Here is a 103,853-nt window from a genome sequence, read left to right on the forward strand (position 1 = left end):
ACCACAGGGACACGCGCAGAGCTGTTAAAGCTGGCTGAACCGAGCGCGCATGCGCAGATGGTTTTCAGCACTGACACAGGCACAAGGGATGCAGAGAGACACAGGGTTATTATTATATAGGATATAGCTCTGACCTATTCCATCACCGATACCTTCCCATCAGTCTCTGCACCAGAGGAGCTCACACTCTAATGCCCTCACCACAGTCACACACTGGTATTATTATTATACATTTATAGCTCTGACATATTCCAAAGCGCTGTACAGAGATCACTGATCCATTCACATAAGTCTCTGCACCAAAAGAGCTTACACTCTAATGTCCTTACCACGGTCGCACACTATTATTATTATACATTTACACTGTATATATCTGACATATTCCACAGCGCTGCACAAACAACAACAAACAAACACAGAACATTTATATCGCGCTTTTCTCCTGGCGGACTCAAAGCGCCAGAGCTGCAGCCACTAGGACGCGCTCTATAGGCAGTAGCAGTGTTAGAAAGACTTGCCTAAGGTCTCCTACTGAATAGGTGCTGGCTTACTGAACAGCCAGAGCCGAGATTCGAACCCAGGTCTCCTGTGTCAGAGGCAGAGCCCTTAACCATTACACCATCCAGCCACCGCTGGTCACTGATCCATTCCCATCAGTCTCTGCACCACAGGAGCTTACACTTTGTCACAAATAATGTAATGTTAATAAATAATGTAATGTTATTAGAAAAAGTACCATATCTTTCTATTTCAACTTGTACTTGCAAAACTGAAGCAAGATTAAATTTTACTTGTTATTATTATAATTTTTTCCTTTTTTTTGCAACTATGGCAGCGGTACTTTACTAGCCCAATAACTCCCACTTGGCTGCAGGAGCATTACCTGCATAGAGCAGGAACAACTATTACTACTTCCAACATCTGCACTAATCCAGTGATTGGCAGAAACACTCTGGCACTCTTACCTGTCAGAGACAATGTGGTATACCTGAGTTTTATATGCACTACTCAGCAGCAGAAATATTGTCCAATATCCATCTCAGTGCTGCAGCTGCTAGCTCACTATTGCCCGATGCTGTACAAAGTACAAAGCTATGCAGCCACAATTACACTCAATGCATTACAATTACATCATCTGAGCGTTGAGTCAGTTTATCCCATCAGTGTTACAGCTATCATTGCAGAGACCTGGCAAATTCATAAACACAACAAAATCTGGAAAAAGCAACTGTTTATTGCAGCTCTGTACAGGTAAAAAACATACTTATAAATAATCTGAAAGGCCTCGACCGAAAGTCTAAGAAGAAAAATAATATACTTAAGAAGAAATCTAAGAAGTCTCATTTCTACAGCGATAATCGCCTCCGAGTGGGTGGAGACTCAGCTGATGAAAGTGGATCTGAAGAGACAACTATTAGGGAAGTATTCAACTTTTCTTAACACTTTACATGTTTAAAAGCAACCTGAAGCATAAAAACAAATTTCAAGAGTGTTAAAATGTTTTTTTTACTGCTGTGTCCCCAAAAATGAGACTATCCTCTAGTCTCAGGAGCTCTATGACTTTAAAACACAAGCTTGAAACTAAATTTCATCTGAAAAAGAAAAAAATAAATAAATAACAGGCATGGCCCCAGGTAGGATCCTGCTGGGACCCAGTCCTTCTCCTCTTTACAAGGCTCTTCTGGTGACAGCAGTTAAGATCCTCCACCTCTTCCTAAATGGAGGCCACACACCGCTTTTATAGATACCAGAAGTGTGACAGTAGGAATTAGGACCAGCAGGAGCTTTCCTAGAGGGAGGAGTGTGACAGTAGGAATTAGGACCAGCAGTAGCTTTCCTAGAGGGAGGAGTATGACAGTAGGAATTAGGACCAGCAGGAGCTTTCCTAGAGGGAGGAGTGTGACAGTAGGAATTAGGATCAGCAGGAGCTTTCCTAGAGGGAGGAGTATGACAGTAGGAATTAGGACCAGCAGGAGCTTTCCTAGAGGGAAGAGTATGACAGTAGGAATTAGGACCAGCAGGAGCTTTCCTAGAGGGAGGAGTGTGACAGTAGGAATTAGGACCAGCAGGAGCTTTCCTAGAGGGAGGAGTATGACAGTAGGAATTAGGAACAGCAGTAGCTTTCCTAGAGGGAGGAGTATGACAGTAGGAATTAGGACCAGCAGGAGCTTTCCTAGAGGGAGGAGTGTGACAGTAGGAATTAGGACCAGCAGGAGCTTTCCTAGAGGGAGGAGTATGACAGTAGGAATTAGGACCAGCAGGAGCTTTCCTAGAGGGAGGAGTATGACAGTAGGAATTAGGACCAGCAGGAGCTTTCCTAGAGGGAGGAGTATGACAGTAGGAATTAGGACCAGCAGGAGCTTTCCTAGAGGGAGGAGTGTGACAGTAGGAATTAGGACCAGCAGGAGCTTTCCTAGAGGGAGGAGTGTGACAGTAGGAATTAGGACCAGCAGGAGCTTTCCTAGAGGGAGGAGTGTGACAGTAGGAATTAGGACCAGCAGTAGCTTTCCTAGAGGGAGGAGTATGACAGTAGGAATTAGGACCAGCAGGAGCTTTCCTAGAGGGAGGAGTGTGACAGTAGGAATTAGGATCAGCAGGAGCTTTCCTAAAAGGAGTATGACAGTAGGAATTAGGACCAGTAGGAGCTTTCCTAGAGGGAGGAGTGTGACAGCAGGAATTAGGACCAGCTGGAGCTTTCCTAGAGGGAGGAGTGTGACAGTAGGAATTAGGACCAGCAGGTGCCTTCCTAGAGGGAGGAGTGTGACAGTAGGAATTAGGACCAGCAGGAGCTTTCCTAGAGGGAGGAGTGTGACAGCAGGAATCAGGACCAGCAGGAGCTTTCCTAGAGGGAGTAGTATGACAGTAGGAATTAGGACCAGCAGGTGCCTTCCTAGAGGGAGGAGTGTGACAGTTGGAATTAGGACCAGCAGGTGCTGTCCTAGGAGGAGAATTATTTCAGTAGGAATTAGTGGCTGGATAGTGTGATGCATAAGGGCTCTGCCTCTGACACAGGCGACCTGGGTTTAAATCTGCAGTAAGCCAGCACCTAGTCAGTAGGAGACCTTGGGTTGGGCAAGACTCCCTAACACTGATACTGCCTAATGAGAGCTCCCTATTGGCTGCAGCTCTCGCGCTTTGAGTTCGCCAGGAGAAAAGTGCAATATAAATGTTATTGTCTTAGGACCAGCAGGAGCTTTCCTGGGGAGAAGAGTATATTGGTAGGAATAAGGATCAGTAGGTGCTTACCTAGGCAGATGAGTATGAAGGAAAGGTATGAAATTGCACATTAGCAGGAGTTAATAATACACCTGCCATGAGAAAAACATGAAAGCTGCCTATAGTTGAAGTTATCTTTAAAGTTCTGCTTCCTGATCCTCTAGCTATAAATCTTGACATACTCATCTGGAATACTGTAGATCAAAAAAATCAAAATAGGATTAGCATGACAGACCAGACGTCCAGCAGCTTTTAGTACGTGATCCTCAATAACAGTTTTATCATCCAAACCTACATCAAGCTCCTTGATTGGCCGTTGTGCTGGTCCGTTACGGAAAGAGAAACCATAACCAAGAATTGGACTTCATCCCAGTCAGTAGCTGATACCCCCTTCGCCATGAGAAATCTCTACCTTTTCACAAACGGATCATCAGGGGTCTCTGTATGGCTGATATTGTGGTGAAACCCCTCCCACAGTGTGATGTCAGCGCCTCACAGCACTGAGGTCCTCACATCACACTGTGGGAGCCTTGTTGCATTGTGGGAAATAACAGCTGTTTCCAACTGCCATAAAAGCAAGCAGCATCTCCTTCCAGTGACATCACCTGCCAGCAGTAAAAATGTCACCTTGTGGTAAATGTCAGAATGTAAATCAGGGAGAGGAAAGATTTTACAATGAGCAAACAGTGACTAAATCATTTATACATAATTATTGTAAAAACGAAGCACTTTTTTTATTACATTATTTTCACTGGAGTTCCTTTTTAGAGTGGAAACAGAGAAATCCAGTTTTATGCCACTCTGCATCCGAGGCAATAGCTTCTTGTAGGCATAATCATGTGACCACAGTTTGAGCAAAAATGAATGAAAGGCAGGCTTTATAGCTCCAAAACAAGCATAGCTTTTGCAACACTCTAGATTGCTTGCTACAGGGAGTGGAAGGTATTTATTCTACACAAGTAAATGTGGTGAGGTGACTGTAAGTCCCCTTTATACCTCCTGCATTACTGAAAACCAGTATATGCAGATGAGGAGGTCCTTTTCCACAGGCTGCATGTTTGATCACACTACTAACGCCAATAGATCAGCATGACAGCTGGAGAATGTGCATTTTAAAGAGAAGCCAAGGTGAAACGCGGATCAAAAATCAAATACCTAAGGAGAGGGAAGCCTGCAGATCCTCCAGAGGCTTCTCCCGCCGTCGTCCACCGCTGCCCAGGACCCTCCTGCGCTAGGGATGGTCTATGAGATGCAAATCATTGCAAGTTGATGCAGAATTATGCATGCAAATTTGTGCAGCTTGAAAATGCACCAATCAAATCCTGCTGAGGTAAAATTTGATTGGTCCAATTTCACGCAGCATAAATTTGCATAATCCTGCATTAACTCAAAATTATTTGCATCTCATTGAATATCCCTATCCTGCACTTTGTGAATCTGGCAAGAGTGGACCGGAGAATGGCGTGAGAAGCCTCTACAGGATCCAGAGGCTTAGGTAAGTATTTGACTTTTGACCCAAGGTTTGCCTCAGGTACACTTTAAAAAGGGGGAAAAACAAAGATGGTGGCCTCTATATGCCTCTTACTATAAGTAGTAGTAATAATAAACACATGATAGTGTAAACCGGCTGCACATTGGAAAACATGATTGGGTACTGCAGACGGGGCAATGTCAGAGGAGCCTAGTCATTCTATAAAGAGAGGGAAGTCTGTAGGTCCTCCAGCAGGGGGCGTAGGCAGGCCTTATCTACAGAAATTACATCTGGGAACAGGAAGTGTATTCAATACTTTAATATTCAACAACCGAAGCCTCTGTACATAATTCTCTTTGAAGATAAAATACTATTAACACTTTATCAGCATTAACAATCTCTATTTACAGTAAGTACAAGTCGGCGGTGTCCGAAGAGGCGAATACTTCTCGTGATGCAGAGGGCGGGGCAGAGAACGGCAGTCAATGTGCTGAAATGTTACTGGTAGACCCTCCCCCGCGGATCCTGGAGAGAGAGCTTTATAGGATGATTCCCGTACAAGATCCCAGCCTCCTCTCCCTTTACTTAGAGGGAAAATGTTCAGAGCAAAGAAGCTCATCTCAAAGTCTACGGGTTCTGTTTATAAAAGGGAGCGTTGTCCGCAGGGTAATATGCGGCTGCTGTCCAATTTATGCGCAGGAAGGCGGAGGGCGTGTGCGGGTTATTCGTCCATCCCCGGGGATTCTCCCTGCTGTATCCGCGAGGCTATTCGAATGGCTTCTTCCAGGGACTGCTGCTCACCCAGCTGTGCAGAGAAAGAGGTACAGATATTCAGCTCAGTGACAGGATGCTAAACCAACCAACTTGTCAAAGGACATGCTAAAGTAAACCTGAGACATTTAAACCAAAAGGATTTATACTTAGCTGGGGCTTGATCCAGTCTCCCTGTAGTCAGTTGCCTCCCTCCGTGTCAGTCCAGCCCCCACTGTTAATCCACAGTATGCGTGGTCTCGGCTGCGCCTTCCCTCCCTATCGCACTCACTCCTCTGGCAGGGAGCGTTCCTGTGCAAGCACAGTTTCAGACTAACTGAGCTTGCACAAAATGCTCCCAGTAATGGAGGTGCGATGGGGGTTGCACATGGCCTGAACAGCGCATAAGCAGTAGCATCCGACTGCCTCAGTCAGGGACTTTACCGGGGCTGGAAGCAGCGCAACAGAGAGGATCGGGAGGAGCAGCCAGACTGCAGGGGGCTGGAAGCAGCGCAACGGAGAGGATCGGGAGGAGCAGCCAGACTACAGGGGCTGGAAGAAGCCCCGTGTAAGCATAAATCCTTTTCTTTCAAATTTGACAGGTCCACTTTAAAGGATAACTCAAGTGAGAGGGATATGGAGGCCGCCATATTTCCTTTTACGCAATACCAGTTGCCTGGCAGTCCTGGTGATCCTCCCCCTCTAATACTTTTACCTATCAGAGGCCATGGCTAAAATTATTAGAGGCAGAGGATCAGAAGGACAGCCAGGCAATTTGCATTGTTTCAAAGGAAATCTATATGGCACCCTCCATATCCCTCTCACTTCAGGTGTGCTTTAAAATTCACCAATACTGTATGAAAGCCCTGTTCCAGACATGTAAGTCTTTGGCTGGGAGCACACTTGTCTGTTTTTGTGTGTGTTTCCTGCACAGGAAAACTGAGAATGAATGGTAATCAATGGGCTGGTGCACACGTGAATGCATATTTCCCGTGTAAAAAAAACAACAGTAAAACAATGCGTGCATTTTCTCTATCAATTACATTCACTTCTGTGAAAATCCGCTTGTGTTTTCACCAGACATACATGGTGTGCAGAAAACACACACAGAAAACTGACAGACAAGTGTGCTCTCAGCCTCATTGTATCTTGACAGGGCCCATATGTGCTGCAACACATTTCACTTGAATAAAAATTGGCACATGCTTGTATTGATCTTGTTCTGATCTAGTATATAATTTGTCACATGATTACAAGTCTGTTCATTCATATTTCTGAGACAAGCTGTGCGTAGCTGACAACCCCTGCATCTCTTATAGGCCGGGAACAAGGCGCGGTTTTCAGACTGTTGCAATCCCTCAGCCACAACATTGGGCTCTAGATGACGCTGCTGAGTTCTGCAAAGTGCTGGAGGTCCCTTCATTATGGATGGTCAATGAGATGCAAATAATTTCGAGTTGATGCAGCATTATAAACATTTTACATGAAAATGTATGCAGCCTGATAATGAACAAATCAAAACCTCTTGAGGTAAAATTTGATTGGTCCATTTTCAAGCTGCAAAAATTTGCATAATCACGCATCAACTCAAAATCAGAGCTGTATTCTGCAGTGTGAAAGGTCCCTAAGGCCAGAAACCCGCTAGGAGCGTTTTTGTGAGCGCTTTGGTATTTGAAAACTCTTGCTAATGTAATGTTATGGGTATGATCCCACTTAAAGAGACTCTGTAACAAAAATGTTAGCAGCATTTCTCCTATCCTACAAGTTCCTAAGGCTGTTCCATTGTGCTCTGGCTTACTGCAGCACTTTCTACTTGCACCATCTCTGTAATAAACCAATGTATCTTTCCCCTGTCGGATTTGTCGGCTGTGTCTGGAAGGCTGCCAACTCTTCAGTAATGTGAACAAGTTAACTCCTTCCAAGCCCCTCCAGTGCTCCTGTGATGATTATTCCTCACAGACAATGTCCCTGCTCTGGCTGTCAGCTTGTCTGCTATCTGTGAGGCTGATAAACACAGACTGATAAACTGAACAAAGAATAGCTGGCTGAGGAGGAAGCTGCCTGTCAGGCTGACAAGAGTGCAGAGCAGACACAGCTTGTCATGCTTCATTGACACAGAGCTCTTTCAAAACTTGCACATAACCTCTGGAGACTGAATTCACTGTGTAACTCACTGAATTCTCTGTGTACTTACTGTGTATTAACTGAGTTCACTACTCTGCTGATGTACTTCCTGTTTTGGTGGCCATCTTTTCTGTTTACAAAACAGTTTATAAAACTGTTTTTTTACCCTTTATTGCAGCGAAGAGCAGCAAAAATATTACAGAGGTGGCTAGGAGATGACCCCAAACAGGCAGGGATGTTTGTTTATACTTCATTTTGTGAATACAGATTCTCTTTAAAGAGGATCTGTAACATGAAAAGATCCCCTGGGGGGTACTCACCTCGGGTGGGGGAAGCCTCCGGATCCTAATGAGGCTTCCCACGCCGTCCTCCATCCGTCAGGGGTCTCGCTGCAGCCCTCCGTGGAGTCCGTGCAGCGGTGACGTCAATATTTACCTTCCTGGCTCCTGCGCAGGCGCACTGACGGCTGTCGGCTCCGAAGTACACGGAAATACCCGATCGCCGTCGGATCTGCTCTACTGCGCAGGCGCAAGTTTCCTGCGCCTGCGCAGTAGAGCGGACCCGAATGAGATCGGGTATTTCCGTGTAGTTCGGAACGGAAAGCTGCCACAGCGCCCCCGCTGGAGCCAGCAAAGGTAAATATTTAACTGACAGTCGGCACAGTCGCCGGCTGTTCGGAGGGCTGCGGTGAGACCCCCGTGGGACAGAGGACGGCGTGGGAAGCCTCATTAGGATCCGGAGGCTTCCCCCACCCGAGGTGAGTACCCCCCAGGGGATCTTTTTAATGTTACAGAGTCTCTTTAAGCTAAGTGATTTTATAAAAATCCCCAATAGCATTGCATTAGCAAGAGCTTTTTCACTACCGATTAGAAATCGCTCCTAGTGGGTTTCTGGCCATAAACTGGCCCATGAGGCCATCAGAAAGATCCCTCTTCCATCATTATCTGATCAGAGAGGGATCTATATCTCATCCAATCCAAGCACAGATTTTCAGTATGAAATCTATTGAAAATGTGTGCGCACTGCCTTCTAGTCCCCCCAGGTCACCCCCATCTAGGTCTCTAACCCCCCATCCCGGGCCATGCAGGGAGCTTACACTCATTCGCCGGCCAGTGTCTTCTCTCCGCCGTCTAGCACTGCTTCCTGTCTGTTCTTTCCCGGGGTGCCTGTGTAATCACTAGACTGACTAGACTAGAGGAACTGGGGCATGTACCTTACGTGACCACTAGAGGCCTCTGGTGTTTGGCCTCTAGCATCTGTGACTTGACACAGGCGTTCTGGGAAAGAAGACACAGGAAGGAGAGCCTGGCAGTGGAAAGACGCCTGCCGGGAGACGGGTGAGTGCAAGCTTTGCTGTGTACACCGCAAAACCGAACACACCCCCCCCCCCCCACATGCCTCAAATCCAGCAAATTCTTCCATTGACCAATCGATTTAGGATGAAAATCGGTAGATCAGGTCTTGTTTGCGGCATTGATTTCTAGCAGATTTGATAAAATTATTAAACTGGACGGATACTGCTGAAAAAAAATTGGTCAGTGTATGACCACCTTAAAGGGAAGATCCATGGTAAAGAAAAGGCAGGTGCAGAATTCTCCAAGCCATGTGAGCACGATCATGAGCAGCACGGCTGCATGCTCGTGCAGGCGCAGAGGATGCCAACTTGGCATCTCCATTGGACGGGGCCCCCTGGGCCCAGCAGCTGGGAGCGAAGCTGCGGAAAGGGACATATCGGCTGCCAGGGGCAGGAGGAAGCCCCGGGTAAGTAGATATTTAATTTTTTTTTACCTCGGATCTCCCCTTTAACCTCCTTGGCAGTTATCCCGAACTCAGTTCGGGGTAAGCCGCCGCGGAGGATTTCTCTGGCCCTGGTGGGCCGATTTGCATATTTTTTCTTTAGTTACACGCAGCTAGCACTTTGCTAGCTGCATGTAACATCCGATCGCCGCTGCTCGCCGCCAATCCGCCACCCCCCCCCCCCCCCAGACCCTTCGCACAGCCTGGCCAATTAGTGCCAGGCAGCGCTAAGGGGTAGATCGGGACTCCCCTGTGTGCCATGATGTGGATGACGTCATCCTGATCGTCGCCATAGCGACGGGGGAAGCCAAACAGGAAATCCCGTTCTGAACGGGATTTCCCGTTTGCGCTGATCGCCAGAGGCGATCGGAGGGAGTGGGGGGGATGTAGCTAGCGATAGGCTAGCTACGATTTAAAAAAATAAATAAATAAAAGTGCTGCGCCGCCCCGTCCCCCCCCCCCCCCCCCCCCCCTGGCGATTTTTTGGGAACGCCAGGGGGGTTAAGAAAGCAGTGCTAGGAGCAGGACCTCGGAAAATGAAGAGACACCTCAGCTGTTAGGACAGGGAGTCAACTTGCTCAGGCTAGAATCATTAGGCAGATAAGAGCAATTACAGTGAAGGATGAGGTAATCCCTGATCACACAGTCACTACAGCCTTCATATTCCCTTCTGGAGTCACTGAAACTGGAAATACCACCCCAGCGGCAGTATGTACCTTCCCCGGCACTCACCTGCACCGCTATCTGTGTGCCGTTGGATGTGGCCAGCAGGGTGACTGGTCTACTCTCTGTGGCGACAAGATGGTGGCTGTGCTGCTGCTGGCCCAGTTCTGAGGAGGCCGCATGGAATGCCGAGAGGTCCTGAGCTACAATGGCCACCTGGAGAGGGAGAAATATACAAATACAGGACTATTTAGACCAGCAAAGATTATTAGATGTGTGATCTGACTGATAGCAATCGATTATGTATATATATATATATATATATATATATATATATATATATATATATATATATATATATATATATATATATATATATATATATATATATATAATGGTGCACACATATATTTGGCAAACGATTGGAAATGAATGTTTGGGACCACTAATGGACAAAAATCCATCCCTGAGGGTGACAGGAATTGTGTGTGTGTTCACACCTTAAAGGAATACTTAAGGCAAAAAAAAAAAAAAAATGAGATTTACTCACCCGGGGCATCCCTCAGCCCCCCGAAGCTGGATGGTGCCCTCGCAGCCCCGCTCCGATCGTCCTGTCCCCGCCGGCGGCTACTTCCGGTTCGGCGACAGCCGCCGACAGGCTGGGAACGCGGCTGTTTTTCCGCGTTCCCAGCCGCTGCTATCACTCTCTATGCTGCTATAGCGTATATATATACGCTATAGCAGCATAGAGGGTGATGGCAGCGGCTGGGAACGCGGAAAATCAGCCGCGTTCCCAGCCTGTCGGCGGCACTCGCCGAACCGGAAGTAGCCGCCGGCGGGGACAGGACGATCGGAGCGGGGCTGCGAGGGCACCATCCAGCTTCGGGGGGCTGAGGGATGCCCCGGGTGAGTAAATCTCATTTTTTTTTCCTTAAGTATCCCTTTAAGGAGTAATCAGCTGCAGAATTAAGGTACTCCACGACATGGCCGACACCCACAACAAACCGGTTACACAACTTGTATTTTTTCCACGCACTAAATAACTGAATGATCAACTCATTAACATACTGCACGCACAAGGGAAACACCGGACTGCACGACATGACCGCATTCAGAACAAGTACGTCGTTCAAATGATGCTGAACACAGGTGGCCAGCTACACGATATCAGCCCAAAAGTAATGTGAGGTGATCCGCTTAATGGATCGGACAAACTGCCTGCTCGTCTAGTCATTTACTACCCGAACACACACCTGATTGTCATCCAACAGGCCAAAATTAGGTGACAAAGCGGTTTAGTTGAGCGTGTGTATGGGCCTTCAAGTGTACCTGAGACGGGGGGGGGGATATAAAAAAATGTATACATACCAGGGGTTTCCTCCACCTTATCGCTCCCACGCCGCCATACTCCACTGCCTGCAGCCTCCGCAACTGGCCCCAGTAAGTCGTCCAGTCGTCCCAGGAGCAGTTGGGGCTGTGCACGCTCCCTTGTCTCGCCTGCGCAGTACCACTGCGCAGGCGCAGAATGCAACGGGGAGCGCACACATCCTGACTACGCCTGCGCAGCATGCCCCAGACTGGAGGACTTTCTGGAGCAATTTGCGGTGGCTGCAGGCAGTGGAGTATGGCGGCTCGGGAGCGATCAGGCCAGAGGTGGCTGGAGGAAGCCCCAGGTATGTATGCATTATTTTATATCCCCCCCCCATCTCAGGTTTAGGCTGCCATCAGCTGGTGAATGCATGGCCAAAGAAGGAGGTTGGGCTACAGTCAGCAATGTGTCCCTCTGCTAATGCTGCTCTCTGGGGCCCAATGCAGAGTATTTGTACAGCAAAACCCTCTCATACTCACCTCTCCAGGCAGTGTGCCCGTTCTCAGTGCTTCTGTTATATTTCGGTGTCACAGAGTAGCAGCGGCAATAATAGATCTCTCACTGCTCAGATGTCAACCAGAGAGGGGTCTATCTTTTGGGCAAGTCAGGAGAAAGTCTGCCAATGTATAGCAGGCTCAAGACCTCCCACAATGCCAGTCTCCACTGAACTCCCTAACCCCTGAAGGTACGTACACACCCTTGACTTGTGTCGCCCGTCAGGGGTCGGGACCAGACTTTGTTTACCATTGCTATGCGGGGACGGAGCGGTGCTTGTGCAACATCACACAGCAGGCAATGGAGTGCGGAATTCAATGCAGTTGCCTGTCCGTCGGGATGAGTTGATCCGCCGGCCAGAACGCTCATGGGTTGTGGGGAGCCCTACACACGCTAGATTATTGGCTGAGATGGTCGTTATCGGCCACCTCAGCCAACTTAAGTCAAAAATGTGTACGAGCCTTAAGAGAAGAAATGTTCACCCAACATCATCACCGCTGATACCTGCACAGTCAAGAACTAAACCGTGTTGCCAAAATCACCGCATGTCAGTGATAATGGCTTCCCATTAATGATTAATAACACTTACATGCTGTGTGCCATCCTGGGATATGAGCGCCAGCTGCTGTCCTGACTGTGCCACCGCTGCCGGTATACCATCCTCTCCATCCACACCTGTGACGTACGCGATCTGAGAGCCTTTCAGGACGTCATCTGCTAAGGAGACAGAGAACAAAGAGCTCCACATATCAATGCCGAAAACCAGCAACCAACCAGCTTCCAATAGCCATTTATACAGCGCAAGGAAACGCATGGCTAAAAGTAATGGAGGCATTTCTTTCCTTTGGTGTTTCAGATTTGTTTGGCACAGATGTTTTTCTTGTGCGTTTATTTTCACACATGTCTTTCCAGGCCAAGCAATTGCCATGCCTGGAAAAAATACACAATATCACATCCCAAGCTTAATTTATTATCCTGGAAAAAGCAGAGACAGATAAATGTTCATAGGTATCCCTTTACCTAACTTTCCTATTCATCCACTGACATTGAAGTATTCCTGACATGAACTTGGGCAATATAAACGGAACATATGATGATGTGAGACTTGATCATGGGAAACCTACAAAGAAAACAGCATGACAAAGCTATTTTTGCTCAAGAACTGTACTGAGAATTTCATGGAAATTACCTAGAATGCCAGAAGGAAATCCCTCCACTTTGAGCTTTATATTAGTTGGTCAATTAAATGGCACCTGAACTGAGAGGGATATGGTGGCTGCCAAATGTATTTCCTTTTAACCAATCCAAGTTACCTGGCAGTCCTGCTGATCCCTTGGGCTGCAGTGGTATCTGAATCAGACACCTGAAACAAGCATGCAAGCTAATCTAGTCAGGAACATCTGACCTTCTTGCGTGTTCAGGGTCTATAGCTACAAATATTAGAGGCAGAGGATCAGCACGACAGCCAGGCAATGTGCATTGTTTAAAAAGAAATAAATGTCAGCCTCTATATCCCTCTCACTTGAGGTGTACTTTAATGAGGTGGAAGGTTTCATTGATAAATAGGGTTGCTGAGGAGGTTAGCTCTCTTCACTCTCAATTCCACTTACACCTGACCCAAAACTGCTGAAAACTAAGATCTGCAGCTTTAAAGCGGATCAGAGATGAAAAACTAACTATAACAAGTAACTTGTCTATATATCTTATCTAAAGTTTAGATCAGGGGTCTCAAACTGGCGGCCCGTGGGCCATTTGCGGCCCTCGATACAATATTTTGTGGCCTGCACCGGCAAAAGCTTCCTTATAGTTCGCTTCAGTGCTCCCAAGTAATCCGCCGCATCCCCGCCGCTAAACAAGGGCTGCAGAGCCCCCAAATCACCCGGGGGGCAATCCGCCGGCATTTCCTGGAGGGGGAAGAGCTTTCATCTTCAGCTCTGCCCCTCCTGACGTCAATCGCCGCCTCTCCCCGCCCCTCTCTGTGAAGGAAGAGTGAGAGGGGCGGGCAGAGGCGGCGATGCGCCTCGACTCTGAAGCTGAAAGCTCTGCCCCTTCCAGGAAATGCCGGCTGATTGCCCCTTGGGGGCTTTGCAGCCCTCGTTTTGCGGCGGGGGCGGGGACACGGCGGATTACTTGTAATGGGAGCACTGAAGCGAACTATAAGGTAAAATAGGCAAAATAGTTCGCTTCAGTGTGAATTTGATTTTGAAATAAAAATCAATGCAATGGACGGGGACGGGGACGGGGGGGGGCTTGCGGGTACTGCTGATTGTGAAATCCCTTATGCGGCCCAGCCTCATCCTGACTTTGCCTCCTGCGGCCCCCAGGTAAATTGAGTTTGAGACCCCTGGTTTAGATGGTTTACACAGCAAATCTAGCTGCAAATAGCTTTAATAGAATATGATTGATTATTCCTGTGATACAATGACAGCAGCCATGTTGTTTGTAAACAATACACAGAGGCAGGCTTATCTGTATCTTGATCCATCAGCCTAATCCCCCCTTCTCCTCCGCCTCTGAAATCAATGGCTAGTAACACCTCCCCCTCCTCCTGCCCAGACTGAGCTCCCATGAGCCCTTGCTACTGCCAAGGCTCTCTGAAAACCTGTGGGCGTGGCTTTTTTAGTTTATATGGAATTAGAGTATTAAAACAAAAACTACAAAGTACCGTATTTCGCGCCGTATAAGACGCTCCGGAATAGGTTACACCTAGGTTACACCTAGGTTTAGAGGCCAAAAACCAAGAAAAAAAACAAAAAACTAAACCTGGTGCATCCATATTTCAGGAGCACCTTGTACATGACCTCCTGGCCTCCCCCAAATGGTGTCCTCATGTGTCCTGCTGTCTGCCCCCAGTGTGCTGCTGTCTGCCCCCAGCTGTCTGCCCCCATGGTCCTGCTGTCTGCCCCCAGCTGTCTGCCCCATGTGTCTGCTGTCTGCCCCCATGGTCTTGCTGTGTGCCCCCATGGTCCTGCTGTGTGCCCCATGGTCCTCCTATGTGCCCCCATGGTCCTCCTGTGTGCCCCCATGGTCCTCCTGTGTGCCCCCATGGTCCTCCTGTGTGCCCCCATGGTCCTGCTGTGTGCCCCCAGTGACTTGCTGTGTGCCCCATGGTCCTCCTGTGTGCCCCCATGGTCCTCCTGTGTGCCCCCATAGTCCTGCTGTGTGCCCCCATGGTCCTGCTGTGTGCCCCCATGGTCCTGCTGTGTGCCCCCATGGTCCTGCTGTGTGCCCCCATGGTCCTCCTGTGTGCCCCCATGGTCCTGCTGTTTGCCCCAAGTGACCTGCTGTGTGCCCCATGGTCCTCCTGTGTGCCCCCATGGTCCTCCTGTGTGCCCCCATGGTCCTGCTGTGTGCCCCCATGGTCCTGCTGTGTGCCCCCATGGTCCTGCTGTGTGCCCCCATGGTCCTGCTGTGTGCCCCATGGTCCTCCTGTGTGCCCCCATGGTCCTCCTGTGTGCCCCCATGGTCCTCCTGTGTGCCCCCATAGTCCTGCTGTGTGCCCCCATGGCCCTGCTCTCTGCCCCCCATGTGTCCGCTCTCTGCCCCCCATGTGTCCGCTCTCTGCCCCCCCCCCCCCCCCGGGTTGTCTGGTGTCCTCGGTCCCCCCTGCGTGTCCTCGGGTCGGGCCTCCCTGTGTGAGAAATAGCAGCGCTTACCTTCTCCATCTTGCCCGCGGCGATTGAAGAGATCCGGCTTCAGTGGGCGGCTTCCTCCAGTGCCGGCTTGTAATGACGCGTCATCGAAGATGGAGAAGGTAAGCGCTGCTGTTTCTCACCCAGGGGGGACCCGAGGACACGCAGGGGGGACCCGAGGTGCGGGTAGAGGGAAGCGGGGAGGAAGGAGACGGCCACAGCAGCACCACAGGCAGGGAATCCCCGACGGCGGGTCGTGGTTCATATCGGCGGGCGTTCGGAAGTCGGGGATTCCCTGCCTTTGCCGTATAAGACGCAGGGACATTTTTCTCCCCATTTTTTGGGGAGAAAAAGTGCGTCTTATACGGCGAAAAGTATGGTATTTAGCTTGAGGAATGCCCTATAAACAATAGGAGAGGAACACAATTATGCAATGTGTAAAAGTTCAACTCGGATCCACTTTAACTATAAGTAACCAAAAGTTATGTACTTTATTAATATCTGATCTGTACACATTACTCAGATTTACCCAATGGTCACTTTAAATCCCAACGCAAGGCAGGGATGAGAATATACTATCTTCTGACTTAGTAAGAAAAGTATCTAAATGTTAAATTTGTTTTGTGTGAGCAAGGCAGCTTCAAATCACCTGACCTCACGCGAAGCATCAGAGACAGTTGACATCAGGTTCTGTGGGTGGGGTTGCTGCAGGTTATCACAACCCTCAAACTTCTTTGTCACCTCTAGTCACACCCCTGCTACACCTCATATTTCCACCACACTTCCAGTCAAACCCTTGCCACAACCTCCAGTCACATCCCTTTCACACCTCATTTCTCCAACACACCTCCAGTCGCATTCCTTCTACACCTCATATCTCCACCACACCTTCAGTCACACTCCTGACACACCTCCTACCTCCAGTCACACCTAATACCGCCACCACACCTCCAGTCACATCCCCGCTACACCTCATATCTCTACCACACCTCCAGTCACACCGCATAACTCCACCACACCTCCAGTCACACCCCTGCCACATCTCAGATCTCCACCTCACCTCCAGTCACACCGCATAACTCCACCACACCTCCAGTCACACCCCTGCCACATCTCAGATCTCCACCTCACCTCCAGTCACACCACTACCACACCTCTAGTTACACCCTGCTACACATCATATCTCCACCACACCTCCAGTCACACCTCATCTCCAGTCACACCCTTACCACTCCTTTAGTCACACCCCTGCCACACCTCATCTCCATTACACCTCCAGTCACACCCATGCCACACCTCTAAACACACCCCTGCCACTCCCTCACTCCGAGAACATCACAACCTACAGCTGTGACAAGCTGGCCTGCAAAATTGGCTGATGAAAGGGCTCCTGACCAAGAACTTTAAAACATTAAACATTAACTAATAAAAGATTTTCAGGACAGATAAAACACTCCAGCTGGAAGCTGTGCGGGACTGTAAAATGTGTGCACAAAGTAGGGTTTGACACATTACATGCTGGAGAACAGAACAGAGGACTGCATCTGGTGTGACGTCACATGACCTATCCCAAGTCACAGACCTGAGAGGTGTACACACAGCATGTCTAGACAACAACAGGGTCTACCCTCCCACACTCAGAATCTAATGGCGGTTTGGAACTCAGGAATAGCTTATTACAGACAGTCTGCCCTGTGAGCAATCAGGTCACAAGTCTCCTCTTCACCTCAATCACACAACAAACTCATATACAGGTTAAACATTAGCAGCACAGACAATAAAATCTTATAGTTTAGTCACAAGAAGCTGACATTCACCCACTGAGGGCTCTCTTCATTCAACACTTGACACAATGGAAATAATACTTACACAAAGTAAATCATTAACAGTGTGCAAACAGTGATAAGGAGCCCAGATACAGAGATCAGAGGGATACAGACTTCAGGAGAGGTCTGCACATACCCTCAGTGATAAGCCCAATCTACACCATACGATTCTTTGTGCAATTCGATTACGGTTCTATTTACGATCCGATTAAATCCGACATCTCCGATCGAGATTTGATTCGATTCAACTCGATTTGCCATTGCCAAACAATGGCAAATCGAATTGAATCGAATCCCAATCGGACATGTCGGATTTAATTGGATCGTAAACAGAAACGTCATCGAATCGCACAAAGAATAGTATCGTGTAGATGGGGCTTTAGGAATACTGAGGATTACTACACACATAAGATGAGCATTACCTAACCTGATCCTCTAAAGGTGCGTACACACCTAACAACTGATGTCGCCGATCGGAACCCGATCCCCTTGGGTGACCTGTACAGACACGTGTCAGCTGTGTAGCCAACAATGCATTCTGTTGGTATGCGGGGAGACAACGGAGTGGCAGGCGGGCAGAAGAGTGGCGTCTTCAAAGAAGTTGGCCCTTGCTCGGTCAAGTTGATCCTCTGGGCAGATCGCTTGCAGAGCGACCGTCACTGGTCAGGGGCCTCTGTATACACGCCTCAGCTGACTTTAGTCAGGCATGTGCATGAAGGCTTGAGGAATTCTCCCATATCTACATCCACCGTCCCAACCCTACAGCCCTGTAGACATGAAGACAAGTGGAGGAAATCCATATGCTCTGTAACCCCCTCAGGTGTACTCACTGGTGCTGGATCTTGATAAGCCAACCCATCATAAGCAACAAGAGATGCTAGAAACTATGACTAAGGGCACATACTGAGCCCGATACGTGTCAGTTTGATCCTGTGGATGTCTATGTTTTTTTGTGGACTTTTGCAATAAAGTTATTCGGCTTTTTATGAACTCATTTGAAGTCTGCGGATCCCTCTCTTGTTGCTTGTAGACACGTGGTCCCCCGGTATGTTGCAATATCACACGCCGTAACTGCCGTACACCAAATCAAGCACATGCGACCGACATTTCCAGAATGTTGATCATCGATTTCAACCTGAAATGTTGCAGCACCAATTTTCATCTGATTCAATTCAATTCTTAAATCAGATGGTCGAGTATGCCACATAACTGGTAGCTGTATGGCCAATTTACCGGTAGTGTGATAGGATATCCCTCTAATCACACACGGCGGGATAAGATATCTCTGCACGCGGCATGTTGATTGTTTAGCCTGATGGGGTTTCGGTTTCTACAGGGCCAACAACGGCAGGATGGGATATTTGTTTGTGAGCGTGCCAGCTGTTCCAGGCCGGTGGTTAGCATTGATATGAATGAACACACGTTTCTCCTCACAGAGGTGGGTGTGTCTGAGTTCACCCTGTGCCAGGTAAAGGCCTCGCATATCAGGCTAACGGATGCCTTCTGGGCCCTGTTAGCGGTTTCTTTGTGTGTGGAGGATTGGAGGTTGGCCGCTCTGGTCTGGCACATGATCAAACCCAGTGCGCCAGGTGTCCAGGCAAACAAACCTGGTATGTGGCAGCAGAACAATATTGTTCTGAAAGAAACGGACGTTTCAGCACGATACTGGTATCAATGACAAATCTCCCAACATCTGGGTGTCAGATTATCCTCAGTTAGAGTGATTATAAGAGAGGGCTGGGCCCGATTCCAGGCGTGACACCACAATCTGTCATAGATGAAACGTTACAGGAGAGTAGCTTCATATTACCCAGCAAGCTCATGGTGAAGCAGAACTCCCAGGAGTGTGTAAGGGGCTACAAAGGACCAAAAAGCCCTCTTACTTAAAATGCTATGCAAAACAGAAGTCTACCTTTTTAAAACAGAAAATATTTGCAACAATTTGGAGTTGGAGTGAGAATATGTCTCCCACAATGCACCACTGCAGAATATTATTATTATTATTTATTGTATTTATATAGCGCCAACATATTACGCAGCGCTGCACAATAGATAAAAGGGGTAACATACAAGGTAGAACATACAGGAAACTCACAACAAAACAAGATCATGCAAATGATTTGATAATACAGTGTCATAGGTCAAAATAGAGATTGTTCTAGTCCACAAAAGGGGTGATTGTCAGTAAGATTGCATAATCAAGCTGGAAACACTAAAGGTCCGTACACACAGACGCCGGACGGATCGCTCAGAAACAGCCGTATCAGTCTGACGACAGAGCGTACACACGCCGGACTGTCGCTGGCACGCCCACCCAGCGGGAGGCAACGACGGACCCGTCGTTGCCTAAAGTCCGGCGTGTGTACGGACCTTTAGGGAGAGGGCCCTGCCAGAGGCTTACAATCTAAAGGGTGGGGGTGGAGACAATAGGTGCATCTGTTGAGAGGGTGTCTAACAGAACATATTATGGTGCTGGTATAGGGGGGTATGCGAGCATGAAAGGGTGAGTCTTGAGAGCTTGTGTGAAGGTATTAAAGGTGGGGACAAGTCTGGTGGCTGGAGGGAGTGAGTTCCAGAGAGTAGGGGCAGCCCTGGTGAGGTCCTGCAATCATGCATGTTTGTTTTTATTTGATGGAGTGGCTTGTGGGCTGTGCAGTTCAGATTCAAAGGCAGAGATGATCTAGTTAGACAGCAATAGTGGTCAGCAATACAAGTAAATCACAACAAAGATAATGTTACCTTAATGTGGTGCTTATTTCTGCTGAATTACTGGTGAATTCTGGTAAATTCGTTTTTTTCGCCCTTTGAAAGCTGCCCTTAGAAAGCGAACCTATTTGTCGGCAAACCGACAAAAGAATGAGCTCTCCGTAGATACACAGAGCTAATCAGGAAGGCCTGGTCAGCTGGCAGACAATATGCTAATTAATAGAGGTGGGCTTGTCTCCTGCAAGTTCAAACAGATCTGTATGTGATACAGGCTTTGATTGAAATTGCAGGCCAGCCACCAGGAAGTAAAGTGTGAACAAACAATGCCAGAATTCAATAGCAATTACAATAATGTCTGTAATGTTACTCAGGTGCTAACACTATTGCAGAGGAAGATCAAGAAAGCAAAAGTGATCAAATACAAAAGATGGAAATGATCAGACATACACAGGCAATGCAGGATGAGATTAAAGGGAAGGTTCAAGCAAAATAAAAAAATGAGTTTCACTTACCTGGGGCTTCTACCAGCCCCATGCAGCCATCCTGTGCCCTCGTAGTCACTCACTGCTGCTCCAGTCCCCTGCTGGCAGCCTGCCGACCTCGGAGGTCGGGGGCCGCATTGCCTACATTTTTACGCATTCCCACTAGTGCAGGAACATTAATGCATACATTTTTACGCGTTACTGGTTCAATGCGTAATTTTTAACCATTGAACCAGTAATGCGTAAAAATGTATTTGTTAATGTTCCTGCACTAGCGGGAATGCGTAAAAATGTATGCAATGCGTCCCGCCGACCTCCGAGGTCGGCAAGCTGCCAGCGGGGGACTGGAGAAGCAGTGAGTGACTATGAGGGCACAGGATGGCTGCATGGGGCCGGTAGAAGCCCCAGGTAAGTGAAACTCATTTTTTTATTTTGCTTGGACATTCCCTTTAAGCGTGTGGTTGCAGATTTCAGTGCAGTTCAGATTCAAATATGGAAATTATCAGACATACAAATATATGCAAATCATCCTTTGTTGTCCCTGTAAGCTAAACACACCTCCAGATCCGCTGGAATGCAATGATGTGTCAGCTTATTAATTGTACAGAGCCACAATAATCCAACATGCATACAGACTGTTTCGGATTGGTTAGTCCTCATCAGTGCATGGCATGAACTAATGTGGCTCTATGTGGAAGGACTTGAAACACCCAGAGGTACAGACTAACCAGCAAGACCATGGTGAACCAGAACTCCTAGGAGTGTGTAAGCCCTATTCTGCTATACAAAATAGAAGTTTGCCTTCTTAAAACAAAAGGTATTTGCGATTCAGGTTGGAGTGAGCATATGAGGTCCCCAGTGCATCACTGCTGAATATGCATATTGTCCCTTTCCTAGGATTGTAGCTACAACTGTAGTTTGAATAAGGTATTACTTTGGCACCCCCCAGTGGAGAGCCAAAGGTAATTCTCATGATATTCACAATCAAAGCTACTGAATTCTGCATAGCAAAGATAAATCTGAATAGAATTCTCCTTCACCTCTAGATATGATCTTATCATCGTTTTACAGTTACACTGTGTATAGAGAGGCTTAAAAGCAATAAAACTACATGAACAAGTACTAAGAAAAGATACAGAAAAAAGTAGTCACTCTGAAATTCATCACCACCATAAAAGTGTTAAAGGGGAACTGAAGTAAGAGGTATACGGAGGTTGCCATATTTATTTCCTTTTAATCAATACAAGTTGCCTGGCAGCCCTGCTGGTCTATTTCTCTGCAGTAGTATCTGAATAACACCAGAAACAAGCATGCAGCTAGTCTTGTCAGATCTGACTTTAAAGTCTGAAACATCTGATCTGCTGCATGCTTGTTCAGGGGCTATGGCTAATAGTATTAGAGGCAGAGGATCAGCAGAGCTGCCAGGCAACTGGTATTGATTAAAAGGAAATAAATATGGCAGCCTCCGTATACCTCTATCTTCAGTTCCATTTTAAGAAAGAGAACCTGAAGTGACTATACAACAAATAGATTTCTACAGGCCATGCTACCCGGCCATGTACGAGTGCATGTGTATTGGACATGCACGAGTAAGGTACGCACATGTCCAGAAGAAAGAAGTACTTGTGCACAGAGGAGAAAAGCCATGCACAAGTGGCTTCATTCTACTGGGCATGTGCAGAGCTTACGCATGCATGCCCAGCACACACGCACTTGTACATGCCCGGGAGCATGGCCTGAAGATGAAGAAGGACTCTATTGGAAAGGTGGGCTCAAGAAGGATCCAGGAAGCCTCTGGACTATCCAGCATCCCCCACCCACTACATGACTACTTTAAAGGATAACTGTAAATATATACCTAAATATAATTATCTATTTGCCCCTTAAAGGACACATCCGGGCAGCATAAAAAAACAAAAATCTACTTACCTCGAGCTTCCTCCAGCCCCTGGCAGCCATCCTGTGCCCTCTCCGCAGCTCTGCTACCCCACTGGTGGCCTGGGGGGTCCCCTCCGGTGCATGATGCCTACTGCAACGCACAAGCGGCGCTCTGAGTCACGCTGTCGTCATCTAAACTGTACTGCGTAGTACAGTCCGGATGATGTTAGTGCGACTCCGTGAGACGCACGCTGAAGCGCAGTAGATGCTGACCTGGCTGCGGCGAGGGAACAGGATGGCTGCCAGGGGCTGGAGGAAGCACCAGGTAAGTAGATTTTTGTTTTTTAATCACCTCAGACCTTTCATTTGAAGTGCGTCAAAGAACAAAGCTGGACTCACTGATCTGCCCACTGGAGCCTAGTGCCCCTCCACCTGCTCACACAACTGTTAACACAAGTGATGTCATCTCCTGTCTACCCAAAAAAGCTACCGGTCAGACAGGATGTGATGATTCTCTAAGCTGGAGGAAGGGCTTCTCTGTGTCTGGGATCATGACTATGACAACCATGACCATTGCCCTTCCTTTAGTTGCTCAGCTCCTTGTTGCTTAACTCTTTGGCGTTTCCCCCAACACACACACACACAATCAACCATGAAATCAAGTCAGCATTGCACCCCCCCCCCCCCTCCCAATGTCCTGAGGGCTGGATGTCTTTTACTTTAAAAATCTATTAACCCTTCGCACTCTCACATGCAAATGTTCAAACAATTGCATTCACAGATTTACTCATCCAGGCACAACTGTTATCCCTACAGCTAAGTTAAAAGCCAGGGTTTTAGTTCACAGAAGAATGCGTTCTTATGCTTAGTCACCTATACTGCGCAGAAGTACCCAGGTAAACATAGGTGTCCTAACTCTGGCCCTGTAACATGCATAGTGCAGACATGCAAACACATTCATTGCATCAAACCTATCAATGGATTAGGAGCACACATCCTGACGTCCTCTCCTGGGACAGATAGCGCATCTTACCAATCGCACAAGGGAGCTAACGTTATGTGTCCATGTGCACCATGCGCATACACCAGCATAAGCTGTGTGCATGCTGACAAACACATACAGGGGAAGGGGGGAGTGCACTGAATTGGGCCCTAGCCACAGGGGTCAGTAACAAGAAAAAAATACATATATCCAGGCACGTCGCCTCTAGTTAGGACATTATATAAGTTATTAAGGAAAGGGAGGTGCTGAAGGGGGTGTGGCTAGAAAACAGCAAAAATCTATTAACCCTTCGCACTCTCACATGCAAATTTCTTGTTACTGACCCCTGTGGCTAGGGCCCAATTCAGTGCACTCCCTCCTTCCCCTGTATGTGTTTGTCAGCATGCACACAGCTTATGCTGGTGTATGCGCATGGTGCACATGGATACATAACGTTAGCTCCCTTGTGCGATTGGTAAGATGCGCTATCTGTCCCAGAAGAGGACGTCAGGATGTGTGCTCCTAATCCATTGATAGGTTTGATGCAATGAATGCGTTTGCATGTCTGCACTATGCATGTTACAGGGCCAGAGTTAGGACTCCTATGTTTACCTGGGTACTTCTGCGCAGTATAGGTGACTAAGCATAAGAATGCATTCTTCTGTGAACTAAAACCCTGGCTTTTAACTTAGCTGTAGGGATAACCGTTGTGCCTGGATGAGTGAATCTGTGAATGCATTTGTTTGAACATTTGCATGTGAGAGTGCGAAGGGTTAATAGATTTTTGCTGTTTTCTAGCCACACCCCCTTCAGCACCTCCCTTTCCTTAATAACTTATATAATGTCCTAACTAGAGGCCATGTGCCTGGATATATGTATTTTTTTATTTTACTTTAACACACCACCCTTGTCTTCTCCTCATGAACTGTGAGAATGCACAAGCCAAAGCTCCAAGAAAATGTAAAAACTCTCAGTGTAAACCCAACACTGCCGAGTTTCCTCAGTGCCAAGGATAAAATCAGGGAGTTGTGGGAATGGGATGGGTTCTCTACAAATGAAATTCTTGCCATGTCCCCTAGACACGAAGGAACCATAGATCACAGTTTGTCATGTGATCTAAAGTAGATAATGGTGCACAGTACAACTTCCAGAAGTAGCCCACTATTACAGTGGATGGTTATGGAGGACACTTACGTGGCTGAGGTATGAAGTAGCTCTCGCCCTCCTCCTCGATGGGCTCGGTGTCGTTGTGGGCGGTTCTCTTGTGCATAGCCAGTGTGGAGATCTGTTTGTAGGTTTTGCCGCAATGGTTGCAGTTATATGGTTTGGAGTGCGTGTGGACTACGTGGTGTTTGTATAGACTGGAATATTCAGTGAAGCGCTTGTCACAGCCGGGCACCGTGCAGACGTAAGGCTTCTCTCCTGCTCAGAGGAGAAGAAAATCTGGTATTTCATTCAGCATACAGCAGGGAAAGCACATCACATGACTGGTATATATTGCTTTCTGTGTCCCTGTTGCGAAGATTCATCACTTCCTGTGCTGTGTGCAGTGACCGAAGTAATGCACAAGGTCCTCCTCTTCTTATGCATGACTCAAGACCCCTCCCCCTCTCTGGAATCCTTCTACCCCATCCTATTAGAAATGCTCAAGACTCCTCCCACTCTCTGTAATCCTTCTACCTCATCCTATTAGAAATGCTCAAGTCCCCTCCCCTCTCTGGAATCCTTCTATCCCATCCTATTAGAAATGCTCAAGTCCCCTCCCCTCTCTGGAATCCTTCTATCCCATCCTATTAGAAATGCTCAAGTCCCCTCCCCTCTCTGGAATCCTTCTATCCCATCTTATTAGAAATGTTCAAAACTCCTCCCACTCTCACCTTGCTACAACCAACAGGTCTTTCAAAAGCCACTTGTTCAAAATCATTTTCCTATCTTCCTCTCTGTGCTATAGCAATTCATTACGGAGAGAAAACAGTCCTTGTACACCATATTCCCCCACCTCTTACCTACATATTGGGGTCAATGTAATACGGGGTGGGGCCCATGAGAGGTCACAAATCACTGTAAGGGCCCTTTTCCACTAGCAATCGCTAGCGTTCACGCTGAACGCTAGCGATTGCTGAATCGCAATTAGCGGCGATTCCCCGACGTTCGCGGCCGCGATTTTGCTATGCACTGCATAGCAAAATCGCGGCAAATATCGCTCCGCCGCGCATTCGCGTTCCCGACAAAAACGAATCGCGGTAGTGGAAATGACCTACCGCGATTCCTATGTTAAAAAGCAAACCGTAGCGATTGTAAAATCGCTAGCGGTTTGCGTTTTTGCGATTCAGCCAGCGCAAACGCGCTGGTGGAAAAGGGCCCTAAAAGATGCTAGAGTTTTGCTACCAAAGTGATTTCAGGGAAAGCAATTTTAGCTCCTGCATTTCTTAAAGTGTACCTGAGATAAAGGATAAAGAAAAAATATATACATACCTAGGTCCTCCTCCAGCCCCCTTCATGCTAATTGGTCCCTTGCCATCCTCCTCTGTCGCCTGGATCTTCCACCATGGGTACCTGTACTTCGGCCAGTCACGCATGCGCACTATGCCCTGACTGCCTAAAGTATGGTGACCCATAGCAGATGATCCAAGAAGCAGAGGAGGGCGGCGAGCAACTGATTAACCTGAAGAGAGCCGGAGGAAGACCAAGGTATGTATATTTTTTTCTTTTTCCTTTATCTCAGGCTTAAATTAAGTGAAATTGCTCCAAAAAATGCTGCAGTTGCCACTATTCAAATTTTAGCAAATCACTCCTGTGGAATCAGGGCCAGATTTGTAGAAGGGTCACAGAGGCCCGGGCCTTGGGCAGCGGCTATCCAAAAGGTGCGGGTGACTATGGAATGAGGCTGCTGCATGTGGGAGATGAGGCTACAGATGGAATAGGAAGGCTGCAAATGGGGAGCAACACATGGAAGAGGACAGATCCTTTTCAAGGGGGCTGTACATGGAAGGGAGGGGCTGCTGTACATGGATGTTACACACAGACAACCCCCACTCACATGGAATGAGAAGCATTACAGCACATTTAAGAGGTGAAAAAGAACCTTAACCGAAGGGCAGAAAACTTATAAATCCATCCTTGTGTGGAATCACTGCCATAGGCTTTCAATAGCCTAGCACCTTTGGGATCGCCAGGGATTTCTAAAAAGCACAAATTGCTAACCGTCCTGTCCTATCATCTCTTTTGAGGCTTCTGTTTTCCCCTTTCCCTCCCACTTCATTATTCCTCCTCCTTACTCCTCCCCCTCCACTGTTCCTCCTCTTTACCCCATCCCACTCCATTGTTCTTCTTCCTTACCCCTCCTACTCCATTGTTCCTGCTCCTTACCACTCCACTCTATTGTTCCTCCTCCCAGTCCATTGTTCCTCCTCCTCCTTACACCTCCCATTCCATTGTTCCTCCCTCCATAGCAAATGAACATGTGTCTGTACAGGGATCAAGTCCCGTTCCCTGCCAGCGACAGCCGTCATACGTGTGTACAAGACAGACTGTAAACTGGATTGAACAGAGTCCTTTTCTTGAATTGAGGTTAGTACAAGGTAGTAATTGCAAGTTGGCAAAAATAAATAAATAATAATAATCATAAAATCTGTGACAAAACAACTGCAAATAGACTTTGTGGTGCGGTGAGATTTCCCAGTAGGGTACCTGTGTGTATCCGGACGTGGTTCTTGTAGTTGGTGGCGCTGGCGAACGCCCTGCCGCAGCCCGGTTCCGAGCAGTAGTAAGGCCGCTCCCCCGTGTGCGTTCTTATGTGAACTTTCCGGATATTGGAAGTGGTAAACGACCTTCCGCAGCCTTCAAAGGGACATTTAAACGGCCGCTCTCCTGCAGGGGAAAACAGCCAGTCCAGAATCCATGATTACTAACGGAAGCTTTACTTCAGTGCAAAAACCTTTATCTATAGAACATACATCATCAAATCATAAGTATTGTATTAGAATGTTGTAAATATAATTTTTCAATCTGCAGCTGCTGCTATTAAAGAGGCAATCAGGGTACCCACCTTTCTAGTAATTTGACTGGTGTCAGCATCAGAAACACTTCCTAGATCTATAGATTGCTGTATATTGGTCTGTAGCCCCGCCCCCATGATGCTTCGCCTAGGCTGTTTAGCTTTGCAGAAAATATCCTCCCAGAGCATTCTGGGAGACCAGGTATTATTTTCACTGGCTTCAGAATTCGCAGTAACCAAATATTCCGCAGAGATGCACCTGACAGGACTAAAAATGTTGCCACCTGTGATAAATTTTAGGATGTAAATCAGGGTGAGGAAAGGTTTTAATTGGAATTCTGCTGAATAACTCATTACCGAGATTCAGAATTTTTAAGCCAATCACAGTACTTGGAAGTATTGGGCCAATCAGAGAATCAGTATTGCGCCATGGAAAATCGGACTTCCGCAGAATACAGAGTACAAAGACTCAACATTTTTAGACCAATCGCAAGACTCGTAGTAATTATGAGGCCAATCAGAGAATTAGGAAGAATACAGCAGTTGCCAGTTGGAAATGATGATTACACATAACAGCTGCATCCACAAAATAAAGCCGATTTCCCCAAAAACTTATTTTTTTTTTAAATGGGATAGAACTCTGATATAACATTCAATAAAAATGTATTTTCCTACTTTTTATTACCCGTACAGTTATATTTGCTTTTGTGCACAATAAATATTGTCTGCCTACAAATTACAATTTCCCAAAGTACAGTTTATCTGCTCTGAAAGCTGCCATTGCATTTTATTAATACATTTTAATAAATATACAGCAGCTATCTAGTGATTATTTCTCATATGTCCCTGCTTGTCAGCTTCCAGGCAGTTCCTTCTGCACAGTGGTTGGCTGTGTAACTATAGTAATTGTAACTGAGGAATGTAAACAAAATATACTGTTACCTCCACAGTGGATGAGATCCTAAGCTGAAGGGGCTTTCCATGGCAGGACAAAGCACTGTGTTTAACTGTTTGAATGCTGTTCTACTACAATTTTTTGTTTCTGGTAGTAAGTTTAAAAATGTAAGTAATCTTTTTGGGCAAAAAAGAAATTGAGTTTCAGACCACTTTAACTGACAACAACGAAAAATCAGATTTCTGCAGAATTCGGAAAGACACTTCTCAGAATGCGAAATACCGTCAGAATCGGCATTTCTGACAATCCCTAGTTTGTAGGAGGGTGAGGAAGCCTCTTCTAGGCAAGTACAGGGCTGTGGCATCAGAGTCGAGGTGTCGGAGTCAGAGCAATTTCAGGTACCGGTGGATTCATAAACTACCAACTCCACAGCCCTAGTAAGTATAAGACTAAGAAGTCGGAGCAATTTTGGGTACCTGGAGTTGGTGGTTTCCTAAACTGAGGTAGTCAGAATCGGATCATTTTTGTACAAGCTCACAGTAAAGACCGCTAACCCCCCCCCCCCCCCCCCCCCAAGTTACTTTTGCCCCAGGGCCTGATTGTAGCTAGAACCGCCCTGGCACTAGTCATAAAGTGGCATTATTGATTCCTGATCGCCAAGCTGGACTGTCCTGAAGTAGGAACGTGTGTAATTGCTGTTGGGGGGGGTTCTATGTTGTGACAGCTTGTCAGGGCAATAAGCTGTGATCCAGGACCGGCTGATAAGAAATGTACAGACGTAATGAAGGTGTTCAGAATAAGAAAAAAACTTGTAAAAACTGAAATAGAATGCTAACACTACCAAATCTGAAATGACAGATGCACACACTTAACAGGCGACCAATGACAATCCTCCCTCCTCATTCAAAGTTTGTTCTCCTCTGATCCTCTGTGGAACATTCTCAGTCTGCTTTCTAAGGAAAGCACAGCTAGGGGTGGGCGAGAGGACACAATGTTCTGTACTGGAGCTGTGGGCATGGTGCCCAGGACACACAACTCCTCTGTCCTGCCAGGGCTGCCGTCTGTTAGAGGATATTATGTAACGCAGGGGGTTAGTGTGGAGATGCAAGCGCATCGGAGTCACACATGGCATAACAAGAGCGAGGGGAGGAGCGGCAATTCAAATATAACGACAAGAGTTACATAACTGAGAGCCTGTTCTGCAGCTCACAGAGGAAATTATACAGGGGAGGTACAATCAGCAGCACAGGAAAATAACACAAGACAGCCAGCAACACAGTAACCTCACAACCAACAAAAGCATTATGTAATAATAATAATCTTACTAATATTATGCATGCAAACGTTTGGATATTTGTTACTCAATCACGCAGCAATGGCTGAACGGATTTGAATGAAATTTGGCACACACATAGTACATTACCTGGAATAACATATAGGATTTTTATCCCCACAGCCAAAAAGTGGGCGGAGACAAATTCAAATTTCACTGGGAAAATTTAAACTGCAGCCATTCAAACACTGTTAATGGCAGGATTCTCAAACTTTGCACAGTTAGTCAGCGGGTGACTGGGATTAATATTCAGAAAAGTGGGTGGAGCTTACAAAAGCCAATCAAAATGTACCTATTGATTTTCAAGGGGAATATTTCATTGCTGCCATTCTTGCACTGTTAAAGAGAACCCGAGGTGTGTTTAATGAATGTTATCTGCATACAGAGGCTGGATCTGCCTATACAGCCCAGCCTCTGTTGCTATCCCAAACCCCCCTAAGGTCCCCCTGCACTCTGCAATCCCCCATAAATCACAGCCGTGCTGTGAGGCTGTGTTTACATCTGTAGTGTCAGTCTCGGCTGCTCCCCCGCCTCCTGCATAGCTCCGGTCCCTGCCCCCATCCCTTCCCTCCAATCAGCAGGGAGGGAAGGGATGCAGGCGGGGACCGGAGTTCTGCAGGAGGCGGGGAGAGCAGCAGACTGACACTATAGAGATAAACACAGCCAGCTCTGACAAGCTGTTTGTCAGCAGTGTGGCTGTGATTTATGAGGGATTGCAGAGTGCAGGGGGACCTTAGGGGGGTTTGGGATAGCAACAGAGGCTGGGCTGTATAGGCAGATCCAGCCTCTGTATGCAGATAACATTCTTCAAACCCACCTCGGGTTCTCTTTAATGGCACAAGCCTCACACCAGTTTGTCATTGGGTGACTGGAATTCAAATTCAGAAAAGGGGGTGGAGCAACAAACAGCCAATTAGATTTGTTTCATTTCAATGCAAATTATTGATGCCAAAGACCGCAAAGCTCACAAACTTGGTCATTGAGTAATTGTGTGTTCGGGTTAGAAAAAGTGGTCGCAGCCAACACCAGCCAAATACATACCTGGGCAACGCCGGGCCATCAGCAAGTGCTAATTTATTTTAGTATCTATACAGCGCTGACACATTATGCAGCGCTGTACAAAGTATATTGTCTTGTCACTAACTGTCCCTCGGGGGGCTCACAATCTAGTCCCTACCATAGACATATGTCCTATGTATGTATCGTGTAGTGTATGTATCATAGTCTAGGGCCAATTTTGGAGAAAGCCAATTAACTTATCTGTATGATTTTAGGATGTGGGAGGAAACCGGAGTGCCCGGAGGAAGCCCACACAGACACGGGGAGAACATACAAACTCCTTGCAGATGTTGACCTGGCTGGGATTCGAACTGGGGACCCAGCTATGCAAGGCAAGAGCGCTAACCACTACGCCACCATGCTGCTAAGTATATCGCTTTTCTCCTGTCGCACTGGAGAGCAGCAGCTACTGAGAATGTCTTGCCCAAGGACTCCTTACTGATAAGGTAACTGACTCAGACCCTGGTCTCCCATGTCAGAGGTGGTGTCTTTAACCAGTACACTATCCAGCCGTTGAGTAAGACGCCTGTTACACATCAGCTGAAAAAGTTACAACTATAATATTCAACATTTTCAAATTAAACTGTTTTGAACTAGATGGGCTGGGTTTTCTAACACTGGGAGGGAAGAGGCACCCCAAGGGAAAAATAAAACGATTACAACCTGTTTAATTCTGGGAATATGCGGTTTTTTGGTCTATTCTCTGTCTGATCAATTTTCGAAACGTTTTTCCGCTCGATCCTCTTATCTTTTCTTATCTATTTCCATTCACTTTTATGAGAAATCAATCAGAAAAACGATCGAAAATAAGATTGGACATGTAGGAAATTATCTATCGAACCATCTATCTGCCGAAAAAAAGTATGGTGTATTCCCAGCATAAGGGATACGAGAGTTTGCTTACCTGGCATACCATTTGTATCAGGCAAACATGTTTTACACAATTCTAAGCGGATCGTTCAGAAACAGTGTTATCAGTCTGCCGACAGACTGTACACACGCTCTATTGCTGGAAAGCCCGCCCAGCAGGAGGGTCTGACGGACCCGTCGTTCCTGATAGTAGTGCGTGTGTACGCACCTTAAAAGAATAGGCTAAGGCGCCGCCTTAGCCTATATTTTTCATTGATTCTATGCAATTTTAATGGAATTTGAATAAAGAGCGAATCTTTTATTATTTTGGTGTGGTGCCAGCCTTTTTGCATCAATTGTCTGTGGATCTCGTGGATGCTGGGATCTGAGGCTTGGGCACACAACAGCTCCTCTTTATAGATGAGTGCTCTTCCATCTTCTATTTGACGTCAACATTTCTGAATTTCGATCGATTTTTTGATTTTTTGATCTATTTTAATCGTTTTTTCCATAATTTTTTATCAACTTTCATAGAACTGGACAAAAATTGATTGAAAAGAAGATAAAAAATAAAATAAAAAAAAAAAATAGATCAAAATTCAGATCAGAAATGTTGGAAATAATCGATCTGGCAGATAAATCTGCCAGAAAATTGTATGGTGTGTACCTAACATAACAGTCTGAACGACAGTTGGTCCAATGGATCCGCTGAGTGGATAGGGCAAACCGGCTGTTATCAGTAGGTCGACAGCTCGTACAAACGGCCAACTTGTCGTTCAAACGACAAGTCGAAAGACGACAAGTTGGTCGAAAAAGTTGGACGTGTGTATGTACCTTAAAGATGTTGCCACCTGTTATACATTTCAGAATGTAAATCAGGGAGAGGAAAGATTGTACATCGGGCAAACACTAAAGTAATTGTTTTTCTTCCAGGACAGGGCGCTCCATACAAACTTGTGATGGGGAGATGTTGCCCCTGACTTTTTATTACATACAGCACCCGCTGGGTTCACAAACAGAATTTGATCACCTCCACAATCTACTGTTACCACACCTATTTTCTGCTACAGCACAGACCAAACAACGTCTTCACTGGCACACAGTGGTGTCTGGAACTAATTTTATTAGGTACTAATTTTTCAATTACATTTTTTCATACTGATCATTAAAACACATTTCTGGGCAAAAAGTAATAAAATAAATAAAAAAATAAAAAAAGACCTCCTCAGGAAGGCTCCTGCTTATCCTTGGACCTCTCCTTGTACCCCACTCCTTAGGAAAAGCTCATGCTGGTTCTTGGTTTTCACATATAACTCCTCTTCCCCAAGAAGGTTTCCATTGGTCCCTAATATTATAATCCTCCTCCTGTAATGAGAAAGTCTCCTACTTGTCCCCAATCCTTACATCATATACCCCTCCCACAAACATTCTTTTTAGTTCCTAATCCTTGCATTATATTCACCTCCCCTGGAAGGTTGTTGCTTATCCTTGGTCCTCTTGATTATACTCCAATCCATAGGACAGCTCATACTGGTTCCTTGTCTTCATATATGTCTCCCCTCCTCAAGAAAGTTTACACTGGTCCTCAATTACATCATTATACTCAATAGAAGTCTCCTCCTGGTCCCTTGTCCACCAATTGCATTACCCTTCCCAAGAAGGCTCTTGCTGGTGCCCAATCATATCACTATACTCCCCTTCCCAAGAATGCTCCAACTAGCGCTCCCATCATACTGTCTTCACCAGTCCGCAGTCCTTGCTATATACTCACTTCCCAGGAAGTGCCCCAGTGATCCTGATCCAAGAATCATACTTTGCCTCTCCAAGAAGGCTCTTTAACCACTTGCCGACCGCCCACTGCACAGAGGCGGCCGGCAAGTGGATCCCGCATGCAGAGGCAGCGGTCCTTGTACGGGCATGGGCGGAGCGATCGCGTCATTCGTGACGCGATCCTCCGCCGGCGACTGGCTCCGCCACCCTCGCGCTGTAACCCGCCGGCCGTTTCGGAAGCGCCGGCGGGTTACTAGCACCCGTATCGCCGCATACAAAGTGTATAATACACTTTGTAATGTATACAAAGTGTATTATACAGGCTGCCTCCTGCCCTGGTGGTCCCAGTGTCCGAGGGACCACCAGGGCAGGCTGCAGCCACCCTAGTCTGCACCCAAGCACACTGATTCCCCCCCCCCCCCCTGATCGCCCACAGCACCCCTCAGACCCCCCCTGCTCACCCCCCAGACCACTGTTTGCACCCAATCACCCCCCTAATCACCCATCCATCACTCCCTGTCACTATCTGTAAACGCTATTTTTTTTTCTATGCTAGAGTGACCAGATTTTTGTGGGTCCAACCTGGGACGGGGAGGGGGCGCGTTGGGGGCGGCGAAAAGTGGGGAGGACTGAGGAGCACGCAGCAACGAAGACTGGGGGGGGGGGGGCTGCGGCGCGGCCATGACATTGTATGGGCGGAGCTAACGTAATGATGCAACAGCGAGGCAAGACAAACGAGACTTTGCATCATGGGTGTGCAGAAACTGTGTGATGCTAATAGTATACCGTAACCACAAAGCAGCAAACATAGCCATCTATGACCATTAAATAATAAATGCAGTAACAGTTACCCCGGACACCAGAAAATAAACGCAATGGGGGCAAACATGTCAGTACAAAATAAACGAAATGCGGGCAAACATGTCAGTACAAAATAAACGCAATGCGGGCAAACATGTCAGTACAAAATAAACGAAATGCGGGCAAACATGTCAGTACAAAATAAACGCAATGCGGGCAAACATGTCAGTACAAAATAAACGCAATGCGGGCAAACATTTCACCAGAAAATTAACGCAATGCAGGCAAACATTTCACCAGAAAATTACGCAATGCGGGCAAACATTTCACCAGAAAATTAACGCAATGCAGGCAAACATTTCACCAGAAAATTAACGCAATGCGGGCAAACATTTCACCAGAAAATTAACGCAATGCGGGCAAACATTTCACCAGAAAATTAACGCAATGCGGGCAAACATTTCACCAGAAAATTAACGCAATGCGGGCAAAGATTTCACCTGGAACAAAAAACGCAATGCGGGCAAACATTTCACCTGGAAAAGAAACGCAATGCGGGCAAAGATTTCACCAGAAAAGAAACGCAATGCGGGCAAACATTTCACCAGAAAAGAAACGCAATGCGGGCAAACATTTCACTTGGAAAAAAACGCAATACGGGCAAACATTTCACCAGAAAAGAAACGCAATGCGGGCAAACATTTCACCTGGAAAAGAAACGCAATGCGGGCAAACATTTCACCTGGAAAAAAACCGCAATGCGGGCAAACATTTTACCTGGAAAAGAAACGCAATGCGGGCAAACATTTCACCTGGAACAAAAAACGCAATGCGGGCAAACATTTCACCTGGAAAAGAAACGCAATGCGGGCAAACATTTCACCTGGAACAAAAAACGCAATGCGGGCAAACATTTCACCTGGAAAAGAAACGCAATGCGGGCAAACATTTCACCAGAAAAGAAACGCAATGCGGGCAAACATTTCACCTGGAAAAAAAAACACAATGCGTGCAAACATTTCACCTGGAAAAGAAAGCATTTACTCACCTGGCAGAAGTCTCAGGCCTCTGGCGCGCTGCTCCCGGGACCATCTTGCTACTGATCTTCTCTCCCGTGCTGAAAGGGCTACGGCAAGATGGCGCCCGAAGCCCTGTACTGGAGACACAAATAGTCTCCAGTAGTACAGGGCTCCGGCAGCCATCTTGCCGTAGCCCTTCTCGCCTGCCGGTGTCGGAACACCGGAAGACAGTTAGGCTGGAGCGGGGCTGCGGGCAATGAACTGGCACGGCGTCTATAGACCAGTGTTGCCAACTCATCCCTTTAATTACTGACACATCTAAGTTATACAGGTTCAGTCAGTGCCTTACTGCATCTACCTAGCCACAAAACCTGTATAATTCATATGTGTCAGTAATTAAAGGGATGAGTTGGCAACACTGCTATAGACGCCGCTGCCAGTTCATGAGTATAGAGTGGACAGAGTCCCGAGGCTGGGACGTCCCGCTGCTGAAAGTGGGACGTTTCCCGGGACCTCGTGCTGCCTGGGACAGCGGACCCCGAATACGGGACGCGTCCCGGGCAATCTGGTCACTCTATTTATGCCCTAAACTGCCCCCTGCTCCCTCCTGATCACCCCCCCCACCCCTCAGATTCTCCCCAGACCTCCCCCCCCTGTGTACTGTGTGCATCTATCCCCCTGATCACCTGTCAATCACCCCGTCACTGCCACCCATCAATCATCCCCCTTGCGGGCAATCTGATTACCCACCCACACCAATAGATTGCCCGCAGATCCGACGTCAGATCACCTCCCAAGTGCAGTGTTTACATCTGTTCTCTACCCTAAACACCCACTAATTACCCATCAATCACCCATCAATCACCCCCTATCACCACCTGTCACTGTTACCCATCAGATCAGACCCTAATCTGCCCCTTGCGGGCACCCAATCACCCGCCTACACGCTCAGATTGCCCTCAGACCCCCCCTTATTAATTCGCCAGTGCATTATTACATCTGTTCTTCCCTGTAATAACCCACTGATCACCTGTCAATCACCCATCAATCACCCCCTGTCACTGCCACCCATCAATCACCCCCTGTCTCTGCCACCCATCAATCAGACCCTAACCTGCCCCTTGCGGGCAATCTGATCACCCACCCACACCAATAGATCGTCCGCAGATCCGACATCAGATCACCTCCCAAGTGCAGTGTTTACATCTGTTCTCTCCTCTAAACACCCACTAATTACCCATCAATCACCCCCTATCACCTCCTGTCACTGTTACCCATCAGATCAGACCCTAATCTGCCCCTTGCGGGCACCCAATCACCCACCCACACGCTCAGATTGCCCTCAGAACCCCCCCCCCCATATCAATTCGCCAGTGCATTATTTACATCTGTTCTTCCCTGTAATAACCTACTGATCACCTGTCAATCACTCATCACCCCCTGTCACTGCCACCCATCAATCACCCCCTGTCACTGCCACCCATCAATCAGACCCTAACCTGCCCCTTGCGGGCAATCTGATCACCCACCCACACCAATAGATCGCCCGCAGATCCGACGTCAGATCACCTCCCAAGTGCATTGTTTACATCTGTTCTCTACCCTAAACACCCACTAATTACCCATCAATCACCCCCTGTCACTGCTACCCATCAGATTAGACCCCTATCTGCCCCTAGGGCACTCAATCACCCGCTCACACCCTCAGAACGCCCTCAGACCCCAGCCCTGATCACCTCGCCAGTGCATTGCTTGCATCTATTCCCCCCTCTAATCACACCTTGAGACACCCATCAATCACCTCCTGTCACCCCCTAACACACCTACCCATCAGATCAGGCCCTAATTTGCCCCGTGTGGGCTCCTGATCACTCGGCCAAACCCTCAGATCCCCCTCAGACCCACTTCCGATCACCTCCCCAGTGCATTGATTGCATCTATTTCCCCCTCTAACCACCCCCTGAGACACCCATCAATCACCTCCTGTCACCCCCCTAGCACTCCTATCCATCAGATCAGGCCCAATACAACCTGTCATCCAAAAGGCCACCCTGCTTATGACCGGTTCCACAAAATTCACCCCCTCATAGACCACCTGTCATCAAAATTTGCAGATGCTTATACCCCTGAACAGTCATTTTGAGACATTTGGTTTCCAGACTACTCACGGTTTTGGGCCCGTAAAATGCTAGGGCGGTATAGGAACCCCACAAGTGACCCCATTTTAGAAAAAAGACACCCCAAGGTATTCTGTTAGGTGTATGACGAGTTCATAGAAGATTTTATTTTTTGTCAAAAGTTAGCGGAAATTGATTTTTAATGTTTTTTTTTCACAAAGTGTAATTTTTCACTACCTTGTGACAAAAAATAAAATCTTCTATGAACTCGCCATACACCTAACGGAATACCTTGGGGTGTCTTCTTTCTAAAATGGGGTCACTTGTGGGGTTCCTATACTGCCCTAGCATTTTAGGGGCCCTAAACCGTGAGGAGTAGTCTAGAAAATAAATGCCTCAAAATGACCTGTGAATAGAACGTTGGGCCCCTTAGCGCACCTAGGCTGCAAAAAAGTGTCACACATGTGGTATCGCCGTACTCAGGAGAAGTAGTATAATGTGTTTTGGGGTGTATTTTTACACATACCCATGCTGAGTGGGAGAAATATCTCTGTAAATGTACAATTGTGTGTAAAAAAAAATCAAACAATTGTCATTTACAGAGATATTTCTCCCACCCAGCATGGGTATGTGTAAAAATACACCCCAAAACACATTATACTACTTCTCCTGAGTACGGCGGTACCACATGTGTGGCACTTTTTTACACCCTAAGTGCGCTAAGGGGCCCAAAGTCCAATGAGTACCTTTAGGATTTCACAGGTCATTTTGCGACATTTGGTTTCAAGACTACTTCTCACGGTTTAGGGCCCCTAAAATAGGAACCCCACAAATGACCCCATTCTAGAAAGAAGACACCCAAAGGTATTCCGTTAGGAGTATGGTGAATTCATAGAAGATTTTATTTTTTGTCACAAATTAGCGGAAAATGACACTTTGTGAAAAAAAAAACAATTAAAATCAATTTCCGCTAACTTGCGACAAAAAATAAAATCTTCTATGAACTCGCCATACTCCTAACGGAATACCGTGGGGTGTCTTCTTTCTAAAACGGGGTCATTAGTGGGGTTCCTATACTGCCCTGGCATTTTAGGGGCCCTAAACCGTGAAACAAAATGACCTGTGAAATCCTAAAGGTACTCATTGGACTTTAGGCCCCTTAGCGCAGTTAGGGTGCAAAAAAGTGCCACACATGTGGTATCACCGTACTCAAGAGAAGTAGTATAATGTGTTTTGGGGTGTATTTTTACACATACCCATGCTGAGTGGGAGAAATATCTCTGTAAATGGACAATTGTGTGTAAAAAAAAAATCAAACAATTGTCATTTACAGAGATATTTCTCCCACCCAGCATGGGTATGTGTAAAAATACACCCCAAAACACATTATACTACTTCTCCTGAGTACGGCAATACCACATGTGTGGCACTTTTTTGCAGCCTAACTGCGCTAAGGGGCCCAAAGTCCAATGAGCACCTTTAGGCTTTACAGGGGTGCTTACAAATTAGCACCCCCCAAAATGCCAGGACAGTAAACACACCCCACAAATGACCCCATTTTGGAAAGTAGACACTTCAAGGTATTCAGAGAGGGGCATGGTGAGTCCGTGGCAGATTTCATTTTTTTTGTCACAAGTTAGCAGAAATGGAAACTTTTTTTTTTTTCTTCTCACAAACTGTCATTTTCCGCTAACTTGTGACAAAAAATAATATATTTTATGAACTCACTATGCCTCTCAGTGAATACTTTGGGATGTCTTCTTTCCAAAATGGGGTAATTTGGGGGGTATTTATACTATCCTGGAATTCTAGCCCCTCATGAAACATGACAGGTGGTCAGAAAAGTCATAGATGCTTGAAAATGGGAAAATTCACTTTTTGCACCATAGTTTGTAAACTCTATAACTTTTACCCAAACCAATAAATATAGGCTGAATGGGGTTTTTTTTAATCAAAAACATGTTTGTCCACATTTTTCATGCTGCATGTATACAGAAATGTTACTTTATTTGAAAAATGTCAGCACAGAAAGTTAAAAAAAAAAAATCATGTCTTTTTTTGATGAATATAATAAAAAGTAAAAAGTAAAAATCGCAGCAGCAATCAAATAGCACCAAAAGAAAGCTTTATTAGTGACAAGAAAAGGAGCCAAAATTCATTTAGGTGGTTGGTTGTATGAGCGAGCAATAAACCGTGAAAGCTGCAGTGGTCTGAATGGAAAAAAAGGGTCTGGTCCTTAAGGGGGGTAAAGCCCACAGTCCTCAAGTGGTTAAAAGTGATGGTCATGTTTAGGAAAATGCATGGAGAAACATGTGATCAGTTTAGTCAGGTGATGGATATGCAAGTCTCAGATTAGCTAGTCATGATCATGCGGTAAAGCAGGATGTGATCACAGCAAAATCAGAGCTTAGCAAATCTATCAGTTCTCCTAGACCAGTGGTTCCCAACCTGGGGGCTAACGCCCCCAGGTGGGCGATTTGGGTTCTAAGGGGGGCGGTAAATTTGTGGAGGGCGACAGGGGGGCGATCAGTATGAAAAGGCAGAAAAAATAAAGTGTCGCAGTGTCACTCGTTTTTAAAGGGGAACTTCAGCCTAAACAAACATACAGTCATTAAGTTACATTAGTTATGTTAATTAGAATAGATAGGTAATATAATCTCTTACCCACCCTGTTTTAAAAGAACAGGCAAATGTTTGTGATTCATGGGGGCAGCCATCTTTGTCATGGGGGCAGCCATATTTTTGGTTGAAAGGAGGTGACAAGGAGCAGGAGACACAGTTCCAACTGTCCTGTGTCCTGATTACCCCTCCCAGCTGCCCACGCTAGGCTTCAAATGTCAAATTCAAAATGTAAAAAAAAAAAAAAAATTTGCACCAAAACAGCAGAACGAGAGCAACAACATCAGAAATCCCATCATGCTTTGCACAGCATCAGGGGAAAAAAGCCCGGGCAGTTTTCTTCTGTGCAGCTAAAAATGAGGCTTGTATAAGAGAAACAAAGTTCTGATGCTGTGAAACTGTTAAAGAAACACCAGGCCTTTTCAGTGCTGCTGAGTTGATTTTTAGTCCGGAGGTTCACTTTAAGAAAATTATGGGCAAAAAATATGATCTGTATAAAATATGCAAGTGTGCATGATAGAGTTGCGTAATTCCTCAGGGCTCGTTGGTCACGCGCCGGTGTAATGTCAGATATTGCAGTCCGGAAGCAGCCTTCCTCACTGAGTATCGCGCATGCTCAGTGGGAAGTTAGATATTATTTACCTAAAATATCTCCGCTTCCGCACCTCCTACACTCCCAAAATTTTCAGGGGAGGGAGGGGACCCCCGATCTAGCTCTGTGTTGAATTGCAGCCCCCGAGCCCCGCTAGTTCCCGAGATAGGTTTGCTGCAATCAGTCTCGGGAACCAGCGGGGCTCGGGGGCTGCAATTCGGCACAGAGCTCCCCTGAAAATTTCGGGAGTGTACGTGGTGCGGAAGCGGAGATATTTAGGACGTTTTACGTGGCTGCACAATTTAATGGGACTCAGGCTCCTACTGCGCATGCGGGGCTGCACAACGTGCGGGGCTGCAATAGCTGACATTACACCGGTAAGGGAATTGGCGCAAAGTAGTTGAGTCACCGGCTATTTTTATCTGGCAAGGTCACAGCGCTACCCCCTCCACTGGCACCACCACCTGGCGTAAGGGTATACCAGAAGGGGGGCGACAGGGGTGAGTCGTCTTCCCCTAAGGGGCGATACCTCATAAAAGGTTGGGAACCACTGTCCTAGACAGATGGCCATCACTAGTCTTTGGTCCTATTATCATACTTTTCTCCCCAGGAATGCTCCTGTTGGTCCTCAGCCCTCCCGTCATGTACCCTCTACATAACTCATATGTGAAAAATTCTATAATGCACATAAATAGCTACATTGAAAAGGCTGAAGAGTTATTTTTGTGACTCCAGCAGGTGGTGGGTTACCTGTGTGTGTGCGGATGTGTTTCTGCAGGTCTCCTGATGTCTTGAATGATTTGGTGCAGTTCTCCTCTGAACATCTGTAAGGCTTTTCCCCAGTGTGAGTGCGGACATGGCTCTTCAGTCCGTAACCTGTGGGAATGACACCAGGAATCATGCCTGAGGACACGGCCAGTGGAGATGCAGCAGTAGCAGCAATCAGGTAAGTGATGGGAAACACACACACCATCAGCAAACACAAGGGGGAGACAGTACACACCACACACAACCATCCTCACTTGTCAGTCTCAACACTGTCCAAAAGCACTGTCCTTTCTCTTTCCTACTTCTATCCTCTTTTCCTTTCACTCTACCAACAGTCTCGACCCACCTTCTCTTAGGTGCTCTGTCTATCCTCGGATGATAGACCACCAGAGTCTTACAACCTACTGCTCCTTTGCTACCTAAACCAATACATGCTCCAGAAAGGAGGCTGTAATCCTCTGCATCACAAGCTTTCATTGGCAGAACTGTTTGAATTACTGTTCATGTTTATTGATGTTCAGTTGTTATGGCTGGGAACAATTTGTGCAAGGGCAGTTACAATCTTAGCGAACTGCACATGCGCAAAACACTCTGGCCACAAGAGCATGATTTGGGGGTGCACACGGCCATGACTGTGCATGCGCAGTAGTCCATGACTGGTTCAGTTGGGGACTTTGCCGGGCCACAGTTGGGGACTTTACTGGGCCAAAGTTGGGGACTTTACTGGGGAAGACTGTGGGACAACGGAGGGGAAGGGATGGACACCGAGGAGCTGACAGACTACAGGGGGCTGGAGAGAGCCTCAGGTAAGTATAAATCTTTGCTGTTTTACTCAGGTACACTTTAAGAACTTGCCCCCCACTGACATGCTGGCTGTTTGCTATACAGGAAAACACATCCTTTCGCTCTTTGTTACCCAATCCATAAAGAACCGGTAAAGAATGCTCTGCCAGATATTCCTTCGACACCTCAAGTAACTCCTTCTACATGCACTATAATGCAGAGTGCAGCTACCTATTCTATGAATAAAGTTAGGTGTTGTGTGCATCCTCCTAATTCATCACCTAAATGAACCTGCAAAGGTGCACATATGCAATTTTTACTGGAATGTTCAGAGGCATCAAGATCTGTTTAGCTCTGCATCCAGTTCAAGTTGAGGTCACTACTGCAATCTGAGTGACAGTTGTAGGTAACACAGGCAGGTCAGGTGACATTACAGACATTGCTGGCTCTTAGATGGGTGGGCACACAGGCATGTGGATACTCTACCTGTTGCAAAGGCCTTGCCACATCCTCCATGCTCACACTGATACGGCCGGTCTCCCGTATGAGATCTTTCATGGACCTGTTGAAAAAGAAAAGCCTTCAGCTTAGTGTGATGGAACATTTACAACATGTTCGATTTGCTTTCCGATCGATTTCTGAGCATTTTCTGATTGACTTCCTATTAAAGTGAACGGAAATCGATCGGAAAATGCTCGGAAATCAATCGGAAAGCAAATCGAACATGTTGGAAATAATCAATCAGACAGTAAATCAGCCAGAAAATCTCATAGTGTGTACCCAGCAGCATAACGGAAAGTCTAACAGAAAATTGTATGGTGTGTACGAAACCAAGGGAATTTCATGGCTGAATGAGTTTAGCTTGAGGAATACTGAAGCCATCATTGCCCTCTTGTGGAAAAAGAGAAGTAATGCAGGCTTATAAAAATTATAGCAATAAAGATAAACATACTCACCAGCCCTCTATACTGCCCAATAATTTAATCATCTGAATATGTGAGCAACGTGCATAAAACAACTACCATTACCAATGCAGCAAACTAGTGGACCCCCATGCTTTAAAGGAAAACTTAAAGGGAATGTCCAAGCAAAATAAAAAAATGAGTTTCACTTACCTGGGGCTTCTACCAGCCCCATGCAGCCATCCTGTGCCCTCGTAGTCACTCACTGCTGCTCCAGTCCCCCACTGGCAGCATGACGACCTCGGAGGTCGGCGGGACGCATTGCATACATTTTTACGCATTCCTGCTAGTGCAGGAACATTAACACATACATTTTTACGCGTTACTGGTTCAATGCGTACATTTTTACGCATTGAACCAGTAACACGTAAAAATGTATGTGTTAATGTTCCTGCACTAGTGGGAATGCGTAAAAATGTACGCAATGCGTCCCGCCGACCTCCGAGGTCGGCAAGCTGCCAGCGGGGGACTGGAGCAGCAGTGAGTGACTCTGAGGGCACAGGATGGCTGCATGGGGCTGGTAGAAGCCCCAGGTAAGTGAAACTCATTTTTTTATTTTGCTTGGACATTCCCTTTAAGGCAACTATAAAAAAATGAGATTTACTCACCTGGGGCTCCCCTCAGCCCCCAGCAGCCGATCGGTGCCCTCGCCCTCGGCCAGCTAGCCTGCAATAGCAGCATAGGGGGCGATATACAGGCTGGGAACACGAAGAATCACTCGCGTTCCCATGCCTGTCGGCCGGTGACGGCCAAACCGGAAGTGTTCGCCGGCGGGTGCGGGAGCATCTGAGCGGGGCTGCGAGGGCACCGATCGGCTGCTGGGGGCTGAGGGGAGCCCCAGGTTAGTAAATCTCATTTTTTATAGTTGCCTTAAGTTTTCCTTTAAGAATCCAAAGGGATTTCAGGTCTGAATGAGTTTAGTTTGAAGAATACTGAGGCCGTCATTGCCCTCTTGTGGAAAAACAGAAGTAATGCAAGCTAATAAAAATGTACTGTATAGCAATAAAGATTACATTTGCTCATCAGCCCTAAACTGCCCAATAATAATCTGAATATGTGAGCACTGTGCATAAGAAAATTACCATGCAATGCAGCAAACTAGTGGACCCCCACACTGTGACCTACAACACACACAGAGATGAGGTTACCTTTAGGTGATGAGCAGTTGTGTACAGCTTGCCACAGCCATCAAAGTCACAGCGAAATGCTTTCTCGTTAGTCTGTGGTGGTTTTGCTATTATTCGTGGCCCGTGGCTCTGCAGAACTATCTGTAAGACATGAGTGGGAAGCTCAGTATACAAACATCCTTGTGCCAAAACTGTGGCTTATTAATTCAACACTGTACAGTAAATGAGCAATACAAATGTCTCAGATCATAGCCAAGAAGCCCGTACTGATTTGGTGGACGCAGGTTGGTGGTGGGGAGTGGCTCAGAGGATGCTGCCCATTATGGTATGCGCCACAGCACCTCTTCCTTTCACTGACTTTGTGTCAGTACAGTGTTCTTTTTTTACAGCCAGGTGGCATGAAAAAGTAGCCAGGTGGGGCGGGACAGCACTGCACGGGGAAATGTGGTGGTGTGGAAAATTAAATGTGCACGAATTACTCACCCCAGTGTTAGCGTAGCGTGCATAACTAGGCAACAGCAGCTGCTTACAGAAGCTCCACGGTAGAGATTTTAATTAACATAGTAGAGGCAGAGCTAGTGAAGTATCGCGGTAGCAATACATCACTACCGCTCGGCTCTTGTAAGCTGCGTCCGTTGCTTAGTTACGCACACTAAAACACGTAGTGTGCAGGGAATCAAAATTAAGTTGCTCCTGTTGCTCGCGCTATATCCTTTGATAAATCAATCCTCTTGTCCTTTATGTTTCATGCAATGTACCATTTCCAGTTATATTTTTTAGCACTTTTATTTTAAATTATTTTTTTTTTACTTTTTTCCATTTCTTGAATGTTATTTCATATGCATGATAGTTCCTGTATTCCAAAATAAAGAATTGCGGGCCCAGACCCAGCATACGTTACATAGCCCTAACCTACAAAGCACTCCACAAACTCTCTCCCCTGTACATCTCCTCACTAGTTTCCAAATACCAACCCAACTGCAATCTCAGATCTGTACATGACCTTCTTCTGTCCTCCTCTAGAATGAACTCCTCACATTAACGTAATCAAGATTTCACACATGCTTTGCCCCTCCTATGGAATGCTCTTCCACAGCACATCCCTCACTCTCCAACCTTTCAAATCTTGCACTCCTTTCTAAATATGCAAAAAACACACTGCCTCTAGGTATGAATACTGTATACTACTCCACCTCTCGTGTCCCACCATTCTTTAAGATTGTAAGCTTGCAAGGGCAGAGCTTTCTTACCCTTTTGTGTCTTGGAATTTGCTATATATTTTATTCATCATGTTACTTTTGTCACTGTAATTACCTATTTTGTACCAATTCTGTATTTTGTATATTGGTGTATACCACTGTCTGTATTATTATGAACCCTAAGTCAAACGTGTTTATTGGTGCTTCATAAATTAATACAAATAATAACAAATAATATAGCGGATTATTCAATTGGCCTCCACAGATTTGGCTCCTGTTCATTTTGGCACCAATGTTTCCACCATTGAACTTTCGACAATGGAAAATCGACTTTCATTTTTCCCTCAGTGCTGATGCATATATCACTTGTGACATGTGAGTGTACATTAATTACAGATGGAAAACATATTTCTCAAGCTCCAAAAAGCTTTATTAGGGCTGGTTCAGACAGGAGTCCGGTTGGCGTCTCTCCCCTGAACCCCATCATTTTTCCCGAACACAAATATTCAACAGGGTTTCGTTTTCTGCAATATGTTGTCATTTCCTGTAGAACAGCATTGTGGTTCTTCTTCCTGTTCACCTCCACAAAACGACATTCGCAGATTTTTTGATCGTTTAATTGCAATGCCAGCAAAAGCAACTGACTTTTAGACGCTACACGTAGCGTCCAACGTGAGACAAGACAATGGGTCTACCGCAACATTTACATGAACAACGCCAACTGCTGTCACCGTCCTTTAAAAAAGGCTTCCATTCATTTGAATTAAACGTGGTAGATCCCTTTTAAAGGGATGTACGTAGATTCCAACTAATCACCATGCGCACTCACACCGTCCTCACCGCTGCTCTGCTGTATCAGTGACAGCAGAGCTTCCACATCTCGGTCAATGTTATTACTGCGGAGCCAATCACACCACAATGTTGTATACTCATCCTCTCCCTCTCTCTCTCTCTCCCTCTCCCACTCTCTCTCTCTCTCTCTCTCTCTCTCTCATTTGAATACTTCATGCACAAGCAGAAGTGCCATATCAAACCACATATGCACGCATGTGCTGGAACAATGTCGTTAGAACAACCTTGCACACTCTGGCTGACTAGACGATATCTGCCCAATATTTGGCTGAATTGATCCGGCAGAATATCCAATATCGGTTAATTGCTGTTGTGGTTTGGCTATATTTTTTTTATTTATCGTTCGAAACAGTGATATGTGGACAGCACAGTGGCGTAGTAATTAGCACTCTCACCTTGCAGTGCTGGGTCTCCGGTTTAAATCCTAGCCAGGGCACAATCTGCACAGAGTTTATATGTTCACGGTGTGGGTTTCCTCCAGACATTCCAGTTTCCTCCCACATCCAAAATAACACACAGGTAAGTAAATCTGCTTCCCCTAAATTGGCCCTAGACGACAATACATACACTACACGATACATACATACATACAACTACAGTAGGAATTCGATTGTGGGCCCCTCTGAGGGACCGTTAAAGGACAACTGAAGCGAGATGGATATGGAAGCTATCATATTTATTTCCTTTTAAGCAATACCAGTTGCCTGGCTATCCTGCTGATCCTCTGCCTCTAATACTTTTAGACATAGCCCCTGAACAAGCATGCTACAGATCAGGTGTTTCTGATATTATTGCCAGATCTGACAAGATTAGCTGCATGCTTGTTTCTGGTGTGATTCAGACACTACTGCAGCCAAACAGACCAGCAGTGCTGCCAAGCAACTGGTATTGTTTAAAAGGAAATAAATATGTCGGCCTCCATATCCCTCTCACTTCAGTTGTCCTTTAAGAGACAAGACAATATACTCTGTACAGTGCTGCGCATGATGTTGCGCTATATAAATACTAACGGCTCGTTTCCACTAGGGTGGAAACCGCCGCGATTCCGCAGAGTTTCCCCACACATGAATCGCACGGGGAAACTCTGCCATAGGGGAGAATGGAGCCGCCAGCTGAAACGCTTGCTGTAGCGATTCGGCCGGAACTCCACGCAGAATTCGCAGCTGAGGTTGCGAATCCCATAGCCGTGCATGGCACGGCTGATGGGATTTGCCTGCGATCCCGCCTACCTGCTCAGTGCCGGCGTGCGTCTCGAAGACGCACGCCGCACTAGTGGAAATAATATGTTGTTTATCAGACATTTCAAACAACAATTATCTAGCGCAGGGGAAGGGAACCTTGGCTCTCCAGCTGTTAAAGAACTACAAGTCCCGCAATGCATTGCAGGAGTCTGACAGCCACAGTCATGATTACTAAAGCCAAATGCATGCTGGGATTTGTAGTTTTATCACAGCTGGAGAGCCAAGGTTTCATACCGCTGATAGCGTGTGCGTAGCTTTACCATCAGCCTAAGCCAGTGATCTGCAAATTTGGCTCTACAGCTGTTCAGGAACCACAAGTCCCACAATGCATTGCAGGAGTCTGACAGCCACAGTCATGATTCATAAAGGCAAATGCATTGTGGGACTTGTAGTTCCTAAAACAGCTGGATAGCCAAGTTTGCAGATCACTGGTAAACATCTGGAGGAGGAGCATTCTCCCTGCTTGGTTTTCACTTTAATCCACTTCTACTTCTGAATGTATAAAAAAACACATACAACAAACCTGCATTTTCTTCTCTGTTTCAGGCTCGCTGATTAATGTACTGTTGCCCACACTGTCTGCTCCTTCTATAGACACCTGAAACGCAACAGACACTGTGTAAGATTGCCCAGAGGAAGAGTGGCCTGTGCTGCGACCCTTAGCTGGTGCATGTGAAGTAGGGCCTTACCTTGGCAGCATACTGTTCTAAAGCACTGATGGTGTCTGGGTCTATGGTGGCCTCTCCCGTGTGTAGCCCGGCCACTGTGCCGTCTGCCTGGATAGCCAGGATGGTGTCCTGCTGGGGGACCTGGACCGTGTGGTGGATGTACGCCGTGGTGCCGTCTTCCAGCTGCACCGCCTGCACTGAGCTCTGGTCATAGGACTCTGTGGGAGCAAATATTCCATTATGTGTCACTAAAAGCCATTCTCTAGTCTATATTACAGACACAAAGGAAATGTTAGCTACCACATCATCCAAAACAGAGAGTCGCTGGATGCCCGACAATGAACCTACCTAATGCTTTTTTGTCGTCATCGGTATAGCATAATGCTCCTATTGCGCACGCCTTGCGTTGTTTTACTAATGTAACTTTTCTGCACGCATGCAGCGCAATGCAATACGCGCACAGAAAAGTTACGTCCGTAAAACAAAAAATAACACAGTTTAATGAATCAATACCTAAGTTCCTGAGGGCCAGATTTATCAAAGCATTACAGTTTTACTGTTCTAACCAGCAGGGGGAACAGTTCTGCACGATAATAAGAAACCTCTTAAATACTATGTAATAGTGGCAGTTTAGCGTGGATTCCTAGAACTGCACTACAGTTAAGAAAAGTGCAAATTCATTCCTAAACTGCTGCAGATTAAGAAGTGCTTAATAGCAGTTCTACAGATAGTGCAGTGTGCAGGCTTGGTATGATTTGTGCAGTGCTCCTCCCTCCAGCTGCCAGGTGTCCTGTGAAGCTGTTCTGTGCTTATACAGCAGACGTATTGGTTACAATAGCAATTTCCCACACACACTGCACTGCCTGAGAGACCTTCCTAACTCCTCCTATTCCTAACAGTTTAAGAAGGAATCTGCACTATTTAGCGATTTCTTAGGATGTCTGAGACAATTCTACACGGATTTCTAAAAGCCTACCAATATTTTGTGTCAGACACTCTTGATAAATGTCCCCCCGGAGTTCCCAGCTCTTCCCATTTCTGTAGCCTTCCTCTTTCCCAGATAGATTTGCCTATCTTTTTGGGACGGAGTTGAGGTTTCTATACACTCCCGAGTTTCCAGCTCAGACATTACCTGATCCCCCTCTCACTGCTGGCTTCCTCTATTGGGAACTGCGGAAAGGAGTTCTCTGCATATTTAAGTTCCCAGCTCGCACAACCAACTCACTAATTATCAATGGCTTTCTCCTCCTCTTGCTACATACTATATACATTTTTTTTGAAAATTCCAGCAGTGAGCTCTCCGTTTTCAAGTTCCCAGTGGTGGAGGGATCTCTGCACTCCAGAGTCTCCAGCTCTGCACACCTGCTCACCCCATTCTATGTCTTGCAGACTGATGCTGATATCTCTGTGCTGCTGAATTCCCCGCATTGGACATATGCTGTACAGTCCTTACAGGGGAAGCTTCTCCCCTGTTAAATTCTAATGTATTTTATACTGTGGGGATTGCACCAGGAGGAAGACTATCGCAAGGCAGGCAGGGAAAGAGTCGGGAACTAAAGAAGGAACAGGAACAAGCAAGCAGCCATTTAAAGAGGCACTGTAGTTATATACAGTATAGTAGAATGTAGTAAATTAATTCAGGATATCCACTTTTACAGTTTTTTTCCTGGTTCCAGCATTAGAAACGCATCCTTGATTTATATAGATTGTTGTATATTGGTATGTAGCTCCGCCCTCCCATTGATGCTTAGCCTAGGCTGTTTAGTATGCGGAATTCTCTACGTTTATTTAGCAGGATTTTTTCCCCAGAGCATTCTGGGAGACCAGACATTGTTTTCATTGGCTTTGGAGTTCCCAGAAACAAACATTCTGCAGGAGCTGCATATGATAGGACTAAAGATGTCGCCAACTGTGATACATTTCAGAAAGTAAACCAGGAGGAAAGATTTTACAGTGGGCAAACACTGCCTAAATCATTAAATAAATATTGTAAAAAAAATAAGCAACTAGGTTTATTATGTTATTTTCACTACAGTGCCTCTGAATTCCAAATCTTGGCGATTGATTCCTCTACCAGGACTTGTGCATGAACAATGTTAGCAAGAGCAGGTCCCCTGTAACTACTGTGCTTTTGCTGCAGTTTTGATGCTGAATTCCCAGCCAGCTTAGGACAGAGCTAAGACTTGTCATCAGGTAGCTGCTGTGCAACTTAGCCAGCCTAGTCTGCAGTGATGTGACATGACATCGGGTACCTTTGGTGGAGTGATGGATGTACGCGGTGGTGCCATCTTCCAGCTGCACGGCCTGCCCATCCTCCAGACGTAGACTGTCTATGGTAAAGAGAAGGGGATCAGAATCCATGCTCAGTATGGCCACAAATACCACAGAACCAAAGTAAAGAGATCACAACATTCTCAGTGTCTGCACATGCAGCAGTCTCTAGGCTATAGAGCTCCCAGGGCGCAGGTCTGTAAATTGCACGCACCACACGTTTTTCGGGCACACTATTGTGATGTGGTAGCCAGAGAAGTCCCCCCAGTAATAAGCAGCCTCCAACTTAGCTAGCCTGGGGTGGCCCCAATTATTGATAAGCCAGATGCAGCCTCCACCCCAGCATATGTAGCCATAGAAGCCCCCAATATTAGGTAGGCGGATGTAGCGCCCCCCCCCCCCCCCCAGTATAGGAAGTCACAAGAGCCCCCAGTATTACATAGCCAGATGCAGCCTTCCATAGAGCCCCTTGTGTAGGTAGGCAGAGTGCCCCCCCTGTTCAGGTATCCAGAGTCCCCCCCCCGATTAGGTAGCCAGAGAGAGGGGGGGGTGGGGCACATGCAGAGCACACAGCAGAAGTGTTATGATAACTCACCGTGCTGGGATCCATGTGCGCCGCATATCCCTCTTGGTCCTGGGTGTCCCATTGATTGGTAACAGCACCCATACATCACAGGGGCACTGTTACCATGTAATGGGATGCCCAGGACTAGGAAGTACATGTAGCCCCTGTGGATCCCGGCAAGGTGAGTAATCGTAACAGTACCGCCATTTGCTCTGCATGCGCAGGTAACGCTCTAGCCCTTCCCTCCCATATAATGCTGTACTAAAACAGCTAAAGCTCTACCCCAGATTTAATGCTACACCAGAATTTTACATATTTTGTTCCTCCACATGGATGCTGCCCTTTTGCTTGAAAACACCAGTTTGGCCTCCGTATAATAGCACCTACCAGTTTTCGGGACATGCTGGACATAGGCTGCAGAGCCGTCCTCCAATTGGATGACTTGACCTTCCAGTAATTTACTCTCTGCCGGGAGGAGACACAGATGACAGCGATTAGCAATATCTTATAGTCATGAGGTATGTCTAGTGCTGCAGGGCAATGATATGGGAATTATACCTTTAGAGCTGTGCTGGATGTAAGCTGTAGTGCCGTCCGCCAGTGTCACCGCTTGCAGACTGACGCCTTCCATAGTGTCCATGCTTTCTCCATCTACAAAATGGTAAATGCCATCATCAACCAACAGGCTGCGAACATCACATCACATATTACTCATTTTTTACCTTCTTCAAGGCACCAGTCCACCCAACACAGATCAGTTACAGAGGGTAGCAGGGATGATCAATCAGATGCAAATCATTCCGAGGTTATGCAGGATTATGTAAATTCTGGAAGCAAATATATGCGGCTTGAAAATAGTCCAATCTATTTAAACCTTGGCTGGATTTCATTGGTCCATTTTCAAGATGCATATATTTGCATACAAAATCTCTTGTATAGATGGTAGTATTAAAGTAAACCTGCACCTGTGAGGTTTTTGGTAGCCATCTTTTTGATTGAAAGGAGGTGACAGAGAGCATGAGACACAGTTCCAACTGTCCTGTGTCCTGGTCACCCCTCCCAGCTGTTAGGCAACAAGAACAACGTCAGAAATCTCATCATGCTTTGCACAGCATCAGGGGAAAAATGCCTGGGCAGATTTCTTTGATGGGGCGGAGCTTAGCTTCTGTGCAGCTAAAAATGAGGCTTGGATAAGAAAAGCAAAGTTCTGCTGCTGTTAAACTGTTGAAGAAACACCAAGCCTTTTCAGTGCTGCGGGGTGTCAAACAACGCGTAAAGGGCCACAATCTAAATTATAGTCTAAGTCGTGGGCCAAATTGTTTACGATTTAAAGGACAGGTGCAAGGTAAGTAACAAAACAGGATCTACTTACCTGGGGCTTCCTCCAGCCCATGAAAGCCTATCTGTCCCTCATTGCAGCTCCGGTGTCCAAAGATCCCCTCCATTGCAGGATGCCAACCTGGCGACCAGGGGCTGGAGGAAGCCCCAGATGAGTAGATGCTGTTTTGTTACTTACCTTGCACCTGTCCTTTAAATCGTAAACAATTTGCAACGCGACCAATAGGACGCATGCAAGCTGTTTGGAATGCAGGACGGCGGAATTATGGGTAAATAACCCCTTGTATCCCGGCCACACACTTGCGCCAATTAAGCCTCATTTGAATCACGGGTAATCACTTGTGAGAGCAACCCTGATTGTATGTGACACCAATGATACAAAGTAAGGAGAATTCTCATTGGGACACACATAGAGAGAAGAGCTAGATAGTATAGTTGGCCTTGGGTGGTAAAAAGTACAAATCCGACCCTGGCCATCGACAAGGAGTATTTGCGGAGGTGACATCACTGGAATAGCCTGGCGGAGGGGAGGGGGGAGCCTCTGGATCATCCAGAGGCTTTGCTCTATTGAGGCAAGCACTTTTTTTCCCTACAGGTTTCTATTAGGCCTGGAACCCACTGAAAACCGCAAACGCAAAACGCAACCGCTAGCGTTTTGTCTGAGCGGTTTGCAAGCGGATTCATGCGCGTTTTTGGTCGTGTTTTGCAACATTGTATTTTTTTCCCCAGCGGGTGCCTAGCGTTTTGCGTTTTGATCCTGATTGGTCCTGTGAATTATTTTTCATTTTGTTACAGTGTGCTGAACCGCAAAACGCTAGCAGAACCGCTCAGTTTAGGTTTTGCTGAGAGTTTCCGCTAGCGGTTCAATACTTTACATTGAAGCGCTAACGCTCCCAAAATGCTGCACGTCCTGCGTTTGCGTTTCTGAGAAACGCAAACGCTCCTGTGGAAGTTGCCCCATCCATTAACATTAGCCCAGCGTTTTGGCAAACTGCTAGCGTATCGCAGTGCTGCCAAAAGCGCTCCTGTGGGTTCCAGCCCTTAAAGTGGCACTGTAGCAAGGCCTTATGGGAGCTCAGTCTGGGCAGGAGGGGGAAGAGGTTACTAGCCAGAGATTTCAGAGCCAGAGGGGAGGAGGAGAGGGGACTGAATTTACACATAGGCAAGCTGATAGCATCTCCAGCCCTCAGCCTGTGACAATGTGACAAACAGAACATGGCTGCCCTCACAGTATCACAGGAATAAATAATCAAACTGTTGAAGTTGTTGGCAGCTAGGTATGCTTTAGATAAGATATATAGACAAGTTACTTGTTATAGTTAGTTTTTCATCTCGGATCCGCGAAGCCACCCAACTGCCTTATATCTTAAAGGCACTATGGAGGTGGCAAGTCTGAGGAATGGAGGTAAAGTACATAAACTGGATATAGTACCCGTTACGGCTTCAGTGAGGCACAGGGTGACATGCTGGCCATCGCCTCCTCCGGCAAACTCTGCCATTCCTTGCGAGTCTCGGTTTATCTGAGCGAGCAGCATGGTTTTACCTGCAAGACAAAAGTTTTGTGATTATTCATTGTTATATGGTCCCAATGCAAAGGTCAGGTCTTCTAATGTTTGTAAATATGGTACAGGAGTATAGCCTGTCCATTCACTGCCTTGATAGAGGGATCCTGTATAGTTCCAAAATGTTGGCTATATCGGTGACCGATTATTATTATTATTTATTATATTTATAAAGAGCCAACATATTACGCAGCGCTGACCGATTAAAATCATTCACCATTAGCATCACTTTCATATGTGCCAACTTTATTGGGCTTTGAGAAGGTTCATATCAGTGCGTTTCGTCTGCTTTGCGTTCCGTGAAGCGGTGCCTTAACCATTTTTGGAGCGTTTTTGCTGTAATGGGAGGTATAGGAAGAGCGATAAATGCTCAAAAAACCGCTGTGTGGTAATTGCGTTCGCAGTTTTAGAATAAACTCGTGGCACAAAAACCGCAAAACGCTTGTGAATACTGAGATGGGGCCTTGCCGGCATTTCAAGTACCTGCAGAAGGTTTTCAATTACGGGGGACACGGTTGTATGCATCCTAACACAGTGGCCATGCTCACAACGGGCACTAAGCAATATCATTGGATGGAATTTAAAGAGGAAGGCGTGTTCCGCTAAGAGACTCCAAAATATGCATATAATACTGGTGGCCATGTTTTTTTTTGTCCAACCATGGATTTGTATCTGTTAACCAGGTTCTAAAGGTGCCCATACATTGGAAGATGAGGCAGCAGATTTGATCACCAGATAGAAACTGATCAGAAAGAGATCTATTAGCTGCCACACATCTGCACACAGTTTTCCAATAGACTTCAGCATGAAATATATAATGGAAATCTGTGCAGCCGCATCCACCTGCCAAGGCCCCAGGTCTCCTCCATGTAATGCGTCCCCCCCCCCCCCCCTCTGAGATTAATGTGCAGGGTAGTCTTGGCTCCTTTTGTCCACCAGCATGCCGCCTCCTTCTCTATTGTTGCCGGGGTCACCCTTACCACATGCCTCTGCTGCATGTACAGTACATGCAGTGGGGTCACGGGGATACAGGCACCCCTGGCGGCAATGGAGAGAAGAGGGAGGTGAGAGCCAGGACACAGGAGTGTGCTATCGGAAAGGTGAGCAGAAAGCACACTGCAACACTCACCACAGGTCCAGGAAGTACATATGTGGGGGGGGGGGGGGGGAGTTGGCCAGGGCTCTGTTGGGCGTCGGGAAATTGAACGCTGGCACCCTACAGAGCACTTTCGAGCAAGATCTTTCCAGCATGCCGGCATCTGAATGTCAATCGGGCGACCACTTTGTGGCATCCATCTTCAGATTTGACCATTGTGGTGGAATATGTGTGATATCGGTGCTGCAGATCAACTAATGCACATACACCTTAGCGATCCGGCGGCTCGATTAGCCGCCGGATCGCCTCTTCCGCATCCCCGCGCGTACCCGCTCGCGTTGGATTCGATCTCCCCTCGTCCCCGCTTATCTTCCGCTCGATTCCCTGCCATTGTCCGCTCATGGGGAACGAGCAGGGAATCTGCGGCAGCGAGATCGGACCTATCGGATCTTATCAATCGATTGATAAGACACATCACCCCGTGTAGACAGGGCTTTAGGGTTCTCAAAAAACATTACCTGGCCCATTTATTTTCCACCTTCACAAAGGGTAGAGTGCTGATCTTCCAATAAGCTGCTATTGACCGTCTTAAAGCTGTACTGTGAATAGCCCCCCACCCCCCTCCCACAGGCATAATTAGATTGTCTGCTAATGCAAAACAATCATTTTAAAAGTCCATTTTGCATTAACAAACTAATATCGGGCTGATCCACTGATGGGCACATATCCAAAGCCTCACTGGCAGCAGATATGCAGGTGTAATCCCTCAGCATCCTCTAGTCTGAAGCATCTAGGGGATTGTGTATTTACTGTATAAATGTAGCTAGCCCCTGGAGTGAGGTACAGTCTATATATGTTTATACTTTGTTTCTACTAACCTTACATTGATTGAGACTCTTGGGATTAGTTGCCATGACTCTTGCAGTTCTTCCTGTTCAAATGAAAATTCCAAGGGCTCGTTCAGACTATACGCGTTGCCGTGTGCATTTTTGGCAGCGCATATAGTGTGCGACATGCAAGAACGGTAGAAGAGCATAGACAGCCCTCCTACTGTTCCCATCATATGCGCTACACAGCAGTGCGATGCACTATTGCATTTTTCAGGAATAGCAGCACAGATGTTTTCACTGTAGTGAACGGGATCTGCACTGCAGCACATAGTAGCGCAGATGGCGTGCGATCATACGCGTTGCGTTCCAATCGCACAGCCATCTGCGCTAAATAATCTGAACAAGGTCCAAGACTTTCTCCCAGTTTTGAATGGGTCTTGGTGAATTGAGGTAGCCATACATTCGACCTGATATGATTAGAGAGAGATGTCGGCTGCCCATACACTGCGGGCCGAATCACAATCAATTTCATGCTGAAATCGATCCGGAATCAGCTGTCGCGCCGGCTCAATGCTGTCCGCATAATGTTTAATGTGCCCTCACCCCCCAGTGCACTATACATCAGGGCTGCTCAAATCTGATCCGAGAGACATCCGGATAGTTCTATCCGAATATCTCCCAGTAAACCTGTGCAGAGTGGGTCAATCTTACCTGTCTGATGTCTTCTTCGTCCGTCCCTCGGCACCTCCCGCGATGCGGTCCAAGCGGCGGTCACGTGATTACAAACACTTCCTCCTTCCGGGTTGAAGGAGGAAGTGTTTGTAATCACGAGACGCACGTGGAGCTCATCGTGGGAGGCGCAGAGGGACGGACGAAGAAGACGTCAGACAGGTAAGATTGACACCCCCCCGCCCATGTTTACTGGGAGATATCCAGATAGCAACTATCCGGATGTCTCCCGGATCGGATTTGAGCAGCCCTACTATACATTACCTGTCCGTGTCCCCCGCCGTCCATACACATGCCCCACATGGTTGCCAAAGTAACGTGGACAGAGGATGGAGCCAGTGGAGTACATGAACAGGTAATGTATTGTGCACTGGGCCATAGTAAACATGGGGGGAGGGGGGGGGGTTGTTTATAGGGTCGTGGGTTTTGTTAAATTTGTTTGGTGATCCCAATATTGCTCGCCATTACTTCTGCACATCCGACCGACCACGACGGCTCGGCATCTTGCAGCATTTTCCGATCTACATGCTTGGCCTGAAATTGGTCACATTGACTATTGGGTGTGCACTTAGCGACACTGATTTTCCTCCGATTCGATAATAATTATCGAAGTGGATGGTTGATATGCCGCCAAGTCACTATGGACCCCTTTAATGTGTAAGTAGGATGACTCACTATTTAGGTGGGAGATTAGGCCTGGAGATATAGTAATGGATTTTCAGCGCATCGATTTTCAAAGCTCCTGGTTAGGTATGGAAGGTGTTTTTTTATGCATATTGTGTGTAATATATCATATCCAATAAATAAAGTTTTGTAGGAGTCATATTTTTGTATTAATATATATATATATATATATATATATATATATATATATATATATATATATATATATATATTTGTATTGCCTTGCAGAACTGTCTTCCTGTGTCGTGTCAGATGCAGCTTCATAAGACTGAATAGCAGTTTGTAACCTGACCAAACTCCTCCCATTATCCCATCAACTACCACCATGGTGGGCATCATTTTCTAACTGAGGTAAGTGGTTAGCTTAAGGACAAACGTAGTAGGGCCCAGGACTTCCAAAAAGTTTCACTTTTGACTTCAATCTACAGAGCATTACCTGAAAGGCTTAATTGTTAGCTAAGATTTTTTTTCTTTCTGCATGTTAGATCACCATTTATGTACCTCTGGTTAATTAGTGGATTTTGTCTTGTGACTTGAATGCCATTTTTGATCAGTGTCTTTCTAAGCGTGTTCATGAAGACTTATAACTGTGCATGCACACAATGCGATCGAGAAGGCACGCATCCAAGACAGTGCATGCAGCATAATGCGTGACCCAGCTGGCTCGTAGACCCTATTTGGGGTGACAGTGGAACAACAGAGGGGGCCCTTAGGACACAGAGGCACCTCAAAGACTATGGGGAGGGGGGGGGGGGGGGGGGGGAAGAGATTGGGCTGCAAGAAGCCACAGTTCAGGTGTACTTCAACCACTTCCCTACCATATTTTTTCACTAAAAACCACAGCAATATTCACATATCACGCTCCTCCCATTCATTTGCCAATAATTTTATCGCTACTTATCACACCAAAATAATCTATATATTATTTTTTGGCAGGAAAAACTCGGCTTTCTTTGAGTAGTACTTTTTGCTAAAAATTATTTTATTTCCTATGTATTTTAAAGGACTAAGAAAGAAAAATGAAAAAAGTAATTACTTCTCAGGTTGGTGCACTGCAGAAGCACGGCGGCCTGCATCCAGAAGCTTACAGGAACAAAAGCCTCAGCTTGTCATTGCTTAAAGGACATACGAGGTGACAAACTAACGCAATCTTTACTTACCCAGGGCTTTTTCCAGCCCCTTCAAGTCTTCTGAGTCCCTCGCCGCAGCTCCGTTGCTCCCCGGTGTCCCGCTAGCAGCCCGCAATGCTCTCCGATGTGGGTGCGTTCGCATTCGAGCAGCCGTTGCGCCCGTACACAAGCGCCGACGTGTTGGTGAGCATTGTGGGCAGCAACCCGGGGCTCCCTCCAGCCCCATAAGCACGGGTGCGCCCCTCGCCATCCTCCCCTTCAGCGGCAATCAGCCCCAGTAACTGGCTTAGTGACGTCAGCCGGGCTCTTCTGCGTGTGTGCAGGAGGTCTGCGCATGCGCACAAAGACCCAGACTGGACCCAACTGAGACAGTTAGCGGGGCTGATTGCGGACGAAGTGAGGACAACGGGAGGGCGGCGAGGGACGTATCCCTGCTTATGGGACAGGAGAAAGCCCCGGGTAAGTAAAAAATCTTTATGTTGGCTCACCTCTTTAGGCCCTGTTCACAGTGGTCGGTTGCGTTGCAGAATAATTCTGCATGTCAATTCACTGCCAATATAATTCTATGGGCCTGTTCACAGTACTGCCTTGTAACTAATCACATTATTCTAACTCGCTGCATGCAAGCTTTGTATTACAGGCCATGTCCAGTCTCTATTGCAGTTCACAGTCATTATAACACATTACAATGTGTGCGTTATGCAACTGACCACTGTGAAACTAGCCTGAAGCATGGGGTGCTGCTACTTAATACTTTTTGGGCAACTTCACACTGCTGGAAAACTTGTATTTGTTCTGTCAGGTCTGATTTTATCTATTATCGTTAAATTATGAATCACTAGTTGAATGAGTGACTATTGAGGAAACCACTTCTTCACAAGACTATGGGTACTGGTGAACTTACTCCTTTAATAACATCTGTGGGCAGGGGACAACAATGCAATCAACCAGTGCCTGGGCATCGAGGATCAATAAAGATCATTAGCAGACCTGGCGCAGAACTTAAAGTGGACCTGAACTCAGAACTTCTTCTCTGCTCTAAAAGATAAGCAGCAGCAAAATAACCTTTAAAGAAAAACATTCCCTTGTTACAGCTTATAGAACTCCTACTGAGATTCTGCAGAGTGGTTAAGTCCTGGTATACTGGGAGCACAGAAAGGGTTAACCTGCGTTTACATATTAGCTCAGAATTCTGCAGAGTTGGCAGGCAGCTGACAGCTCAAATTACATTAGCTCGTTACTTGCTGAGAAGGCAGAATTAGACAGGCTGCTGTCTATAAACACACACAGGGTGGATTTCTCTGTTTCCTTGTCTCCTGTGCAAGAGTTCAGGTCCACTTTAAGCTTCCCAATGATGAAGAAAATGATGTGTTTAACTTGTCTGACTGTCATTCTGCTTCCATTCTTTTTTCTCCTAGTAGGTTTTATGCGGCAATTGCTATTTTAGAACAGAAAACAAATTCTTCATACCACTTTATAATGTAAAATGGAGGTGATAGTCAAGTAGTGCTCTCTCTCTGTCCTGTAACAACTGTCAGCATGCAGACAGCTCCTGCTGTTGTGTGTATGGTGCATATGGATGCATACTGTAGTGCCCTAGTAGGGGCTAGCTTGTAGCATTATCTGTCCCAGGAGAGGAGCATTGGGACATGTGCACAGAATCGGATAGGCTGATGCACTGTATACTTGCATATTGCATGCTATAGGGCCAGAGCTAGCACACATCCAAATGCAGGACAACCTTTACATAGCATGGTAGAATCACACTCCTACATACACATAGCATTCAGTGGGGATATCAAAACACACGAAAGGGGGGGGAGGGGAGGGGAGGGGCGTTTGTTGCTTATCCCCCACCACTCTGTGTCCAGTCAGGTATGTATTAAGAGTGGGGTGTAGCTATCCTCCCTGTATGTCTCTCAGTCAAACCCCACTGTTTGGGGGGGACACTGGACCAAGTGGCAGTCGTTTTGGCCAGAGATTCCCTTCCCTACAAAGTGCCTCGATGGACATAAACTAAGGTGCTCATAATATAGTACAGTGACACAAACACATGACCCTTTTAGACCCTCTAGGAGGGTCATGTGTTTGTGTCACTGTACTACATTATGAGCACCTTAGTTTATGTCCCTGCAGCCACTTGGTCCAGTGTTGTCCCCTCACAGTGGGGTTTGACAGAGACATACAGGGAGGATAGCTACACCCCACTGTAAGACCCCCTGTAGGGCTTAGTAGTTCCTGGATGGTTGGTCGGCAGAGTATTTTGCATGAGAGTGTGCAAAAGGGTTCATTTTGATGAGAGTATTATTCATGATCGCATCGGGTAAAAAAAGAAATGTAAGTTCCATTGTTCTCCAATGTAGTCATCCGCTCATTCAAGGATCAGCAGCATTATCGCATAATGCTCATTTTCTGCTGTAGTTCTATTGTAGTTCCTGAAATGGGGAGCCTCCCGCTAGTTTTCCCCTTCCCAGTACAAAATGGGATCCTTGGTAAGGATGATCAATGAGATGCAAATTGTATGATGTAAATTTTGTATGCAAATATATGCAGCTTGAAAATAGACCTATTACTGTAATTTAAACCTAGGTGGGACTTGATTGGTTCATTTTTAAGCTGTATAAATGTGTATACAAAATTTACATAATCCTGCATGAACTCTGAATTATTTGCATCTCATTATTCATCCCTGACCCTTGGCAAACGGCCCAGCATAACATCTGTAAAGCAATCTTTCCTTAACATAAGCAATCATTTCCTAATAGCACCATCAAATTAGCCAAATTATACCTGTGTATAGCTTTCCTATATTCTCTTGCTGCTAATAAAAACACAGCTCGTTCTTCCCATGCTCCACCTGTGACTTACTTTTGCATACTTTTGCTAGCATATGTCAGTAGTAAATGCAGGGTCAGAGTCGGAGCAATTTTTGGGTACTCGGGAGTCGGTGGTTTCACAAACTGAGGAGTCAATGTCAGATGATTTTTGTACTGGGTCCACAGACCTGAGTAAATGGCAGAGTGCATTATACTATACAGAATGCACACAGGAATATAGCATGCTCAGAGTGGGACAAATTAATAAAAAGTACAAATATCCAGCGTTCCAATGAGAACAGTACAGTGGGATGCGAAAGGATTTTCCTGTATAAATCGTTGTTTGTTACGATAAAAAATGTCAGTTAAATATATCATATAGGAGACACACACAGTGATACTTGAAAAGTAAAATTAAGTTTATTAGATTTACAGAAAGTGTGCAATAATTGTTTAAACAAAATTAGGCAGGTGCATAAATTTGGGCACCACAAAAAAAGAAATAAAATCAATATTTAGTAGATCCTCCTTAAAAGGACACTTAAGTCAAAAATAAATAAATGAGTTTTACTCACCTGGGGCTTCCAATAACCCCCTGCAGCTGTCTGGTGCCCTCGCCGTCTCCCTCCGATCCTCCTGGCCCCACCGGCAGCCACTTCCTGTTTCGGTGACAGGAGCTGACAGGCTGGGGACGCGAGTGATTCTTCGCGTTCCTGGCCACAATAGCGCCATCTATGCTGCTATAGCATATATCATATACCATATAGCAGCATAGAGGGTGCTAATGTGTCTGGGAACGCGAAGAATCACTCGCGTCTCCAGCCTGTCAGCTCCTGTCACCGAAACAGGAAGTGGCTGCCGGCGGGGCCAGGAGGATCGGAGGGAGACGGCGAGGGCACCGGACAGCTGCAGGGGGCTATTGGAAGCCCTAGGTGAGTAAAACTCATTTTTTTATTTTTGACTTAAGTGTCCCTTTAAGCAGAAATTACAGCCTCTAAACACTTCCTGTAGGTTTTAATGAGAGTCTGGATTCTGCTTGAAGGTATTTTGTACCATTCCTCTTTACAAAACATCTCTAGTTCATTCAACCAGGTTTGATTGGTTATGAGCATGGACAGCTCTCTTTAACCTCCTTGTCGTGCATACCGCTCTCTGGCCCCAGGAATCCCCCATACGGGCAGCACGGTGGCGTAGTGGTTAGCTCTCTCGCCTTGCAGCGCTGGGTCCCTGGTTCAAATCCCAGCCAGGGCACTACCTGCAAAGAGTTTGTATGTTCTCTCCGTGTCTGCATGGGTTTCCTCCGGGCACTCCGGTTTCCTCCCACATTCCAAAAAACATACAGATAAGTTAATTGGCTCCCCCTAAAATTGGCCCTAGACTACAGTACTTACACTATATAATATAGACATATGGCAATGGTAGGGATTAGATTGTGAGCCCCTTTGAGGGACAGTTAGTGACAAGAGATATATATATATATATATATAGATTGTACAGCAATGTACTATGTACAATGTACTACAATGTAATATGTTGGCGCTATATAAATACAAAATAATAATAATAAATAAATAATTTGCTCACATTGCTGTAAAATCTTTAGCCAGGACTAGGCTAGCTAGTAAAGGTGTTCGGCACCCCCGGATCCCCCCCCCCCCCCCGCTAATACATTACCCAGCCTGGATCCAGCGATTGGTGCAGCCTTCCTACACAGCTCCAGTCTCTCTATGGGGAGGATCGGGTTTGCGCATGACGTCATGAGCATTCCTCCCCATAGTGAAGACCGGAGCCGTCTGTGGAGGCTGCGCCAATCGCTGGATCCAGGCTAAGAAATGTATAAACGGGGGTGCGGCGGGAATGGGGGGGGGGGGTGCCGGACACCTATACTAGCTAGCCTAGTGCTAGCTATAGGTTTACAGCCATGTGAGTAAATAATTTTATTATGCGGGCAAAAACTAACAAAACATCCTGAGCGGTGTAACGCTCAGGAGGTTAACTCACACCACAGATTTTCAATTATATTTAGGTCTGGGGACTGAGATGGCCATTCCAGAAAGTTGTACTTGTTCCTCTGCATGAATGCCTTAGTGGATTTTGAGTAGTGTTTAGGGTCATTGTCTTGTTGAAAGAGCCAGCCCCGGCGCAGCTTCAGCTTTGTCACTGATTCCTAGACATTGGTCTCCAGAATCTGCTGATACTGATTGGAATCCATGCGTCCCTCAACGTTGACAAGATTCCTAGTCCCTGCACTGGCCACACAGCCCCACAGCATGATGGAACCACCACATTTTACTGTAGGTAGCAGGTGTTTTTCTTGGAATGCTGTGTTGTTTTTCCTCCATGCATAACGCCCCTTGCTATGCCCAAATAACCCAATTTTTATTTCATCAGTCCACAGCACCTTATTCCAAAGTGAAGCTGGCTTGTCCAAATGTGCTTTAGCATACCTCAAGCAGCTCTGATGGTGCTGTGGGTGGAGAAAAGGTTTCCTCTGCATCACTCTGGCATACAGCATCTCCTTGTGTAAAGTGTGCCGAATGGTTGAACGATGCACAGTGACTCCATCTGCAGCAAGATGATGTTGTAGGTCTTTGGTGCTGGTCTGTGGGTTGACTAACTGTTCTCACCATTCGTTACTTCTGTCTATCCGAGATTCTTCTTGGTCTGCTACTTCGAGCCTTAACTTGAACGGAGCCTGTGGTCTTCCATTTCCTCTAAATATTATTATTATTATTATTATTATTAAGTATTTATATAGTGCCGACATATTACGCAGCGCTGTACAGTGTATATATATATCTTGTCACTAACTGTCCCTCAAAGGAGCTCACAATCTAATCCCTACCATTGCCATATGTGTATATTATGTAGTGTAAGTACTGTAGTGTAGGGCCAATTTTTAGGGGGAGCCAATTAACTTATCCGTATGTTTTTGGAATGTGGGAGGAAACCGGAGTGCCCGGAGGAAACCCACGCAGACACGGAGAGAACATACAAACTCTTTGCAGATAGTGCCCTGGCTGGGATTCGAACCAGGGACCCAGCGCTGCAAGGAGAGAGCTAACCACTACGCCACCATGCTGCCCAAATATTCCTAACTGTGGAAACAGTCGGCTGAATCTCTGACACAGCTTTCTGTATCCTTCCCCTAAACCATGACGGTGAACAATCTTTGTCTTCAGGTCATTTGAGAGTTGTTTTGAGACACCCATGTTGCTACTCTTCAGAGAAAATTAAAAGAGGAGATAAACCTATAATTGACCCCCTTACTCTCTCATAATTGGATTCACCTGTGTATGTAGGTCAGGGGTCACTGAGCTTACCAAGCCAATTTGAGTTCCAATAAGTAGTTCTAAACTTTTTGGAATCAATAAAATGACAACAATGCCCAAATGTATGCACCTGCCTAAATTTCATTTAAACAATTACCGGTATTGCACACTTTCTGTAAATCCAATAAACTTCATTTCACTTCTCAAATATCACTGTGCGGTCTCCTATATGATATATTTAACTGACATTTTTTATCGTAACACCCACGATTTATACAGGAAAGTCATGATGAATTACAAGCTTGCCCAAACTTTCGCATACCACTGTATATATTGGAGGCCCGAGTATAGTGTTCAGTGCTTTAGGAATGTACAGTGTGGGATATACAAAATGTATAACTGTCTTAAAAGTTTAGACACCTTGTTATTAAAAATCCCTGCCACAGACTGTAAGGGCTGGCTCACACAGATGGTAAAAATGACCTTTTCGCCAGCCTATGAAAGTGACTTCAAAAGGGATCAAACCCTGTTCCATTCAAATGAATGAAGCTTTATTTAAAGATAAAACCTATGATTGAACTTCATCCCAACCAATATCTAAAGGCTCATACACACATCAGACTATAGTCTTTGGAAAATGAAAGATCACAGACCAATCTTACCACCCTTCATGTAGTAAGAGAGCCATACCTTCAGTCTTTTCTATGGAGCTGAACTCCCCATCAGAAAAAAAATCTTTGCAAGATGCTGCACACACAGATGCTGTACAGACACAAAAGATCAATATCTGTTCACACCTTGTTTAACTGACATTTATCTGCAGATCAGACAATCATCTGCAGATCTGAAAATCCATCCTGGTGGATCTGATCTGCAGATGAATGTCTGTTAAACAAGGTGTGTATGATGATCTGCAGATATCAGACTATGAATGCATCTTGCAGGAACGGATCTATTGCAGGTACAGATCTTTTGCAGATACTGATCTTTTGAATGTCTACAGCATCTTTTTGTGCAGCATCTTGCAAAGATTTCTGTGTGATGGGGAGTTACCTTTTCTCAAATAGACCATCTGGGGGGGGGGGGGGGATGTATGTATGACCGACATTGTGGTAAAACCCCTCCTCCCACAACAAGATGGCAGGACCACGGTCCTGACAATTTGCTGTCTGTAAACCTTGTTGCATTATGGGAAATAACATCTTTGCACAACTGCCAACCAGGCAGCATCTCCCTCTATGCATAGAACTCTCAGTAACAAACATTCTGTACAGATCACCTGGCAGAACTAAAGATGTCACCACCAGTGATAAATTCCAGAAAGTAAATCAGGGAGAGGAAGGATTTTACAATGGGAAAACACTCACTAAAGCTATAAAAGAATATTGTAAAAAAAAAAAAAAAAAAAGCAATTTTATTCATTGTTATTTTCACTACAGCTCCTCTTTAAACGATGGTGACAGCAGCTGGCATTGTTCATGTAAACGCCACAGTAGATCCCGTCGTCTTGTCTTGGACGCTACATGTAACATCCGGTGTTGGCTGCATTCGCGGTTCTGTGTCCTCCGAGGTGCTCAAAACGTGACGTCACAATGGGAACAGCTGCCAAAAATGCTTTTGTGTGGGTAGCGGAAAAGCATTTACCATGAGCTAAATGAGATGCCAAGCAGAAAGCCCATGTGAACCAGCCCTAAATGTGGGCTACAAGTTTGTACAGTACAATGCCCAAAGTAGATGCAATTCTGCCGATCAACAATAGTAACTTATGCAAATATTCAACAAACACTCTAGCTAGGTTTACAGTGGGACTGTTTCCTTGTATAACAGGAACACAATGCAATGGAATGAAAAAGTCACACCCCACGTTATGACCTTTAGGTGGCACACAGTTAGGGTAGGTTCACACTTGTTCTAAAAACATATCCGTGGCTCCAGCCCGGATCAAAACCAGAGCCACGGATACCAATGTTAAAAATAGCAGCTGTCTTTACTTTAAAAAAAAAAGTAATCAGTCTGCGTTCACCCGGGTCTGTTTTGAAAACCTGAACGGAAGGTCCGGGTTTGCAACATATTCACGGACCCCGGATACACGGAGGGGTAGTGAAAATCAATAGGGAAACAGATCCCCCTCTACACAGGCAGCTTTGGACACAGAAACGGATCAGTTTTCTGTGTCCCAGCCTGTGGGTGGGGAGGAGGTCGCTATGCTGGAGGAGATAGCAGTCGGCGGTGAGGGGGGGGGGGGGGGGGGGGGGGGTTTCGCCCGGGTCCGCATTAGCAGCATAGGGGGCGATAATTTGGCTGGGAACGCGAAGAATCACTCGCTTTCCCATGCCTGTCGGGTCCCGACGGCGAAACCGGAAGTGGTCGCCGGCGGGGACGGGAGGATCAGAGAGACACGGCGAGGGCACCGATCAGCTGCAGGGGGCTGAGGGAAGCCCCAGGTGAGTAAAACTCTTTTTGTTAGTGACTTAAGTGCCTCTTTAATGTGTGCATTAACAGAGGGAGTGAAGCATACTTTTCATTGACTGTATTCTTCACTGTATGCCACCTCAAATTTGCATAACATGTGGTGTGACTTTTTCATTCCATTCCCGTTATACAAGGAATGCAACACAATGCCCCACTCTGAACCTAGCATAAGAATGTAGAGAATAAAGAAATGGGACATAAACATATACAGCTCATCCACCTCTGCTCCAATGCTCTCTGCCAATAACTCCATTGGCTGGAAATTACCCAAAGAGTCCAGTTCAAACTCGTAACACTACCATACAAAGCTCTACACAAGCTGTCTCTTCATTAACCACTTCAGGACCATAGCCTTACACCCCTCTAGTGACCAGGCTATTTTTACAATTCAGGCCACTGCAGAACATCCAAGGTGAAAATAAACTAAGGAGATAAACAATTGTATCTATCCTCCTCCTAAAAAATGACTTTTTTTAACTAATGGTTTTATTTTATATTCAAATCTACTTTTTTAAGTTTTTACTGTTCCATGACCTCTTCTCAACGACACATGCCTTGATGTATGCCAGAGCTAAATTCTATGCACTATTGCCCTTTTTATCTCTTTCCTGCACTTAGAAGCCATTTACTGCCAGGAAGGTGTTTTATGGCTGTAATTCTTTATCACTAAGGGTTATGCTATAGTCCGACCCAGACAGAAACCGTCACTTGCATACCTGATTTTTAACGCTTTCAGGCAGAGGGGAAAAAAAAAAAAAAAAAAAAAAAAGGGAGCACAGCATAGTTATTTGTGTGCTTGGCACTGTACATACACGTCTATCTCATCATATCACACATCACCTCGGATGTCTTTTAAAGAGAAACTATTAGCTATAAAATGCCCCCCCCCCTCCCCCCCCCCCCCAAAAAAAACCCACATATGTAAGTAGATAAATATTTGCTCTACTTACATAACAGATGTATTGTAGTGTCCAAGTTTTGATTTCTGTGATTTGTATGTTTGTAAATTAGAAGGCTCCTGTTGCTGGCAGGGGCCATCTTGTATCTGGCTAGATCCTTCTCTCCTCCCCGCACTGAATCTGTGCACAGCGGGGAGGAATAAATGCAGCAGCCACAGACTCACCTACTAATGGATCAAAGCGCTGTCGTTCCCATCTAGAGAGTATAGAAGGACACTGCAGCACCTGGAACCATTATTCGAGTCTGTGTGCACCGCCTTTATCCTTTGCCAATGTTCAGTGCGGGTAAGAGGGAGAATGCGGCAGCAGAATGGCAGAGGGGAGGGCGCGGACATACCACTGGAGGAGGGTGCAGAGGACACAAACAGGAGATAGCCCCTGGCCACCCTCCCTGCGCTCTAACAGTGGCTGTGACCACCGCAGACGAGGGGAGACCAGGCGGCCAATCGCAGTGCAGAGAGATGAGTGACAGAGGCTTCAGCCATTCAGGCTGATTCAGCATGCCTGTCACTTCTCTTTTGCGTCTGAGTACCATCTTAGAGCCTGGGGGCATGGGGAGAGAAATCTACACAAAAAAAAAGTAGGAATGATTTTAAACTTTTAAATTGCCTGGTTAGCATCCAGGGCCGTACAACTCAGCGCACACGTGATTCCCCACCACCTCCCATTTTCTGCCTACCAACTGCAGTTTCTGTTGGTGGGCTCTGATCGCTCCTGCGATATTTTTTTTTCTTGTGTATTTTAAATAAAATTTGTCCTTTTTTTATATATATTTTTTTTCTTTACTCCCTCCTCCACCAGCCTATGACAGCGATCGCCTGTCATAGGCATCAGCCTATGAGAGTGATCGCTCTTGTGCCTCCCCAGGGAACACGGCTGTCCCCAGTACATCGCAGCACTGTACAATGTAAACAGACGCCTAACAGTCTCCTTGCGGCGATCGCCACTGGGAGACTGATGACGGATCCGTCATTCAAGCAATGATGCACGTGCGATCTCCTGCAAAACCCTGCCCCAGGACTTTATGCCAATTGGCATTAGGCAGTCCTGCAGGAGCCACCGCATTCACACCAACTGGCATGAGGCGGTCGGCAAGCAGTTAATATCCAGACATCATCCCTCCCGGAACCTTCGCTCATCCCTGCAAGACCATCTTGTCATCCAGCTCTGTCATCTCCTCTCACTCTTGCATCCAGGACTTCTCACGAGTGTCACCTCTACTTTGGAGCTCTCTCTTACATCCTCTCCATCATACCTTCAAGACACACCTCTTCAAACAAGCTTGTCATTTTTTATAGCAATCTGAGGCTCACTTTCTCAACCACTTACCCTTCCCACTACTCCTCTAGTGTCTCCACCCAACTACCCTCTGGATTGTAAGCTTGCAAGGGACAGGTACTCTTCCTAGCATTTCCTGTCTCTGTGCATTCTATCAAATGAACACCAGTACTGGCTATGTTTTCAGGCTAGGTTCACTGGGGATGTTGCGTTGCTTTCTATGTACAACAGGAACACAACACAATGGAACAAAAAAGTTGCACTACAAGTTCTGCGACCGTTAGGTGGCATACAGTCAATGAACAGTATGTTTCACTGCCTCTATTAATGCACACATTATGCAGTAACGCACTGCTTGCAGTACTTTAGGATACTGTAGTGCGCATAATCCAAAAACACTGCATGCGCAGTGAATGTTCCATATACATACGTATATTAAAGTGGAGCTGTCTGCATTAAAGGACATCCGAGGTAAAAATAAACAGATGAGAAAAACAATTGTATCTATCCTCCTCCTCCTAAAAATGACTTTTTAGATATCCCAGTTTTATTTTATATTTAAATCACGTTTTTACTGTTTCATACTGTTTCATTGTCAATTGACACCTTAATTGAAGTATGCTAGAGCAAAAATGTATGAACTATATATATGTGTCATATATACACATATACATATATATATATATATATATATATATATATATATATATACATACATATCTTTTGTCACTAGATGGCAGTGTGGTAACATATATTGTCCTTGTTATGCATTTTTCTAAGAGTTTGCTTGTATATTGCTACATTTTGATACAATTTCTGTATGTATATTTCCAGCGTATGTATATATCTCCAGCGTATGTATATATCCAGGTTATATTATTATAATATATATATATATATATATATATATATATATATATATATATATATATGGGCGTGGCCACGCCTCCCGATCGTTTCGGCATTCCGGAAGGGTTTTTAAGGAACGGTGTGCGCGGTTTGTACTGTCTCCAACGACGGACGGAAGTCCGATACGCGTCAGACAGTTTCTGAGCCCAGCCTTGCTTAGCGGACATCAGCACCTCTAGGGTAAGCAGACCTGCTGCAGCCGGCGCTGCATAGTTTATTTCTTATTATCATTGACAACTATCTGTTTGTATATTATACCAGCCTATCCGGACTTGCATTTATTTGATGTCCTTCTCACCCTTGATTTATGTGGCTTTATTTGCATTATTTTTAGAACACTAGTCATTTTGTCTGCTTAAAGCACAGTGTTGGCCTCTGCTCTTTTTAATTGCTTTTATGTGCATTCCTGAAATAAAGTTCATTATTAATTCTATATGGAGCTGAACGTATTTTCTATCATTATTTGGTTCAGTATGGACTTCTGTTCATTACTTTAGTGCTTGTTTGGTCCATAAAATGGATTTCTTCTATATTATTGTTGTGCTCAATGTGTTTTGGTGCTACTCAAATTCTGAAATCTCTTTGATTTCTTCTAGAGCACGTATTTTTTATAGCATGGATATTGATATACTGGATGCACTTCAACGGTGCTGGGAGGAGCATCTCGTGAATGTGTTTGGCAAGGATGCTGTTACATCTAGAGATGATGTTGGGGATGATGTCAGGAGTGTCTTTTTAGAGCTGAAGGATGCCCATATTGGGTATATTAAGACCTGGTGGAATGTTAAGAGCCTTGAAAATTATGACAAAGAAGGGATATACCCCAGAGGGCTCAGAGTTCAGATCTTTCCTGCATGGCAGATGAATGATGTTAAGAAAAAGAAGTGGGAAGAGGGACTGGCCAAGTGTTCCCATATCATAGTCGAGATGTTATTACAAGATGATCGAGAAATATTAGAACAATATAAAATCAAGATCGGAGAATTGAAAACACAGCTTAGCGGGATGGGATCACAAGATAAGATCACAGCCTTAATGGAGGGTCTCAAGATAGAATTAAGCAAAATTGAACAAGAAATTATCAATCTTAAAAAGAAAAAACTGACACGGGATAGGCTTGATTATGGTCTGAATAACGCATATTTCTGGAGACATTCAGGGAATCAGGGAATCCCAAAGGGAGAGGGGCCTGGAGAAGACGACATCCCCCCAAGAAAGGGAAAAAACCAGGGGTAGGTGACCCTTCCAGGAGTGCATCATCCTCCTGTGTTACGGATTCAAGTGATGTGCAGGAATCAGACGTTGAGAGTGTTTCACAGACAGTAAGACGAAAGGGTGGCGTTGCCACACTATTCATCAAGGGATGATGCAAATAAAAAGAAGAGGAAACTTGGCAAAAGTCCACCCTGTAATGAGGCACTTCAGGTAATAAATTTGAGTACCACTCCGTTAACTTTGGTTGAGACTGAACTCTTATCCAAAGGTTTATCGTTTGCACCTAATAATCATGTGAATGATTTTGTGGTTCTAAAAGACCTATTTTGCAGACCCTTGGCACTTAAAAAGATCTATGATTCTAGATCTGTGCGGACACAGGATTTATTGGAACAAGGCCTCGATTTAAATGAGGAAACTATTCTGAATGACTGATTGGGCTTACTCTCAGAGAATGAGGAACAGGTAAGCAGGCCTAATTTTAGGACACCCTCCAAATATATTCCACAATTCAGTGCGGAGATTAAAATATTTTTTGATATGGTCTGCAAAAACTTACATACATTAGGAAAAAGGGGTGGATTATATGCTGATAATCTGAGGCCCGATGAAAGGGTGGCACTTGATTCTCTGAGGAACAGACAGGATGTGGGGTAATGCAGTGGTATGGCCCCGAAGTATGTACATGGAGGAAGCCTATAGGCAGCTTGATAATAACAGCTTCTATCGTAGATTAAGGGGGGATCCCACTGCAGCCTTCCAACAACAGTTCTTACAACTTTTGGACTCTGCCAAATCGAATGGAGCGATTACTGATAAGGAACAACTATTTTTGTTTCGGAAAAATCCTGTGGTTGCCACTTTTTACATGTTGCCCAAGGTACATAAGGATACAATTAGACCACCAGGTAGGCCGATCATATCTGGGATAGGGAGTCTCACAGAAAAGGCTTGTCAATTTATTGATTATTATTTGCAGCCAATAGTTACCACATTAGACTCCTACATTCGTGATACAGGCGATCTACTGAACCAGCTTGACTGCCTCACGATTCCAGATGATGTCCTTCTAATAACGTGTGATGTTGAGTCACTGTACTCAAATATAGGGCATGATGAAGGCCTACAGGCTGTGAAGTACTTTTTGGATATGAGCAATGTGTTGGGCTTCAGGAAAATGTTGGTACTGGAATTACTGTATTTCGTGCTAAAACATAATTTTTTTACATTTGACTCGCGCTTCTACCTCCAGGTCAGGGGGGTGGCGATGGGGGCCAAGTGTGCCCCGTCTGTCACCAAACTGTTCCTGGGGTGGTGGGAGCGCGAGGTTGTCTGGTCGGAGGCTATGGGCCGGTTCCACCCCTTTATTTTGGGGTGGTACCGGTTCATAGATGATTTGTTCATATTGTGGCAAGGGCTACGTGAACTTTGTGTGGAGTTTTTTGAGATTCTTAATGTGAATAGATTCAATTTTTTTCTGACTTATCACATCTTGGATTAGGAAATTGAATTCCTAGATGTGATTATTAGGAAAAACTCGAGGGGTGAACTGTCCACTTCCATATTTCGGAAACCAACTGCAGTGAACAGTCTACTCCAATTTAAATCACATCACACTACACATCTGAAACGTAATATTCCGATGGGGCAATTTATTAGACTTCGTAGAAATTGCACAGAAGTTGAGGATTTTGAGAGAGAGGCCAACATACTGAAACAGAAATTCCAGAGCAGAGGATACCCCCGTAAGTGTATTGAACAGGCCCTCAGGAGGGCTAGGGCCACTTCCAGGACTTAAGACCTAAATATAGGCCCAGGGATAATAAAGTCAGAATAACCACCCCTTATAACACACAATGGAACCAGTTATACCAACTTCTGAAGAAACATTGGGATATATTGAGGAATGACAGTGATTTGAGACCATTCTTAACTGAGCAGCCCAGTCTTACGGCCAAACGGGCACCAACATTAAGAAACATTCTATGTAAGAGCCATTTGGAACAACCCTATGTGGACAGATCAATCAAGGGCAGTTTCCCATGCGGTAATTGCAATATGTGCCCCCATATGCACAGGACAGCATATGTCACTAGTAAATATAGTGGAAGAAAGTTTCTTATACGGAATTTCATTAACTGTAAAACAACAGCCGTGATATATCTAATCCAATGTCCATGTGGGTGGCAGTACGTGGGACAGACTAAAAATGCCCTCAAGCTACGACTGCAAAAACATTGCTCGGTGGCTAGACTCGCCAGCCGGGATCGGATGGAGGGCAAGACCCTCACGATACTAGCTGCGCATGCTCTTCACTGTCACAATGGGTCATTGGAGGGATGGTTTTTTTGTGGCCTTGAAGCTATTAAAATGAATATTAGGGGTGGTGACATTGTCAACAGGCTCCTCAGAGCTGAACTACAGTGGATTTTTAAATTACAAACTAGGACCCCTATGGAACTCAATGAGGAGTTTGGCTTTGGCTGCTTTCTCCCTCAGTGATCTCTGTATGTTCCTTATGTACAGTCTTATTTTTTCCTTCTTCCTTTTTTTCTCTCTGATTTGATGAGCTGAATTTGTGGTTTTTTTTTATAATGGTATTGATAGATTTGTGATATATTACCTTCTGTTTTCCAGATAGTAGGTTCCATGGTGACACCTGTCCTGATGTTGTTCGTACTCGTATATTTGATGATTAGGTTAGTATAGTTGTGTGGTGCACAGCATATGTGTATTTATTTTTTATATTTTTTTTTCTGGTTGTGCGTACCAGATGTATATGTTTTATATATTTATCTCACATTACCAGATTGGATTTTGTGCACTCTTTGCACTTTATTGGTCCGATGGCTTTGTGTTGTGGGTATCACGTAGCCACGGACTGGATGTGTACACACAAAATAAGTTATTGCATGATTTATTATTGGGATATCCATGGCTTGGTGTAGTGAGTATCACCTAGCCGGTATATATGGGTGTGTGTGGTTAATATAATCACGTTTCACTTCACTCACTTCTAGATATTTTACATTTTTGCACCAAGGGATTCATTAAAAATTATTGGGCTTTTTACTCATTGTTTTTTGCTGTTTATCTTTAGGGTACGGATTCTACTTTTCACCAACTCATATGACAAGATATATTGTATCTCAGCACCTGTGCATAAATTAGGGAATTGACCCCCTATACACATTGTTAATGATTTTTGTATTTTTGCACTTTATTACTGATGGATGAGGATAGGGTTAACCCTACCCTCCTATATGTATTTTTTGCACTAGCACATGATGGATGGGGACAAAGTGTCCTCATCTCTCTCTTAATTGTTCTTTGCACATATGCACTTTATATGTATAATTGTTTTTCACATGGGTCTGTTTTTTGATATGCATTGTATTTATGTATATATGATTGCTTTGAGTATTTGTATTTATTTATTCATTTAAATCAATTCTTCTATATGTACATAATTTTGTTTATTTTTGGAAGTGGAAAGTATGTAGAACATATGCTGTGTAATTCTTCTTCAAGTATCCTATCCATTCAATTTTGATATATACAGTGGAGGAAATAATTATTTGACCCCCTCACTTATTTTGTAAGTTTGTCCAATGACAAAGAAATGAAGTCTCAGAACAGTATCATTTCAATGGTAGGTTTATTTTAACAGTGGCAGATAGCACATCAAAAGGAAAATCGAAAAAATAACCTTAAATAAAAGATAGCAACTGATTTGCATTTCATTGAGTGAAATAAGTTTTTAAACCCCTGCCAACCATTAAGAGTTATGGCTCCCACAGAGTGGTTAGACACTTCTACTCAATTAGTCACCCTCATTAAGGACACCTGTCTTAACTAGTCACCTGTATAAAAGACACCTGTCCACAGAATCAATCAATCAAGCAGACTCCAAACTCTCCAACATGGGAAAGACCAAAGAGCTGTCCAAGGATGTCAGAGACAAAATTGTAGACCTGCACAAGGCTGGAATGGGCTACAAAACCATTAGCAAGAAGCTGGGAGAGAAGGTGACAACTGTTGGTGCGAAGTGTTCGAAAATGGAAGGAGCACAAAATGACCATCAATCGACCTCGCTCTGGGGCTCCACGCAAGATCTCACCTCGTGGGGTGTCAATGGTTCTGAGAAAGGTGAAAAAGCATCCTAGAACTACATGGGAGGAGTTAGTGAATGACCTCAAATTAGCAGGAACCCCAGTCACCAAGAAAACTATTGGAAACACATTACACCGCAATGGATTAAAATCCTGCAGGGCTCGCAAGGTCCCCCTGCTCAAGAAGGCGCATGTGCAGGCCCGTCTGAAGTTTGCCAATGAACACCTGAATGATTCTGTGAGTGACTGGGAGAAGGTGCTGTGGTCTGATGAGACCAAAATAGAGCTCTTTGGCATTAACTCAACTCGCTGTGTTTGGAGGAAGAAAAATGCTGCCTATGACCCCCAAAACACCGTCCCCACCGTCAAGCATGGGGGTGGAAACATTTTGCTTTGGGGGTGTTTTTCTGCTAAGGACGCAGGACAACATAATCGCATTAACGGGAAAATGGACGGAGCCATGTATCGTGAAATCCTGAACGACAACCTCCTTCCCTCTGCCAGCGAACTGAAAATGGGTCGTGGATGGGTGTTCCAGCACGACAATGACCCAAAACATACAGCAAAGGCAACAAAGGAGTGGCTCAAGAAGAAGCACATTAACCCTCCTGGCGGTTTGGCAAAATCCGCCAGGGGGCAGCAAATACGTTTTTTTTAATTTTTTATTTTTTTTTTCCATGTAGCGAGACGAGGTCTCGCTACATGATAGCCGCTGCTCAGCGGCATCCCCCCAGCCCCTCCGATCGCCGCTGGCGATCGGAGATCAGGAGATCCCGTTCAAAGAACGGGATCTCCTGGAGGGCTTCCCCCGTCGCCATGGCGACGGGGCGGGATGACGTCACCGACGTCGTGACGTCAAAGGAGACTCCGATCCACCCCACGGCGCTGCCTGGCACTGATTGGCCAGGCAGCACACGGGGGCTGGGGGGGGGGGGGGTGGCTGCGGCGACGCGTATAGCGGCGGATCGGCGGGTAGCGGCGGCGATCGGGCACTGCACGCAGCTAGCAAAGTGCTAGCTGAGTGCAGCAAAAAAAAAAAAATTATGCAAATCGGCCCAGCGGGGCCTGAGCGGTGCCTCCCGGCGGCATAGCCCGTGCTCAGCACGGGCTTACCGCCAGGGAGGTTAAGGTCATGGAGTGGCCTAGTCAGTCTCCGGACCTTAATCCAATAGAAAACCTATGGAAGGAGCTAAAGCTAGGAGTTGCACAGAGACCGCCTCGAAACATTAGGGATTTAGAGATGATCTGCAAAGAGGAGTGGACCAACATTCCTCCTAAAATGTGTGCAAACTTGGTCATCAATTACAAGAAACGTTTGACCTCTGTGCTTGCAAACAAGGGTTTTTCCACTAAGTATTAAGTCTTTTATTGTTAGAGGGTTCAAAAACTTATTTCACTCAATGAAATGCAAATCAGTTGCTATCTTTTATTTAAGGTTATTTTTTTGATTTTCCTTTTGATGTGCTATCTGCCACTGTTAAAATAAACCTACCATTGAAATGATACTGTTCTGAGACTTTTCATTTCTTTGTCATTGGACAAACTTACAAAATCAGTGAGGGGTCAAATAATTATTTCCTCCACTGTATATGTCTTTTGTCACTAGATGGCAGTGTGGTAACATATATTGTCCTTGTTATGCATTTTTCTACGAGTTTGCTTGTATATTGCTACATTTTGATACAATTTTTGTATGTATATTTCCAGCGTATGTATATATCTCCAGTGTATGTATATATCCAGGTTATATTATTATTATATTTTATATATTTATTTCTATTACTGATTGTTAGTTTGCGCTCTAGCTCCTTCCTGATGCTGGCATGTACTGTAAGCGAGGCTTGGACTCGGCGGTGCGCCGGAAGGGGGATGTGCGTCTATGACGCGCTTCCCAGCCCGGCGGGGGGGGGGGGTGGCCACGCCTCCCGATCGTTTCAGCATTCCGGAAGGGTTTTTAAGGAACGGTGTGCGCGGTTTGTACTGTCTCCAACAACGGACGGAAGTCCGATACGCGTCAGACAGTTTCTGAGCCCAGCCTTGCTTAGCAGACATCAGCACCTCAAGGGTAAGCAGACCTGCTGCAGCCGGCGCTGCATAGTTTATTTCTTATTATCATTGACAACTGTCTGTTTGTATGTTATACCAGCCTATCCGGACTTGCATTTCTTTGATGTCCTTCTCACCCTTGATTTATGTGGCTTTATTTGCATTATTTTTTATAACACTAGTCATTTTGTCTGCTTAAAGCGGACCCAAACCAAACATTTTTTTTAATTAAAAATATTTAGTTGCACCACTCTGACACATACAAAGATAAATAAACACTCCTTCAAACCTATGATCATTTCAGTGCATGCTTTTCACCCTTCTCTTTTCATTGCTAGGGTTATACTGGGGGCAGCCATTAGCAATTCCTCCATTGCCAGACACCATCTACTCCCATCAGTTTGCCGGAAAAATCCCGGCAATTTGAAAGGAAGGGAGGGCTTCCTCCAATAAATGTACAATATTTTATATTTCTCATCATGCAGCTGAAAAAAGGCTGCTATTTATTATTATAATTTAGAAAATAAATTTTATTTCTAAAATCTTGTATTTTTAATTTAGGTCCACTTTAAAGCAGTGTTGGGCTCTGCTCTTTTTAATTGCTTTTAAGTGCATTCCTTAAATAAAGATTATTATTAATTCTATATGGAGCTGAACGTATTTTCTATCATTATTTGGTTCAGTATGGACTTCTGTTCATTACTTTAGAGAAAAACAATTGTATCCATCCTCCTCCTCCTAAAAATGACTTTTTAGATAGCCCAGTTTTATTTTATATTTAACTCACGTTTTTACTGTTTCATTGTCTATTGACACCTGAATTGAAGTATGCTAGGGCAAAAATGTATAAACTATTGACCCTTTTATCTCTTTTCTGCTCTCACTGACAGGTAAGTATTTTATGGCTGTTATTACTTAACAGTGAGCGTTCTGCTATGGTCCGGGTTACTGGCATAACTGATGTTTAAAGTGAACCTCCGGACTAAAAATCGACTTAGCAGCACTGAAAAGGCTTGGTGTTACACAGCATCAGAACTTATCTCTTATACAAGCCTCATATTTAGCTGCACAGAAGAAAACTGCCCGGGCTGTTTTCCCCTGGTGCTGTGCAAAGCATGATGGGATTTCTGATGTTGTTCTCCTTCTGCTGTTTTGGTGCAATTTTTTTTTTTACATTTTGAATTTGACATTTGAAGCCTAGCGTGTGCAGCTGGGAGGGGTAATCAGGACACAGGACAGTTGGAACTGTGTCTCCTGCTCCTTGTCACCTCCTTTCAACCAAAAAGATGGCTGCCCCCATGACAAAGATGGCAGCCCCCATGAATCACAAACATTTGCCTGTTCTTTTAAAACAGGGTGGGTAAAAGATTATATTATCTATATATTCTAATTAACATAACTAATTTAACTTGATGATAGTATGTTTGTTTAGGCTGAAGTTCCCCTTTAACTCTTTCAGGCAGAGAAAGAAAACAAAAAAACAGCCTAGTCGTGTTTGGCACTGTATGCATTTGTGCTTGGCACATACACATCTATCTCATTATGTCACCGCAGTTGTCCTTTAAGATGCCCCCATAAAGTTGCACCGCAATGTCCCATAGCCGCAAACTACCCATCAATTGTAAATATTTGTAAGGCCTGGGGGGCACACTGTCAGCATTTATGCAGCACTTGCCATTCCCCAGCGATCAGTAAAGAGCTGCAACAGTGGAACTGTATGAGGGTAGCCCCACTTACAACATTGCGACCGCAGAGTGATCAAAGTGCCACATGCAATATTTTGGGCGCAATCCCAAAGCCATTTAATGGCGGCAGAGCCAAATCACAATCGCTCTTGGATCAGGGTTTAAAGAAAGAATGTCAAAAAAAAAAAAAAAAAAAAAACACCCAACAGATATTTACTTAGATGAAGAAAAGCCACTGGATCCTCCAGGGGCTTCCGTCATCTCCCTCCACCTCACCGTTTTAGTGCACAGCAGGACCCCCCAAAGCTTGCGGCCACACTCCAATAAAATTGCATATTGCGCCTGCATAGTAGCACAGAGCCAACACAAGGTAAAAAAAAAAAAAAAGGCCAAGGCTGCCTAGCTCCGAGCTTGCGCAGGCATGCGCAGTCTGTGCCATGCGTCCAAGTTCCGTCAACAAGCTTGCAGGGGTCTCCGCGCTGGAACATAGAGGAGGAAGACAGGAAGCCTCTGGATTAGCCAGAGGATTCCCTCTACCTAGATTATTACCCATTTGACACATTTTTTTACACTACAGGTTTCCTTTAAAATTGCGGGACTAGAAATCATGGCTATTACGATCTCCCAAATAGCACTGCCAGTGGGCTCCAGGCCTGTGTCCTCATTGTGCAGGGTGTTGAACCGCTCATGTATCTATGCTCCTCATTACTGTATGTATTTGTACTGTGTACAGCACTACAGAGGATGTTGATGCTATACAAATAATAATATAGTATACAAGTAAAGCCAGGAGACTGTAGTATACATATGATGATGTAAGCTATATATGAGAATCCCCAGATAACAAAGAGCATGTGATGCATGGAAACCTGCCATGCATTGTACTCAATACACAGGAGGGTGTGTGTGGGGAGCAGCAGGCCTGCAGTACAGGTACAGTGCAGGATACACCCAGTAGCACAGGCGCACACACACTGGGCGCGCATACACTAGGCTCCGGCGCTCTGGGCCCGGTACATCCTCCTCCCGCATCCCGCTGGGCGCACATCCCGCCGCTGTAAGGAGGGGGGAGCCGGGGGAACAGCGGCTGTGGACACAGGAGCGGCTAGGCCGCAGGCAGGCTCCCGGAAACAAGGCACACTGGGTAAGAGACAATTTATACACCAACCTCCGACACAATTTTCCAACAATTCCTCCGTTCGACCACCATGCATCAGGGCAGGAAACAGCCGCGCTCTGCGGCCCCGGACCCGGGATTCCCGCATAACAGCGGCCGGGAGGCGGGACCCGCCGAGCCACAGCCGCCCGCTCATTGGCCGCCGGGAGCTCGCGCGGCGCGCTGATTGGCGGAGGAGGCCGCGCCAGCCGAGGAGAGCTGTGCCGCCATGCGCGAGGCAGGGCGCCTGTGAGGAGAACCCGGGCACCACCCACCCCGCTCACTGGATTCACACCTCGCTACGTCACGGCGAGCGGCAGCGGTGATTGGCTGGCTGCGCTGTCAGTGCGCTCCAGGCCTCGTCCCGCTGTGTCCGGGAAGGTGGTTGCGCCGCTGGAGAAAAGGAGGGACGCCATCTTGTGCGAGGGGGAGAGGGGAGACCCTGGAGACGGGGAACACTGAGCTCCCTGTGGGGGTGACCCGCCACCAGTCCCGCCCGCCGGGGCACCTCTATATTCCTCGCTATGGTGGTCTTCTTCAGACCCGCCCCCCACTGCCTGCCTGTTATACGCTGCGTGTGCCATGTAACGTGTGTATGTGAGATAATAGGACTGCCTCCTTTCACCGGCTGTTGCTAACCCCCCAGGCTCTCTCAGCGTTGTATTACTTGTACCCCTGTGTGATAGACCTACTATACTAATTACACCCCGGCTAATGAACCTAAAATCTGGAGTAACCTAGTGAGGGCGACGTCATCTCAGCAGTTACGACCCCTACATCTGGAGTACTCTGGTGAGGGTGACGTCATTTCAGCTGCTTATGACCCCTAAATCTAGAGTACCTTGGAGCGGCTGACGTCATCTCAGCTGCTTATGACCCCTAAATCTGGAGTACCCTGGTGACGGTGACGTCATCTCAGCTGTTTATGACCCCAAAATCTGGAGTACCCTGGTGAGGGTGACGTCATCTCAGCAGTTATGACCCCTAAATCTGGAGTACTCTGGTGAGGGTGATGTCATCTCAGCTGCTTATGACCCCTAAATCTGGAGTACCCTGGTGAGGGTGACGTCATCTCAGCAGTTATGACCCTTAAATCTGGAGTACCCTGGTGAGGGTGACATCTCAGCAGTTATGGATCCTAAATCTGGAGTACCCTGGAGCGGCTGACATCATCTCAGCTGCTTATGACCCCTAAATCTGGAGTACCCTGGAGCGGCTGACGTCATCTCAGCTGCTTATGACCCCTAAATCTGGAGTACCCTGGTGAGGGTGACGTCATCTTAGCTGTTTATGACCCCTAAATCTGGAGTACCCTGGTGAGGGTGACGTCATCTCAGCTGTTTATGACCCCAAAATTTGGAGTACCCTGGTGAGGGTGACATCTTCTCAGCAGTTATGACCCCTAAATCTGGAGTACCCTGGTGAGGGTGACATCTTCTCAGCAGTTATGACCCCTAAATCTGGAGTACCCTGGAGCGGCTGACATCATCTCAGCTGCTTATGACCCCTAAATCTGGAGTACCCTGGTGAGGGTGACATCTTCTCAGCAGTTATGACCCCTAAATCTGGAGTACCCTGGTGAGGGTGACATCTTCTCAGCAGTTATGACCCCTAAATCTGGAGTACCCTGGAGCGGCTGACATCATCTCAGCTGCTTATGACCCCTAAATCTGGAGTACCCTGGTGAGGGTGACATCTTCTCAGCAGTTATGACCCCTAAATCTGGAGTACCCTGGAGCGGCTGACATCTCAGCTGCTTATGACCCCTAAATCTGGAGTACCCTGGAGCGGCTGACATCATCTCAGCTGCTTATGACCCCTAAATCTGGAGCAGCTGACATTTTCTCAGTTGCTTATGAACCCTAAATCTGGAGTACCCTGGTGAGGGTGACGTAATCTCAGCTGCTTATGACCCGTAAATATAGAGTACCCTGGTGGCGGACGAGAGGAATCGGCGCAGGAGACTTGGGCGCAGAATACAGCCTGTATGGCTATCCTGCTCCTGCACAAATTCCCATTAATTTTAAATACTATTCCCCCTCCAGGCTGCCATGGATGGTGGGGAATGAAATAATTTGGCTTCCAGCAATTGCTGGAGGCCGAATTATAGTGTTTTATAAGTAACTTCAGCTCCGTCTTCTGACGACACTGAAGTTACTCACTGCTGCGCCCAAGTCTCCTGCGCTGGAATTGCAGTGTTCGCACTGGTGAGGGTGATGTCATCTCAGCAGTTATGATACATAAATCTGGAGTACCCTGGTGAGGGTGATGTTATCTGAGCTGCTTATGACCCCTAAATATGGAGTACCCTGATGAGGGTGATATCATCTCAGCAGTTATGACCTCTAAATCTTCAGAGTATTAAATCTTTCCAATCATTCCCTACAAGTATCCCTAAGTCTAGTATAATAAGTATCACCTGTAGTTGTGTATAGGATATACAGAAGAATCCCTTTATAGTAAATTCCAAGGTACTGGGAAAAGTAGTTTACATTTTCAGGACTTTAGTTTTCCAGAAATGGTCACACTCAAGCACATACAGTATACTATAGTACTGTATCTTACAGGATACCTTAGTCCAAACAATATGGCGAAAATGACACTTTGTGTGTGTATGGGGAGCTTTGCAGAAGCTTACCGCACCTCTCTTGCCCAAGTATCAGCCTCCGTTTTGCTGTAAATCAGCTCGTTCTGAAGTCCTGGTCGATGCATGCGTATTATGTCCGCGGGAGTATGCATGCACTCCCGTGGGAAGATGCACCGAGCCCGTGCACTGGGCTTGAGGTTAGCAGGAAGCCGGGTCACAAGGTACCCATGCGGACACACTGTGCCCGGTATGTTAGGATCAGAGGGCACACGTGCTGGGTACGCCTTCCCGTGGGAGTCATTTTTTCCTTTAAATACTTTAGCAAGCGGCCACAGACAGCGTGTAAGCTAGATCAAAATGCACAGTGCTCAATATGCAGGGATTTGAAAAACGAAGCATAGGTCTCACAGTTAATGTATGTAGGTACAGTACTGATAATGTGCTCCTCTGTCCAGCGCTGCGTAATATGTTGGCGCTTTATAAATACAATAAATAAATAATAATACATTTCTGTGCAGCCTGGATGATACTGTAGTATTGAAGCTATGCACAAGCAAGTTACAGATGGCATACAATATCCTCAGTAATCAGGCAGCAGCTTACACAGGAAGCATAGGTCTCACCAGCTGGTGCTTTTGAGGTAATCCACATAGGCCCAGAATAGTGAGCAGGCTACAAGAGATTGACCACGGTTTATGGCGACTGACATGTGATGCATGCCCCTGCTTACTTTCCACTATAGCTGGGTACAGAATACTGCAGGGGCCAAAAAACAGGTTTACTATACCAGCTGTTACTCCCATATACTTATAATGGGGTTTGGCAAGGACCTAGACACTTAGTTTACTATATCAGAGTTTACTAGAACAAATATATACATACATAAACACAACCCAAAAATAAGTCCTAGCGTGATTTTTCAAAATATAAGGTTAAACATTACATAGGGTAATGCGCTGTGGAATTGAAGCATTTATTAACCTTCTTGCCGGTTATCCCGAGCTCAGTAACCTGCGCAGAAGGATTTCTCTGGCCCAGCTGGGCCGATTTTCAAGAATATTTTTTTACTGCACGCAGCTAGCACTTTGCTAGCTGCGTGCATTTTCCGATCGCCGCCGATTTGCAGCTATTTGCCGTGCCGCGCCCCCCCCCTTCCAGACCCCTTGCGCAGCCTGGCCAATCAGTGCCAGGCAGCGCTGGGGGGTGGATCGGGATTCCCTCTGACGTCGGTGACGTCATCCCGCCCGACCGGGGAAGCCCAGCAGGAAATCCCGCTCTGAACGGGAATTCCTGCTTACTCTGATCGCCGAAGTTGATCGGAGTGGGTAGGGGGATGCCGCTTGTCAGCGGGTAAAAAAGTGCTGCGCTGCCCCCTTGCCGTCAGAATTGGAACTGCAAGGGGGTTAACTCAAGTCAGACTTGTATTGTGGAGTACCCACTAAGTACATCTAGAGTCTAGACAATTTGAGTGTGATTGCTTTTCTGTTATGTGTGGTTCAGCGTGTATGGTCAGCTGACATCTAGCTATACACGTCCGTGTATGTTGGGGGGGATAAGCAAACATAAGCCCTAGTTACAGTTCATAAAAAAAGTCACTCTAAAGCAGGGGTAGGGAACCTTGGCTCTCCAGCTGTGATAAAACTACAAATCCCAGCATGCATTTGCCTTTATTAATCATGACTTTGGCTGTCAGACTCCTGCAATGCATGGTGGGACTTGTAGTTCCTTAACAGCTGGAGAGCCAAGGTTCCCTACCCCTGCTCTAAAGCGATACTGAAGTGTCCTGTAACATAAACAGTTACATACGCACCTATTGAGAGGAAAGGCTCTGAATCACATAGAGCCTTCCTGGTCTTCTCTCTCTGTCCTCTTTCCAGCACTGTCCCATGTTCAAATTTGCCATTCTCTGAAGGCTTTGTGTACCGAGTGTTTCCGAAGTCGGGTGCCCCTGTACTTAGCTTGCGCAGTACAGAGCTGCCATCCTCAGGAAATCTCTTGGGAACACGGGTGCTTCTGAGGATTCCCGAAGGCATATTTGACAAGTCGAATAACTTTTTTTAAGTTAACCCTTGGGCCATGTTCACAATGACTGTTGCTTTGCGTTCCTTGTTACAGCAGGAATGCAATATCAGGAAAGCAGTGCGCTGCAAGTTATCCATGCATTGTGAAGCTTATAGTCAATGTAAAGTATACCTCACTGGAACCAGTAACGCGCAAGTTTTGTGGTATTGCACTGCATTATGATGCTGCACTGCGTTGCAACGCAACACACCTGCCGCACAGTGAACGACACATTGGTGGTGCATTGCAGTCAGAACGTCAATTACGCCACATTGCAACACACCACTTTGAACGTGGCCTTCGGGTTGGGAAATGTAGATTGTTGTATATGGAAAAAGGTTAATATCTACAGTGGGTTGCAAAAGTATTCGGCCCCATTGAAGTTTTCCACATTTTGTCAAATTACTTCCACAAACATGCATCAATTTTATTGGAATTCCACATAAAAGACCAATACAAAGTGGTGTACATGTCAGGGCTGTGGAGTCGGTCCAAAAATCCACCGACTCCGACTCCTCAGTTTAGGATTCCACCGACTCCACGACTCCGACTCCTCTAATTTGCATATTACAATTTTGTTGATTAAAAGTATGTAACATGAAATTCGTCTCTTAACTGCCAACGCTTAGGAATTTTACAAGACAACTGAAGTGAGAAGGATATGTAGACTACTATATTTATTCCCTTTAGACTAAAACTAGTCCTTGGTAAGAGTACTTGTAAAAGGTACAAACCGGAACAAAGAACATCTATCAGGCCCTAGGCAATGTAAGTGTGGGTACATGTAAGCATGATGTGCAGGTACTCTACAGGGGAAAGAGGAGATTGTAAACAGACAACACCTCTGTGTTCAATGTGCACAGCATTCTCAGTGGATTCCCTGAAGCTCTGTGGGGAGTGCATATGTAGAGTATACTACTACTGTGTAACAAAGTAAACCTGAGACAGATGAAATTAAAGTTTTATACATACCTGGGGCTTCCTCCAGCCGTCTTCAGGATAATCAGTCCCTCGTTGTCCTCCTCCACCACCTGGATCTTCTGCTATGAGTCCAGGTACTTGAGCCAGTCAGGCGTAGTGCGCATGCACACACTCCGCCGCCAGGAGCATACTACACCTGTGCAGCACTATTGCGCAGGTGCAGAATGTTCCTGGCTGTGGAAGCGGCATGCGGCCGGACAGCGCTGACTGGCTGAATTACCAGGACTCATAGCAGAAGATCCGGGTGGTGGAGGACAGCGAGGGACTGATTAGCCTGAAGGGGGCTGGAGGAAGCCCCAGGTATGTATAAAACTTTATTTTTCATCCGTCTCAGTTACCCTTTAATTTGTAGTCACCAAACCAAATTTTAACAACATATCAAATTATTTGATTTCATCAGCAAAGGGAGTGCATACATTTGCATAAATCAGCATCAATGCAGAATTATTTCCATCTCGTTGACCATCTCTATTAGTGACACAGCTACACATCAGGCTTTATTTTTACAGCATAGATGTTATTTAGTATATATAAGAGATTCCTGTGTACACATCATATATACAGCCACAATCAGATATGTATATCTGTCCTTAAAAATACGGGGACTGCTTTTTTTTAAGCAGCACAAGTAACTAATTTTGATTGGTTTATTTCATTTTTGTGGACTAAGCACAGCTATTACTGTATATATACTGTATATATACATTATTTTTAATGACTATTATCTGAGAAATAGAACATTTTATCATATTTTCTATTTTAATTACAGTTACAAATTCATTAGGAGTCGGAGTCGGTGCATTTTTTCCCGACTCCGACTCCAGGCACCCAAAATTGCCCGACTCCACGACTCCGACTCCACAGCCCTGGTACATGTGAGAAGTGGATCGAAAATCATACATCATTCCAAACATTTTTTACAAATAAATAACTGCAAAGTGGGGTGTGCGTAATTATTCGGCCCCCTGAGTCGATACTTTGTAGAACCACCTTTTGCTGCAATTACAGCTGCCAGTCTTTTAGGGTATGTCTCTACCACCTTTGCACATCTAGAGACTGAAATCCTTGCCCATTCCTCTTTGCAAAACAGCTCCAGCTCAGTCAGATTAGATAGACAGAGTTTGTGAACAGCAATTTTCAGATCTTGCCACTGATTATCGATTAGATTTAGATCTGGACTTTGACTGGGCCATTCTAACACATAGGTATGTTTTGTTTTAAACCATTCCATTGTTGCCCTGGCTTTATGTTTATGGTCATTGTCCTGCTGGAAGGTGAACCTCCGCTCGTCTTTTGCAGTCTCCAAGAGGTTTTCTTCCAAGTTTGCCCTGTATTTGGCTCCATCCATCCTCCCATCAACTCTGACCAGCTTCCCTGTCCCTGCTGAAGAGATGCACCCCCCGAGCATGATGTTGCCACCACCATATTTGACAGTGGGGATGGTGTGTTCAGAGTGATGTGCGCTGTTAGTTTTCCGCCACACATAGCGTTTTGCATTTTAGCCAAAAAGTTCCATTTTGGTCTCATCTGACCAGAGCACCTTCTTCCACGTGGTTGCTGTGTCCCCCACATGGCTTGTGGCAAACTGCAAACGGGACTTCTTATGCTTTCTTTTAACAATGCCTTTCTTCTTGCCACTCTTCCATAAATGCCAACTTTGTACAGTGCATGACTAATAGTTGTCCTATGGACAGATTCCCCCGACTGAGCTGTAGATCTCTGCAGCTCGTCCAGAGTCACCATGGGCCTCTTGACTGCATTTCTGATCAGCGCTCTCCTTGTTCGGCCTGTGAGTTTAGGTGGATGGCCTTGTCTTGGTAGGTTTACAGTTGTGCCATACTCCTTCCATTTCTGAATGATCGCTTGAACAGTGCTCCATGGGATGTTCAAGGCTTTGGAAATCTTTTTGTAGCCTAAGCCTGCTTTAAAGGGAACCAGAGACGTTGGGGGAAAGCTGGTATACATACCTGGGGCTTCCTCCAGCCCCATACACATGGATCGCTCCCACGCTGCCGTCCTCAGCTGCCTGGATCCGCCGGTACCGGGTCCCGTCATTACCGCCAGTCGGCCAGCATACACGGCCAATTGGCCGCATCAGAGGGGGCTCCCTCCATATAAGTACGCGTGAGGCTGCATACTGCGCAGCCGCATGCGTACGAGTATGGAGGGAGCCCCTGTGATGCGGACAATTGGCCCGTCCGCCGGAAGTGACGGGACCCGGTACCGCCGATACAGGAAGCGGTGGACGGCCGCGTGGGAGCGATCCGTGCGTATGGGGCTGGAAGAAGCCCCAGGTATGTATAAAAGCTTTTTCTGTTTTTAACCAGCGTTCCTCTCTGGTTCCCTTTAAATTTCTCAATAACTTGATCCCTGACCTGTCTGGTGTGTTCTTTGGACTTCACGGTGTTGTTGCTCCCAATATTCTCTTAGACAACCTCTGAGGCCCTCACAGAGCAGCTGTATTTGTACTGACATTAGATTACACACAGGTGCACTCTATTTAGTCATTAGCACTCATCAGGCAATGTCTATAGGCAACAGACTGCACTCAGATCAAAGGCGGCCAAATAATTATGCACATACCACTTTGCAGTTATTTATTTGTAAAAAATGTTTGGAATCGTATGATTTTCATTCCATTTCTCATGTGTACACCACTTTGTGTTGGTCTTTCATGTGGAATTCCAATAAAATTGATTCATGTTTGTGGCAGGAATATGACAAAATGTGGAAAACTTCAAGGGGGCCGAATACTTTTGCAACCCACTGTATACCAGGGGTCCCCAAACATTTTTAGTCAAGGGCCGGGTCAACATACTTTAGACTGCTGGGGGGCCGGAGTATACATAAAATGATGTAGAAAAAGATTACATTGAACCTAGGTAGTGTAAACATCGCCTGAAACACAAGCCCCCACACGCAAAGCAATCAGTGTTTAAAATACATACTGTACTTTCAAAAGTCCCCCCCAAAACAAGCCCTTTCCCCCGTAACAGCAAGGACTGTAAATTATCCACCCCTACACACGCGCACACTGCTTTTATATTACCTCTGACCAACCCACCATTACCACAATGTTTTTTGCGCACCAGACAGTGACGCATACCCAGGTGACAACCTGCCATACAATTGGACAGCAGAGCCACCTAATGACGAATTGAATTGGAAGCCAGCAAATTACTCCTTGCTGGCTTCCATGTGGAAACGTGGTGCCAGCACTGCTGCTGCATCTATAAGCAATACATTTTGTGTGGAGGGCCAGTAAAAAAGCCTCAGGGGGCCACACTCGGCCCGCAAGCCTTAGTTCGAATACCACTGATCTATACGATTAACAAGCTGACACATCATTGCTTTCCAGCGGTTTTGGAGGTGTGGCTAACTTACAAGGACAACAAGGGATGATTTGCATATTCAGCAGTGATGCATTGTGGGAGACAGCATATGCTCACTCCAACCTGAATTATCGCAAATACTTTCTGTTTTAAGAAGGCAAACTTTTGTTTTCCATGGAAAAAGGAAGAAAGAAATTCATGATGGAATTCAGGGTTTGGAGAGTTATGATAATGTTCCAGAATGTGATGAGATGACTATATTTCAATCAATGTTGATTTTTATTTTTTTTTAAGAATAAATGTTGATTGTTGGTCGTGGGAAAATAAGACATTTCCTGAAAATAATCCCTAAGGGCCAGTGCATACCAAAAACCTCTAGCAGATCTGCTAACGCTAGAGGTTTTTGAAGCAGATTTTCAGAGCGATTCTAGGCATGTTTTAGAGAGATTTTCTACACATGCCTAGCGTTTTTTTTAGCAGCCCCCTTCCCAATTTTACTTGCCAGATGTGCCCCAGTATTAGAAGGCCCCTCCCCAGTTTAAATACCGAAGTGTGCCCTAATATTAGCAGCACTCTCCCCAGTTTAAGTTGACCGGTTTACACTATGTATTAGCAGCCCTCTACCCACCTTAAATGGACCAGTGTGCCCTAGTATTAGTTGACCCAGAAATACACATAATTGGCAGCATTTCCCCACAAAATACACATAATATGGCCTCAGTTTCCCACAAAATACTCATAATGTGGCAGTTTAACCTCAAAATGCAGATAATTAGGCAGTGTTTCCCCAAAATACACATAATGTGGCAGCGTTTCCCACAAAATGCACATAATTAGACTGTTTGCCCCAAAATACATATGTGGTAGTTTCCCCCAATTTACACATAATGTAGAAGCATTTCCCCACAACATACATATAATGTGGCAGCATTTACCCACAAAATACACATAATGCTACCTCTGTTTCCTCACAAAAGAAACAATATGGCAGTGTTTCTCACAAAATTAACATAATGCAGCAGCATTCCCACAAAATGCACATAATCAGGCGTTTACCCAGAAAATCCACATAATGTGGCAGTGTTTCCCGTAAAATATACACAAACCTTTAGGATTGGCAAATGTAGATTGTTGTACATGGAAAAAAGGAAATGGAGTCGCAAGAAATTTGTGATGTAATTCAGGGGTTGGAGAGTTATGATGTTCCGGAATGTAATGATATTAATGTTTTTCAATAAATGTAGATTTTTTTTTTGAGAATTGTTGTTCATGGAAAAATAAGACATCCCCTGAATATAAGCCCTATTGCATCCTTTGGAGCAAAAATAATATAAGTCCCTGTCTCCCCCAAGCATGGCCATGCCGTCACAGTAGCATGGAGCTGCTCGTGCATTAGCGGTTCCAGCTTACTGCATAGGCATGGCCGACAGGCGTTTTTAGGCATAGGCATTACAGGCCACTGCATTAAGTGTCATTGGTCCTGGGGGGGCGCCATGCTTCTGATTAAGCCACACACCTGAACTAAGCCCCTCCTCCCAGATGAAGCCATGCCCCTATCAGTGTTTGTACCTCCTTCTGACCCCTTGTGCCGCTTGTCTTCTTGTACCACCTCTGCCCCACTGTGCCTCCTATTTCCATCTGTGCCTCCTTCAGTCCACTGTGCCACTTCTTCTTATCCCCACCCCTGTGCATCCCGAGATGGATTGAATTGAAATGGTGCCCAGGCAAGCAATGACTTTGGGCTCATGCTGCCTAAGTTGCCTTGTGGATGATCTGGCTCTGTGTGCATCCCTCTGTGCCTCCCTCTGTCCCCTTGTCCCACCATCTGTTCCCGTCCCGTCCCCCTCCTGCACTCCCCCAGTCCAGTGTGTAAAGGTAGAGCATAATGCAATAAAAGCTGTGCTCTAACCTCCCCTCCGGAGTCCAGTGCTGTGTCTGCCTGTGCGACCATACTGTCCGTTTTCTGCTCCCTCTAGTGCTGGCACACCTCATGTAGCGTGCAATCAATCATGCTACATGTAGTAGTAGATGCTGGGCACTAGGGTGAGTGGTGAGCAGACAGGCAGAAGCACAGCACTGGTCTCCAGCGAAGAGGAGAGCACAGCTTCTGCTGCACTATACTCTGCATTTACACACTAAACTAGGGTATTACAGGAAGGGGGTGTGCAACGAAATGCGACAGGATCGGCGGGTTGTTTGTATCTCAGTGACTTCTTGTGTTATGCATCTACCCTATATGGCACATGGTTTATATCCTAGTGTGTGGTGTTTTTATTTTGGGGGAAGGGGGGGGGGGGGGGTGACGGGTGACACAGGACTTCTTGCCTGGAGTGACGAAAAGGCTAGAAATGCCCCTGGCGGCCGTACTTGGGCCGGTGCAGCACAGCTGTGCTTGTGCCTGAAGAGGAGTGTGGCCCCGATGTTCCTACCAACAAGCCCTTGTTGGTAATCTTCGGGAGTTCATGCTTGCCAATGGGGGACCAGTGGATTGTGTGGGAAGCTTCTTTAGGTTTCCCTGTTTTTTTTCCTTTGGTAAATACGCATTTTCATATCCAAAGTTTGCCACAGTTATACTTTAATCTGACGTGTTTGTCTGGCAGAGACTGTGCACATGTTGCCTTTATCTACACAAACCCGTGTGCTGTGAGTCAGCCACAAATCTTTTAACAGATAATACAATTGCTATGTGAAAGTGGTCACTACTTGTGGAACATAAGTGTCTAATCTTACAATTCAATAATCATAGAAATGAATAAATAAGTACATATGGATCAAAACCTATATATAAATTCTTTATTATTCCAATGTACAAAAAGGTGCTTAAAAACAACATGGGATGGCCACCCCGTCACGACCAATCACAGCCTGCTCCAAGCATATCCACACACATACAGCGGCCGCATACAAAAATATGCAGGGAAGCCTAGATGTTTGCAAAAAAAAGGAAAAAGGGGCAAAAAATGTTTTGCTTCATAAGTAAATTCCAACAATGAATAATGCCTCCACGAATAAGGCTTCCAAAAGTTTCATGAAAGTGCACCTCCACAGCAAGGTATTAATCTGTATATGCAGTCTAGTTAGTGGTTAATGCAAATTAGTATTCCTCATGCGACAAAGCAGTGCACAGCGTCAATGTGTGTCAAAGCAAGCAGGAATGATGCATCATGGGAAACCACAGTTGCTCTCTTAAGGCTGAATTATAACAAATACCTTCTGTTTTAAAGGGATACTGTGGGGTGGTCGGGGGGGGGGGGGGAGGGGGGAAATGAGTTGAAGTTACTCGGGGCTTCTAATGGTCCCCCGCAGGCATCCTGTGCCCGTGCAGCCACTCACCAATGCTCCGGCCCCACCTCCGGTTCACTTCTGGAATTTCAGACTTTAAAGTCTGAAAAGCACTGCGCCTGCGTTGCCGTGTTCTCACTTCCCCTGATGTCACCAGGAGCGCACGGCGCAGGCACAGACCATACTGGGCCTGCACAGTACGCTCCTGGTGACATCAGTGGGAGTAAGGAGACAGCAACGAAGGCGCAGTGGTTTCCAGACTTTAAAGTCTGAAATTCCAGAAGTGAACCAGAGGCGGGGCCGGAGCATTGGTGAGTGGCTGCGCGGGCACAGGATGACTGTGGGGGACCATTAGAAGCCCTGGGTAACTTCAACTCATTTTACCCTGACCCCCCTACAGTGTCCCTGTGGCGATCGCCGCTCGGGAGACTGTTAGACGCCGAAACCACCATTTGCTTAGTACAGCGCTGCGATCTGTAGCAACGCTGTACTGGGGACAGCCGCGTGACACGGCTGTCCCCCTGGGACATTAGAGAGCGATCGGCTCTCATAGGCAGAAGCCTATGACAGCCAACTGCCAGGATTGGCCGGCTGGGGGAGGGAGTGGTGTGTGAAAAAAAATCGTTAAAAATTATACAAAAATAAACAAATATTTATAAAAATAAACAAATATTTATAAAAATAAACACGGGGGACGATTAGACCCCCACCAACAGAGAGCTCTGTTGGTGGTGGTGGGAGGGGCATTTGAATCACTCGTGTTCTGCGTTGTGTGGCCCTGCAGCTTGGCCTTAAAGCTGCAGTGGCCAATTAAAAAGTAGCCTTGTCTTTAGGGGGTTTAGCACTGTGGTCCTGAAGTGGTTAAATGTAATAATGTGGGTTTATTTTATGAAAAAATGAATGTAGATGTAGTTTTACTATATGGCCACAAGATGGCTACAGTGAGATTTTTTTTTCATCTTGGAAGTGAGAACTCGCTTCCAGGAAGCACTAGGAGGACGGGAAACATTTTTCCTGGACAGAAATGGCGGTATACTTATGGATTTAACTCCACCCCTGAACCTGATAGGACAGATCTCTTATAAACTAAAAAAAATAACACCCCCCCCCCCCCCCCCCAATTCTCTTTTTTTCTGTCCTCGATGGAAAATGTCTTTTTTGGGTGTCCGTTTTTATATTTCAGTTTATTTGGCGCTCACTTATTTTTCTTTTCTTTTTTTTGTGTGAGGGTTCAGCCTCTCCCGCCCTGCGTTGCATTGCACTGTCTAAATGGCAGTTCTATATGCAGGGGATTACCTTGCGGCATGTCGGTATCCCCAGCCTCCATTCCCCGCAGTTCCCCCTTCAGTGCCGAGTTCTCACAAGACTGCTCTGATTGGTGAGGGGTGGCGCTGACGTCACTTCCACCCGGAGCGGTTTTTAACACGCCAGACGCGGGGACAGTATTACACTGTCAGTACCGTTCTGGTGCTCCTGTCCTGGCGTGCTTTGGATCCGGGCGAAGAAGCGGTGAAACCCCCTAGACAACGAGCACTTGTGCTACTGAAGCAGGTAGGAGCAGAGTGATTTTACTCATTTGTTTTTGGGAACCTGCTGTCAGTGTTTTACATGTAGATGCATATGATTGCATAAAAATGACTACTAGCTAGGAATCAGTTTTAATGCACATATTTTTCTCCCTTTGCTATAAGGATGGCGGAACTTGTGCAAGAAGTATGTGTAGTGGAGGAAAGGTAAAGATGTCTAAATGATATTTATCTTTTGCTAAATAAATACGTGGTGTTTTAAAGTATTATTACAGTATCACGGGGGCAATGAGGCTAAAAGAGTGCTGGCTCTCTCTCTTAACCTCCTTGCCGGTCCAATTCCCGCCGGCAAGGAGGCAGCGCAGCACTTTTTTCTTATTTTTTTCAAATCATGTAGCGAGCCCAGATCAGAGTAAGCAGGAAATCCCGTTCAGAACGGGATTTCCTGCAAGGCTTCCCCAGTCGCCATGGCGACAGGGCGGGATGACGTCAGAGGGAATCCCGATCCACCCCTAAGCGCTGCCTGGCACTGATAGGCCAGGCTGTGCAGGGGTCTGGGGGGCGGCTCGGAGCGGCGAATCGGCGGGTAGCGACGGCGATCGCGTACCACACGCAGCTAGCAAAGTGCTACTTGCGTGTAGAAAAAAAAAATTATGCAAATCGGCCCAGCGGGGCCTGAGAAATTCTCCTGCGCAGGTTACCCCGAGCTAAGGCAGGGAGGTTAAAAAAAAAAGCGTGTTTTTGGTGGAACATATCTATTTTTATTTTTTTTATGTCTCCGCAGTCCGCTAGAGAGAGAAGGGGAGAGGAATGGGTCTAAAGGATGCAAAACCTCACTCAAGTCTGTACGATCTCGTTCGAGGTCAAGACATCATAGGTCAGATGATTCCTCTTCACATGATACAAGATCATCAAGAAGAGACATCAAAGCAAAGACATAAGAAGTTGGAAAAAAAAAAAAAAAAGACATTCTCCTAGGAGAGATTCTCCCAGAAGATGCTCTTCAGGCAGGAGAGGAAGGTCTCCTGAGAGACATTATTATAGCTCCCATAGGAGCAAATATCCTAGAAGGATACATTATTTTAGAGAAAGAAGATCTTATAGTAGATATTCACCAGATGATAGAAGATATAGGCTCATATGCAATTAACTTTTTCCTCTAAGTTTTCTCCAAGGTGTAATTTTCATACTTTGCCATAAAATGCTTTTTAAACAACCAGCAAGAAAAAAAAAAACACTTAAAATAAATTTGTTAGGACTTTTTTACTAACTTTTGGGTACTTGGAGAAAACTCAGGTGAAAAAGTGTTAATTGCATATGAGCCATAGAGCTGAAAGACAGTCTCCTCCAGGACCAAGTGATTCTCAGAGGGAAGATAAAAGATGTCAGCAACAGGAAAAATCTTTGTTGGTCATGTGCTCAACCAGCATTACCAGATAAGATGGTGTGTGAATCGTGTTTTGCTAAATTAGGAAGAGACAAGGATATGGACAATCAGCAAGTCTCGTCTTTTATACAACAGGCAGTTCAGGAGACTTTTAGTAAAAATGTCGACATTGGGCAACGCAAAACATGAAGAGCTGGAATAAGTATTTTCAGATACCTCAACTGGAAAAAACAATGTTGGACGGTAACAATGTGGTTAGACAGACAATAGTCAGTGAAACATGGAGAAAGTCTCACCTATTAAAGGGACTCTGTAACAAAAATGTCATTGTGTTTTCTACCATCCTACAGGTTCCTAAATCTATTATAATGTGCTCTGGCTTACTGCAGCACTTTATACTATCACCATCTCTGTAAGGCCCGGTTCACACTTGCGGTGGCCCTCCGGAATCGCCGTGCCGGAGCCGCACCGCCTGCAGAACGGACGGAACGGACGCACGGCATAGCAATTAAAGCCTATGCGTCCGTTCACATGGGTCCGTTCTGCAGAACCGGAGCCGGACCGGATCCGGGCCGGATCCGGACTCCGGCCTCCGTTCCAACATGCGCTATTTTTTCATCCGGCCCCTCCGGCAGCCGTATCCGGGGCGGAGCCGGACTGCACCATCCGGCCAATACAAACAAATGGGAACCGGAGGCCGCACAACACACTGGCTGAGAAATCCGGATCTTCTACCCCACTTCCTATGCGGATTTTTGCGGCGATATTGGCTGGGGACACATGGGCAAGCATTTTGGAGTGGAGCAGCACGAGCTGGAGGTGTTGGCAGGATGTTGGCAGCATGTCGGAGGTGGAGGTGAGTGCTAAACAGCAGAGGGCCCGATTCCACAGGTCCCCCTTCTGCTGACCTCCCAGACCCCAACATTTTTTTTTTTTTTTACGTATATTTTGCCAAACGGATCCGGATCGCATCCTGATTACCACCTGATGCAACCTGACCGGATCCGGATCGGATCCGGATCAGAACCGTACGGTTCCGATCCGGATCCGGTCCGGATCCGGTCAGGTCATCCGGTCCGTTTGGCAAACAATCGCTAATGTGAACCGGGCCTCATAAATCAGCTTATCTTTCCCCTGTCAGACTTGTCGGCCTGTGCCTGGAAGGCTGCCAACTCTTCAGTGTGATCTGCTATGCAGGCCCCCTCTATGCACATTCCCCTGTGTGTGTGTGTTATTTACATAAGCCAGCTTTTCTCTGCTCTCTTATCTTTTACAAGCTGGATAAATCCTCTGTTCACATACTGAGTCACATACTGCAGAATTACAGACAACCGGGCAGAAACAATCAGCTTGTAACTCTTCAATGAGCTGCAGGGGGAAACACACAAATGATCTCTTGAGATTCAAAAGGAAGGCTGTATACAACCTGCTTGTGTATGGATGTATTTTCTATGTGTGGACATACTGTACATCAACCTACTTCCTGTTTTGGTGGCCATTTTGTTTGTTTACAAACAAACTTTTTGACTACTTTTAACCACTTCAGGATTCTGCGTACGCTTAACTACGCCCCTGAATCCTGAAGTGGTTTCCGTTCCATGTCAGTTCACGGAGGGTGACTCCGTGAACACCCTGCGAGCCGCCGATTGCGGCTCGCAGGGTAAATGTAAACACGCAGGGAAGATCTTCCCCGGTGTTTACATATATACGGTGCTGCTGCACAGCAGCGCCGTAGAGGAGATCGGTGATCCCCGGCCACTGATTGGCCGGGGATCGCCGGCATCTGATAGGCTAAAGCCTATCCTATCCGGCGCAGGACGGCTTTTCGTCCTGCGCCACACACAGGGGACGGGAGAGGGAGGGAAGGAGGCAGAGGGAGGACTAGTGCTGCGGAGGGGGGCTTTGAGGAGCCCCCCCGCTAGGCACAGCAGCGCGGCGGCGATCAGACCCCCCCAGCAGGACATCCCCCTAGTGGGGAAAAAAGGGGGGAGGTCTGATCGCCCTGCCTGATTTCTGATCTGTGCTGCGGGCTGAAGAGCCCCCGCAGCACAGATCAGCCAAACCACCCGGAATCCGGAAGTGGTTAATGCGGCGGGGAGCGGCGAAATTGTGACAGAGGGGAATAGGAGATGCCCCCTAACACACTGGTATGTTTACTTTTGTGAGATTTTAACAATACAGATTCTCTTTAATGATATACCAGGCCAAGTATGCATTTAATGTAAAGTACAAAACGCAAAGACCAGGGTATTTAGATCATTGCCCGAAATGTCAACTAGTGCATGCAAATATGATACATTGTCTGTGGGAATGTTCAGTCATTCAGAAATTTTGGGATGAGGTTCTAATATTCGCAGGTAAACTTGGGAAAACCACACTTCCAAAAGACCCAGTGCTACTACTATTCAACTCTGCTCCAAAAGATCTAATCTCAGATAAACCATTAATAATCAAAGACATTGTTCATGTAGCGCTAATTGCGGCAAGGAAGACTATATATAACAAATGGATATACCACTCCCCTCCAACGCTTTGGGACTTACAGGAGGAATTAAGGGATTTAATGCAAATGGAAAAATTGGACGCCAGTATTAATAAGGAGAAGGGCACAAAAAAGTTTTTCACTAAATGGAAACTATTCCTGTTAAATACAATGTCAGATTCTGAGTTACAACAACTGGTTGGACCTTTTCAATACACTTCTTGGTACGCAAGGGCAGAGCTATCTGGAACTTTGGGTCGATTGGAAGTAAAAAACTAGTAATGGTGTGATAACTTAGAGGAGGACTTCACAAGGACGACGGATAAAAGCCTTCTAGATTGAGAGGTGGGACCTAGAGTGAGGAGTGACCAAGGGAGGGGGGTGATGGGGGTTATTCTTGTTGAAAAATGTAAAACAGTTCAGTTACCTGCTTGAATGTATACCTATACTTGTTCTGTATGGTTTAAAAGGAAAATAAAACGTAAAAAAAAAAGTCGGCATCGCAAACTGCCGCGCCAGTTCCATCTGAAAGTGCAAAAGATGCATCTTTGCAGGAAAATGTAGCTGCATTCGGATTTGAATTTGCTTTAGTCCCCGCCTTTGTGGCAGCCGTGAAGTCTGCAATAGGATGGGAGGAAGATGAGCAGTAAAAGCATGAACCTGATAAATATTATCCGCATTTAAATATTCAGCCGAATCATTTTCCTTTGATGGAAGTAATTAAAGATATATTTTTAAAAGAGTGGAACAAAGTAGACCAAAAAAAACTTCATTAACTAATAGGTTCACAAAATTATATCCACCAAGCGCAGAAGATGCAAAGATAATGGAATCAGCTCCAGTGGTGGATGCTTCAATAATCAGATTAGCAAAGCATGTCACTTTACCCATGGACGATGGTGTTTGCTTCAGTGACCCACTGGAAAGAAAAGTAGATGCGGATATCAAAAAAGCAGGAACAAAATCAGGTGGAGCCTGTAGACCAGCAGTGGCTCTTATTTCTTTAGCCAAGGCTGTTAAAGCTTGGGTGACAAAGTGGAAATAATAAAAGCACTGGATGAACTTAAAGGGATACTGTAGGGGGATCGAGGGGGAAATTGAAGGAAACTCACCCGGGGCTTCTAATGGTCCCCCGCAGACATCCTGTGCCCGCGCAGCCACTCACCGATGCTCCGGCCCCGCCTCCAGTTCACTTCTGGAATTTCAGACTTTAAAGTCTGAAAACTACTGCGCCTGCGTTGTCGTGTCCTCACTCCCACTGATTTCACCAGGAGTGTATAACACAAGCCCAGCATGGTCTGTGCCTGCGCAGGACGATCCTGGTGACGTCAGCGGGAGCAAGGACACGACAACGCAGGCGCAGTGTGTTTTTTTTATCATGTAGCTAGCCTAGCGCTAGCTACATGATTCTCCGCTTCCTCCTCCCTCTCTCCCTCCCACCCTTCTGATCACCGCTGGCTATCACGCCCATAAGGAAATCCTGTTCTGAACGGGATTTCCTTTAGGGCTTCCCCTGTCGCCATGGCGACGACCGGAGTGACATCATCGTCGCCGTGACGTCACTGAGACTCCCGATCCGATTGGCGCCGATTGGCCAGGCTTCGCACGGGGTCTGCGGGGGGGGGGGGGGCTCTTTCGCGTCGGATAGCAGCGATCGGGGGCAATCACGCAGCTAGCAAAGTGCTAGCTGCGTGTTTGAAAAAAAAAATTATCAAAATCGGCCCAGCGGGGCCTGAGCGGTGCCCTCTAGCGTCTCTGGACGAGCTCAGCTCATCCAAAACGCTAGGGAGGTTAAAGTCTGAAATTCCAGAAGTGAACTGGAGGCAGAGCCAGAGCATTGGTGAGTGGCTGCGCGGGCACAGGATGTCTGCGGGGGTCCATTAGAAGCCCCGGGTGAGTTCAACTCATTTTCCCCTGACCCCCCTACAGTATTCCTTTAAGCTAGCAAGCGACTTCATGGGGGAAGCAGCCATTAACACTATCAGGGCTTCAGCAAGATCTATGTTCCACAATGTAACAGCAAAGAGGGCCTTAAGGCTAAAACCCTGGTCTGCTGACCAGTCTTCAAGGAATAATTAGTGTCGCATTCCCTTTGACGGTGCACATCGATTTGGAAGTCAAATGGATACTGCTATAGCAAAAGTAACAGGAGGAAAATCGGGACTTCTTCCACAGGATAAGAAGCGTCCTTTCAGGCAACAAAATCTAAAGAGGAATTTCTCTAAAAAGTTTCAACAGTCCAATTCCTACAGACCGGGCGGACAATTTAATACAAATTGGAGAGGCACCCAGTCATTTCTTTAAAAAAAAAAAAAATATAGCAAATAGAAGTTTACATTAGGGATCCAACAAAAAACAAAGTCTTCCAGTGGGTGCAAGATTCCGCACCTTCTGGAGAGTCTGGGTGGATACAATAGAAGATGCCTGGGTAATAAGAACACTGAAGAAAGGTCATGCATAGAAATTCAAAAAGACGCCTCCCTCATTGAGATTTGTGGAAATGACTTCCCCACAATCCCCAAAATTCTGTTAGATTACGTCAATTCTTTGGTTCAGATAAACGCAGTGATTCCGGTTCCGGAAGTATCGATAGTTGTCTATTGCCCGCTATTCTTGGTGCCAAGTCTCAGAAGGGTGGCGTCAGGGCCAGTTTAAGCAACAATGGGGCCCCAGGGCAAAATAAACCTGGGGGGCCCCCCCAACAGATACCCAGGAACAAAAATCGGCATTAAAGGACCTTTTTTGCAGCTGGTATAGTCAGGGTGTGAAGCCCCAATCGGTAGGAGCTTCACATTCTGGCTACCCCAGCCTGCATGGGGGACAAGGGGTTAAAAAGTTTCAGGAGGGGACCCCACATAATTTAAAAAAAAAATTCCCACACTCTAAACATAAAAAAAAATTGGGAAAATAGGAAAAAATGCCAGGCATCTTCATGCAGCCATATTGCGGCTGTATAGTGATCCCTGCCCAAAGCGCTGCGGCTGCGTATGGACCCCCTGGAAACCCCGTCAGGAAATTTATTGCTCTTTCTTTTGATACATGTAAAATTACACTACCATTAGGTTTGCTACTAAAAGTGACATTTACCGCATTTAAAAGTATACTTTTGTCCTTTAACCTTTTTGAGAAAATCTATTTTAAAGTTTCAAAGTCTTTATGAAAAATAGTTTTTTCCTCTTATTCCCAATGATCTCCATAACATATCCTGCAAATTTAGGGTGTCTAGCATTTAAGGTGGATTTGCTATTAACCATTAAATTCGGCAGGTTTTTAAATATGTATTTTTTTTCCTTTGAAACTTTAAAATCGATGTTCTCAAAAACGACAGGGTAGATTTGAATTTTTTCTTCCTCTTGTAGCCACTGGGGGCCCCTACAAGCTCTGGGGCCCTGGGGCAATTGCCCCCTTTGCCTCTATGGTAGCGCCGGCCCTGGGTGGCGTCCAGTTTTAGATCTAAAATTTCTCAAAAAGTTACAATCCTGATCCCATACTTGTTATATGGACTATGAACTCTGATACTCCTTCGGACTGGAACCAACTAGGGATGGGAGGGGAATGGGGGGATACAGATGTATGTTTTTTGTCTTGTTTATATGTTTTATAAAAATAAAAATTGTTTTCCACAAACATTACTCAAACACATAAGAGTCAAGGATTTTAAAATGGACTCTCTCCAGACCATTATAAAGATGATACGAATAAACGACTGGATGACAACGGTGGATCTTTCCAACACATCTACATGTACCAATAAAAAGTTTTCAAAAATATCAAGTTTGTCATCTACAGTCAGTTGTACCAGTTTCAAAGTCTTCCTTTTGGGATTTCAACAGCTCCACAAACTTTTCCAAAAATTCTGTTACCAGTGATTGCCCATTTAAGAGAACATGGTCTACCATTATTTAGACAATATTCTGTTGGTAAATCAAAATCGCTCAACTCTGTTACATCAGAAAAAGTCAATAGTGGAATTGGAAAAGTTAGGATGGTTAGTCAATTATCCAGGGCCGGGCCCGCTCATGAGGCAGGGTGAAACTTTTGCCTCAGGCGGCAAACTTCTAGGGGCGGCAACCGCCGTGGGTGTGGGGGGCCGGCCGCCGAGCCGGAGGGGTAGCGGGCAGGACGGGGTATTGGGCCTAGCGGTGGGGAGGGGGTGTCGGACCCCCCCTCCCTCGCCTGGGTCCCCCGATCTGCACTCCCCTCCAGCTGTAAATAGGAAGCAGACGATAGTAAGAGGCACGGGCAGGGAGGACTCCCCTTTTCCGCGTTCCAGCGTGCGCTCCACTGACGTCACTTCCTGCAACGCCGACCACTTACGTGGCAATTTTTTCTAAATTTGCCTCAGGCAGCAAAAAGTCTAGGGCCAGCCCTGCAATTACCAGAAAAGCCAATTAGAGCCATCACAAGACATGGTCTTTCTAGGAGCCCGCTTCATCTCACAGTAAAAAAAAAATATGAGCCTGTTGGGGACTTGGTCATCAACTATACCGTTAGTAAAATGGGCTCATTGGAACCTAAGGACATTCCAGACGTTCTTCCTCAACAAGATAGATATGTTTCAAACATTCTTCATACCACCAGAAGTCAGGGACTCTCTGTAGTGGTGGGTGCACTGGTCACATCTACAGAACTGCCATCAAATTCAACCGGACAAACCATTACGGATAACCTTGGATGCCAGTATAACAGGTTGGGGTGCCCATTGTCAGGGAAATTGGGTCCAGGAGAAAATGGAGACTTTCACAAGCAGGAACGCCATCTAATGCTCTCAAACTGAGAGCAGCCTGCTTAGCTCTGAGGGCATTCCAGCACAATCTTCAAGAAGTCAGTTCTGTTACAGATCGACAACATGACTGCAGTATCATATGTAAAAAGGAAGGGGAGGACCAGAAGTCACTAGTTGCTACACGCAACCAGTCTGATGATGAATTGGGCAAAAAAAAAAAAAAATCTATATCTTGTTTTTTTTTTCCACGTTAGGGTTTTTGTGGGTGATATTTGTTTTCAGTAATTTCCTATGCATTTTAAGGGGGAGGTTGAATACACCATAGGCTCTATTTACTAAGCATTACCGCATCCAGAAATGCTGATTTTACAGATCACCTTCCCAAATTACAATTCACTAAACCCATTACCTCACAGAAAATTAGTATTACCAACTAGTGAGCTAAATTATCAACGTGTGCAGTAATTGCCTCAGGAAATGTGCAGAAATCACAATTCACAAAGATTTCCACATTTATTAAACCAGGCAAAAGTGTTCAGTATTTTTCCAGAGCTCATAACAGCGAATAACTCACTCTCTATGTGGTAGATTTGACAGACAGCCTTTAGGGAGAGCCAGGCAGCCAATTGATGTGACAGATTGCAGTTTGCCTTCACTCTCACAGAGCAGAGGAAATTTGACATTTTATGGCTTTTCTGCATCACTTTAGATGTGAAAAATCTGTATTCTGGCATGCAGAAGAGCTGCCCCTGATGGCTGCAGCACATCTAAAAGGGATGCCAAGGATGCACTGGACAGAAAACCCCAACTCATACATACAGCTCCCTGCAACACTGCTTGTAAGTGACATTTACCAAGCAGGGCTTAATAAACTGAGGCTTGTTTGTTCGGTAAATTAATGAACTTCTGCCTCATGCAGCAGATCAGCAGTGAATTTAAAAAAAGAAAAAAGTGTAAAATACCAAATGCGGTATTTTACCGACCAAAATGATTTTATCTCACTGCCCTTAGTGACTAGAGCTCCATTTCTCAAATTCTATCCCCTATAGTTTTAAAATAAACCTCGACAGTCACTCAGTGCTCAAGTTTGTGAGCTTTGGGATCCTTTGCTTCCATTCTCACATTATTGATGCAGTTTATCAAATAAATCTGATTGGCTATTTGTTATTCTGCCCCCTTTTTTGACCACCAGTCACCCATTGGGCTCTATTCACAATGATTTACCACATGAAGTAATAAAGGGTGTGAAAATTACTAACCAAATTATCACTTATTTATACCGTGTGCAGTAAATAAGGCCCATTTTTCACTCGAGTGAGATT

The 103,853-nt window shown here is 45.9% G+C and overlaps 1 protein-coding gene across 2 annotated transcripts; it reads right to left on the reverse strand.

The window, feature by feature from the left end:
• Window positions 1-4,991: 4,991 nt before the first annotated feature.
• On the reverse strand, window positions 4,992-80,347 carry ZNF143 (zinc finger protein 143). Of its 2 annotated transcripts, none has more exons than XM_068260077.1 (15): window positions 80,180-80,347; window positions 53,649-53,759; window positions 51,437-51,529; window positions 51,266-51,343; window positions 50,295-50,372; window positions 48,064-48,260; window positions 47,898-47,972; window positions 44,104-44,223; window positions 42,480-42,555; window positions 41,193-41,318; window positions 27,082-27,261; window positions 24,586-24,813; window positions 12,475-12,602; window positions 10,091-10,237; window positions 4,992-5,492 (listed from the first exon to the last, which is right to left on the reverse strand). In XM_068260077.1, the coding sequence occupies exons 1-15, from the start codon at window positions 80,322-80,324 to the stop codon at window positions 5,409-5,411; spliced, it is 1,866 nt and encodes a 621-aa protein (XP_068116178.1). In that variant the 5' UTR covers window positions 80,325-80,347; the 3' UTR covers window positions 4,992-5,408. The 2 variants fall into 2 exon arrangements, with proteins under 2 accessions (XP_068116178.1, XP_068116179.1); XM_068260078.1 differs by having other exon boundaries at window positions 12,475-12,599; window positions 80,180-80,346.
• Between the last annotated feature and the right edge of the window lie 23,506 nt (window positions 80,348-103,853).

This window comes from Hyperolius riggenbachi, chromosome 11 (assembly GCF_040937935.1).
Source record: "Hyperolius riggenbachi isolate aHypRig1 chromosome 11, aHypRig1.pri, whole genome shotgun sequence".
NCBI classification, from domain to species: domain Eukaryota; kingdom Metazoa; phylum Chordata; class Amphibia; order Anura; family Hyperoliidae; genus Hyperolius; species Hyperolius riggenbachi.

Bases quoted from the DNA above. Each gene is read 5' to 3' on its own strand.
- ZNF143 (XM_068260077.1), bottom strand. From the start codon at position 80,324: ATGAGCGGGCGGCTGTGGCTCGGCGGGTCCCGCCTCCCGGCCGCTGTT. The intron at 27,262-41,192 runs GTAACCCACCAC...TTTCCCCTGCAG, and splicing joins ACACATCCGCACACACACAG to GAGAGCGGCCGTTTAAATGT. The intron at 5,493-10,090 runs GTGAGTGCCGGG...TTCTCTGCACAG, and splicing joins GCACACAGATAGCGGTGCAG to CTGGGTGAGCAGCAGTCCCT.